Here is a 144179-nt window from a genome sequence, read left to right on the forward strand (position 1 = left end):
GAAGAGCTTCTGTAAAGAAGCTCTGTTTCCTTGGGTTTTTCCTACCCTCTTATTTCCCTAGTTACAAAAGTTGGTTCTGTGCATTTTTTTTAAAGCTGGCATCTTGCCCAACTCAGATTGATTATAAAGGTTGGGAGGGACAGTTGAGATCTGCAGCTTGATTCCCCAGTAAGTTGGCTGTTTAGAAAGATAGCACTGACAGCCGAGACAGCCTGCAGATGGGAAGGCACGTCTGGAGATTCCCTTGTTTATTACGGAGCCACTGAGTGACTCACTAGGTTGGGCTCTTCCTTGGAGGAACACAGAAAGATAAGTGCCTAAGTGCCTGGGAGAAATCAGCGGAAAGGTTCTTTCCTCAAAGGCTTTACAGTAGGGTTGCCAGATTAAATATAGGACACCAGTTAAATGTGCATTACACTTTTCTTGTGTGTAAATATGTCCCGAAATATTTCATGGGACATACTTATACTGAAAACACAGGTGCTCAGTTACATTTACATTTCAGATAAACAAGGAATAATGTTTACGTATAAGCATATTCCCATGCTTATAATTAAACATTATTTCTCCTTTATATGAAATACAAATGTTTTATAATTAATTATTCATTTTATTTTTTTAACTTAAAATTTAAAATTTTTAATTTAGTTTTTATTTTATATTGGAGTATAGTTGATTTACAACACTGTGTTAGTTTCAGGTGTACAGCAAAGTGATTCAGTTATACATATATCCATTCTTTTTCAGATTCTTTTCCATGAAATGCAAATTTTAACAGGGCATCCTATATTTGTATTTGCTAAATCTGGTAGCCCTACTTATAGAAATCTAGCAAGATTTTATGAAATGTTCTCTTTCAATTCAGGAATAGCCAACACTGTTTTTCTCTTAAAGGATTATGTAGGCTGTTGGTTTTATTTATTGGCAGGGTGGAGGCATACAGGGGAGAAGGTCAAGGGGAAAGAGACTGGACCGGAAGACAGGAGACTGGGGTTTGAGTCTTGTTCTGCCAGCAAATGGCTGTGTGAAGTTGAACAAGGCACTTCACCTGTCCGAGCCTTAGTGTCCTAAAAGGAGAGGACTGACTAGTCCTTCTAAGGCTAAAATGATTCCATTGTCCTTTGTCATTCCCTGTGTTACAAATATTATGATGGAATTCATTTTCCCAGGAGATGATACAGGTTGGCACTGTCCAGTAGAAATAAAATGCACATCACATGTGTAATTTTAGATTTGCTAGTGGTCACACTATAAAAGTAAAAAGAAACAGGTGAAGTTAATTTTATGATACATTTTATTTAACCAATTATATTAAAATATTATCATTTTAATATGTAATCAATATTCAAAGTATTAATGAGATAACTTACATTCTTTTTTTGTACTAAGTCCTCAAAATCTGGTGTGAATCCTTACAGCACACCTCAGTGTGGACTAGCCACGTTTAAAGTACTGATAGCCACATGTGGCTACTGTACAGCACAGGTATAGGCTAAATAAATAACTAGATAGATAAATAGATAAATAAATAAATTTTAGTAAGTTAGATTCAGAAACGAGCAATCTGTAGTGGGTTATGGAGAGAACTTAGGCTATTGGGGAACATGTTCATAGGCCTTTAAAAATTAATATACAGTTGATCCTTATTATTCATGGATTCCATATTTATGAATTTACCTACTCACTAAAACTTATTTGTGACCCCCAAATGAATACTCGTGACACTCTTGTGGTCATTTGTGAGCATGGCATGTGCACAGGGTAAAAAAATTGAGTTGTCCAGTGCACACATTCCCAGCTGAGGTGGAACAAGAGGAAGCTGTCTTCTTGTAGCAACTCTCATACTACAAGCAAGTGTCCTTTTTGTGGTCTGTTTCGTGCCAAGTTTTGGACATTTTTGTGCCTTTTGTGAGTGATATCGCTGTTGAAAATGCTCCCCAAACATAGTGCTGAAGTGCTGCCTAGTGATCCTAAGTGCAAGATGGCTGTGATGGGCCTTATGGAGAAAATACATGTGTTAGATAAGCTTTGTTCAGAAATGAGTTAAAGTGCTGTTCGCCACAAATATTTAATATTAATGAATCAACTGTATATTAAATGAAGTGTCTTTAAACAGAAACACACGTAAAACAAGCTTATGTATTGATCCAAAAATGTTGTGACCAGAGGCTCTCAGCTAGGGGTAATGGCTCAACATGCACCAATTCAGTGTTCGCGGAGATGTTATAAAACATAACTGTCAGAATACTGAGAATTGACTGTACTCTATTGTTTAGAATAGTTTTAGGTTTATGGAAAAGTTGAGCAGATAGTACAAAGATTTTCCATACACCTACCTCCTGCGCCCAGTTTCCCCTATTATTGACACTTTACATTAGTATGGTACATTTGTTACATTTAATGAACCAATCAATACATCATTATTAACTAAAGACCATACTTTATTCAGATTTCCTTTGCTTTTACTTAACGCCCTTTCTCTGGCTATCAGGATACATTGCATATAGTCATGACATCTCCTTGGGCTCCTCTTGGCTGTGATGGTTTCTCAGACTTCGTTTTTGATGACCCTGACAGTTTTGAGGGGCACTGGTGGTATTTTGTTGAATTCCACACACCCCCAACATTGGGATTTGGCTGATGTTTTTCTCATGATTAGAGTGGAGTTATGGATTTGGGGAGGAAGATCACAGTGATAAAGTGCCATTTTCATCACATCTTATCAACAGTATATACTATCAACATGATTTATCACTGTTGATATTGGCCTTGATCACCTGGCTAGAGTAGGACTAGTAAGTCTCTTTTCCAGGTCTCTCCACCATAAAGTTAGTGTTTTCCCCCCTTTCCATACTGTCCTCTTTAGAAGGAAGTCACTCTATGAAGCTCACACCTAAGGAGTGGGGAGTGAGACTCCACCTCCCTTAGGGAGAGAATCTACATAATTTATTTGGAATTCTTCTGCATAGGAAACTTGTCTCTTCTCCACTTATTAAGATATTCAATCATATATATCGGTATGGTTTCAGGGGTATTTATTTCACATTTTGGGTTATAATCCGATACTACTCTATATATTTTGCTACTCAAATTGTTCCAGCTTTGGCCATTGGGAGCTCTTTTACTTGACTCCTGTGACCCTTTGACATAATCCCTTCAGTGTGTGTGTGTGTGTGTGTGTGTGTGTGTGCATGCGCGCGCGCGCCTGTGTGTGTGTAGCTGAGCACTTCCTTACTTTTCGGCTCTACAAGATGCTTAGGCTCATACTGTGTATTTCCTGCCTCAGCCCTAGAATCTGCCGTTTCTCCAAGGAGCCCTGGTTCCTTGCATTGGAGAATGGTGTTAGAAACCAAGGTCTGGGCACTAGGCTTTGTTGTTACTGGAGTGTCATTCCTTTTAGGCCCTCTCAGCTGACAGAGTAAAGAAATATATGTGTGTATACTAACCCATGCATACATACATATCTATAAATATTTCTTTATATATCCATCTGTATCTATATTAAGCTAAACATGAGTTCATACCGATGTCTCCAACTAATCCATTACCACATGGATCATTCTAGCTCCCTGGCTGATCTGTAAATTTCCACTCCAACAGTGGGAAACCTGGCTCCCACCATCTGCCATCCATTTACTTAATTGTTCAATTCCAGTGAACACGTATAAAAGTATTAGCTAAACATGAATATCATAGGCTTTTATGAAATACATTTATTTCCACTATAAAAATAATACATGTTTAACAAAGAAAATTTGAAAACTAGATACAAATTGGGAAAAGCATCAAAAGCAGGCCCCCTCACTCAAGCACAACCTTTGCTGATGTTTAGGGTTGTTTCCTTTCTCAGTGACCCTTTAATCCAGCCAGACTCTCCCCACACCCCCTAAAGCTGTTCTCTGCTGATGTCATGACATGTCCACAGGCTGTCACTGGCTACTGAAATGAGAGGAGAGCCAGCTTTTCAGGCACCAGGCACAGAGATCCCAGAAGAATTCATGATCCTAGATGGTTTAACTATAAAGTGAGCACAAAATGAGAAAGGAAAAGTTAATGTGGCATGTTGAACAAATAAATAGGGGAAGTGGAGAGGTGGGTTGGTTTCTCCACAGGCACTGACTTAGTTTAGCAACATAAAAACTTCTTGATTTTTTAGAACAAAACAAAAAAAAAGATGCTCTCTAACTGCATGGCCTTTTGCATGACACTTGACTGCTGTGGGGTTTAGTTTATGCAAAATGGTGATGTTAGCCCAATTGTTTCAAAAGTGTCTTCTATGATCCTGTGACCTATGAACTATAGAATGGTAAGGAGCACTTCCAGAGCCCTGAGAAAAGCCTCCTGTTACATATCTTGATCTGGCTGGTGGTTACACACATGTGTTTGTTTACCTTGTAAAAATTCATTGAGCTATACACTTATGATTTGTGCACTGTCTTTATGTATGTTATTCTTCAATTTCATAAGTTTACAAAGGAAATTAAAAAGCCTGTCACCTTATCCATCCCTCTTCAAATATGGAGCCTCACATAGTTTATCAGAGTCCAAGAGTCATAGAAACGGCAGAGCCCAGAGGAGGCGGCCATGAAGCCATGAGCTACCAATGAAAAGGTCCTACAACTCCATTCCAGCTCCCACAAGGCCACCTGTGCTGCCATTCCTTCGAGGTGTAAGCACAAGATCAAGATCACTGTGACCTTTATTTAATCTCTCAGTTCCTCTGTGCATAAAACAAGGATGATAATAATAATAATGCCTATTTCTTAGTATTTTGTGGAGATTAAATAAGTCAATACATGTAAAGTGCTTGGAATAGTGCCTCCCACCTACTAAATGCTCAGTAAACATTTGTTAAATTGATGGTGAAGATGATGATAATTTTCACAAGTGTTCTTAGGCCCACAAGACTCAAGGCCACCGGAGTGACTCTGTAAGTTTCAAACAAGACTCTAGTTATTTTAACAGGTATTTTAATTCCAAAGTGTATGGATCAGTATTAATTCCATGCTGGCCTTACCTCCACTCAAACTTTGCTTCCAAACACAGTCTAGTGTCCTCTCTCGAGGCTGTCCTCTAAAATGGTTGAATGTTTAGTTTTGGGGTTTTTTAAAATTTATTTATTTATTTTTGGCTGCGTTGGGTCTTCATTGCTGTGCGCGGGCTTTCTCTAGTTGCGGCGAGCGGGGGCTAGCTACTCTTTGTTGCAGTGCGCGGGCTTCTCATTGCAGTGGCTTCTCTTGTTGCAGAGCACGGGCTCTAGGCACATGGGCTTCAGTAGTTGTAGCATGCGGGCTCAGTAGTTGTGGCTCGTGGGCTCTAGAGCGCAGGCTCAGTGGTTGTGGTGCACGGGCTTAGTTGCTCTGCAGCATGTGGGATCTTCCTGGACCAGGGCTCAAATCCGTGTCCCCTGCATTGGCAGGCAGATTCTTAACCACTGTGCCACCAGGGAAGCCCTGGTTGACTGTTCATTGTCGTGGCTGTTAGTGGCTTCAGCATCATATGAAGGGAGCCTGTGGATGTTTTAGGCACTAGAGAACTTCTGGCAAGCTAGAAGCGCAGGAACCTTACAGCAAGGCTGATCTGAGCAGTGAAGAAGGAAGACACGCTAGGTATACAGATGTGAACTTGGAATGCAAAAATACCTTTTAAGATGAATGGTAAACTGGAAATGTGTGCTCAATTGGTACAGCATTCTTGTTTTTAACTGAAGTATAATTGACTTACAATATTATATTATTCAGGTATACAACACAGTGATTCAATATTTTTATACATTTCAAAGTAGTCACCATGATAAGTCTAGTTACCATCTGTCACCATACAAAGTTATTATAATATTATTGACCATATTCTCTGTGCTGTACATTACATCCTGTGACTTATTTATTTTATAACTGGAAGTTTGTACCTCTTAATCTCCCTCACCTATTTCACTCCTCCCCCCAACCCCTTCCCTCTGGCAACCACCTGTTTGTTCTCTGTACCTATAACTCTATTTTGGTTTTGTTATATTTGTTCTTTTTTTTTCTTTAGATTCCACATATAAATGAAATCATTCAGTATTTGTCTTTTTCCATCTGACTTATTTCACCTAGCATAATACCTTCTCGGTCAGTCCATGTTGTCCTAAATGACAAGAAATCATTCTTTTTTATGGCTGAGTAATATTCCATTGTATATATATACAACATCTTCTTTATCCATTCATCAAATGATGGGCACTTAGGTTGCTTCCATATCTTGGCTATTGTAAGTAATGCTGCAATGAACATAGGGGTGCATATGATCCAGAATTCTAATATATGTCTTCCTCCCCTGAAACCCTGACATCTTGAAGCCTGCCAAAATGCCAGGTTGCCAGAACTTCTGGGAGAAGATAATTGTCTTAGCTTGGGTTCCTCCAGAGGCTGACTCCAAAACAGGGACTCAAGCACACAGAGCTGATTGGAGAGTTGGTCCGAGGAAACACAGTAGGGGAGCAGGAAAGTGAAACAAGGAAGAGAAGGCTGCCAATAAAGAGTGTGGTATCAAGCCAATTATCACTGTGGGCAATTGGCATTAATTACTCAGCACTTCCGGCCTACCACATGGGAGGGCAGTGCAGACTTAAGGGGCCAGAAAAGGCAAAGAAATGCAGGTTCTGGCACGTGGAAGTCAGGCTGGAATGCACTGAAGTGGTAAGGACAGGGGGACACAGGCCAAACCCTGACAGTGTCTGCTACAATAGCCCAGGCCTCATTTGAAGTTGTGGCTACGTGTGCACTTCTGGGGATCAGGTGGTTGTCTTACAGTCCATACTGACAAGCTGCAATTTGTCATTTTGCAAATCATTTGGCTTGAGACAAATGTGATGGTTCTCCTAAAATGGTAATTGCGTTTTCCTGGAAATCAACCCAGGTTTGTTTATATGCCACTTGGATGTTGCAGCACATAGCACATGCAGATCTTGAACATCTTGAAAAAGCAGTACAGGGACCCAGCACAAGTCTGTTCACAGACCTGCCCAGAGGACACCAAATGGTATGTTATTTCCTCCTCTCAACTGCATGTCACCAACAAAGGAACCCTACATTCTGGAAGCAGTGCTTTTTGGAGATCTTGCAGCAGGCTACAGACGTGAGATTTCTGTCAGTGACAGGTCTGGCATCCTTTCTGCAGTGTGTCAGTGGCACGGATGAATACTAAGGATGGGGACAGTTGCTATTTTAATTTACATGCTATTGCTACCCGTTTTGGCTGGCTTACCCAGAATGCCCCAGATACCTATTTGAATGGGAAGTGTTCCATATTTGCAAGACAGACCATCTTGTGGAAATTGGTGTTTTGTCACTCTCCTGAACCGTGTGAAGTTAGGAAAATGGCTTGTGTGTCTTGTTTGTGTTACAGAATTCTGGCATTTTTTTCTCCCTGTCTTTCTTATCAGCATCTTTCTCAAGGGAGCTGGGAAAAGCCAAAAGTATCCTTTTTACCATTTTTTCAGAATCATCCAACATGAAAAATACAACCTTCTGTTACACCTTAATTATTATTTCATTTTTGTTTTTGAGAATTTCTTCTTTTTATTTTTCTCTTGGAATATTGGTAAAATAAACAAAAGTGATCCTTTGTCCAAGGCCCAATATGATGGTCTGATTTGCTTGAGATATTTACTCTTAGAAGCCGTATAATTTCTTCTATATCCTATTATTTTTGCAACATATTTCTATGAATTATTGAGTTATCATATTTTTCTTCATTTTTATATATGAATTTTGTTTATAGAACACTCAAATTGCCATATATAATATTCATGCATATTTAAAATGATAAAGAGAAGCATTCAAAATCTAACAAGAGTCTCATATAATTGCAGTGATGTAATATAATATAATGCAATAAAAATGCAATTTATCCCAAGGACATCTTTGGCAGAATGCAAAGGTCATTGTTTTCTGACCCTAATTTTCAAGCTACTGTCTGACATTTACATTGTGTATCATTAAGAGCATACACAAGTATATCATGTCTTTTGGGGACTAATTTTACATAAATTATGTGTCTCTATGATTTCTTTGCATGATAGGGTATTCAGTCTATATTAGGAATGTCACACAGATCATCCTCCAGTCCCCTTCCCACCCCCGTCACAAGAACGCTGGAAGTAAATCAGAGTAAAGAGATTGGAGAGTTCTTCTGAGACATTCTAAAAAGAATCAACAGCAGATTCCTTCCAACAATAAGACAGACTAAGATCTTTCTCCTATTACTAACACATAGTAATGCTGTAAAAACGTATCCCCAATACATATATGCGCTCAGAAAAGGATAAAAGGGCAATCCCCACATGCCAGACAGGAAGAAAGGAATCATAGAGTAGTAAGGCCAAATAGGTACCACAGCAGACCATGAAGATTTCACACCCAGATACAGGACCCAGAGACTGGGGACTGGGGTTCTAATTCCTATATGGTACAGGAAACGAGGATCCAGACCTTGACGATGCAGGGGAGCCACCACCTCAGACAGCTGTTCCATCCAGGTTCTGAAAAGGGGACTGGGAAACTTGCTAGGGAAGCAACTGCGGCCCAGGGAATTTATGAAGAGGCTGGCATCTGGGACCTCGAGTAGAAAGAAGTCATCTGCAGGAAATGAAAAACCCAGGACTGCACCCTACTCGATATTGAATTCACATTCACAGTTCCTGTATGGCAGAGGAAACGCAAGCCAAACAACTATCATTAAAACGTATCTAAAACCTTTGAAACCTCCAGAATTCCCATCTGAAACAAAAGCAAAACCAGTCCACAGGTACATTCTCACACCTAGTGGCTCACAGGACGCCAGGAAAAAAAGTAATAACCTGCTAAAGAGAAATTCATAATAAAAGATTATGGATGTATATAGAATAATGCATCCCTTGTGAGGGACAGATAGAAAACTCAGCAAATAAGAGAATTAGCACCACATATTAGGTATAATAGATTAATTTTAAAGACACCATAAAATAAGTATATTTTAAATAGTTGAAGACATAAAAGAGAGAAACCAAAATGAAAGCCCAAAATACTATGAAAAAAGACCAGAGAGATTTGAATGAGAACCAAACAGTTTCTAGTAATGAAAAATATAGGCATAGAAATGAGTCAACAGGTTAAACCGTAGTCTAGACAATGGTAAGAAGAGAATTAGTGAACTAAATGATATGTGTAAAGAAATTACCCAAAATGTGGCACAGAGTCGGGGGAGGGAGAGAGAGAGAGGGGGAGAGAAAGAGAGAGAGAGAAATGAACTATGGTAGTAATTTAGAGGAAGTTCCAACATATGTCTAATCAAAGTTGCAGAATGAAAAATTAAAAGGAAATGGAGGAGAAACAATATCCTAAGAAATAATGGCAGAAAATTTTCTAGGACTAAAAAAAGACATGAATTTTTAGACTAAAAGAATATCACGTCCCAAGCAAGATAAATTAAAATAAATCCACACATAGAAAAATGTAAAACTACAGAGCATTCCAGCAGAGGAGAAAAATCTCAAAAGAAACCAGAGAGGGAAAAACAAGCAAATAACCTGCAAAGGAACCACACAGGTTGTAATTTAGTCACATGACCAAACCTAACTGCAAAAGGAACTGTGTGTTTGAGAAGACAAGAACATAACTTTTGGAGACCAGATACCATCTCTACCATGTATACATGTGGCCCTCTGTATCCATGGGTTTTGCATCTTTGGATTCAACCAACTGTGGATGAAAAAAATATTTGAAGAAAAATCTTCCACAAAGTTCCAAAAAGCAAAACTTGAATTTGCGGCTCACTGGCAACTATTTACATAGCACTTACATTTTATTTACAGCTATTTACATAATATTTGCATTGTATTAGGTATTATATGTAATCTAGAGATGATTTAAAGTATACGGGAGGATGTGCGTAGGTTATACGGAAATACTGCAGCATTTTATATAAGGTACTTGAGCAGCCGCGGATTTTGTATCCACAGAGTTCCACTATGGAACTAGTCCCCCACAGATACTGAGGGCTGACTTAATTATCACCTTCTGAGTGTTGAGCTCAGACTTATGGGAGAAGGAAAGAAGAAGGATGCTCTTGGGAAATGAAGCCTTTCCAACTATCCCCAAATCATGGGAATTACTACACAAAGCACAGGAACTTTCTTCTCTGATATTATTTTGGCTTTACTGTTGCAAGTGGTGGTGAAGGAATTCTCCCGCCCAGGTTGAACTTAACATGTTCTAGAAATGAATCTCGTCCAACTTAAGCTCACAGAGAAGGGTGAAGATTTGGATTTGTTTCTCAGACACTGAGCTGAGCCCCAGGCCAATGTACCAAGAGTAACCAGTGTCTGTCTCATTTGTGTGTGACACGTAACAGACTCCGCAAAAGCCTATTGAATACATTCACTGATTCTTATATTCAACAAATATTTGTTGGATGGCTACACTGAGCCATTGTTCTAGATCTGCCCTGTCCAATAGGATAGCCATTAGTCACACATGGCTATTTAAATAAACTAAAATTAGAAACTCAGGTCCTCAGTCACACCAGCAACATTTCAAGTGTTCAACAGATACACGTGGCTAGTGGCTACCACATTGGACAACACAGATGTATAATATTTCCATTGTCACAGAAAGTTCTATTGGATAGTGCTGTTCTAGATGCTGGAGATACGGTAGTGAACACAACAGACACTTGCTGTCTTCATGAAACCTAAATGCTATGTCAGATCGTAATAAGTTTATGGAGAAAAGTTAAGCAACAATGGAAAATAGAGAGCAGGAGTGGAGGAGTGGAGGGGAAATAGTTACAATTTTAAATACGGTAGTTTGGGAAGCTCTCACTGAGAAAGTGACTGTATTAGTTAACATAATGCTAGCTGATATAACAAATAATCCCTCAAATCTCAGTGGCTAAACACAATAGTTTATTTCTTGCTCCAGTCAAGGGTTGTAGGGAGAGACTGTGGAATCATTAGATGGAATCTGTTCCATGTGGTCATTCAGGGCCACAGGCTAACAGAGGATCTGCCATCCACAACCCAGAGCTTCCAGAGTTGCCCTGGGTGTCACCATCAACCCAGCAGATGGGAGAAGAGAAAGAGTGTTGAAGAGGTTTCTGTGGGTCAGGCCTGAAAATGGTGTAATCATTTTCACTGGCATTCACTTGGCCAAAACTTAACCACATGTAGGGTGCCTAGCTGTACCAGTTTGCCAGTTATTGAGGGTTTTCCTGAAATATGGGGCTTCCAGTGCTCAAACCAGGAAAGTTTCAGCCATACTGGGATGACTTGGTCGCCTTAGCACATATCCTTACCTAGATGCAGCAGAAACGATACCATTTTCTACACTATTGAAGGGGAGCATGAATTTTGGTGAGCAGCTAATGTCTGCCATAATAACATTTTCCTCAAAGAACTGAGGAAGCCAGCATGTGGATCTCGGGGCGGGGTGGGGGGGAGAAGAGCATTTTAGCCAGAAGGGACAGCAAATGCAAAGGCCTGAGGCAGGGGTGTATCTGGCACAGAAGAGGGGAAGAAAAGCAGGGGGGCCCAGTAGGGCTGGAATAGAGTAGATGAGGTAGAGTATCCCGGAGTATTCTTTCAGGTTCCCACTGATCCACCAGCAACCCTCTTGAGATGTGATTGTTCACTTCCATCCAGTTGGCCATAATTTGTTTATCAAGAAATGATGGGCTTCCCTGGTGGCGCAGTGATTAAGAATCAGCCTGCCAATGCAGGGGACACGGGTTCGAGCCCTGGTCCGGGAAGATCCCACATGCCACGGAGCAACTAAGCCCGTGCACCACAACTACTGAGCTGGTGTGCCACAACTACTGAAGCCCGTGCGCTTAGAGCCTGTGCTCCGCAACGAGAAGCCACCGCAGTGAGAAGACCGCACACCACAAGGAAGAGTAGCCCCTGCTTGCAGCAACTAGAGAAAGCCCATGTGCAGCAACGAAGCCCCAATGCAGCCAAAAAATAATTAATTAATTAATTAATTATTTTTAAAGAGGAAGTGATGAAGATCTTGGCTAACTCCTTCGCTGAAATCCAGATACACAGTCTATGGCCTTTCCCTGGTTTAATAGTTTGATAGCCCTAGCAAAAAAGTTAAGTGGCATGAGCTAACAAAGTTTAAGTTTCAAGGCCCCTCACCTGCACAGTCTTGGAAGGGGCCCTAGCAATGTGTTCAGATGTCATGTATTTTTGCAAAATTTGCAAAAATAAGATGTTCTGACCACGATTGGTGAAGTCCTCTGTCTCAAGTTCTTACCTCCCCTTCAAGTCTCGTGGCGTTGAGTGGCCATGGACATTTTTGAGACCAGGCTGGGTAATTTGAGTTGGGGGTACACTTAGTTTACCCTCAGTGGGAGATATTTACGTGGTTCACAGTGACTTGGGTATATAGTTAGTTTATTGCTAGCCATCGCATTGTAAGAGTGACTCTGGAATCCTTCTGCTACCTACCGTGCCAACACATGCAGCCTTGTGACATGAAGACTCAGGTTACGATATGACTCCTGGCCGTATTGAGATATCAGCTGGACCTACAGCACCGAGTACCAGAGATATGTGAGTAGTGGATGAGGAAGGTTTGGAAACTTTGGTAGCTTGATGTTGTAGAAGACTCTTCCCATCAACAGACACAAGTGGAAGATTCAGTTCTTATTGATGCTTAATCAAATTGGAAGTTCTCGTGGATGGACCTAGAGACTGTCATACAGAGGGAAGTAAGTCAGAAAGAGAGAAGCAAATATCGTACATTAACACATATATGTGGAATCTAGAAAAATGATATAGATGATCTTATTTGCACAGGAGAAATAGAGACACAGATGTAGAGAACAAATGTATGGATACCACGGGGGAAAGAGGGGTGTGGGATGAGTTGGGAGATGGGGATTGATATATATATACACCACTACGTATAAAATAGAGAACTAATGAGAACCTGCTGTATAGCACAGGGAACTCTACTCAGTGCTCTGTGGTGACCTAAATGGGAAGGAAATCCAAAAAAGAGGGGATATATGTGTACGTATGGCTGATTCACTTTGCTAAACAGCAGAAACTGACATAGCAGTGTAAAGCAACTATACTCCAATAAAAAAATAAAAAATGGAAGTTCTCCTGACAGGGATATACTGGATGTGCTGCGTTGAATAGTGTCCCCTCAAACTCCTGTCTACCTGGAACCTCAGAATGTGACCTTATTTGGAAATAGTGACCTTACAGTGTAATGAAGTTAAGATGAGGTCATACTGGATTCCAGTGGGCCCTAAGGCCAATGGCTGATGTCCTTATAAGAAGAGGAGAGAGGCGCACAGACACACGGAGAAGAAGACCATGTGAAGACGGAAGCAGAGGTTGGAGTGATGCTACCACAGGCCAGGAAATGCCAGGAGCCACAGGGAGCTGGAAGAGGCGTGGAAGGACTCTTCCCCACAAACTTCAGAGGAAGCAGAGTCCTGCTGACACCTCGATTTTGGACTTCTGGCCTCCAGAACTGTGAGAGAATAAACTTCTGTTGTTTGAAGCCACCCAGTGTATGGTAATTTGTTACAGTAGCTCTAGGAAATGAATACACTTAATAAATGCAATGTTTACAATTATAAGCACGTAATATGTCTTTTTTCTTTTATTAATTGGAAGAAATAGAATTCCTGTGCTTATTTCCATAAGCTTGTAGCAATACTATAAAGGATAAGAACGCATGTGTGAAGTTGCATGTTATGTGCATCCCAGCTATCAGTCTTTTTATGACGTATTTCATTTGGCCATGATGGAAGTAGGCTGAATTATTTATATTATTTCTATAGAAAATGATATCAAATTATTGTCACATGAAGATGTGATCAAAGAGGATCCAGCACAAAATGGAAGGAAAAAATATATTTCAGGAAGTTAATTAATACAAAATATTATCTTATTTTTATTGATTTTTGTTTGGGATATTTATCTCTTTTTTGAAATTTACAATTTGTTGCGAGTTTTGTTCTCATTCTTAGGAAATACTTATGTTTGTCCCTAATTTTGTATCTGCTATTTTGTATGCTTTTTAAACCATCTTCCCTCACCAAATTCTATAAAGCTTCACGGCCCCCCAAAAATCTTGTCTGTCGTTGGGCATGAAAAACTGACGCCAGTTTTTGCATCAGCATCTGTTCACAGCATGGTTTTCAGAAATCTACCAGCAATTTAAGCCTTCTGGAAGCTTATATCCTAAGCGAACCCAGTAATCTCTAGATTTACAACTATCCTGCACAAAAAGGATTTTCATGAGGTCGTGTAAACAGCTCAAAAATTGCTTGTGGGGCTTCCCTGGTGGCGCAGTGGTTGAGAATCTGCCTGCCAGTGCAGGGGACACGGGTTCGAGCCCTGGTCTGGGAAGATCCCACATGCCGCGGAGCAACTGGGCCTGTGAGCCACAATTACTGAGCCTGCGCGTCTGGAGCCTGTGCTCTGCAACAAAAGAGGCCGCTATAGTGAGAGGCCCGCGCACCGCAATGAAGAGTGGCCCCCGCTTGCCACAATGAGAGAAAGCCCTCGCACAGAAATGAAGACCCAACACAGCCGTAAATAAATAAATAAATAAAGCAAAACTGTCAACAAGTAAAAGTAAACACTATTAAAAAAAAAATTGCTTGTGCTTCTTGTGGTTTTTCAACAGCACTTTGAATGGCATCTTGGGTGGGACAAAAGTTTGGTGTTCCAGACTGTCCCATGTATGCAGAACGTTTGGCATCCTGGCCCCCTGCCCACTAGATACCAGCAACAGGCTCTGTCTTTGACAGTCAGAATCATCCTCAAACATCCCCAAATTTCCCCTAGGCTCACTGTGGGGGAGAAGTACTGTCCCCACTGAGAACCTCTGAACGGTAGATGGCCCCGAGATATTCTTTGTAAATCCCGTTTTATCCAATTAAAATCAAATTAGAATTTAATGTGAGGGCAAGGCCCCTTGCTCTGTATCTCACTTACCAGGCAGACCCTCCCCGGCATTTCCAAATCAGCCCCACTCCGCCACAAGTGAGGCCTGGGAAGCATCTTAAAAAGGCTCCCCATGTGATTCTGACATCCACTGAAATTTGAGAACACTGGTTCTCAAATGATGGTGATTTTGCGCCCCCAGAGAGTACTTGGCAACGTCTGGAGACATTTTTGACTTTGACAACAGGGGAGCGGGTACTAATGGCATCTAGTGGGTGGAGGCCAGGGATGCTGCTGAACATCCGACAGTGCGCAGGACGGCCCCCCTACAGCAGAGTGATCCAGCTCAAAATATCAGCAGTACCAAGGTTGACAAACCCTGATCTAGACATTAGGTGCGTCCCTGAAATAGTCTATTTCAGTCCCATTTTAATAAGTCCTATTTTAACAGCATTGAGAGACTTGAGTCCACCAGGCTCTCTGGCTTTCAACCAGCTGACTTGCCTGGGAACCATAAGTAATGTGCCTGTGGCATTGCTATTATCCCCTGAACCATTGGGAACCCTCCGGCTTCGCTCCCCATCCCTTTCCTGCATCTGTCAGGCTGCCCCAGCCCTTCTCAGGTCTGACAGGGTCGGTGTGAGCTCTCAGCGGGTCCTGGTCTTGCTTAGCCTCTCTAGGTAATTATGACACAGCCAGACTATACAGCAGACTGTCTTGTTGGGTATGCAGGAACCTTACATTTCCCAGCCTCCCTTGCAGTTAGCTTGGGGGCCATATGACTGAGTACTGACCCATGAAATGTGGATAGAAGTGAAATGTGCCCTTTTCCTGGTGATCTTGGCTCTGGGATAGCAGGGAAGGCTTCCAGAAGGGCCCTGTGCAGTGGTCCCCAACCTTTTTGGCACCAGGGACCGGTTTCGTGGAAGACAGTTTTTCCACAAATGGGGGCAGGGGTGGGGGGGATGGTTCAGGCGGTAATGCGAGCGATGGGGAGCGGTGGGGAGCGGCAGACGGAGCTTCACTCGCTTGCCCACTGCTCACCTCCTGCCGTGCGGCCCGGTTCCTAACAGGCCGCGGCGGACTGGTACCAGTCTGTGGCCCGGAGGTTGGGGAGCCCTGCTGTAGAGGGAAGCCAACAGAAGCCTTGATGCTGGCTGGTGAGCCCACCAGAGGAGGTGCTCTAGGTGGGGGAAAACTGACCCCAGGACTGAGGACTGCAAGGTGAACCCCAGACCGGGCACCTTATGTGGGCGCAGCTGGACTTCGGGGGATACACAGCCTGTGTAAGAGCCGGGAGAGAGGATGTGGGGCCCTGAGTGGCTGAGTCCCAGTTTTTCCAGCAGCAGAGACAACAGGGGCAAAAGAACAGGGATGTTATTGCTGTTGAGGCCTGCAAGGACTTGATGAGTGTCATGAGGACATGGCAGGTCTCCGACTCCCTACCCACACCCCCATCCCTTGAGGATGCTGAGTGGAGGGACTTTTCTCAGATCTTCCGCCAAATTTTTATTTCTAAAATTGTTAAACGTTAAGAAAAGCTGAAAGAATAATACAATTACCCCCTGTAAACTCTTCACCAAGAGTCCCCTAACATCTCTCCATTATTCTAACATTATTCCATTATTCTCCTCCCACCTCTCTCCCTCCCTCCCTCCCTCCCTCCCTTCCTCCCTCTCTCTCTCTCCCTCCCTCTCTCTCTCTCTCTCTCTCTCTCTCTCTCTCTCTCTCTCTCTCTCTCTCTCTCTCTCTCTCTTCTCTCTCCTTCTCTCTCTCTTTCTTGCTGAAACATTTGAAAATAAGCAGCATAGTGTGCGTTATAATCCATTCCTGTCATTAGTCTTTGTGGTGGTTAATTTTATGTGTCAACCTGACTGGGCTAAGGGATGCCCAGATAGCTGGTAAAACATTATTTCTCAATGCGTCTGTGAGGGTGTTTCTGGAAGAAATTAGCCTTTGAATCAGTAGACTGAGTAAAGAAGATCCATCTCACCAATGTGGGTGGGCATCATCCAATCCCTTGAGGGCCTGAATAGAACAAAAGGGTGGAAGAAGGGCAGGTTTGCTCTCTCTGCTTGAGGTGAGACCTCCATCTTCTCCTGTCCTCAGTGCTCCTGGTTCTCAGGCTTTCGGACTCAGACCAGGACTTACACCGTGGCACCTCCCTGGTTCTCAGGCCTTCAGACTTGGACTGAATTCCACCACTGTGTTTCCTGGGCCTCCAGCTCACACATGGCAGGTTGTGGAGCTTCTTGGCCTCCATAAGACCTGAACCAATTTCTACAATCAATCTCTTATTGATCTATTTATCGTTCCTATTGGTTCTGTTTCTCTGGATAACCCTGACTAATACAGATTTTGGTACCAAAAGTAGTACTAGAGGAACAGAATTTTAAGGATGAGTTTTCTGAATTGGTTCTGGGGTTTCTGGAATTGGCTCTCTAACCTGATTAGATTTAAAGATGCTAGTGACTCTATTTCCAGTAGTAAAGAGAGTGAACGTAGTTTTATCACATATTGCCAAGTCCCGTCCATAGCGGCTATACCGTTTTTCACTTTCACTCGCCATGTAGAAGAGTGCCTGTTTCTGCTCAGCATTGCCAGCAAAGTGTTTTGTCAAGCTTTTGGATTTTTGCCCAACGGATGGATGTGAAATGTGTAGTTTTAACTTATCATGTGTGAAGTTGAGCATATTTTCTTATATTTAAGAATCACTTGTTTATATTTTTTTCTGGACTGTCTTATTTATATTTGTCCATTTTTAAAAAAATTAATTTATTTATTTTTGCTGTGTTGGGTCTTCGTTTCTGTGCGTGGGCTTTCTCTAGTTGTGGCAAGCGGAGGCCACTCTTCATCGCGGTGCGTGGGCCTCTCACTATTGCGGCCTCTCCTGTTGTGGAGCACAGGCTCCAGACGCGCAGGCTCAGTAGTCGTGGCTCACGGGCCCAGTTGCTCCGCGGCATGTGGGATCTTTCCAGACCAGGGCTCGAACCCCTGTCCCCTGCATTAGCAGGCAGATTCTCAACCACTGCGCCACCAGGGAAGCCTTATGTTTGTCCGTTTTTTTAAATTTGCTTTTGGTCTTTTGCTTCTTTAAGAGCTCTTTATATATGTGAAGGAGGGTTTGGGGGTTTTTTTTAACTGAAAAGGAAGTTTTAAAACTGGGGGAGATGAAGACATGGTCAGTTAAAAAGTCGAACTTGCTCTGCTAATAAACAGGAGGGAACATGAGGATGATTAGGTCAAATACAGAAAAATAAGATAGTTTTAATTTTTTCCCCACATGAAAGTCTAGTGTGAACAGAGCTGTGATGCACTACATATGACTGATGCTCCAGAAGAATTTCCAATCAAATGGGCCTTCTCCCTGGACTTCCTAAAAGTGAGACCAGTTGCTGATATATGTAGCAAATGTGCCAACCAGTTCCTTTCTTAAGAACACAATGATGTTGTGATCTCAAAAAGAAAACTTATAAAGAAGACGACATGTTTCTAGTTTTTAGAGGCATTAACTGGTGCCGCAATTAGAGCATAGCTCTTTAAGTATCCCAAAAGCCAGGTGTTTCATAACGAGCAGCAACACTCTCTTGGTCCTAATTTGAATTTGGGGGGTATGTTTAAAGTAGAAAATAACCATAGAAAAATGTGGAACTCAAACTATTGTCTCTAGATAAACATCTTGCAAGCAGTGATAACTTGAGAACGTTCCGAATTCAGAGTTTCAACACTGTCAGGCCGCGTCTGCACAGGCATTCTGTTTGATGGGAAATAAAGGGAAGAGGAAAATAAATCAACCACTCTAAGGGAAGGCAGCTTGATTCTTCCTTCGAGTCTTTGCTGTGGCTGAGGTGTTCTCCAGGAAGAGAGGCCTGGGGTGGGACAGGTCCAAGAGAGATTGATCCAAGTTCCCTTCTCAACCTTAGAAAGAGACAGCCACAGCTCTAGTGGCAGCCCTGTGGAACCGCCCTTGCAGGGGTGCTCAGCGAGCTGCTCTGGCAGGGAGTGAGAGGGAAGGGGAGTGGCAGTGTCAATGGAGTGATGGACAAAACCCGATTGGAGTGGGATCGAAAAAGAGGCAAGTGAAGATGGCAGGTATAAACAACTCATTCTAGGGATCTGGGTGAAAAGCGGAGTAGAACATTGGGGCAGTAAGTGACATTGGACGTAGAGTTGAGGGAGGTGCGTGTGTTTTAAAAGTTTTGAAGTATTTGCAGTGTGCTTATAAGCTGGTACTGCATTTTCCTGTACAGAGGGGGAAATTGATGAGAGAAAGGCTGGGGTGAGTCCTTGAGAAGGCACGTGGGTAGGACTGGCATCCAGGCCTGCAACCCATGCAGGTGCCCAGGGTCCCATGATCAGAAAGGCCCTGTGCTCAGTTTAGTGCCCTCTTGTCACCGTCTTGAAATTCGTGGTGATTCCACCTTTGTAAATAGAGTCTAAAGGAGAGAGGGACGCGTGCCGGGTCTGGAGCCTCGGCTCCCACACGGTCCCGCCTTCTCCAGCTCCCTGGAGGAGGTTCTTAGACACCTGCTCCCCAGCCCTTTAGTGCCCCAGGTCCCATCTGGCTTCCACCCTCCCCAGTCCCTGCCCCGCGAGCTCACTGCCCTCTGCCTGGGATGGCGGCTGGGTTGCCTTGCGGGGAGATGGAGGGGGACCCGATTTCTGCTGTCTTCCTCCACTCCCAATGGGGCCTGGGGACAGGGTAGTGGAGCTCAGGCTTGCACACCCCGGGGAGCTTTAGGGCAGACTGTGGCGGTGGCCGTCTTGCCCCAGGGTTGGCATTGCCACGGCATGTCCAGGCAGCTTAACAGGCTGCATCTTGGTGGGGACAAGCCTGTCGCCCACTGCCAATCCAGGTACCTCGTGTGCCCTGGCGCACAGGTTTAGATATCCTTAAGGGTCATCCAACTGCCTCGGATCAGGGAGACAAACCCATGGGGAGCTGGGCTGGACTTGCTCAGAGCTCACCCCCATCTCTGTGCAGTGGGTCTGCATGGAGGCTAGTGAGGAGGGAAACCCGGCAGCCGACAGGCCCAAGTGTGTGCAGTAAAATTTATGCTAATAATTTAAACCTTTGACCTTTTTCTTTACCTAGAATGACACTGAACAGCAAATAAAAGTGCCATGACAAGTTGAGAGACTGAGGAAGAAAGGAAAAGGCTTTATACTTGAGTACCTTTGCCCCTGCTTTTCAAACAAGGTGGCCCATATTTTCATTTTGAACCAGTCGCCACAAATTTTGTATTGAATACCTACTCTATGCCAGCCACTGTGCTAGTTATTTTTTACATCAATGACCTCATCTGATTCTCCTGGTAATTCTGCCCTAATGACACTGTTCTTAGAGCTGAGGAAGAACATCCTTGAGTGAGCTCGATGCTTAAGGAGGGACAGGACCTCAGGTCTGTCCTTTTCCTGGGAAGCACCTTGAAATTCTCCAGCCAGCAGAAGTGAAGCAGTATCTTGCCTTGAGCCTTTATCTTAATATCAGCTCTTATCAATTTTAATAGCCACCTACTAATCCCTAAGGCCTTCTGTTTGTAAATCTTTCCTTTAAAAATGTATAAGGGCTCAGATTTTTGAAGAAGCATGGGGGCTTTTTGCAGGTGGGATGGTGCGCAAGATCCAGAATGTTAGATGTCTGTAGTCGGAAGAGGACGGGCAAGATGGCTTTATCTGCCCTCCCTTCTCTCCAGTGGAATGCTGGCAAATGTTGAACAACCAGCTCTTAGTAAAAATTAAAAACCTGATTTATAGCATTTGCCAATTTCCATGGTATAAATCCTCCCACCATAGCTGATTTCAAGCTACCAAGGTGAAGAGGAGGGGAGGGACGCACAGCAGGCAACACAGCATTATATACTATTTCCATCGTACAGACACGAGACATTAAAAAACCCTTAGGAGCATAGATAATATAAAGTATAATCAAATGAGTAGTCAATGATGAGCACTGCGTGTTTAGTACCTTTGTTTTTAACATAATTTATGAAATTGTATGTTTATTCAATTTAATTTTAAATAATGGCTGTTTCAATTCCTAAAAATTGAACAATCGGCTCTCGTGAGCCAGTGTGCACTGGTATAAGCAGTGTGGGCAGATGTGAGTTGGTATGAAGCAGTACAAGCCAGCTCCAGCACATCACTGCTTTAGGGGAGCCAAGCCAGGGAGTTGGGGTGAGATGTGTTTATGCAAGCTCCTGGGGGCTGGGTGCCCAAGGAGGTAGGATACGGGAATCCCTGTGTCAGAGCTTTAGACATGGACCTGTCCCACTTACTCCCATTGTATGCACTTTCCTTTGCAGTTGCTCTGAAGAGCTTGCTCGATCTTTCTTGCCCCTTTCTCCAGCTTTTTCCCAGCTGTCCCCACCCCAGCTCAGAGGGAACCACTTCTGCCCTGCCCACAGCTGGAGGGGCTTCACAAGCCCTACCTCCAAGGAGAGCCCTGGGCCTGATCCTGGGGCTGAAGAAAGCCTCCCTTCCCTTGGGCCAGTTTTCTTTCTTGCTGTGCACATCCCAGGGCAGAGACGGAACCCCGGAGTGGGAAGGGCCCTGGGAAGCTGCTGGATGCTTGCCCGTTTTACAGATCTGGAAATGGAGCCCTAGAGAATGCAAGGGGCTTGCTCCCAGTGCACTGCACACCTGTGGACCTTGAGGATCTTGGGCAAGCTGCACGTCTCTTCCCCCATGCAGTCAATACAGGTTTTGAGGGTCAGTTCTGCACCAGGCACCATGCCAGGTGCTGGAGAGTCACCAGTGACAAGCCTGTTATGGGGCCCGTGTAGGGGACAAGGAGCAGGTTCAAACCAACCCAGGTCTGACTCTTGACTGTGCCATTTAGAAGCCACTTGACACGTCACTTCAGCTCTCTGAGCCTCGGGTTCCTCTTTTCCTATATGGACAATGTAGCACTTTTCTTGGGGGATTGTTGTAAGACTTTAACAGAGTGATGTAAGTGTCTGGCCTGGAGTAAGAGTTTACCGTGTGAAGAGAGAAGAGGGGCACCCATGAGACCATGTGGTAGCTGCTGCAGTTTGCCCAGTATCCTGGGCTACCCTGAAGGATGTGGGGTGGAAGTGCTAGATCCCGCTCTCCCTGCTCTGCCTGCATGGACCAGACAGCATGTGCTCCCAGCGCCCCAGGGGCCCTAGGCGGGCAAACCTCCTTCTGCCTAACCCTCAGCCCAATCATCTTATCTCTGGAGCAGGGCCTGGCACTGGCCATGTTCCTGGAGGCCCTGCCCATTCCCCTCTACCACACAGTACCTCCTGGGGGTCTCCCGCCACATGCTTCCCTAGCGACGGACAGCCTGGGTGGGGTCTGCTTGACCTTTGTCCTTAACTCCCTTGATGTGGCCCAGCAGGGTGGACACTAGTTCTGTCCAGCTAGGGAAACCAGCGGCCCCAGTGCTGAGCATGAACCCCGTGGGCCCTCTGCCTGCCCTGTCACCAGGCCTGGGTCTCCCAGGGAGGATGAGCAAGCCCACAAGTACTGCACCTGCACTGTGGCCAGTACTGCCTGAAACTCAGCATTTAGGAGAAGCACATCCAGTCCTACACATGCAAGAGGTCATTCCTGTGTGCCGCCTGTGGCATTGATTTTGTAACCCCAAGCAACCTATATAAGCACAGGCAGATCCAGACACACCTCAGCAACTCCAGCTGTCCTGAGTCTGATGGGGACAGGGTAGCCTCCCGGAGGAGGGAGACAGGCTGAAGCTACAGTAATCAAAACAGTATATGGCACAAAAACAGACACATAGATCCATGGAACAGGATAGAAAGCCCAGAAATAAACCCACACACATACAATGGAGAAAAGACAATTACTTCAATAAGTGATGCTGGGAAAAACTGGATAGCTACCATGTAAAAAGAATGAAATTAGAACATTCTCTAATACCATATACAAAAATAAACTCAAAATGGATTAAAGACTTAAATGTAAGACCAGATACTATAAAACTCCTAGAGGAAAATATGGGCAGGACACTCTTTGACATAAATCGCAGCGATATTTTTTGGATCCGTCTCCTAGAGTAATGGAAGCATAAGCAAAAATAAACAAATGGGACTTAAGAAACAAGGTCATCAGGTGTAAGGAAGAGAGAGAACTGTTTGTGGTTTGAAGAAACAAGATATGGTGTGAAATAGTAGTCTGTGAGAGTGGGCTGACTTGGTCCTTCCCAACGTCTGGGATGATTCATGGGCCCCTCAGGAGCACTGTTTAGAGGGTCTGAGAGGGTCAACTGGCCAGGAGGGACTTCCATTCCACCCAATAGACAGGCTGCTGGAGCCAACCTTGACAGTGTTGTCCAGTCTGGGGAAAGAGCTTCAAAAACAGTCCCACCTGATTGAGGTGAGAGCTGATCAAGCTGTCTCAATGGCCCCTACCAGTCCCTGAATGGGAACACACGATGGTCTGAACTGCAGGTAGCCAAAGATAAACCACTGAAACTGCTCTTGTCAAGGATGCTAATGACCTCCATGTTGCCAAATCCCATGGCCAGTTCTTAGCCCTCATCCTGCTTAACCCATCAGTAGTCGTGACACAGTTGACCACCATCTCTTCCCTAAATTCTTATTTTGTCGCTGAGACACCACCCTCTTTTGGTTTGCCTTTTCCCTACTGGATTCTCCTTCTCACTCTCCTTTCCTCTAGTACTTCCTTACCTTCCTGACTTCTAAGTTTTGGAGCACCCCCAGGCTTGATCTTCATGTCTTTTCTCATTTCCTTCACTTCCTACTAGTTATTTTTATCCAAGCCCACAGCCTAAAACACCTGTATACTGATACCTCCCAAATTTGTAACTCTAGCTCAGACCTCTCTTCTAAACTCCACATTTGTATGTCCACCTGCCTACTGGACATCTTGACTAGGAGATCTAATACACATCTCAACTTAACTGAGCCTGAAATGGAGCTACTGTTATTTTTCTCAAACCTTCTGTCGTAAAGACTTCTCCCTCTCAATGAACACCCAAAGCTCTGCCAGTGCTGCCTCCCAGAAAGAAGGCTTCTTCCTCCACCACCCATCCCCCAGACCAATTTTGCATGGAGCCCACTTCCTTCTGTCTTAAATCCTGATTGGCAGAGCCTTGTGCCTGCTCCCCAGCTGCACTGGAGGCTAGGAGAATGAATTCTGACTTGTATCTTGAGAAAGGTAATTTTCCAAACCTAGGAAGGGTTTTCAAAAGATGCTGAGTAGTCACAACTTATAATTTCCTCATATTTTATGAGGAAGTCTGAGTACAAACTCTTTTGAGAGTTTTTAAATATTCACCTAATATTTTACATCTGAAATCTACTACATCCAAACCAATAGCCTTCTTCTTTAATCCCCAGCAACTTGCCTTAATCAAGTCTATCCAATAAGTCTCAGGCTTTTTATAGTCTTTCTTCCATCAATTTAGGTCATATCTAATTAGATTACAGAATTCTGATGACAGCTACAAGCATAAACAGGTTTGGGGACAAATTCAGCTCACTCTTTGCTAAATATACAACTCAACCAGTGGGAACAGAAGTATTCTGGCATCTTAGAGAGTAGCCTTCTAGCCCTGAGCAGTTTCAGGTCCTGGGCATCAGTATTATTTCCAGTGGAGAGCATTGGTTAATCAGGTGAATCAAGTAAGCAGAGATGGGTTGAGAGCTTCTGCATGCTTTACTTATTACTATTATGGGAGTGATTACTTTACATTTACTGTCTATCTGGATTCCCCCCCTCCCACTTCTTTTTCTTTTTGGCCACGCTGTGCGGTATGCGGGATCTTAGTTCCCTGACCAGGGATCAAACCTGTGCCCCCTGCATTGGCAGTGCGGAGTCTTTTTTTGGCTGTGTTAGGTCTTCATTGCTGCGTACGGGCTTTCTCTAGTAGCCCCCGCTCACGCGGGGGCTACTCTTTGTTGCGGTGCACAGGCTTCTCATTGTGGTGGCTTCTCTTGTTGCGGAGCATGGGCTCTAGGCGCCTGGGCTTCAGTAGTTGTATCACGCGGACTCAGTAGTTGTGGCACGTGGGCCCTAGGGTGCGTGGGTAGTTGTGGCTCGCAGGCTCTAGAGCGCAGGCTCAGTAGTTGTGGCGCACGGGCTTAGTTGCTCCATGGCATGTGGGATCTTCCCACATGATGTTGAATACTTTGAGCTCTCATGTGTTCCCTGCCCCATACTCAAGGAAAGGCTGGTTCTTTTCTCTTTCAGAGCCCTTTGCTGACACATCAGTCTATTGCCTCCTGGAGGAATAATGTGTACTTCCAGCCTGATTCTGAAACAATCTGATTGCAGGGAGAAATAAATCATATATACATACATACTTATTTGTTTGTTTGTTTATCAACTAACAAGGACAGTTTTGAGAGTGAATAAAGGGGGCACTATTAAACATTAGGATGGAACAACAGGTTTAAAAACTGAGATGTTTGTCTTGGTAAAGTGGAACATCTGATAACCCTGATACATAAATGCTCATGCAATGGCAGTCTTCTCCAAAGCTCACAGAGAGGCTTGCAGGGATTGTCAACATGGTAAAATTTGCTTATTATATGTCATATGGAGGATGCAGTGACTTTAGGGATTGAGATAAACCATTTTATCTGTGGTACAGTGGCATTGCAGAAGGACAGGCTGCTTGGAATAGACACACAGGGATAATATGATCCTATCTGGTAAGATTCTGACCCATACCTGGAAAACCAACATCTACTTCTGGTTCCAAACCAGTGAGTTCTGGTATGTACTTAGACTGTGCCAACTCATAGAGTTTGAGGGTGATGGATACCACTTTGTTTATACTTGAAAATACCATACCCTGCAATTGCATTGTGTATTGTATAACTCCAAGATTGATGAGGTGTACCTGGACCAATGGTTTTGAGTCTTCCCAGCCCAGGTGCCAGACTATATGAATGAGTGAGCTTTCAGATGATTTCAACCCCAGCCATATGCATCCATCTGAGAGATCCTGGGCCAAAACCTGCCCAGCCAACCAATCTCAAGTTCCTGACCCATAGAAACTATGAGAGATAATAAATTATTGTTATTGTTTGAAGCCACCAAGTTTATGGGGTGATTTGTTAGGCATTAATGAATAACTAGAACAAGTACCTATGTGCTGTCTCAACAGAGTATCCAACAATCAATAGATTTCATGAATTAGAACTTCAAGGGAGAGCTCAATGCTGAAAACGATAATTTGGGGGAGAATCTGCATATATATAATGGTTAAAAGGACTGAAGATGAAACCAGAGGCCAGTGCACACATGAAAAAGGTCAAGGAGGGATAGTCAGAGAGTTAAGCCTTGGTTTCCCAAACCCCACTTTCTCATGACTCTCCTCTATCTCAATGGCCATTGTTTCTCAGGGTCTTTGCTGCTTTCTCCTCATTTTTCTCATTTCTCCTCACTTCTCTGGCCTCTAAACTTTGGAGTCCCAAGCTGCTTCTCTCCTATTACCTAGACAATCAATCTCCTGCTTCTCTCATATTACCTAGACAATCTTATCTAAACTCATGACTAAATATGATCCTTGTGCTGATGACTCCTCACTTTGATTGTCCAGATATAACCTTTTTTTCCCCACTCCAGACACATGTATCCAACTGCCTGCTATACATCTCCATTTGGAATTCTACTAGGAATCTCAAACTCAACATATCCAATACCAAACTCTCAACTTCCTCCAAAACATGCTCCTTTTTCAGTCTTCCCCATCTCAGTAAATAATGAATCCATCATTTAGATGGCTCAGGAAAAATTTGGAGTCATGTTTGAATTCCTCCATTTGTTTCACATATTTGGTCCATCCACAAATCCTTTTGGTTCTACCTTCAACATACACCCAGAAACCACCCACTTCTCACTATTTTCACAACTTCCTCCCTAGTCCAAGTCACCATTGACTCACACCTGGTAGATGACAGTGATGAAGAGAGATAGTGAGTGGTACAGCCAGAAGACAATTATTCAAAACAGGAAGTTTATTTTGTATGTTTTTATTAAATTAAACCCTTTATTTAAGATAATTTTAGATTCCCATGCAGTTAAGAAATAACACAGAGAAAAAAAAAGAAATAGCACAGAGAGATCCAGTGTTTCCCCAAAGGGTAGCATCTTGCAAAACTATAGTACGATATCACAACAAGGATATAGACACTGATATAGTCAAGGTACTGAACATTTCCATCACCACAATGATACCTCTATTGCCCTTTAATAACCACACCCACCTATCTTTCACCCCTCCACCCCATCCCTAACCACTGGCAACCATTACTCGTTTCTCCATTTCTAAAACCTTGTCAGTTCAAAAATGTTATATAAATATTATCATACAGCTTGTAATCTTTAGGGGTTGGCTTTTTTCACTCAGCATAATTCCCTGGAGATTCATCCAGACTTTTTGTGTGTGTCTCAATAGTTTGTTCCTTTTTGTTGCTGAATAGTACCGTAGCTTGTTTAACCATTCATCTGTGGTAGGGCATCTCGTTGTTTTCAGTTTGAGGCTGTTATGAATAAAGCAGCTATGGACATTCATGTACAGGTTTTTTTGTGAACATAAGTTTTCATTTTTCTGGGATAAATGCCCAACAGCACAATTGCTGAATCATTTGATAGTTGTATGTTTCATTTTTAAAAAATAATTGTGAAACTATTTTCCAGTGTAGCTGTGCCATTTTACATTCCCATCAATAGTTTATGAGTCATCAAGTTTCTGTGCATCCTTGCCAGCATTTGGTGTTGTCACCGGTTTTTATATTAGTCGTTCTGATAAGTGTAGTGATAGCTCCTTGTGGTTTTTATTTGCATTTTCTTTAGTTGTTCACGATGTTGAACACCTTTTCTTGTGTTTATTTGCCATCTGTATACCCTCTTCCGTGAAATGTCTGTTCATGTCTTTTGCCCATTTTCTATTTGGATTGTTCGTATTTTATTGCTGAGTTTTGAGAGTTCTTTATATATTCTAGACAATAGTCCTTTGTTGGATATGTGGTCTGCAAATATTTTCTCCCAGTCTGTAGCTTGCTCCTGTATCCTCTTACAGGGTTTTCATAGAGAAAAAGTTCTTAATTTTGATAAAGTCCAATTTATCAGTTTTTCTTTTTATGGATCATGCTTTGGTGTTAAGTCTAAGGATTTCTTGCCTAGCTCTAGCAAAGATCTTCTACTGTGTTTTCTTCTAATATGTTTTATAGTTTTACGTTTTGCATTTAAGTTTGTGATCCAGCACCATTTGTTAAAAAGGCTATCCTTTTGAATTGTTTTTGCACCTTTGTCAAAAATCATTTGGACGTATTTATGCGGGTCTATTTCTGGGTTCTCTATTCTGTTCCATTGACCTATGTGTCTGTCTCTCTGCCAACCACACTGTTCTGATTATGGTAGCTCTTTACTAAGCATTAATGTTATGTAGAGCTATTTCTACCAATTTATTCTTCTTTTCCCAAATTGTTTTAGCTATTCTAGTTCCTTTACCTTTCCATATATATATTGTAGAATAATCTTATCTATAGCTACAAAAAAATCTTGCTGGGATTTTGATAGGAATTGCATTAAACCTGCGTATCAATTTAGTGAGCACTGACATTTTTTCTATTTTGAAACTTTCAATCCATGGGCAAGGTATATCTCTCCATTTATGTGTATCTTGTTTGATTTCTTTCATCAATGTTCTGTAGTTTTCAGCATATAAGTCCCACACAGGTTTTGTTAGATTTACATGTAAGTATTTATTTTAGGGATTGTAAATGGTATTGTATTTTTTTTTTTTTTTCGCGGTACGCGGGCCTCTCACTGTTGTGGCCTCTCCCGTTGCGGAGCACAGGCTCCGGACGCGCAGGCTCAGCGGCCATGGCTCACGGGCCTAGCCGCTCCGCGGCATGTGGGATCTTCCCAGACCGGGGCACGAACCCGTGTCCCCTGCATTGGCAGGCGGACTCTCAACCACTGCGCCACCAGGGAAGCCCTGGTATTGTATTTTTAATTTCAGTGTTCATATGTTCATTGCTCGTATACAGAAATGTGACTGACTTTTGTATGTTCACTTTATATACTGCCACCTTGCTGAACTCATTAATTCTAGGACCATTTTGTAGGTTTCTTGGGATTTTCTACATAGACAATCATGTCATCTGCAGATAGGGACAGTTCATTTCTTTCTTTCCAAACTCTATGTCTCCTTTCTTTTTCTTTACTTATTACACTGGTAGAACCTCCAGTACTATCTTGAATAGGAATGAGAAGAGCAGACATTCTTACCTTTTCCCTGATCTTAGAAGGAAAGCAGTCAGTCTTTCATCATTAAGGTAATATCTATAGTTTTTTAGTAGGTGTTCTTTATCAAGTTGAGGAAGTGCCCCTCTATTCCTAGTTCTGAGATTTTTCATTTATTATGAATGGGTGTTGAATTTTGTCAGTTGCTTTTTCTGCATCAATTGATATGATCATATGATTTTAATTCTTTAGCCTGTTATTATGATTGATTTTTGAATTTGAACCAGGCTTGCATCCTTAGAATAAGACCCACATGGGCACAGTGTTCATTCTTTTTGTATATTGGTGAATTTATTTGCAAAATATTGTTAAAGATTTTTGTATCTATATTTATGAGAGATATACTGTTTTTGGTACTGTCTTTGGTTTGGTATCATAGTAATACTAGTTTAATAAAATGAATTAAGAAGTGTTCCTGGGCTTCCCTGGTGGCGCAGTGGTTGAGAGTCCGCCTGCCGATGCAGGGGACACAGGTTTGTGCCCCGGTCCGGGAAGATCCCACATGCCACGGAGCGGCTAGGCATGAGCCATGGCCACTGAGCCTGTGCGTCTGGAGCCTGTGCTCCACAATGGGAGAGGCCACAACACTGAGAGGCTCGCGTACCACACACACACACAAAAAATAGAAGTGTTCCTTCCTCATCTATTTTCTGGAAGAGGTTATGTAGATTTGGTGTTAATTATTCTTTAAACATTTGGTAGAGTTCTCCAATAAATCCATCTGGGCCTGGAGATTTCTTTGGGGGGAGTTTTGAAATTATAGATTCAATGTCTTTAATAGTTATAGGGCTATTCAAATTATTTATTTATTGTTGGGTGAGTTGTACTGGTTTGCACTTTTTGAGGACTTGGTCCATTTCTTCTAAGTTGTCAAATTATATGCGTACAGTTTTCCTGGTATTTCCTTATCCTTTTATGTCTGCAGAGTCTGTTGTGATAACCCCTGTTTAATTCCTGATATTGGTAATTTGTGTTTCCCTCTTTTTTATTTTTCAGTCTTGCTAGAGCTTTGTCAATTTTACTGATTTAAAAAAAAACCCAGCTTTTGTTTTATTAATTTTCTCTATTGTTTTTCTGTTGTCAATTTCATTGATTCTTGTTCTTATTATTTCCTTCCTTCCGCTTGCTTTGGGCTTATTTTGCTTTTCTTTTTCTAGGTTCTTGAGGTGGATATGCATAGTATTTTTTGAAGTTTTTCCTCCTTTTTAATGTAAACATTTTGTGCAATAAATTTCCCTCTCAGCTTTAGCTGGGTCTCACATATTTTGATGTGTGTATTTTCATTTTTGTTCAGTTCAATATATTTTTAAAATTTCCCTTGAGACTTCCCTTTTAACACATGGATTATTTAGAAGTATGTTTAATTTCCAGCTGTTTGGAGATTTTTCCATTATCTTTCAGTTATTGATTTCTAGTTTGAATCCATGATGGTTGGAGAACATACTCTGTATTATTTCAATTATTTTAAATAAGTTGAGGTTTGTTTTATGGCCAGGATATGGTATCTTGGCATATGGTCTGTGGGAACTTGGAAAGAATATGTATTCTTCTGTTGTTGGGCAGGGTGTTGTATAAATATTAGATCCTGTTGGTTGGTAGTAGTGTTGAGTTCTTCTATATTCTTCTTGATTTCTTGTCTAGATGTTCTATCAATTGTATTGTAGTTTCCAAATATGATTGTGGATTTGTCTATTTCTTCTTTCAGCTTTATCATTTTATTGCTTCACAGATTTTGCAGCTCTGTCATTTAATGCATACACATTTAAGATTGCTATGTGTACTTGATGGGTTGACTCTTCTATTGTTATGTAATGTGCCCCTCTGTCTCTGGTAATTTCCTTTGCTCTATTTTATCTGATATTAATATAACCACTTCTGCTTTCTTTTGACTGTTTGCATGATATATCTTTTTCCATCCTTTTACTTTCAACCTACCTATATCATTATATTTAAAGTTAGTTCCTTGTAGATACTATATAGTTGTGTCGTGTTTTTTATCGACTATGCCGATTTCTGTCTTTTAATTGGTGTTTAAATTAGTTACATTTAGTGTAATTATTAGTATGTTAAGGCTTAAGTCTTCCATTGTATAATTTTGTTTTCTCTTTGTTCTCTATGTTTATCATCTCTGTTCTGTTCTTCCTGCCTTCCTGTGGGTTACTTGAACATTTTTTAGAATTAAATTTTGAGTTATCTATAGTGTTTTGAGTATCCCTGTATAGCTTTTTTAGTAGTTGCTCTACATATTACATTATATATACACAACTTACTGCAGTCCACTAGACATTTTACCATTCAGGTGAAGTACAGAAACCTTAACTCCTTTACCCTTCTTCATTTATAATTGTCTTAAATAATTCCTCTGCATACATTCAGAAACACATCAGACAGTGTTATAATTTTTGCTTTAATCATGAAACGTAATTTAGAAGACTCGAGAAGGAAAATGTATTTAGCCATATTTTTACTCTTTCTGTTCTTCTTCCTTCCTTCCTTCCTTCCTGGTGTTCTAAGACTCCTTCTTTTATCATTTCCTTTCTGTTTAAAGAACTTCCCTTAGCCATTCTCTTAAGTTAGGTCTTTTACTGATAAATTCTCTTAGTTTTTCTTCATCTGAGAATGCCTTTATTTCCTCTTCATTCCTGAAGGATATTTTCACTGGATATGGAACTCTGAATTAACAGTTCTTTTTTCTTTCAAAACTTGAAAAGTGTTGTGCCACTTTATTCTGGCTCCCATGGTTTGTGATGAGAAATCTGCTGTTATTTACATTGTTTTTCCCCTATAGGCAATTTGTTGTTTCTCTCTCACTGCTTTCAAGATTAATGTTTGGCTTTTGTTTTCAGAAGTTTGACTATTACTTGGTGTAGATTTCGTTGGCTTTATCCTGTTTAGGGTTTGCTCAATTTCTGGAATATGTAGGTTTATGTATTTTACTAAATTCAAAGAGTTTTAAGCCATTCTTTCTTTGAGCACTTTTTCAGTCCCATCCTCTTTCTCCTTTCCTTCTGGGATTCTGATGACCCAGATGTTAGATCTTTTGTTATAGTCCCACAGTTCCTTGAGGAACAAAACAGTTCATGTTTTTCAGTCTTTTTTTTCTCTGTTGTTCAGATTGGGTAATTTTTATTCTTCTTTCTTCAAGTTCACTAGTTCTGTCCTCTGTCTTCTCCATTCTGCTCTTGAGTCCATGTACTGAGTTTTTTATTTTGGTTGTTGTATTTTCAGTTCTACAATTTCCATTTGGTTCTTCCTTACATCTTCTCTTTCTTTGCTGAAACTTTCTACTTTTTCATTTGTTTCAGTCATGTTTGTAGTTGCTCATTGAAGCATTTTTCTGATGGCTGCTTTTAAGTCTTTGTCATATAATTCTAACATCTCTGTCATCTCAGTGTTGTCATCTGTTGATTGTCTTTTTCATTCAAATTGAGATTTTCCTGATTCTTTGTATGATGAGTAATTTTTTTTATTGAGACCTGGACGTATATGCTGTGGTACTCTGGCTGTGATTTAAACCTTCTGCTTTAAACCTTCCTCTGACACTGCTCTGACAGGGGAAGTAGGAATCCCATTTTGTTCCTGACAAGCGAGTGCAAAAGCCCAGGTTCCCCACCTAGCCTCTGTTGTCATCCTAGAGAAGTGCCAACTCCCCATATAGCCTTCACTGATGCCTGGGTGGTTGCCTCACTATCACTGGGTAGTGGTGAAAGTCCTGACTCTCCACTAGGCCTCCCCTGGCATCAGCCAGTGGGGAGGGGAGGGCAAGGGGTGTCTCATTACTGCTAAGTGGGGATGGGGGTCCACGCTTCCCACATTGTATCCACTGACACTGCAAGGGAAGTGTGTTTGTTACCACCCAGCAGGGATGAAAGACATGGCTCCCTACTCAGCCTCCTCTGACACCCACCCTGGTGAGAGGGTAGTCTAGACTAATTCTTTTGGTGGTGTTTTTCTCAAGTAAGCTGGTTATTTTCTAAAGGTTCTGTGTTGCTAAGCTGGCCTTTTCCTGGTACTTTGGCTGGAGACAGCAGGCTTTTGTTTGGACTTTTTTTTTGTCTGCACGTGTCTGTGTTCCAGATTGTCAGCTTCTTCAGCTCATATTCTGTGATATATGAGACAAAAAGAAAACCCAGAGGGCTTTCCTGGTGGCGCAGTGGTTGGGAGTCCGCCTGCCGATGCAGGGGACACGGGTTTGTGCCCCGGTCCGGGAGGATCCCACATGCCGCGGAGTGGCTAGGCCCGTGAGCCATGGCCGCTGAGCCTGCGCGTCCGGAGCCTGTGCTCCGCAACAGGAGAAGCCACAACGGTGAGAGGCCCGTGTACCACAAAAAAAAAAAAAAAGAAAGAAAAAGAAAACCCAGAGAATTCACCACCCTGTTGTTCCTCAGGTCCTGAGGTCCCTAGCCACTCTCCTTTCCTCTCTCCACCTTTCAGACTCTTCTTATGTTTGTTTCATATATAATGGCTAGGGGGGTTAGTTGTACTTAGTGAAAGGAATAGGGAAAAGTACATCTATTCCATCTTCTTGGAAGTTCAAGTTCCCCAGAAGGTTTTTATATAAAGGTAGAGGAACAACAGTTTGGAGGAAGGACAGTTGGATGATGATGATAATTTCCATGAAACCCAGTAGAATAAACACTATCTGCCTAAAGGAGCTTTAGGAAGTAGAGCTTCGTGGGAGAGTCAGAATTCATTTAACAGTAGGTGATGGAGGAGTGGCAGAGCACAGGGCTACTTGCTGTGGAAGGGGGCACTGGAGTTCCAGTGGACACAGTGTACAGGATTGGGAGGGACAAGAGGAGCAAGAGGGGTGATAAGCAGAGCAAAGAAATCCCTGGCTGAAAGTATGAGAGGGGAGAGATGACCTGTGGGGCTTATATTTGAGAGGTGACACAGGTGTGACAAGCTGGATTGACTGCCTCAGCAGTCACAGATAAATTTGGTGTCACATAAGAACCCAATCACAGTACACTCTTGATCTCTTAGTGGCTGGGAAATGGCTCTTGCTACAATGGGGTGCATGTAGGTGAGAACAGGAGTGGCACCTGCAACCTTTGGGTTCCATTTTCTCATAGGCACAGCCAGCCCTCATACAAATAACCTAATGAAGGGTTTAATTTCCAAAATGTTCTGGAAGAGTGGAAGACCACTCATTAATTAATTCCCACCCCTCATTTTTTCATTCTAGTAAGGTTCTCAAACAAACCAGGATTATTCCTTTGCAGCAGGGCATTATCTGGTATAAATTTTTGGAAGATTTGAATATTGAGGTTGTCACTTTAAAATAAGTTATTGTTGCTATTGCAATAATAATAAAAATAGTAAATGTATTAAGTGCTTATTAGATACCAGGTACTGTTCCAAGTGCTCGAAGTGTTTTAAGTCATTTGATCCTTAAACCACCCTATAAGGTAGATACTAATTATTGCATTCACTCCATTTTATGCATGAGAAAACCAGGGATGTGGCAAAGGAATTAGAAATATGTTCACAACCTCCATTGAATTAAATACTGGCATAGCCATCTTCTTTGTTACCACATGCATTCCATGAGAATCACAAAGAATGATGTTTTCCAGTGCTTTCGCAAATAATTGCTACAATCCAGTTCTTGTATTTATTTCAGTTGCTGGGATGAAAAGTAACGGTGCTAGTCTCATTCATTTCATCCCTGGCAAATCACTCGATCCATTATCCCTATTTTTCCTGTCTTGAAAATTGGGGCAGTCGTACCAGGCCACCACCCCTCTAGCCACAAAGAACAAAAGCAATAAGTTTTTATTGCAAAATGTTTTGAAAAATATTGAACTTGTGCTAAGTTATTATTCAACCCGTAGGGAGCTGGGTGGTGGCTAAAGAAGGAGAAAAGCAGGAAATGGGAGAAAAACCACAGAGGAGAAGAAGGGTTGCCTAGTGAGGTGGAACCCCAGAAAACAAAGGATCCGGGACATTTCCAGCTACCAGAGTTTGTTTTCAACTGTACCCATCCCCATGTTGACTCTCGACTCCTTCAGGCGGGGCCTGTGGGCTTACCTTGGGGCCTCACAAATGGCTACATCAATGTTAAATAATGACTTGAGAATAGATAAAGCTTCCTAGTATTTTTTCCCAAGTCTTCCCCCTTGTCTCCCATTTCCTCTTCCATCTACCTTTCCAAAGGTTCCCAACAGATGTTTCTCAGGTTCACCCATATTGATTTTGCTTCATGCAGAAATATGCCCGAGCATCTCTCTCAGAGCAGAGACCTGTCCGATGGTCAATGGTGTGTGTGTGTGTGTGTGTGTGTGTGTGTGTGTGTGTGTGTATCTCCTCAGAGCACAATTCTCTTGCTTAATGTAGTATCAGTGTCACACACATTGCATTTATCTTCACAGAGGAAAAAAAGAAAATTTCAACGTGATCATATTATAAACCATTTTTTTCAGTTTTATTGACATAAATGACATATAGCATTTATAAGTTTAAGGTGTATAGCACAATGATGATTTGACTTACGTACATCACGAAATGATTATCACAATAAGTACAAACCCTATTTAAACACTGAAAATTCCCCCTTCATGATGCACTCCCAGGGTGGGGCAAATTTGGATCTTTTTTGAGTCAAGACTATAAACAGAAAATTCCTCACTCCTGGGTTGAAGGCTACCACAGATCAACTTACTGCTTGAAAATCTGCAGATTCTCCCATCAAATTGGCTCAGGTGCAGAGCAGACTTGAAGATTTCCATGCTGTCACTTTTTAGGAAAGCTTGAATAATGGAAGACCAAAGCTCAAATTCCATTTGTTTGCCTCTGTCTTCTTTTCTGAGAGGAATGCTGGCCCAAGCTTCTCACCAAACTTTAATTCCCTGAGAAGCACTTCTTTCCTCACCTCTGTTTGGAAAGAACACTATATAAAATAGACTTTTAAACAACTTAAATAAATTCACAAGCTCTTTCATGTACTTTCTGTGTTTATCTCTTCCTCTCCCCTGCTCCACACCATGGAATATCCTGCAACCAGATTAAATAGTCCTAAAATAAGGTTTCCATCATGTCCTGTCACCACTCAAACACATTCATTTACTCCCAGTTGCCTGCAGGATGAATTCCAACATCTTCAGACAGACCTTTACATTCTTTTCTCCCAGTCTTCTTTTATATAATCTCTTCACTTCAGAATCCTCCTAAACACGTCTTCCACTTTCCCAACCTTATTCCTCCTAACACTTCCTCATCTCAACCCTTGACATGGACTGTTGGTGTGTCAACTACCAATGACAAAAGCAGGTCCCAGAAAACTCTTGATTTAGGAAAGTTTGTTGGCCCAGTTCTGGCTACTTAAGACAAAAGGTCTGTAAATGGTATATCAGAAAGGTCAATCTGATCAACCACTAGGACCCGGTGGCTCTTGCCCACCCCCACCCTACTCCCTGGGGAAGTGACCCTTCTCAACATGGAGGGCCTCATGGCCAAACATCATGAGAGGTAGCTCATCCTGTCTCAGGAGGTAAAGTGAGGGCCCCACCCTTTCAATACCATCTTCTTCTATAATTTTCTTCCCTTCTTGCCCACCATGAATCCTGCATTCTGATATTTTCATCTGCAAGACAACCTGCTCTTAAATTCCATGATGCCCAAAGAGAAGTTAACCAACCAAGTTGCAGGAGCTTTGTGAGAACAGAGGGAGAGAGTCCTTTGTAAGACACTTCGGGGCAAAAAAAGGGGGTTTATGATTTTTGTTCTGAGACTCTACTATGGCCTGAGGTATTTCAACAGGATGTGTGGTTAGTGCTCATAAACCATTCTGAGATTCCAACCCTGCTTAGAGGAGTGAGCTCTAAAACTGTTTTGATCCAGGACACCTGTATCAATAAAAATATTTTGTGCATGAACCGCCAATACAGACATATTTGTTTCTAAATTATATTTGTGTACTCCTGATCTAATGTACTATGTACATAATAAGTCACATACACAAAAATATACTTTGAAAGAATGGGGAAAAGGTAATTGTGTTAGCTTCCTACTGTAATTTTCTAAAACGTCAAGAAATTATACACAGTCACAGAAAGGTTCGTTGTGGTTACAGGCACTGTCAGTGTCCAACCAAGATCCCCTTGGCCCTATCGGTCACCTGCAGAAGTTTCCTGTATAAGCAACAGCTTCCTGTGTCTCTCTTCATGAAAGCATTCTCTGACTATTAAAGCATGGTTAGTATGCACAGGAGAGGCTGGAAGTGCCAAGGGCCTAACACACCCTAGGAATGACGCTTAACCAATGAGGAATGAGAGTCAATGGATAAGTAGCCCAACTTCCTTAAACATCAGAGGGACAATTTTGTTCCACAAAGTCCCTCACAGGGTCCCCAGTAGGACAGAGTCCTGGTCGCCCAAGGTAGTAATCCAGTCATCAACATACCCTTTAGTGGCTTTGCTGCCTTTGTATGTCACTTCCCCACTCCCTCACTGTACATCCTGGAATCACCTCCCAAGTAAGATACTTGCATCTAAATCCTGGTCTTAGAGTCTGTTTTGGGGGGGACTCCAAATGAAGCTAGTTGTTAATAACATACTTTTAAATGATCTCCTTGACAGTTTCTACTTTAAAGTAATCTGAAGGAATTTCCTGGCAGTCCTGTGGTTAGGACTCTGTGCTACCTCTGCAGGAGGCCCGGGTTTGATTCCTGGTCGGGGAACTAAGATCTCTCAAGCCGTGAGTTGAGGCCTAAAAGCTAAATAAATAAAACATAAAGTAATTTGATTAGAATTCCTTATTTTATGTAATATGCTGAGCTATTACTAGGATGGGAGAATTGGCAGCGCTGCCAATTTTCCTATACCTTTGTGAGCTTGAGTTAATGGTAGTATCTTGATCTATGGTTTCTTTGCAGGGATTTTTTAAAAGTTACTTGCCAGTTTTGAAAGAGTTATTAATTAAAACTGGATAACATAATTTGTAATGCCACCTGACCAGGAACATGTAAACTGTAATACTTTGCAATATGCTGAAAGACACAATCACATGAGGGCTCCATTGTCAACCATTCCCAGTGTGGAACATTCACTCCTTCCTCAGGACACCTTGTAAATCATGAAACATATGACCCTCTCATACAGACCAAGAGAGGGCACTGGTGACATTCTATATATTAAATAGTGGTAAAACTGAGTCTATCTATCTATTCATGCTGACATTTGTTCCCTATACCCCAGTGTATTATCTCCCTCACTCCTGGAGTGTGATCACCCCATTTTGGAGACCACTGCTCTAGAGACTCTAAGGCCATGTCTAAACAGCCAAAGCCAAGTGGAGGACTGAGGCCAATGAAGAAGCCACTATCTCCCAGAGAACCACCCCTCAGGGCACAGGGGGTATGGTAGAGTGGGCAGTATTTCTCTGAATTGATGTCCATGAGTCCTTGAGTTCTGTATCTGAAGGAAGAAAGAAGAAATAGATGTATGAAGTGTGCAGGTAGACAAGGGTGGAGAAATTAGAAATGAGTACAACAGATTAGAAAGCAAGATTTTTGTTCTTGCCTGGTTTGGTAGAACGGTTTTGAGCCTTCATGGAGAAAGGTACTATTGAGATCCAACACGGAAGGAGCCATTTTATGAGGCAGTCTGATGAGACTGAACACAGGAGTCTTTGTTTCGGGACTCAGGTGACAAAGAATACCATACATGGACCATTTAGAGAGCGTGGCAAGAGAGCACACTCGGTGAGGAAGTTGGAATTCTCACCAGCAGCAGCAGTAACACTAGGAAGAGATTCTCACTCCACTTTTGAGCAAGTGAAACTGACACAGGGAAGCTGTGGCAGGAGACGAGCAAAATTTGATCATAGTGGATATGTGGGGCTTGTAGCTGCCATAATGGTTCATGAGCTCCCTGTGAAATCTCCCCAGGGACATCCAAGAATACTTGACTGCGAGGGGGCTTTTCCAGAAAGCAGTCTGTTTGGGCTGCTATAAAAAAAAATATCATGCACTGGGTGGCTTATGAACAATAGAAATTTATTTCCCACAGTTCTGGAGGCTGAGAAGTCCAATACTGGGGTGCCAACATGGTCAGGTTCTAGTGGAGGTCCACTTCTAGGTTGCAGACTGCTGACTTCTTGCTGTGTCCTCACATGGTGGAAGAGGTCAGGGAGCTCTCTGGGGTCTCTTTTATAAAGCACTAGTCCCAGTGATGAAAGCCCCGCCCTCATGGCCTATCACCTTCCAAAGGCTGCAGCTCCTAATGCCATCAGCTTGGGGGTTAGGATTCAACATATGCCTTTTGAGGGGGACAAAAATATTCAGACCTCAGCATTGGTGACTCTGAATTAGCAGGTGGAGTTAAGAGCCAGGAAGTTTGGATTAATTTGACCTCATTCATATCCCCCAGGAGACATTTGGTTCACAATAATAATTTGGCTTCTTTTTACTATCAAATAAGTAAATGATTATTTAACATCAAATAATCATTTCTGGGCTTCCCTGGTGGCGCAGTGGTTGAGTCCACCTGCCGATGTAGGGGACGCGGGTTCGTGACCCGGTCTGGGAAATCCCACATGCCGCGGAGCGGCTGGGCCCGTGAGCCATGGCCTCTGAGCCTGCGCGACCAGAGCCTGTGCTCCGCAACGGGAGAGGCCACAACAGTGAGAGGCCCGTGTAACGCAAAAAAAAAAATCATTTCTTCGCTTGGCTTTGGTACTGCAGAGCCAGCCACACTGCAGAGAAAATAACAGTGACTTTCTACCTGTTCATTTCACATGAGGGCAGTATTTGGTGCAGGAGAATATTGTGAAGCATCAGTTGATGATATGATATTGAAGAACAAATGAAGAAGAGAATTAATAATATTACTGCTTCATCCAAGCAGGTTTCCAAGGGCAGACTTGCTTCCTGCTGCCCTGAGTTGCAAAATTATAGGTGTTAGAACTTGCCCTATGAATGAGTGTATCCCTCCTCTTGGTGCATCACTTGTACATCATACGAGTGATATTTTGTGGCTCTGACCCTTAGAGTCCTCCAGGTTGAGTAATAATTTATACTAGTGGATGAATTTTTTCACCTGTAATTTATAAACTTGATCATTCTTACCCAGATCCTCACCATCTCACCTCCTCATAGAGTCATGATTTAATAGCTCAGCTGTGAGGTAAGGTCTCAAATTACCAAAGCATTGTAACTTTTACCACAAATACTACAAGACATGCAGAAGGAAGTTAAGACCCCCCCAAATCAGTTACACCTCATATATAGGTGTCAGCTAACTGCATGTGGACACTTTTGGAACCTCGGTTCACTTTTTGGGGATGCTGGGAAGCCATTTAATGCGCCAGAAGAAATTTGGGGGTGGGTGAGATGGCATCCTAACGTCTTAAAAGTTAAGAGATTTTCCAAACATACCTTAATCCATTTCCAGTGAATAGTTTCCTGTGGCTCAGTATAATGGATACTCACTGCCCAATCACACTGATCAAAATACATAAACCTGTTATATTGGGTAGTGAAGATCTAAATTTCATCCAGGATGTTATCTGCAGTTTGATTTCGTTTGGAGGTAGTTTTCCTAGAGGATTTTTTGGGGGAAGAAGGTCTCTTGTCTTGAGTTTCTTTTTTTTTTTTAACATCTTTATTGGAGTATAATTGCTTTACAATGGTGTGTTAGTTTCTGCTTTATAACAAAGTGAATCAGCTATACATATACGTATATCCCCATATCTCCTCCCTCTTGCGTCTCCCTCCTTCCCACCCTCCCTACCCCACCCCTCTAGGTGGTCGCAAAGCACCGAGCTGATCTCCCTGTGACATGCGGCTGCTTCCCACTAGCTATCTATTTTACATTTGGTAGTGTATATATGTCCATGCCACTCTCTCACTTTGTCACAGCTTACCCTTCCCCCTCCCCATATCCTCAAGTCCATTCTCTAGTAGGTCTGTGTCTTTATTCCCATCTTACCCCTAGGTTCTTCATGACCTTTTTTTTTTTCTTAGATTCCATATATATGTGTTAGTGTACGGTATTTGTTTTTCTCTTTCTGACTTACTTCACTCTGTATGACAGACTCTAGGTCTATCCACCTCACTACAAATAACTCAATTTCATTTCTTTTTATGGCTGAGTAATATTCCATTGTATACATGTGCCACATCTTCTTTATCCATTCATCTGTTGATGGACACTTAGGTTGCTTCCTTGTCCTGGCTATTGTAAATAGAGCTGCAGTGAACATTGTGGTACATGACTCTTTTTGAATTATGGTTTTCTCAGGGTATATGCCCAGTAGTGGGATTGCTGGGTCTTGAGTTTCTTTTAAAAACAATTTCTCTCTGGGAAAAAATCTAAATTTTATGTATATAAAAATGTGTGTGAGTCTTTCATTAGATTTCTAAAAATTGACCCTGAAAAAGGCAGAAATATAGATACCATTTTATATAGAGAAAGACTCTAATGAAAGATCTAATGAAGCACATTTAATTAGGACATGGTCAGCTTTTATCTGAAATCCTGTATATACCATTGGGAACAAACGTTTAGTTTATATGGAAGTGACCATGGGCAAATGAAACTCAGAAATGTGACATTTTAGAAGTTGTCAAGGATAAATTCTAGAAGTCAGAAGCTTAAAGAAGGATAAGATACAGTTCCACAAACTTATCCAAATGCCAATTATAATTTAATACTCTCCTTCTAGGAGTAAGCACTCCATTGGTAATTATTATCTTGAAATGAATTCATGAACATTAATTAAGCCCCCTCCAAGCAGGATGACTAAAACACAGTTAATAAAAGACATTTAATACTTGTCAAATTTACTAAACATTTGTTGCTATTGAAATTTTTTGTTCATTTGCCAGATAGGTAAAAGGTACTTGACTGTTGCAGTATATCTTCTAGCAAATGTTGTGTTTGGAGTTTGAAAGTGGCACCCTGGGAAACAGTGTGCTGTTACCATGGTCTTGGAATGTCATAATCCTGAATTCTGCAACCATCCTGCAGCCAAATGCCAGAGCAATTTTGGGCAAGCAACCTAATGCTTCAACTCCTCTGGTTTCTAATCCCATAATAAAACAAATATAATAATAACCTCTCTCAGCTTCTTAACACTCTTTCTACCCTTGGCTTCAAGGCCCTTCTTCAAAATCTTTCTAATCTCTCCTTTTACTTTGCTCACTCTCAGTGGCAAAGCTAGTATATTTGATACCTGGACCAGATCATTTTTTTAAATGCGCTTTATTTCTATGCCAAAATTATTTCTGGTATCAATCATATAATAATCACAATGATCATCTTCTTCCATTATTCTTTGGTCTTAAAATAAACAATTAAAAGAAATTTTGGTCTGGGCAAGATGGCTCGGACCCACTTCTCCCTGATTCCCCCTGCTAAGTACAACTATAAACCCTGGAAAGAACTTAAAAGGCAACCAAAGGAGCGCTCTGAAATGTGGAAAGAGGAACTGCTTAGGGATCCCAGGAGAACAACACAGCAGCAGGATATCTTACATCTGTACTTCCCCTCAACAGAAGAAGGCAACCCAGACCTAGCATTTCCAGACTCCCAACCTAGTAACACAGGGTAGCCCAGGTAGGCTCATTCCTCCATCAGATGAAATAGTAGGCCCTCTGACAACACCAGGTGAACCTGACAGCACGGGCAAGGGGGATGGATCAGGAGCCCCACTAAAAACAAGCAGCTAAAGGAAGTGCTCCTCTCTTTTGCCAGACCTGAGACTCCTCTCTCTTGCTGAGAGACACCTAGTGACACAGGTTGGCACTGGCAACAGAGATTCTGCCATACACAACAAGCTGCCTGGCCCAGGAAACACTATGGGCCCCCTGACTCCCTTCCTCCACGTAGAGACATCAGATGACCCTGCCTGGAGCAACCCCTTTGGCCCTCTCAGGCAACACCATCAGGGACCAGTGGGAGCCCCAGCAGCACCAGATAAACCAAGCACACCAAAAAAATACTGCAGAGGCTGTGAAAAGTAAGCTGTCGTTCAAACCACAATCCACAAAAGTAGGTCAGGACCTGCATGCTAAACCTAAACAGGTGACTACCTGCTAAAATAAAAGATTTAAATAGGAGCGAGAATTTAAATAGGAGCTAGACTCATACAGCATAATAGTAAAGAATCCTTGGAGGGCTTCCCTGGTGGCACAGTGGTTAAGAATCTGCCTGCCAACTCAGGGGACATGGGTTCGAGCCCTGGTCCGGGAAGATCCCACATGCCACGGAGCAACTATGCGCATGTACCACAACTACTGAGCCTGTGCTCTAGAGCCCGCGAGCCACAACTACTGAGCCCGCGAGCCACAGCTACTGAAGCCTACGTGCCTAGAGCCCGTGCTCCGCAACAAGAGAAGCCACTGCAATGAGAAGCCCACGCACTGCAACGAAGAGTAGCCCCCACTCACCGCAACTAGAGAAAGCCCGCGCACAGCAATGAAAACCCAATGCAGCCAAAAATAAATTAAAATAAATAAATTTTTTTAAAAAACTGCTTGATGGACTCAATAGTAGAGTAAATATGCCAGCAGATAGAATCAATGAACTTGAGGAAAAATTAATAAAATTTACCGAATCTGAAAAAGACAGAAAATAGATTAGAAAAAAATGAAGAGACTCTTCGGGACCTGTGGAACAATAAGAAAAGATCCAACATTCATGTTATTGGAGTCCCAGAAGAAGAGGAGAAAGAGAGTGGGGCTGAAAGAATATTAGAAGAAGTAATGATGTAAAACACCCCAAATTTGGCAAAAGAAAACATAAAGGTACAAGAATCTGAGCAAACCCCAAACAAGAGAAATTCAAAGAAATTCATATTCACACACCATAGTTAAACCTCTGAAAATTAAAGGCAAAGATAAAATCTTGAAAGCAGCTGGAGAGAAATGATGATTACCTATCATCAGGGAACACCAATTCGAATGACAGTGGATTTCTCATCTGAAACCATGGAGGACAGAAGGAAGAGGTACAATATATCTCAAATTGTGAAAGGAAGGAACTGCGAACCCAGAACATCCTTTAGGTGAGAAGGGGAATCAAGACATTAGAAGATGAAAAACATTAAGAGAATTTGTTGCTACCAGACCTACTCTTAAATATTGGCAAAAGGATGTCCTTCAAGAAGAAATGAGCTTATAAAAGAAGGAATCTTGAAGCATCAAGAAGGAAGAAAGTTAATTTTGTATGCTGAAACTTTACTGAATGTTTATTATTACTTCTAACAGTTTTTTGGTGGAGTCTTGGATTTTCTATATATAGGATCATGACATCTGCAAACAGAGACAATTATACTTCTTTTTTTCCAATGTAGATGCCTTTTATTTCTTTTTCTTGCCTAATTTCTCTGGCTAAGATTTCCAGTGCTTTCTTGAATAGAAGTGGTGAGAGTGGGCATCCTTTTCTTATTCCTGATCTTACAGGAATTGCATTTACCTTTTCACCCTTGAGTATGATGTTAGCTATGGGCTTGTCATATATGGCCTTTGTCATGTTGAGATACATTCCTTCTATACGTAATGTGTTGAGAGTTTTTATCATGAAAGGATGTTGAATTTTTTCAGATGCTTTTTCTATATATGTTTGAGATGATGTGGTTTTTATCCTTCATTCTGTTATGTGATGTTTATCACACTTGTTGATTTGTGTGTGTCCAACTATCTTGCATCCAAGGGATAAACTCCACTTGATCATGGTGAATGATCCTTTCAACATGCTGTTGAATTTGGTTGCTAATATTTTGTTGAAAACTTTTGCACTGTGTTCATCAAGAATATTGGCCTGTGATTTTCTTTTCTTGTAGTGTACTTGTCTGGCTTTGGTATCAGAGTAACGCTGGCATAATAAAATGAGTTTGGGAGTGTTCCATCCTCCTCAGCTTTTTGAAAGAGTTTGAGAAGGACTGACATTAATTCTTCTTTAAATGGTTGATAGAATTCACCAGTGAAGCCATCTGGTCCTGGGATTTTCTTTGTTGAGAAGTTTTTTTATTACTGATTCAAACACCTTAATCATTATTGGTCTGTTCAGATTTTCTATTCATGATTCAGTCTTGGTAGGTTGTATGTTTCCAGAAATGTATCCATTTTTTCTAGGTTGTCCAATCCACTGGCACATAATTTTCATAGTAATCTCTTATGATCCTTTGTATTTCTGTGGTATCAGTTGTAATGTCTCCTCTTTCATTTATAATTTTGTTTGAGTCTTCTCTTTTTTTTCTTAGTCTAGCTAAAGGTTTTTCAATCTTATCTTCACAAAAACCCCTCAGTTTTATTGATCTTTTTATTGTTTTTCTAGTCTTTATTTCATTTATTTCTGCTTTTTATTACTTACTTCCTTGAACAACAGAAAGAGCAGAATATGGATGAATACAATAGGCTGTCCTTCTCATGAATTTTATAAGTTATATTTTACAATTGAAACAAAAGTCATAATACCATCTGATACTCAAGACAAAGATATTTGAAAGCAATGAGGGTAAAAGGGACCTAATGGAAGTAAGATTTCCATACTTTACTTGAAGTGGCAAAATGCTGATCTTTGACAAAGAAGCAAAAGCAATACAATGGAGTAAAGACAGTCTCTTCAACAAATGGTGCTGCTGCTATGCTTCCAGAGCCTAAACAGTGCCTGGCACATAGTAGGTGCTCAACAAATATTTGTTAAATGAATAAATGAATGATTAAAAAAGGTCAAAGAATGAACCTTACTCCAATGTCAATGGGCAGTCCAGAACTCTAATGCCAATCAGCAATCCACTAGGCTTGAAAGATTATACTCCCTAATGGTGATTATTCTGTAATAAAATCATTTTTAAATTCTAAAAAAAACCCCAAAAAACAAATGGTGCTGGAACAACTGAAAATCACATGCAAAAAAAAAAATCACACAGACCTTACACCTTTCACAAAAATTAACTTAAAATGGATCCTAGACCTAAATGTAAAATGCAAAACTATGAAACTCCCAGAAGATGACACAGGAGAAAACGTAGATGCCCTTGGAAATGGCAATGGCTTTTTAGATACAACACCAAAGGCACGATTCATGAAAGAAATAATTGGTAAGCTTCATTAAAAGTTAAAAGCTCTGCTTTGCAAAAGACTATGTCAAGAGAATTAGAAGATAAGCCACAGCCTGGGAGAAAAGATCTACAAAAGGCACATCTGATAAAGGACAGTTATCCAAAATATACAAAGAACCCTTAAAATTCTACCATAAGAAAACAACCCAATTAAAAAACTGACCAAAGACCTTAACAGACACTTCACCAAAGAAGATATATAGATGGCAAATAAGCATATGAAAAGATGCTCCACATCGTATGTCATAAGGGAAATGCAAATTAGAACAACAATGAGATACCACTACACACCTATTAGAATGGCCAAAATCTGAAACACTAACAACACCAAATGCTGGTGAGGGTGTGGAGCAACAGGAATTCTCATACACTGATGGTGGGAATGCAACATGGTACAGCTACTTTGGAAGATAATTTGGTGGTTTCTTACAAAATTAAACATACTCTTACCATAGGATCCAGCAACCCCACTCCTTGGTATTTACCCAAAAGAGCTAAAAACTTATGTCTACACAAAAACCTGCACATGGATGTTTATAGCAGCTTTATTCATAATTGCCAAAACTCTGAAGCAACCAAGGTGCCCTTCAGTAGTTAAACAGATAAATAAACTGTGGTACATCCAAACAATGGAATATTATTCAGCACTAAAATGAAGTGACCTATAGGCCATGAAAAGACATGGAGGAAACTTAAATGCCTATTATTAAGTGAAAGAAGCCAATCTGAAAAGGCTAAATATTGTATGATTCCAACTATATGACATTTTGGAAAAGGCAAAAACTATGGAGACATTAAAAAAAATCAGTGGTTACCAAGAGGTGGGGATCAGAGGAGAGATGAATATGTGGGGCACAGAGGATTTTTAGGGCAGTGAGAATACTCTGTATATTTATAACGATGGATACATGTCATTATACATTTGTCAAAAATTCATAGAATGCACAACATCAAGAGTGAAATCTAAGGTAAATCATAGGCTTTGGGTGATTGTGATATGTCAATGTAGGTTCTCCAGTTATAACAAATGTACCCCTCTTGTGGGTGATGTTGATAATGGCAGAGGCTATGCATGTGTGAGGGAAGGAGGTATATGGGAAATCTCTGCACCTTCCTCTCAATTTTGTTTTGAACCTAAAACTGCTCTTTAAAAAAGTAAGTCTTGGGATTCACTGGTGGGAGTCCGCCTGCCGATGCAGGGGACGCGGGTTCATGCCCCGGTCCGGGAGGATCCCGTGTGCCGCAGAGCGGCTGAGCCCGTGAGCCATGGCTGCTGAGCCTGCGCGTCCAGAGCCTGTGCTCCGCGACGGGAGAGGCCACAGCAGTGAGATGCCCGCGTACTGCAAAAAAAAAAAAAAAAAAAAGAAAAGAAAAAAGAAAGAAAAAAAAGTAAGTCTTTTCACAGACCTACTAGAGAATGGACTTGAGGATACAGGGAGGGGGAAGGGTAAGCTGTGACGAAGCGAGAGACAGGCATGGACATATATACACTACCAAACGTAAAATAGATAGCTAATGGGAAGCAGCCGCATAGCACAGGGAGATCAGCTCGGTGGTTTGTGACCACCTAGAGGGGTGGGATAGGGAGGGTGGGAGGGAGGGAGATGTAAGAGGGAAGAGATATGGGAACATATGTATATGTATAACTGATTCACTTTGTTATAAAGCAGAAACTAACACACCATTGTAAAGCAATTACACTCCAATAAAGATGTTTTTTTAAAAAGTCTTTTAAAAAATAAATCAATGAAATCTATCATATCAATAAAATAAAGAAGAAAAACCAAATAATATTAATTGATGCAGAAAATACATTTGACAAAATTTAATACTCATTCATGATACAAACTCTCAGCTTTGTTCTTTCTCAAGATCGCTTTGGCTATTTGGGGTCTTTTGTGGTTCCATACAAATTTCAGAATTGTTTATTCCATTTCTGTGGAAAATGCCATTGGAATTTTGATAGGGATTGCATTGACTCTGTAGATCACTTTAGTTAGTATGGACATTTTAACAATATTAATTCTTCCAATCCAAGAACATGGGATATCTTTCCATTTATTTGTGTCTTCTTTAGTTTCTTTTCATCATTGTCTTATAGTTTCCCATATATAGATTGTTCACCTCCTTGGTTAAATTTATTCCTGGGAGTTCCCAGGCGATCCAATGGTTAAGACTCCACATTTTCACTGATGAGGGCCCAGGTTTGGTCCTTGGTCGGGGAACTAAGATCCCACAAGCCTCGTGGCACGGCAAAAAAAAAAAAAAAAAATTATTCCTAAGTATTTTCTTCTTTTTGACTCTATTGTAACTGGGATTGTCTTCTTAATTTCTTTTTCAGATAGTTTGTTGTTAGTGTATGGAAACACAACTGATTTTTATACATTGATTTTTTTTATCTTGCAACTTTATGAATTTATTAATTCTAACAGTTTTTTGGTGTAGTCTGTAGGCTTTCCTGCATATAGGATCATGTTATCTGCAAACAGAGACAATTTAATTTCTTCCTTTTGGATTTGGATGCCTTTTATTTCTTTTTCTTGTCTAATTGTTCTATCTAGGACTTGCAATACTATGTTGAATAGAAATAGTGAGAATAGACACCGTTCTCTTATTCCTAATCTTAGAGGAAAAGCTTTTAGCTTTTCATTGTTGTGTATGATATTAACTGAAACACAGGGGAAAAGCTCCTTGACAGTGGTCTTGGCAGTGATTTTTTTTATATGACATCAAAAGCAAAAGCAATAAAAGCAAAAATAAACAAGCAGGAGTACAGCAAACTAAAAAGCTTCTAGACAGCAAAGGAAACAATCAACATAATGAAAAGGCAACCTGTGGAATGGGAGAAAATATTTGCAAACCTTATATCTGAGGTATATAATATGAGAGGTTAATATCCAAAATATATAAGGATCTCACACAACTCAATAGCAAAAAAAAAAAAAAAAAATCACAACCTGATTTAAAAATGGGCAAAGAATGTGAATAGACATTTTCCCAAGGAAGACATACAGATAGCCAACACATATATGAAAAGATGCTCAACATCACTAATCATCAGAGAAATGCAAATCAAAACCACGAGATATTGCCTCACATCTGTTAAGACAGCTATTATAAAAAATACAGCAGATAACAAATATAGGCAAGGGTGTGGAGAAAAGGGAACCCTTGTGTACTGTTGGTGGGAATGTAAATTGGTGCAGCCATTATGGAGAACAGTATGGAGTTTCCTCAAAAAATTAAAAATAGAACTACCATATGAACTATCACTTCTGGGATTTGCTTGTCACTATTATGACATACATTTATTTTGTATTAAATAAAAGATACACACATAAATAAAATGCAAACATTATGATTTAATTAATAAGTGAGTGAAAGCAATAAACTCACAATTCCCTTAGGTATACAAGTAGAAGGCACACAAATAAAAATGGCCCATCTCCCTAGAATCAGTGAAATATAATTTAAAACAAAATGAGACAAATATTTTGGTGTAGCCTAGTAAGTACTCATAAGGCAAGTGCTCTCAGAGCTCATATTTGGAGTTGTAAGTGGAACATCCTTTTTAAAATCAGTTTGGCAACATGTAAGTGTTTCTGTGTCTGCCTCAGAAATATTACAGCTGTGTATTTATTCTGAGAAATAATTATTAATAGGAAACATTGATATACACAAAGATACTAATTGTAGGGTTCTTTACAACAGCAGAATTTGGAAATAACCTACACTTCCAAAGTAGGGCAAAAGCTAAGTATATGGTGATGAATCCACTTAATAAAATTATTCATTGAACCATTGAAAATGTTTATTTTGATTATGTAATATTATTAGAATGCTATGGGAAATACTTATTAGTTGAAGATATTAAGAGACAAAAGCAGGACTAAAATTATATATAATATTATTTCACTTGAGTAAGTGCTATAAGGAGAAAAAATTGAAGGGAATATACAGATATTGAGAGTGGGTGTGATTGAATGTTTATACTGAAGATAGAATAGCCTTTTACACTTATATTTAATTTTTAATGAATGTTAATGAAAAATCATTTTTAAAAGAATAAATTATATGTATTGTACAGTATTTCTACATTAAACATGAATATTTTCTAAAGCAATAATGTATTTTTTAAAAGGTCGCCTCTATTTGCAAATAAAATGTTCGTTCTTCAAAAAAACAAAAACAACCACTATAAATCTCTAACGAGGACCCATCTAATAGGAGTGAAAGAGATAATCCAGGATGGTGGTAGTCTGCAATTTATGCAAATGCTCTTGTCAAGTTTGGGGGCGGTCTCTGTAAGGCAGGATGTCAGTGAATGAGAAACCAGCTCTATCCAATACAGACAGCAATGTGGACCTGAGACTGATGGGGATGCTGGTGAGTGAGGTTTGGTGGTGGAGCTACATGTCCAATGAAAGTCATGAGAGCTATGCAGAGAAACAGACCCAGAAGCCTAATCCTAGGGCTGGGGCCAATGTGGGGGAGGGTCATGGAGAGGACGACCTGGTGAATGCTGTGACCTGGTGAATGTGGCTGAGCGATGCCTCAGGGGCACTGGGAGGAGTCAGCTTCATCTCAGATCCTCACACTGGTGGTCTGGCTCAGAAATTAGGCAGGAATAATCCTAGGAGTGAAGAGTATTGAGATTCACCTGGAGGGGCCAAGGTAGGCAGGGGCTGATGGAGAGTAATCTCGTGAGAACACTTGGATGTTGACCCGGCAGAGAGGCCACAAATGCAAAGGACAGCGATGAAAACTGCTAGCCATCCTAGCCAGAGAGGTTTTTACTCTTGCTCTTTGCCTCCTTCTATAAAATTGTTCTGTTCGTAAAATTCTGTGATATAAGAAATTTCCCAACTGAAGAAAAAAGAAATGATTGAAGTCCCTTCTGTATTATACATTGATGTCCTGTTCAAAATGAATGACCTTGCAACTCCTTTTACCCTTGAAATTATAGCAACAGAAACCTTGTCAATTCTGTTGGAGAGACTTGCCACTCTTGAATCGGACAAACCTGACAGTCCATCCACACACTGGAGCTGCAGCAGTGTGCAGTGCATTTTGTGGCATAAACCATTTGTGAAATTGATGGCTGTGTTCTCGTTTGTTTATAAGTTGAATGCTAGCTAGGTCAGATAGGGTGTATGTATGGGAGAGCTAGCTAATCACTCCCAACAGCCGATGGTTTGATGGCTGAGAAGGCCCTCAGTTGCTCTTCTTCCAAGAGACAACTGCAGAGATAGAATCTTGTCCTGACCACAGCACCAGGCACAGGGGACTGTGGTTTTCAGTGACTGGGGATATTAAGGGGCCAGTGTTCGTTGTCCCCTTTAACATGAACACTCCTGCCTTGGAGTGTCTCAGCAGTTATTTTTTAGGATTGTTTTGGCTAATATTCTAATTGTCAATGCTCAATTACTCCAGGGTAACTTTGTCGATTTTTCCTTTCTTATTGGGAGATCAGTCTGGCTCATTTGCGAAAGGCTTTTTAAGAAAGGAAAAGGTGAGCGTGACACCTGGAAAGAGAAGAGGAGTTGGCAGGCGTAAAGGTGTGTGTGTGTATGTGTGTAGTTCTCTGAGCATCATTTTCCCCGTCGAAAGGCTGGGCGGTGTGGGACCATCTCTGAGCTAGCCTGTCCTTGGTCCTTTGTGTGCCAGTATTTCAACCACACTCATGTCACAGTTGGCATTGTTATCCCATCCAGCAAACTAAGTTACCTCTCCAAAACCAAATCTGGGTCTGTTTTCCACTTAACCAAAATCCACTCACTGCCTTATTGTTTCATGCCCCTGACTCCAACTCTCTCTCCCAGCTATAATTTTTGTTTCTGGTCCTTTCTTGGTGACGAATACGCATGCTACTCTGTCTCATGCAAACTGGCTTCTCACTTGGCTTGTACAGGGCTCTCCACTGATTTGGACAAACCCTGAAAGCCTCAGGTGATGATCACCTGGCTTCAACCCCCAAACTCACTCAGTCCACATCCTCCCTCCACATGGAAAAAGAAAGTGCATTTGACAGTTGTAAGACTTGTACAAGATGGGGAATATTGACGCTCCTTAGTAATAGGACCAAAGCACTTACTGAGTGAGGGGAGATAACCATGGATTTAACCGTTACTTTTTTTTAGATTTATTTTTAATGTATTTATTTTTACTGAAGTATACTTGATTTACAATGTTTCAGGTGTACAGCAAAGTGATTCAGTTATACATATAACTATATTATATACACATAATATAACTATATATATATATATTCTTTTCCAGATTCTTTTCTGTTGTAGGTTGTTACAAGATATTGAATATAGTTCCCTGTGCTATACAGTAGGTCCTTGTTGTTTATTTTATACTTAGTAGGGTGTGTCTGTTAATCCCAAACTCCTAATTTATCCCTCCCCACCTTTCCCCTTTGGTAACTTTAAGTTTGCTTTCTGTGTCCATGAGTCTATTTCTGTTTTGTAAATAAGCTCCTTTGTATCATTTTTTAGATTCCACATATAAGTGATATCATATGGTATTTGTCTTTCTCTTTCTGACTTACTTCACTTAGTATGATAATCTCTAGGTCCATCCATGCTGCTGCACATGGCGTTATTTCATTCTTTTTTATGACTGAGTAATATTCCATTGTATATATATGTACCACATCTTCTTTATCCATTCCTCTGTCAATGGACATTTAGGTTGCTTCCATGTCTTTAACAGTTACTTATCGAAGTCCTCCTACATAAAGAGAACTAAAGTAGGTTCTGTGGGAGATGTAAGCCATGGGTCCTCCCTTGATATTGACAGTCAAGTCAGAAAGACAAGACATAAGGGTGATGGCAGCTACTGCTTGTACAAGGGATCCAAGTCCAAAGAGAGAACCTTGCTGGCTCAAAGCCACTCAGAGCAGTGAGAGGACAGGAGATAGAAACAAATCCTCCTGACCCTGGGCGCAGGACTCTTAGCGCTCTGTCAGAGTCAGGAGAGTGCCTCCAAGGTGCTGCTAGTGTGAAAGCCACCACATGCACAGTGGGCTTCCAAATTCAGCAGAGCCACGTACTTCAACCACGTTCTAGTTCAGATCATTTTCTGCACTTGTCTTCAGTCAAATTAAAATATCAGTTACTGACCTGCTTCCTCCCTCCACTTATTTTTGTTAGATCTCTTGATTTCAGAACAGCCCTTACCCCTTATCTGGGACTCAAGCAAAACAAAACAAAACAAAAACAATCCTGTAATCCTGCATGTACGTCCTAGGACGCTTTCAGTTGCAAGCAGTAGAGACCTGACTCGAAGAAGAAGCTTTGAAGCAGTGTAATGATTTACGTAATAGGAAGTGCGAGTTCAGGTGGCTCCAGAGGTGGCTGGTTGTTCTAGCAATTCAATATCATCCTCACGGTTCCAGGTTCTTTCTCTGTTTCTGTTGTGCTGCCTTGAGCATCAGCTTCCTCCTAGCATCGTAGTGACCATCCATCCTGGTTTGCTGGGAAAACCCAGTTTATGCCTTTTGCCCTGACATAATTAGTAACAGCAACCCCTTTCATCCTCAGTAGTGTCCCTGTTTAGATGATCAATTATATGGTCACCTGCATCGTGTTCTTGTTGCCAGTTGCAACTATGGTTACATTGTCTTCACGTCCATTGGGAGAGGGTGGTATTCTCTCCTGGAACGGTAAGAACTTACCCATAAAGCCCCCAGCAAATCTCTCCTCTCATCTGTTTGGTCCAAGTTATAGCAGGAGGGATGCAATTAGCCTCAGATCAAACAGACCCCACCCTAAAGTTAGGGTCAAATTTAAGGTACATGATTTCATAGGAGAGGGATGGATACCTGAACAGCATTACGTGTCTATTAGGAAGGAGGAATGGAGAATGCAGAATGGAGCAGCCACAAGCAATGCCCTTTATAATAAGCCTCCTTCTTAACAATTTACCCAAATCCTCTGAAATCAAATGTCCTCCCGATTGAGACTAGACAGAGCTACAACTGGACTATGAGAGACTTCATTGCCTGGCAGGGACGGTACCTCATTACTCTGTGTGTTGTAGCATGTAGCTTATTACTGTAAAGTAATAGCTGTTTGAGATATGTTTGTCGATTGCCTAACTGAAGGACCACTCACAAACCCTTTGATTCACCCTTTGCTAAAATTATCAAAGATCTCACATGGACTCTACTATGGTCTTTGGATAAAATCAGGGCATAAGAAATTTCATATGAAATCTCTGAATGAAGAATACTGAAGCCCCCACGCCAACCACATTAGAAGTCTCTGTTCTATCAAAATAGTCAAAACCTTTCCCTTACCCTGTGGCTCTGTATGTATATTCCTTAGGTTAACATGTCTTTGCAGCTGGACTGTCTCTCTCAATGCTCTGCATCCTCTTTCCCGGAGCCTGGGTTGGATTTCAATCCTCTTTGATTTAATTACCCCTTGCATTTTTTACCAGTATTTGTCCCTTTTGCATTGTGACTATGTTTTCAAATGCCTGCCTCATTCAATCACTTAATCATCCAGTAAATATTCTTGACCACAAAAAAATGTTTAAAGAGTTTCAATTTTAAATACATTATTCAACTTCAGTAAAATATAGGCCCCTTAAGAATTTCTTTTAAGCAGTGGACCCTTTCCCCCAGTCACATTCATACCCATGAGCATTAACTGACCTCAACAACTTCATGGCTTCCAGGAAATCCTACAGAAATCCTCAACAGTGTTCATGCAGATCAGATCAAATCACGTTGGCACGGCCCAGGGTGATGGGCTCAGCCATCAACTCAAGTCACATGTGTCTTCTGCGGAGCTCATCAACACCCACTGCTTCGACCAACACCCAGAGCCCAGTAACTCCCAAATCTAGGTCTGCAGCTTAGATTTTGAACTCCAGAATCTAGGCAAATGCCTATTGGACTTCTCTATGTGGCTACCCAACAAGTACTTCCAACTCAAGATGTCCTAACCAGAGCTCCCTGGAGCGCACACGGACGGTGCTCCACCCCCCTCCCTGGGATGCTACCATTTTAACGTGCTCCACAGACGTCCAGCTGCCAGTATCTTCTCCCTGTACCTGAGAAGGACCAGCCTATGCTGGGTGGCAGGTCAAAAGTGCCAGAAACTCAGCACCCCCTGGGCCCTTAACCAGCTTCCTCACCTCTTGATGGAACAATTCTGAAGTGAGTGTTTTTCGTCGTGTCCAAGAGTTTGCCTGTGGGATTAGGCTCCAGCTGCCCATGGTAGAAATTGGCCTTGATAATATCCCCGCTATTGGCTGCCGCCCCTCTCCCTCCCTTCTCTACTCCCCTACCAGTGTTTCCTTCACTTTCACATTCAGGATCCGCTTCTGGGGGACCCTACAGCATTTGTCATCTCCAGCCCCAAATCTGCTTCTCTTCCTAAGGACCTCTGTCTCAGTGATCACACCCTCACCCACTCTGTCACCCAGTTCAGAAAGTCAGGCGTGAGTTACTCCAACTCCTGTTTCCTCCAGCGCTAAGTCCTGTTGATTCTGTATCCTGAGTATCACTTGACTCAGGTTCTGATCCTTCGTCTCTGCCGGCACTGCTTTGACTCAAACTCCCATCATTGCCCCAGTCTCTCTCATCTGGTCTCCCTGCTGCCAATCTCACCCCCCTCCATTCAGCCCTTCACACCCAACACCAGAGTGATCATTCCTCAACCCAGATCTTTCCTGGTCACTCCCTTGCTTAAAGTCCTTCAGTGGCTCCCCATTGACTACAAGAAAAAGCTCCTTTACAGGACAGACCAGGGACCTCCACTGACCCCTAGCTTCCTCCACCCCTCTTTGCTGCTGTTCTTCACAGCCCCTAATCCAGCCTCACAGAGTATCTGCAGCCTCCAGAACGTGCTTTGCATCCAGCTTTGGTGCCTGCTGTTCACTTGTAATGACTCTTTCTTACTTTGAAAAACCCCCATTCATCTCTCACTGCCCTGCTCTTATCACCGTCTCTGTGCCATCTTTTCTGACGGCCCTGCTCCATGCCACTCCCTGTGCCTTCCCACACAGTGATGGGCCCACTCCTTCGGGGTTCGCCTAGCCCGTTTCATAGCTCCTCATGTACATATAGTGTCACCCTGTATTATTAATAGTTTATTTACTGGCCTATGAGCTCCTTGAGGTCAGCAACATATGTTGACCATCTCTCTCACCGCAGTCCTTAGCTCAGTGACTGGCATACAGCAGATGCTTCATAGATGTTTATTGGACACAGGAATGAATCACTCGTCTGGCAAGTATGTGAAAACTAGATTATTAATAGATGCTGTATTAGAGAAGCAGGAGACAGATCAAGAATCAGATCTGAAATGGGAACTTTCCTGAGTCCTTATTTAAAATCACCAAATATTTGAATTATCTCAAAAATCACCCTGATCAACCCGGAAAGATTGTTTGGGTTCTTTCCTGCTGTTTGGGCATGTCCTTTCCTCCCTCCATTTTCTGTATGAATGCAGTTCTTCCATATTAATGTCCTATTTCTGTCCCCAAACATCTCCTCCCCCCAATCCAGACCCTCCCTATGGACTCCTCCTTTTCCCTTCTCTCTGCAAGGGCAGCCACAGTGAAAATACAGAGGGGTGCCACTGCACATTTCTCTGGAAATGGGGGCCATGATGCCTGTTTATTATGCATTAATCTGAATCAATATAGTCCTTCCTGAAAACACAAGCACCTCAAAGGGCAGCAAATATGAATCACAACTGCCAGTGAGGATCAAACATTAACCCAGGGCTGTGATGAGGCCAACAAAAGAAATAGGCTAGTAATTGCCTTCCAGGATATCAGTCCCTACCTTATACACACATACCCCCTCAACACACACAAAACCTTTATGGATCTTTCATCCATGAACTAGCCCGATTATAACTGCCCAGCTGTGTCTTTAGTTGTATTCAGGCTAGGTCCTGGCAACCGAGACCTCACATACCTGACCCAAAGACTCAGTTCTGAGATCTGTAGAGGAAGTCTTTGGTTTCTGAAATGGTTGAAGATGAATTCACAGACAGATATTTCCACAGATATCATTAATGACTTGGAGCTGACTTAAAACTCCCAGAGCCTGACTGAAACAAATAGGAACTGGTACTTTTTGTTGATATTCATTTCTATCAATTCTTAAACTTGCATTGTGTGTCCTTCTGCCCTTAAGTCGACTGGGTACTCCTTAGTTCAACTCTTTTTGTTCAAAAGAGGAAATTCAGTATCAAGGAATGGTACCACCAGGGCTGACTTCTCCCTTAGGATCAGTAGGCTCGGTGCCTGAGGCCCAGAATACTTTTCAGCGCCTCAGGGAAATGTTTTCATTTCTTTTAAAATCAGAAGAAAATATGATCTTTTAGGTCGAAGGAGTTGTTTTAATATATAATATTAATTCATTCGTCTTCACACCAATGCAGTCGTAAAATGTAATTTTTACTATTTTTTCTATGGAGGAAAGAGTCCACAAAGGCAAAGGGCCCACGAAAGGTCTAACGTGGTCCTGGTTTCTACTACATTATGCTTGCAACACGACAGGGTTAGAGTAGAACCTTTCAAACACAAGTTCAGGTTCCCATACTAATCATGAACTTGCCAGACTGCTCTCTATGTACTGGACCCTCTGGCCACCCCAAATTCTACAAGAGGGAAGTCATAGCCACTACTCATGTGAGCGTTGAAACTCAAGGAGGTTTGAACACGCAAAGGACAGCTAGATTCAGACTGCTCTCAGCTCTGATTCAAATAGTTTCTTCTCTGCCCTTCTCTCTCAAATATCGGCATCCTGTTTTGATTACCAGAAAAAAAAATCTTTTCACCTTTCGGGATTAATTAAACCAATGGAGTTGCTTCCTTGGCCCTCTTAAAACATTTATAGGATTTAGGTGTTTTCACTTTGTTTTTAAATGATCAATACTACTACTGACACCTGTGATTTATTTACTGGTTAGCGATCACATAGTCATCATCTCTGTAACGCCAGTTCTTAGCCCAGTGTCTGGCAAACACTAGGTGCTTAATAAATGTTACATTAACAGATGAATCACCTTTCAGGCAAGTATGCGGAAATGAGATTATGTCTGTAGGCTAATTTTGTCTTTAATAATCTCACACCTTGTGAGAAGGATCTCCGACCTGTATCACAATTGGCATTTTAGGAGGTGGTCGCTGGGCCCTCACCACCTCTCCCGCCTCCATCCACCAGCCACTTCCTCCCTCCTGGGCTACGTTCTCTCTCCTCTGCATCCTGGGGTCTGAAATGGTCCCCAGCCCTCCGGGAGGCAACAGGGTCCCCGCTCCGCCGGCTCTCCCCGGCGTCGGCCCCGCCCCCCGCGCCCCGGCACCCCTTCCTCCCGCCACCCCGCGCCTCCGACAGCCACGCCCTCCCCGTGGGCGAGATCACCTGTCCCTCCTCCGCCGCCGCCTCCTCGGGTACCCTTTCGCCCCCCTCCTGCTCCCCCTCCTCCGCCACCTCCCCCAAGCCCTCCCCTTCCCCGCCTCCTCCCACCCCTCGGTGTATATAGTAAAGGCCGGGCGCCGCACGCAGACACACTCGTCTGGACACAGGCGCACACACGCTCACGCACGACCGGCAGCAGCGGCGGCGACAGCAGCTCGGTGACAGCAGCTCGGTGACAGCGGCGACGGCAGCTCCCACCGCTGCGCACCCTCTTCAGGCGGCCGGCGGCGAGGCCAGACCGGAGAGTTCCCGCACCCGCGACCACCCCTTGGCTTCCTGGAGGCGGCGGCCGCGATTGCAAGGTAGCGGCCGCGACCCCCCCGTGCGGGCCGGGGTACCCCCCCCGTGCCCTCCCCGCGCGGACCTGCCACTGGGACGCAGGGGGCGCGCCGGGCTGGGCGCGCCTGGCGGGGCCCGGCGCCCGGGGAGGGGCCTGCTCCCGGAGGCAGGACGGCGCCCGGAGGCCGGGGCCAGCGGGGAGGGCCGGGCGGGGGCGGGGACGCGAGCCGAGGCCGCCACCCGCGCGGCGTCCCCGGGCCCCGCTCCTGCTCCCGGCGCCGCGCACTGGCCGGCGGGGCCGGGGCCGGCCGGGGAGGCGGCGCCGGGCGGCGGGGCGGGGGCCCCGAAGTGGGTTTCGGGCCGCCACCGGCGCTGGCACCGGGCGCAGAGGGCGGCGCGCGGCGGACTCCGCGCCCGGGCATCGCACCGGGCCGCCTTCGGCTCTGCCGCTCTGCCCCGGCCCGGAAAACCCGGCGCCTTCCAGGCCCTTCGAAAGATGGATTCTGTTGACGTATCTGGCGGCCCTGGCGAGCCGGGTGGAAAGTTGGGTTTTGCCAGATCTCACTGGGCTCGTCTTTGTGACGCTCGGCCAGCCCCGCATCCTCCCGGAGCTGGGTGAGTGTGCGTCGGCGCCCCGCGAGCCTTCGTGCCCCCCAATGCCCGGACCCGGGGTGGCCGCACCAGCTCGGGCTTTCTGCCATGTTAGGCACCGAGCAGCCTTCTCGCTGCATTTTTGCGTGCGTTTCAGCGGTGCCTTTTGCTGCGGAGGGAGTTCTTGCCTTCCTCCGCGTTGGCTTTTTCGGGGTTGGGGTTATGCTCTGTGTGTTTGCTTGTTTGCCGTTTAAAGCCCGACTATTGTTCAGGATAAGCTCCGCCTGGGTGGGGAAATGGCATCCCACCACAGTTGCCGGCGAGGGGGTAGAAATGTTGCCAAACAGCTGCTGCTTTGTTTTCCCCTGTCAGAAGTCCCTGGAGTAGGTTTGGGGCACGACGGATGGATGCAGAGAGGGATGGGGCACGGAAGAGGAAGGTGGCTGTGGAGGAGCGAATTGTCACCCACCCCAAGGCACGCAGTCAGCTTCCCTCTCTGCCTGCCAAACTTTTATGAATATTCCTTTTGTGATGGGGGGAAGCTTAATGAATTCAGCCCAGTTTTCCGGGGAAAAGCAACCCGGCTTTAACAATGGTGTGAGAACTTAATCAATGAGAAAAGCAGGGGGAGGCGGAGGAGACGCTGACACCGTATCGGGGATGTGGCTGCTTCTTACAGAGTCAGGTAGGGGAGAGGTGGGCAGGGCAGGGCGCAGCGCCTGCGTGGCCGCGTTGCCGGAACTGTCAGCAGCTTTTACCTGTGCCCGCTGGAGCCACCCACCGTCGTTACCCACCTCACGGTCTACCCAGAACTCGGCGACGGGGCTTGAGGGGCCGCTCGCGGCAGTGCGGGGGCGGCCCCCCTCATCTGGCGTTTTTAAGGATGTGTAAATATTTTGCTGAGGATAAGTGACATCAACAGAATGATATTCCGCAGAGCCCGGGTGTGCAGCGATGATAAATAGATACGGCCAAACAAAGTTTTGATAACCGCGGATTCTCAGGCTGGCTCTGTTTCATTTGGGTCTTTGTTTTTGTTGGTTTAGCATTATCTCTCATCCTCTAGTGTGATCCCTTTATTTAGCTGATTCTTGGAAGCTGCTCTTTAGAACAGAGAGAAAAGCAGCCAGCAGAGAGAAAACAATTCTTAGCCTTGCATGCATCGGGCAAGGTTTTGTGTGCTTTTCCCAAGGAATCTCCCACCGTTTTCTAGACGTCTCTCTTCCTCCTTTTGCGTCATCAGAATCGTTTGTTGATTGACCAAGAGACTTTTGATAACTTTGAAAATGCGTTGTGATATGCCTTTGTTCCAGTAGAGGGGTGGCAGCGTGGGAGGAGGGCAGTGGGGCGGCTAGTGAATGGGAGCCGCTCACCCGAGCAGCATTATGCCCCTACCCACTGTTGTCCTCAGTGTTTTCTTCTCAAAGGGGAACACAGGGAGCTGTGCTACTTTCTGAAGGCGGGGTGGCTGGAAGGCTATAAGCCCGGTGACATCTCGATTTCTCTGCCCCTTGGAAGCCCAGAGAAGCCAGCTACCCCCCACCCCCCACACAATATCCTGTGAATGGGCGCTTCTGCCTCATCCTGACAGATGCCCACTAGAGACGTTGACAAGGTGGTCGGGCACCACGAGCCAAGTCAGACTGGATCTTGGGGTACTGGCTGCTTTGGCACCAGCCCATGGTGCCATTCAGCCAGCCAGGGAGGTCCTTTATCATGCAAAGAAGCCCAGACCTCCAGAGGTGAGTTTTGGCCCAGGAAAATCTGCCCATCTCAGGAACAAATGAGAAAACAGCTTTCCAGGTGATGCCAGTTGCCAATATGAGAACTTAGTTGATGGGCATTTGGTCAAGAACTGTAAAATAAATGAAAAGTCTTGTAGCCAGAAAGCAGAGCCACCAAGACAGGACCCCTGAAATGGAGGGGGAAAAAAAAGAAAGAAAGAAAGAAAGAAAGAAAAAGGCTGGAAGGTGTGTGACGAGGTGTTGCTGGAAGTGCTGTAGCACCAGAAGACCAATATAGCCCTAGCTATAATGACCTGAAAACTAGATAGGACTGGTCTCCCCAGAACCATTTGACCCAGAATGGAGGTATTCTGTATGTGGAGACATCCACACACAGTGTGCTCTGAATCTCCAGTAAGAAAATAGCAAGTGTCTATTCGCTGGCTCCTTCTGTAACCTTAGATTCAGGGAAGGAGGGTAGTGGAGGGAAATAAGTCGAGAAGGAAATTAACATTTGTTGTTGCCCTCTGTCTGCCAGACACTTTACATGTGGGAAACCATGATGTAACAGAGGCATTATTTTACAGATAAGGAATCTGAGGCTCAGAGAAATTTCCAGTTGAGTGTCTAATTCCAGACTTCGGTGGTTATGACTTAAAGGGGCAACATGTTCCTCTACCCTTCCCCCAAGTCTCTTATTTATGTGCCAAGTAGATAGACCCCAAATAGTCCTTAACTATTTCAGATGGAAAGACTGTGCCTTTTCATCTTGGAATTCCCAACACCCAACCGTTGCTTAATGAATGAGAGTTGAGTGACTAAATGATGGAACTGATGGAGTGAATGGTGGTGGGAGGGAGCTGTAAGTTATTATCAAGGGAGACCAGCAGGGAGAAATGTAGAGATTTGTGTTTGGTTGGGGTCTCGGAGCGCCTGGTGTCCTGCTGCAGTTCTAGCCCTGGGTAGTTCCAAGCCGACGAGCCCACGTGAGATGAGCAGTAGCATTCCCATCTTATACACGAGGAAACTGAGGATGAGACAGATTAAGTAATGAGCCTGAGGTCCGTGGTGGGCCCAGAGGGTAGGTAAGGTATTTCTGACTCTTAACCGTCTCAAATAAGTAAACTCTAAATAAAAATAAGGTGTGTTCCTGCTCTGCAACTGCACCATCGAAGCAAGTCTTTTAGCCCCCTTCCAACCAGATGGTGGCCTTTAACCCCCTAGAAGTTCTGGGGCCACTGGGAGAGCCAGGATTTGAATCCACATATGAGGTGTTGCTGACTCTGCTGCCTCCATGATCAGGACGTGAGGGGGACCTCAGAGGATGAGGCTCTTGAGGAAGGGGAAAGATGGCTAATTGCACTCCCCCGTGCACAGAAGCTTGTGTGGGACCCTGAATTAAGCTTGATTTGGGGATCAGGGTGACATCCTTGCTGTAGAGTTGGCAGCGCTTGTCTTTGGAGAATGTCTCCGATTGCCACTTCTCCCTCCCACCTGACCGTCTGCCCAGATGCCCATCATCTCATTCTTACCAGACCCAAGGCGTCTCCTTTGTGGCTCACAATTTCTGATGAGCCTTTCAAGGCTACCGCTCTCCTGTGTTCTGATGGCAGCTGCTGAGGAGGTGATTTGGGTGGCCACGTTAGTACTTCTGGATTTCGCACATGACCCTCCTTCTCTCTCCAGCCAAGAACACTCATAGGGGCACACATGCACGCGCAGACACAGGCGCACGTAATTTGATCATGTTTCTGTATCTGCTTCACCAAATTAGATTGCAAACCCAGAATTGTTATTGAAAGAACATACGTGACTTTGGTGATCTTCTCTCCCAGCCCCTGCCTTAAACAGATCCGAAGAGCTAAGATACAGGCTGCTCAAGCAGCAGATGCCTTAAGTAATGATTATACTCGCTGGCCTTGCCACCTCTGTGAGGGCAGCCCGCAGCCCCCCACCATGTCGACATGGGCCCTGGGCCTTTCGTAAGAGCCCGTTTTAATCTCCACTTAGAGGTAGGGCTGGGCTCCTAGAACATCCCAATCCTTGCAGTTCCCATTTCTGCTGTAATTCTTATCACCCATGCTGTTCTCACACGTCACTGTTCTTCCCACAGCTTTTTTGGTCTTTCAGCCCAGCACTGTCTAATAGAACTTTCTATGATGATGGAAATATTCTATACCTGCACCATCCCATATAGTAGCCACTAGTCACATGTGGCTTTTCAGCAGGTGAAAGGTGCCTAGTCCAAAGCAGGGTATGCTATGACGATAATGTATGCACAGGATTTCTAAGACTTAGTACAAAGAAAGAATGCAAAATAGCTCACTAATAATTTTTATATTGATTACATGTTAAAATGATAATATTTTGAATATATTTGTTAAATAAGCTAGTGTTGAAATTAATGTCACGTGTTCCTTTTAATCTTTTTAGTGTGCCCACTAGAAACTTGAAAATTACACACGTATTTCTATTAGGCAGCTCTGCTCTGCCAGCCTGTGTCTTCAGCCTCATAGCACCTCCAGAAGTTTTGGGGGGCATAAACGCCCTCCATCCCCATGGCAGGTGGGAGGCATGGGCCTGACTCAAGAGCCACAACAGTCTGGCATCAGGCAACGTTGATTATTAGTAGCTAAGGTGCCATTTTTGGGGGGTCCCCATCAAGCCTGCCCATGAGCATGTTTGCTCAGTCACCTTCCATGAGGAATGTGGGCTCCTGAAACTGAATGGAGATGACAGCAAGACAGGGGTGGGGTGGGCAGGGCTGGCCGTCCTTTCCTCCACCCCAGCCCACCCCACCCCAGGCCAGTGTCCTTGCCCACTGGAGAGCTGTCTCCCTCCTGAGCCACTGATTTCCTTGACACCTGCTCTAATAATATCCTTCCCGGGGATGTGTGTTTGGAGAATAGTGTCCCAAGTAGACATCCTTGTGCTGAGAGTGGGTTATTTGGGTCTGGGGCCAGTCTTAAAGAAGAGAAAGGAAAAGAGGGGGATGCACATAGTCATTTCCTGACAGCTTGATGAAAACAAGAGCAAGGGAATAAATGCAGTTTCTGCAAGAGAGAGACAGGATGAACACCAGGAAGGCCAGTTTTATACACATGTGGTGCCATCGATGAGGAGCCCTGTGCAAGGGGCAGCTCAGGAGGGTGGGGGAAGGCTCACAGCAGGCACTGTGGTCTTCCTGGGCCCTACCCTGGGCCCTACCCTGGGCCCTGGGCATGGCCCAAGGAAACAGAAAGAGCTGGAATAATGAACTTGGAGCTTCGGTGATTTATAGGTCAGGCGCCTGTGGCTCTGGCTCCTGAGGGGGCTGCCCCCACAGGGGACCCTTGGCTGACCTCCTTGATCTCCTCGGAAGGAGCTGGTTTTGTTTCCCATGGCAGAAGCAGACTGTTTACTGGAGCACAGGAAGAATCCGACATTCTGGCGAAAAATAATTCATTAACAGCCAGGGTATTACCAGTTCCCTGGAAAAGCTCCTCCAGCTGCACTGTAGCAACTGTTCTTTCTCAGCAGCGGAATTGGGCCTCACTGGCAGCCAAGGCTGGGTATGCTTTGGCGTTTTTGTCATTGCTGTTATTTTTGCCTTTGTGTGTATGCCCACTTTGGCCTTACAATTCAGGGGAAGGAACGGTGGCCCGGAAGGGTCGAAATGCTATAGCTGTCAGCCATTCTTTCCTCCACGGTTTTAGCCTGGAAGCTCTAGGCCAACTCTAGGAACACGCTTTTTTTCCTGCCCGAAGCCCATCCTCATCCTGGGGACACCGCACAGCCACACAGAATGTTCTAGCACTAAAGGAATTTTAGAGAATCTCAGCACCTGCTCTTAAGACTTTATGGAAACAATTGGCTGAAGGACTCCCACACCCACCTCACACACACACACATGCACACACACGCGCGCACACACACACACACAGTGGGGCCACAAAGTATGTGATTCATCATCCCAGTTTTGAGGGTATTTGGAAAGCCAGGCAGGCATAACCAACAGAATGGGCTGCATGTTTTGTTCACTAAAGAATGATTGAATCTATAGTAAATAAAATAGAATGATTCAGAAAGCTTTTTATGCTCTGGAAAAATCTGCGTAAAAAAAGGGGGGCTTTGTCTGCTTGTTTGCTTTTTAATGGCTCATGCTCAGAAATGTGTACCCAGCTAGCAAGAAATGGGAAAGAATGGCATTTCCTTGGTTTAGTTTTTTAAAACACTAATTGCAGGTTAAGTAAGATGCAGTGTATTGATTTTGGTTTTGTATGGAATGTAACTAGGTAATCATTTTATTTTATGAGATATTAATTTCTATCCATTTAGACTGATGAAATATGCATTTAAAATGCACCCTGCCTAACTCCACCATCATCACAGTATTTCTTTAATGTTCCCAGATTCAGATTGAGAACCTGTTTCATTTATTTGGAAAGGAGTAAATATGTCCTTAGTAAACATATATGTAAGCCAACCTTAGATTTCAAGGAAAATGGGATTTTTCTCCTTTGATGAGTGCCGAAGATACAAATATTGAAGGCCAAGCGTATTTGCCTTTATCTAGAGCACAGTTTCTCCACCTTGGCCCTGTTGACATTTTAGGCCAGGTCACTCTGCCGTGGGGCTGCCGTGTGCACTGTAGGCTGTTTAGCAGCATCCCTGGCCTCCACCCACCGGATGCCAGAAGTGTTGCCCCCCTCCCCACCCCAGTTGTGGCAGCCAAAAATGTCTCCAGATCTTGCCAAATGTCCCCTCTGGGGCAAAATGGATCCTGGTTGAGAACCACTGGTCTAGACCAAGGTTTAATAGGTAATTTGTGGCTTTTGGAAATTTTCAGTTTGAAATAATAAAAGACACAATTTCCCCCTCTGACTTATATGTACAATTCATGGGGGTGATTAATTAACAGTTGGAAGTGGGTCATGTGCCTGATTTAATTTTAAAGTGGGTGGAAGGGTCTATAAGATTGTATAAGAGATTATACAGAGATTTTTTTTTTTTTTTTTTTTTTTTTTTTGCGGTACACGGGCCTCTCACTGTTGCAGCCTCTCCCACTGCGGAGCACAGGCTCCGGATGCGCAGGCTCAGTGGCCATGGCTCACGGGCCCAGCCGCTCCGCGGCACGTGGGATCTTCCCGGACCGGGGCACGAACCCATGTCCCCTGCATCGGCTGGCCGACTCTCAACCACTGCGCCACCAGGGAAGCCCCAGAGATTCTTTTTTTAAGTCAGGTGATCAAATAAGTCATAGGTAATTGGGGGGCACACTGTGACAACTAACAGCTTCTCTGTTTCTTCCCGATTTCTTTTTCATATACACCTGATTCCAGGCATGCTTTCAAAGCCACCAGGCATCTTCCTCTACCCCACCCCCTTCCCACTGTCATTTCTCCTGTAGCATCTTAAGCCTGAGCCAATTAATTTAGCCCTTTAGTGTACTTGGGAGAGCTCTGCTCATAACACTGTAATAGACTCATTTCAGATCGTAGCAGCGCTTTACCCACCACTCATTTCTGTGTTTTCCAGTACTGTTGAGAGAGAAAGTCAATGGTGAGGAGATGGAGCATTTTTCAAAATTATTGGACATTCAAATTCAGGTGGGCCTCACCACCCCTCCCGGTTTTTCCCCCTCTTACACACATTTATTTCCCTGCAGCAGTTCTGCTTGGGAAAGAGAACGGCAGCAGGGCTCCTCCAGCCAGCTCGGTCCTGGTAATGCCTGCAGTCAACAGTAACAGATGGAATGCTGCCGCTGGATGAGCCCTCGGCCATCTTCTTACTGCTGGTCCCTGGAAAGGCTAGAAGGGGGGTGGTCATGCCTTCATGGGGAAGGTGTCATGGGGTTGAACCATTCCCTGCCCATCCATGGAAATGGGATGGGCGCTTGGGGGACAGAGAGAGAACAGAGAGGTGGATTGCTCGTTCCACAGGACAGTGTCCCAGGACCAACCCTGCCCTGACAGTCTTTGGAGAGGGATGGGTGTCTGCGGGTGCTCAAGGGTATGGCCAGGTGCTCATTGCAGGCATCACTGGGGGCCACTTCATTTTGCAGCCATCCAAGGCAGGCCGACCTTTTCCAAAGAGTGTCCGAAGGAGTTCCAAGTGTCGATTGTAGAGGGATTCCTTTCCAGGCTTAGCCAGTGAGGAACGATGGAAAGGTGAGCATGGAGGGGTTGGCCAAGCCAGCCAGCAATTGGACCCTCATTGGTGAGTTCTAGCCTCCCTTGAAGAGTAGTTTGACTCTTCCTTGTCAGCCTGAAGGAAGAGGCAATGAGCTGGCAGACATCCACCGAGTGCTGGGTCCAGGCAGATAAATAATTGATTTGCAGCACGTGACTCTTGGTCATTCTGAATTGCCCAGCCCTTGCAGGGTAGGATTTGGGTGATGGCTGCAACAGTGGGAGAGGAAGCAGGATCATAAATCTGGGCTTTGGAGGCCAGTTTCATGGTGCAGAGCCCACTGGGGCCACCACTGAGTGCTGCAGAAGCCAACAGACAGGTCCGCGTGGTATGTTGTTCCTCAAAATAATGGCAATGGAAATGGCTGTGAAAAACATTTAGACCCTTGTCATAAAAATGCAAACAGTCTTCCTGCTATAGGGAAAAGCTAAATAAACTCTATTGCAGCTGTATTAAGTAGAAACAGATTTGAAAATCGGGTGTTTTTTTTTTCCTGAGACACTTATTTATAGCAGGTTGGGCAAAGGCTGCCACTATCTTTCGCGACTCCGGAAGAGTGTTTTCCAGATGGTCCTTGCTGTTTTTCTCTTTATTAAGCTTAGCTGAACACAGCCTCGCTTGGAAAGGTTCAGAGAAACTGGTGTTATTTTTTTCAGATTGCAGTGGCCATTGATTGGCCAACAAATCAATGGATGGGAATGGATTGAGCCTGTGCCGATGAATTTCCTTTTGCATTTAAAAATAAGAAAAATGTCAAGGAAAGCTCAAAATAGAGGCGCTATTTCGACTGTGTACATTGAAGCTTTGAAAACCATTCAGGACTGCATTTTCTATTAATTTACATTTGCATTTTTTTCTAAAATAATGCCCTCCTCTTTGCTAAAACTCTGCAATGTTACCGTTTCCTTTCCAACATCTAAACAATGTCCAGATACATTTCAGATTGAGCAATTAGCTCTGGCTGCAATTTCCTTTTGTGAAAAAAAGAAATCAGTAACCCGCTAGACTAAATATGAAATTATTGAATGTGAAAATATCAATATTTGTTCTAGGATCCTTTGTGGCTTATCACTTGCATTTTAAGAAGGCTAGAAGAGACTGATTCTGCCTGGCCTTTCCATGTTAGACACACCCACGCCAGAAACCTTAGGCCTTGTTTTTGCTCTTAGGAGCTGGGCAGTTGGATTTGGGGTCAACAAGCCTGATTCTTACAGCCCAAACTGCACAGGGAACCGTTTTGGAAAGTCACATAAACCCGTGATCCCTACAGACCAGGCTTGAAGACTGCCACCCCATGTGGGACAACATTTCTACGCATGCACAGTTAAATGGAAGAAGAGTAAAAATGTACTCAGTCTCTTTTTTAAAGCTAAACCTTTTCCATTTTACAGAACTTCCCTTTATTCTAAAATGGCCTTTCCCACTTCTCTTAGTGTTAAAGTCTCTTTTATGAATGATGACATTTGTAGTTTAACATCTTTTTTTGACAAAGTCAGAAGTTGTCCAACTCATGTTGGATCCTCCTTTTTTTTTTTTTAATGTTACTCATCCAGAACATTAGAAAGTCTGAGATTCACCCCGGAGGCCTGAGTAGATCAGGAAAGGGAGCCTTTGTTATGATTTCTAAGCCAGAAAAACCAACCTGAGCAAGGGTCCTGCTGCCAGTCCCTTACCTGACTCTTCTGACCCGTTACCCACAGAGCTGGCTTTGTCCAGAGTCCATGTGAAGAATGGCAATGCTTCTCCAGAGGAGTTGTTTTTCTTTTTCTTTCTTTTTTTTTTTTTTTTTGGCTACACTGCGCGGCTTGCAGGATTTTAGTTCCATGACCAGGCATCGAACCCGGGCTCCCTGCAGTGGAAGCGCAAAGTCCTAACCACTGGACTGCCAGGGAAATCCCTCCAAAAGAGTTTGAAGGGGAAAACTGGCCTCTTGGACATGATGTCTGAGCATGCAGCCTCAGTGCCGGGAGCCTGGACCCTTTCTCCCCATGTCACCTCTGCTGCCAGTTCACATAGGCTCGACCCGCCGTCCTCCTCTCCTCAGCCCTGCCCACCGCTGTCGGGAGCACAGGCCTCAGCGTGGTTCACCTGGCAGTATCCTCAGTCTTCTCACTACTCTGCCCCACTCCTGTCTTGCTCCCCCAGCTGCTCTTCCTCTCGCTACAGCAACCCTCTGACTTCATCGCTCTAGCTCAAGAACATTCAGTGACTCCCTATTTCCTAATTAGTATAAAAACCCATATGAAGTACTATTCCCATTTTCCCAGCCCATTCTCTCCCTCATGACTGCTCTTCAGCACAGAGGATGTCTCCATGTTGTACAGTTGCTCTTGGCTGTGTGTGTGTGTGTGTGTGTGTGTGTGTGTATGTGTATGTTTTATTGAAGGATAGTTGATTTACAATGTTGTGTTAGTTTCAGGTGTACAGCAAAGTGATTCAGTTGTATATATATATATATTCTTTTTCAGATTCTTTTCCATTGTAGATAATTACAAGATATTGAATATAGTTCCCTGTGCTATACAGTACGGCCTTGTTGTTTATCTGTCTCATATACAGTAGTATGTATGTGTTAATCCCAAACTCCTAATTTATCCCTCCTCCCCCTTTCCCCTTTGGTAATCATGTTTGTTTCCTATGTCTGTGAGTCTATTTCTGTTTTGTAAATAAGCTCCTTTGTATCATTTTTTTAGATTCCACATATAAGTGATATCTTATGATACCTGTTTTTCTCTGACTTGCTTCACTTAGTATGATAATCTCTGGGTCCATCCGTGTTGCTGCAAATGGCATTATTTCATCCTTTTTTTATGGCTGAGTAGTTTTGCATTATATATATATGTGCGTGTGTGTGTGTGTGTGTATATGCATGACACATCTTTATCCATTCATCTGTCGATGGACATTTAGGCTGTTTTCATGTCCTGGCTATTGGGAGTAGTGCTGCTGTGAACACAGGGGTGCATGTATGTTTTCAACTTATAGTTTTGTCTGCCCAGTAATGGGATTACTGAATCATATGGTAATTCTGTTTTTAGTTTTTTGAGGAACCGCCATACTGTTCTCCATAGTGGCTGTATCAATTTACATTCCCACCAGCAGTGTAGGAGGGTTCCCTTTTCTCCACACCCTCTCCAGCTTTTATTATTTGTAGACTTTTTGATGATATCTCGGCTGTGTTTTTTTGCTTTCTTTATGGGGGAAGGTCTGCAAGAAGGTTACAAGATCTCTCGGGCATCTTTCTAGATGAAGAACACTGAAGCCTTGAGTCTAATGTAATGGACCCTTCCCATGGATTGTGACATTAGTGGTTTAAAAGGAAAAAGGAAAAATCTCCACACAAAATGAGGCTCTCCGACTTCAAGAATTGTAGCTTTACTACAAGTCTTCTACAGTACTGCTTCTGGATTAGAATGCCCCATTTTTTGACCTGCCGGCAAATGGGTGTTGCTTCAGGATGGTACTGCTGGCTTGTCCTGCTGAAAACAGAGCCACTCACACAAGCTTCGAAATTTGCAGTCAAAACATAGTGAAAGGAGTCCATCTTAGCCAATGCAGATTGTCAGTTCTGTTAGAAAATGTCTCTGATGGTTGCTTATAAAATCATAGTAGCAAGAGTATTACCTATTATTTATCAAGCTCCTGCTATAGCCTGGACAGTTGTACCAGGTGATTTACATTTATTATTTTAGTTCCAGCTCCATAACAGCCATATGAGGTAGGTGGATGTTATGAGCTTTATTTCATAAAGGAGGAATCGGGGGCTCAGAGACGGTTAGTAACTTACACAAGGTCACACAGCTCAAAGGAGGGGGAACTGGGATTCTCTACAGTGTGGTTCAGTACAACTTTCTGCGATGATGGACATGTCCTACGCTGTCCAATATGGTAGCCACTAGCCGTAAGTCACTCTTCAGCACTAGAAACGTGACTGGTGTGGCTGAGGCCTGACTTTTTAATCTTTTTCTTAACCATTTTTAACTGTACAGTTCAGTGGTGTTAAGTACATCCATATTGTTGTGCAACAGTAACTACCATCCACCTCCAGAACCCTTTCCGTCTTGCAAACTGAATCTCTCTCCTCACTAAACACTAACTCGCTATTCACCCTCCTCCCAACAACCCCTGGCAACCATCCTTCTATTTTCTTTTTTCTTTCTTTCTTTTTCAGTCTCCCCTTTTCCCCCACATCCCAGTCTCTGGTAACCACCATTCTACTCTATGTTACTATAAATGTGGTTTTGTGGGTTTTTTCAAAATATTCTACATTTAAGTGAGATCATGCAATATTTGTCTTTCTATTTTAAATGTAAATTGCCACTTGTGGCTAGTGGCTACCATATTGGACAGCGCGGCTCTAGAGCATACTTGCTTCACTCTGCCCCTGTGCTCTCACCTGTCCTGTAACACCCAGCTGCTTTGCGCCTCTCTTCCTCCCTCCCAGCCCGGCACAGCTCCTCCCTTTCTTGGAGGCCTGTAGACCAGTGGTTCTCAAGCTTTAGCGTGCATTAGAATCATCTGGAGGGCTTGTTAAAACACAGATTCCTAGGACCCGCTCCCCATGCAGACCTGGAGTGGGGCCCAAGAATTTGTATTTCTGACAAGTTCCCAGGTGCTCCGGGGCGGCTGGTGCTAGGATCTTTGGATGAACATTATCTATCGGGGCTTAAGGACTAATTCCTGCATCTTTTTAAATTTTTTTTTTTACATCTTTATTGGAGTATAATTGCTTTACAGTGGTGTGTTAGTTTCTGCTTTATAACAAAGTGAATCAGTTATACATATACATATGTTCCCATATCTCTTCCCTCTTGCGTCTCCCTCCCTCCCGCCCTCCCTATCCCACCCCTCTCGGTGGTCACAAAGCACCGAGCTGATCTCCCTGTGCCATGCGGCCGCTTCCCACTAGCTATCTACTTTGCGTTTGGTAGTGTGTATATGTCCATGCCACTCTCTCGCTTTGTCACAGCTTACCCTTCCCCCTCCCCGTGTCCTCAAGTCCATTCTCTAGTAGGTCTGTGTCTTTATTCCCGTCTTACCCCTAGGTTCTTCATGACATTTTTTTTTCTTAAATTCCATATATATGTGTTAGCGTATGGTATTTGTCTTTCTCTTTCTGACTTACTTCACTCTGTATGACAGACTCTAGGTGTGGCCTGGGGCTTAGCTGTTACCTCCCGGTCCGCAAGGAGCAGTGGTTGCTGGCTCACATCAGCTGGGAGAATCCGCCTTCCTGCTCCTGTCCTGAGGACCTGGCCCTCTGTCAGTCCCAACTTTACTTGTACCACTGTTAGCTTGGGTCACTCCCTTGTCAGTTGTTCTGGAGTGCATTCATTTTAACTAGGGGCTCCTTGGGAGGCGCTGGAAAGCCTGGCAGGGGGAAGGAAGAAGCATAATCTCTAGGAATTGCCTAACCATGTAGGGCAGGCCTGGTCGGAGAGGCCCATTTACTGTCCGAGCTGCTGTTCTCTGCAATTAAACGGTGGCAGAAAACTTAACCAGGAAAGAAAAAAAAGGTGAAGCAGGTAAGGCAGACAGGTGACAAAGCTGAGTCCCCCTATCCTTGTATCTTCACCCTAATTAAGGTCTTTGTCCATTTTGGAGGGCAAAGGCCAAATGCCCCGGGGCAGGATTGGAGATGAAGTGGTGGGAATGGCCAGGGGGCCAAGAGAGGTCCCTGGAAAGGGTGCCGTTGTGTCGGCCACCTTGATTCTTTTTTTTTTTTTAATAAAATTATTTATTTATTTATTTTTGGCTGCGTTGGGTCTTCACTGATGCACGCGGGCTTTCTCTAGTTGCCGAGAGCTGGGGCTACTCTTCGTTGTGGTGCGCAGGCTCCTTCTCATTGCGGTGGCTTCTCTTGTTGTGGCACGCGGGCTCAGTAGTTGTGTCTCGCAGGCTCTAGAGCGCAGGCTCAGTAGTTGTGGCGCACGGGCTTAGTTGCTCCGCAGCATGTGGGATCTTCCTGGACCAGGGCTCGAATCCGTGTCCCATGCATTGGCAGGCGGATTCTTAACCACTGTGCCACCAGGGAAGCCCTGGCCACCTTACTTCTTGATCTAGCTTTCATCGGTGCTGAGAATGTTGTTCTTGTTAAAAATAAATACACATGTAAAGAAGTAGCTGCTAGGCTGTTCTTCTTATGAATATCTGTATTAAAAAAAACATTTTTTTTCCTAAGTGTACACATATCCATGTTTTTTCCCACAGAACCTGAGCTTTTTTTCTTTTCTTTCTCTGTCTGTTTCCCCCTCTTTGTTTTGTTTTGTTTTTGAGAGCAGGAATCATGTGTCTTTTTTTTTTTTTTTTTTTTTTTTTGTGGCTTGGTCTCAAACCAGCATTCATTCTCTTGAGCCAGGCAGCACTTCCTAAAGTTCATTTTAATCACTGTCTAGGACAACCCAACCCTCCGTGGCTCCTGGCAGTATGCTCCGTAGTACTTAGATGCTGATAATATGTTTAATTAAAAAAAATTACAGCTAGGCAAATTTCCCCGTTTGTCTGTTTCCAAAAGCAAGTCTTCAAAGGCATGAACTCAAAGCCTCATTTCTCTTATTTACAGGGGTCTGTCCCCATTAATCGGTGGTGAAATGTCAAATTCTTGTGCTTTGAGTACTTCCATCTTCCCACTTAGCTCTGTGCCATCTACCCATGTGTGAGCTCAGCAAATGTGAGCACACCAGTGGGGCCTCACCCTCATCCCTCTTGTTTTTAATCACCACCACTCATCCCGCCTTCCTCTATTCAACTGGACCCACTCTCAGCTCCATCTCGGATGTTTGGAACACAAAGCTCTTAATCCCCCGACTGTATGGAATGCTTCTTCCCTTCCTTCAAATCTGTTGCTTTCCCCCCTCTGTGGGATGGCCAGTGCCAAATGCCCCATTCCTTTTTCCACTTCTGTGGGTGGAGTGGAGATTCCAAGTTCTCCAAATCCATGATGGAGCTGAAGCATCTGGGCAGGAATTTAATTTACATGCTCTCCCTTAAACTGCACAGCAATATTTGGAAACAGCTGTTTTCATTTGCAGATGAGGAAGCTGAGGTGGCAGAAGGGCAGGTTATGGACGATGAGCAGAAGAGGTGGGCGGGGTCCAGATCATAATGGGTCTTGTAAGCCTTGGTAAAGAACTTGGACTCTATCCTAAGCAGTTTCACAGAAGCCAATGACATTATTTACTTTACATGTTTTGTTTTTCTCCCTAGTGGAGAATGAACTGGGGCAGGAGGGAAGGTAGACCAAAAAGGCTCCTTTGCAGAAATCCAGGGAGACCAATGACCTTGACCTTGAGCTGAAGCGGCATGGTGGCTGTGAATGGGGAAGCAAGTGGCCGGATTCCAGAAGCATTTAGGAGGCTGACTCTGTAGGACTTGGTAATGGCTGGTAGACAGAGTAAATCGTGACAACGGCCTGGTTTCTCTCGTTTAGGCCCCTTGATGGGCCAGGAGCAGGGGGAGTTTGGGTACCTGGGTCCCACTCTCCCTTTGTAGCCAGGGATGGGGCGGCCCAGATATAGGCGAGTGGTCAGAAAACCTTGGCACTGGCCCACGTAAATCATATGAGCTCCCAGTTCTGAAGGGAATATGATGAAAACAGTGAATGAAACAGCAAATGGGGGAAGAAAGGAGACCTGACAGACATAGTCAACAGCAAGGAGCACCTTCAGTCAGCAGCTTTAAATACACTTTCCAAGTTCATATGCTTTAAATAGGTCAGAATTTGTAAGCACTGGGGGACATGGGTAATCCTGCTGGTTCAGGCTTTGACTGGGCCCAGCTGGTAGAGAGGAGTTTGGCTGGTGGCCTGCCACCAAGGTGACCAACTGTTCTGGTTGGCCTGGGATTGAGGGGGTTCCTGGGACATGGGACTTTCAGCTTTAAAACCCGGCAGTCCTGGGCAAACTGGGACAAGTTGGTCACCCCACCTGCCGGGGGAGGAGTTGCAGTCTGGAGAGCCGGGCTGATCAGGGCCAAAGCAGTGGAGACTCAGTTCAGCCTGGGGACTCGGCATGGGGACGAAACCACAGAGCAGAAAGGGAGCTTGGGAATGGAAAAGGCAGGAACATATCCCGAGCGCTTTCAGATAGCTTCTCTGGGTCTGCATGAAACGCTTCTCTTAAAATAGGAGCCTGAGCGCTCCATTCTGCTTTCCTGGAAGCTAGCCTGTGCCTCGTGCTCCTTAAAATCCTGCCCATGTGGGGATTCAGCCGGGCATCTCCAGTGAACATTAGGTGAGTGAACAAATTCTTTGGTCCTGCTGGCATCCTGGACTTGCAAGTCCTTAACCAGACGTGGGAAGAGTTAAACTGGGTCCTGGGTGAGCAGACCACTTTCTTTACATAATGTGTTCCTATGTCCAGTATAGTTAGAAAAGCCTTTTTATGTTTTTAAAAGCAGCAAAATGCAGAATCATTTGTAGCAGTAGAACATTCAGATCTTTATTTGCAAAGCGACCATAGCCCTCCATTATTCATAACTCTTTTGAAACCAAATGACAATTTTTTTGTCCTCAAAACTTCCCTTCCCCACCGCCATCCCAACTATTTCTCTTCCAAAATAAACCTCAGTAAATAAGCCGACTGAGTGTCGCAAATGGTAGGACAGAGGCGCACTTGGAATAGGAAACTAACGAACAGCTCTTTCCTTTGAAGGCCTGGCCTGACACAAGCCTTGCACTCCAGTCAGAAATGCAGAGAAAAATGGAGGGTGTGGTGACACTCATCTGAGGACACCAGTGATACCAGTGACAGGGAAAGGTATCAGAGTCCAATCTTGTGGTGGACAGCAGCAGCAGGAATAAGGAGAAATTCCGTGCAGAGAAAGAGAAAAATAGAGGAAGATGTGAAAAAAGTAAGGATGAGATTCCTCAAGGCTCAGATAGCGTAGGAGCGAGAAAGGCCACAAATGGGACTGGGGTCTTTGGAAGGAGCCTCCAACAATAGCCTGTCTTAAAATGAATTGGAGAGTGAAAATGAGCTTTGTCGTTTCCCTGTGCCCTTGTGGATCACTTTCTGAGGAGTGGATATTAGTTGTAGCAAAATTGCCTACGGTATATTCTTTCCCAAGCATAAAGGACTTGGTGGGTAAAAGCTTAAATGATAGTATCAGCATTTTAAAAAGGTTTTCTATTTCACATACACTTTAAATAGGTCAGAATTTTTAAGCAGTGAGGGGATAGGGTTTATTCTTTTATTAGCAATGTGTGACTTCTAAAGCCACTTATGTGGATGGGAGAAGTCCTAAAAGTTATCCATCACAGATTTTTATTTTCAGATTTTCATCTAAACTCCTAACATACATACAGGCAAGTGCATGTATTATTAAGTGCACTGCTTGAAGAATTTTCACAAACAGCACACTCGCATCAGCAGCATCCTGGTGGAGACAGGGGACCACACCAGCTCCCCAAAGCCCCCTGTGCCCTCTTCATTACCACTCACCAGCAGTAACCACCATCTTCCCACAGCACAGATGAGTTTTGTCTCACACAAGACTTTTTCAATCAGAGCTTTGTGTATGAGTACCAAAAACAAACAAACAAACAAACAAAAACAAAAAACGAAACTCCCCGTAATTTTTTTAGGGAGGAGGGCAGAAATTCTGTAACACTTTCCTTTCTCTAGCTGCTCTGAGTTAGGCCTGTTAAACAGGAAGTTTCCGAGCTGGGGCCCTGCTAGCACAGGGCTTGGGGCAGACTGGTCTCTGCTGCCCAGAAAGATGACCAGGCTGCCAGCCAGTTGCCTGCCCTTGGCACCACCTCTGCCAAAGGCAGCCACCGAGCTTGCCTTATCTGCCTCCTTAAAGCCTCTGTCAGATCTGGCCGTGACACGTGTCTGGAGGCACTGGGGACAGCACAACAAAATGGCCGAAAGTTCCCCGAACGTATTGGCCTTCTGGAAAGGAAGGCCAGGCACCACTAAAACAGCTTACCCAACACGCTCATTTTTCTCCAACTTCCAAATGAGAGCGTGATTGATTAATTTCGCTTCCTGGTAGGTTTTGATGTGCTTTCTGCCTCCTTTTCTTGTTGCTGCAGGAAGCAAACAGGATGAATGCAGGAATAAAGCTATGGAACATACATCGTAATGTTTCTGGAGCCGCATCAGAAAAGGACTTATTTGTTCTCCTGGGTTGTGTAGTGCCGAGCGATTGAATGCTCGCCAAGCTGTCAGTTTTATGAAACAAATTCCCTAACCCCCTTGGCCCAGAGCTTTGCTCAGCCTGAGATGGAAAAGAAATAACTTTTAATAGAAAACTCATTGCTAAAATCTAAGATAAGATTTCAGAGTTACTTCTCTCCTAAGAATAAAATGAAATATTGAAGAAAGCATTTGATGGGGGACTCTTAGGGAACGTTATTTCTCAGTTCTTGGTTAACAAACTATGTTAATAAAAATATTTAGACCTTCGTGATGCATAATGCATTTTTATTCCTAGTGAGCCGGCCTGTTTGTGTACACAGATGTTTCCTGTGGTCCTTCTATCATTGCTTCTACTTTTTCTGAAACAATATTTCTAGCAGGAAACAGAATCTTATGTTAAGATCCTAAGTCCCTCACAGACCCTGTTAGTTCGAGTGAGGATATTTCCATTTCTATATTTGATATTGGTGGGGGAGGGGCGGTAGGAATCTTCTTTTATTCAGAAAACATGGAAGATAATGCATCGAATCCACCATATTGAGACATTATTAGACAATTATTCCTTGGCTTCTAAATTAGACCTGGCCGATTTACCCGGGCACATTCATTGCTGAAGGGCTGGATGGCTTTTCAGTCTCCGTTCTCACTGTCAAAGGCACCGTGAGTAATGCCTGCCCTTTCATACAAACCTTAGGTGTGTTTGACTGGGTTTTACAGATTTTCCAAGGCATTGTTCTCACAGAGCTGCAGTTTCCTTTCCAGCACCAGGAATACTGTGGCAACACAGCTCACCAGCCCGGTTTCTCTGCCAGTCTTAGCAGCACTTGGAAATCAACTAAAAATAAAATCCATAGGCCAGCGTGCTAAGGAAGAAAATGAGGTTTTACACATCAGCACTTCTCCAAAAAAAAAAAAAAAAAGATGAACCTGTCTTAATAGAAAAATGGCACGATGCCCTAATGAAAAATTAAGCTTCAGGACTCAGTCCCTAATACCTCAGTGCTGAGCGTGTATTTCCTCCTGTGGCTACCCCTGCGAGTGAATTCTGAAATAATCAGGCAGTGTGTTGAAATAAGATATCATTCCGCGTGACTATAGCAGTGAAGCATCACCCTGTCTGGCTGACTTGTCAGTTACTGCCTAAATGCTAGCAGAGGAAGGTTCTGGTTCTTTTGAAGTTTATTTTTCTTTAACATTTTAGTAAATTTGTTTCTCTATGATTATAAAAGTAATAATACTTGTTTTAGAAAATTTACAAATATAGAAAGGTGACAAGAAAAGAATAAATGTGGTTGGTTTTGGTTCTTGTCCTTAAGAGTCTTTTTTTTCCTATGTGTATGTCCTTTATCTTCTCCAGGAGTTTGGAAGATATATTCCGCAATTCAAAGTGTTCTTGTGCTTAAATTGATTCCCCCCCCCCAAAACTCTGTTAACATACATTTCTCTAATTATCAACATCAAGAATGAAAAGCCATCTATTTATTACCCCCTCATGTGTGACAAAAAATTTTGGCTTGTTTAGTCCCCCCTCTTCCACTGTCTCTTCCCACCTCACTTGTTCACTGCTGTATCCCCAGCACCTAGAACAGCGCCTGGCACCTAGCCAGCTGTTGCTTGATAAATTTGTTGAATCAAATCAGTGAATGGATGGTGAGAGTTTATCCTCACATTACTTCCAGGAGGTGAGCACTGACTCCTGAGGCCGACCTCTTTCCCCACCTTCCTTTTCTGCCTCTCCCGACCAGTACATTTAAGACATGGGTTCCATGGCTGTCTGTTGGGTCTGCTTTCCCTGATCATCCACGTGGGGAGGCAGTGAGGGGTGGCAGTGAAAACTGCCCAGTCTGTGGAGTCAAACAGACCAAATCCCCAGGTCTGCAGATTACTACATAATGGGGCAAGAGTCTTCATCTCTGTGGGCCTCAGAGATGCTATCTGTAAAATGGGCAGTGATAATACTTTCCTGACAAAATCAGTGACAGGTATGCATGATATTGGGTACACAGGATCCAAAATCCGTAGCTCCGAGTGTTGTTCCCACTTCTTTTTCCAATGACAGCATAAATAAAGAGCCCATGGCGTCCCAGAACACTGCCTTTCTCCTTGCATTTCCAGTCGTTTCATCTAATGAGCATAGGAGACTTTCTGATGAGTTACTTTATGCTTCTGTGCCAAGTAAATCATCAATGGCAAAGAATCAAGTGGCCTTTCTAATAACCTGTGCTTCCCCTGCAGCACGTGTCTTGGTGCATTGTTATTGTGTGTCTACCTAGCTGACTCCCTCACTAGACGGTGAACGGGTGGGCCTTCCATCTTGGTATCCTCAACCTAGGACCCACAGTGCTGTAACTGAGGAGTCACTCAATATGTATTTATTTATTAAGTGAATGAATGAATGAATGACTAGTATCATGTTGTACACATCTTGCCATATCTCAACCGCACCTGTGGGCTTTCTATAATCTCCTGGATGACAAAAGTAAACCGAACTATACAATTAAGTTTCTAGCCCTCTGAATCTATAATGTAAGCTTCTGACAGACAGATGCGATACTTACTGGTTCTGCAGCTTAAGGAAGAAAATTCTAGATCCTCTTAGTTCCCATGGTTAAGTCCATGGATTCGCTGGCTGGCGTATAATTCCTTTAGAAGAGGGGAGATGATACTGTGTGCACATTAAAGCTCATGTCTGCAGCTTTTAGTTTGAGTTATGTGTGTTGGCATCTCTTTCACACAGAGTCTGATGAGTTGGCATTTATTTTTGACAGCATCTCAAATCTTGTGAAAGTCAGAGCTGGGGCTGATGATGTTTTTTAGTAATATCTCAGATGGTGGCAGAACAATCTTGATAATAAAAAAGAGAGGTTTAAAAAGATGTCCCCTTAGAGTTCTTCCAGAAAACTAAAAGTTCAGCAAAGAGCTTTGGAACTTTCCAGAACAAAGGCTCCCTGAGCATTGGAATTCTGCAGACTGGACACACACACACACACACACACGCACGCACGCACACGCACGCACGCACGCGCACGCACGCGCACACACACGCTCTCTCTCTCTCTCTCTCTCTCTCTCTCTCTCTCTCTCTGAGGTGTGTTTCCTCTAATTCACTGTGGCAGCACTTGCTGGTTAGTCCCCCAAACCTGTTTTGTTCATCTTCCCAGGCACCCAACTAGACTACATTTCCCAGCCTCCCTTGCAGTTTTATGTGTGGCCATGTGACTAAGTTCTGACCAATAGGATGTGAGTGAATATGATGTGTGCACCTCTAATCCAATCATCAGCGCTTTCCAGGTTTTCCTCCATACTCTTTTCTCATCCACTGGCTGTCTGGGATGGAGCAAAGTCCCAGGGTAACCTTGGAAGGAAGGTGGCCGAGCCTCCTCTGCCTGGAGAGGATCACTGTGTGAAATGGAAGTGCTTGATCCAGAGCCCTCACCCTAGACTGTTACATAAACAAGAAATAAGCTTCCGTTAGTGAGCCAGTGCAAGTGTGGAGCGATTTGTCAGGCAGCTTATCCTACCTTAACTAAGTCATACTCTATGGATATTAAAAAAAAAAAAAGAATAGCCAACAGTTTTCAAAGGCCTTTTATTTGCCAGGAATTGTTTATGTTAATAATAATCCTTTCATCAGGCCTGCAAAGTCACCCTCATTTTACAGCCATAGGTACAACTCCAAGTGGAAAGGGGGTGAGGATTTTGTCCACAACGATGGTCCTCAGAGCTGACACAGAAGGTGGCATTGACTAGGCTCTCAATGAGGCTTGTTGATGATGGAGGAAAAGAAGGCTCAGCGAGGTGAAGTCACACGCCCACGGTGCACATCTGGAAAATGCTGGACTCACTATTTAATCCTGGTGTGCCTGGCTTCAAGGTCCAGCTACCTCTGAGTATCTGTAACCCAAGGCTTTAAAAAGAATGGGTGGGGAGCCAGAGATGGGCCCTTAGAAAAAAGGTTTTAGTCTCTCATCTTGTATTTCGGATGGGAAAAAGTAACATATTTTAAAAATGAAAACATTATAGACATCTAAAACAAAGAAAGGAACACCTTCTGTAATCTTACCAGAGAAAACTGGTACAAGCTTGGTTTTCTTCTTTACGTTCTGAACGTATACATACATTTAACAAAAGGAAATCTAGGTTCTCTCCCACCACGTGACCTTTTCACTTACTTTCCCCCTAGATAATTTCTTGGACATTATTTCCATGTCAGGACATACCAATCTGTATCATAGTTTGCAGTGACTGGTAGTACCCTGTATTACCAGCAACAATCTGCGATAGTTAACCAGTTCCCTCTTGGTTATCATTTAGGTTGTTTCAGTCTTTATAACACAAAGGAGCTGTGATCAACCTGCTTGTGCGTATCTCTCGGGTAGAATCCTAAGAGGGGAGTTGTGGGTACACCGACAGGCACGTCTCATTGCCTTCCGTGTGTGGAGACCTATTTCTGCAGAAGGCCCAGATGGTCGGCAGATACTGAAATGGACTTGATGGGTTTAGTTCTTCAAGTGAAGGTAACAAAGAACAGTGGGAGAAAAGGTTTCTAGCATCTCAGAATGTGGCAGGTATGCTCCAAGCCCGTGACACAGATTAACAGTGACGAGGCGCTGGCATCCCATCTACCCATCTAGAGGCGGTGGCACCTGCTGGCCATTGGCTGCTTTCCCTGCCACCTTCTGGCAATGAGGTCAGCATTGTCTGCAAGGCCAGGGCTGATCTGGGCCCCAGGGAAGATACTGCCCTGCACAAAAGTGAAGCAAGGCTTCCTTTTGGGGGAGGGGGCAGTGGCCAGTAGGCCAGGGAGAAAGGGAGGAGGAGGGTGTATAGACATCGCCGCAAGGTTCCTGCCGGGGCTGAAGCTGGAGGTGACAGGACACTCATTCCTCAGGACCAGACGTGAACCTGATGTGCCTGGACAGCTTTCGGGGCGAGCAGGCAGCTCCAGGCAGATGTCTTTGTGGGCACAGCTGTGTGTGCGCTGAGATGTCCTGTCCGTGAGGGATGTCCCCGGAACGATGGTGATGATGATAATGATGATGACAGTGGCCTTGGTTGGCAGCAGGAGGAGGAAGATGATTACCCGGACGGTGCTGAGGCGTTCAGAGCTGGACCTCTGAGAAGGGCTCCTCCCCTCTGTGTGTGTGTGTGTGATCCCGTGTGGTGTGAGCATCTGCTGTGTGTGTGTGTATGTGTGTGTAATCCCATGTGCTATGAGCATCTGCTTTGTGTGTGTGTGTGTGTGTGTAATCCCATGTGCTATGAGCATCTGCTTCGTGTGTGTGTGTGTGTGTGTGTGTAAGCCCGTGTGCTATGAGCATCTGCTGTGTGTTGGGGGGGTCTGTGTGGTGTGTTGTGTATGTGAGTGTGACGTGTATGTGTGATGTGTGCAGTGCCTGGGTGTGTGTGACCATGTGGGGTGTCCCAGTGGTCGTGTGTGAGTGTGCTGTGTGTGGGTGTGTTTGAGGGGGTGCCGATTAAGTCCCCCGAGGCATTAGTGTGGCCTACTGGAGACTCCACGCTTCTCACTTTGAGTTTTTCCTCCTGTCTCCCCTGTTTCCTGCGGCAAAAATGCCAGCTTCCCCCAAGAGAACCCTCTTGACCTTTCTCTCCCTTAGGAGGCCAAGCTCTAGGGAAGCACTAGTTCCTGCTGTTCCTGCTGGTCATTGCATCACCTGACAGAGTTAGAGAAAGGGACGCAGTGTTCTCTAGAGCCGTCTTATTTTATTCTTTTTTGTACTTACTGTTCTCTTTTACCTTTTCATTGAGGTACATATAACACATAAAGTACACAGAGCGCACACATCTGATGGGTGTTTACATGTGTAGCCACCCCTCAGATCAAAACAGAATCCACCTCCAGCACCTCATAAAGCCCCCTTGTGCCCTTTCCCAGTCAGTATCACCCAAAGGCAACCATGATTCTAACTTCTGTCTCCATATATGGGTTTCGTCTGTTCTAGAACCCCGTGGTGTTTTGTGCTTGGCCGCCTTCACTTCACACAGTGCTTCTGAGACCCGTCCGGTGCCGCGTGCATCAGCATTCACATCTTTTTATTGCCTTGTAGTATCTCATTGTATGGATGTATCACAGTTTGTTTATCTGTTCTCCTGCTGACGGACATCTGGGTGGTTTCCAGTTTGGGGCTATTGCAAATAAAGCTGCTACGAACATTCTTGAACGTGTCTTTTGGTGGCCATATGTAGAGCTGTCTTAATGTTGCCTGTGAGAGCATTTGACAAAGATAGAGCGTGCAGAAATCAAACAACAACAACGAAAGCCCCAACTTACTCCGGCAGGTTTCCCGGGAAAAAGGAAGCAGTCGACTTGCTGGCCTTGACTCTGACCACTCCTCCGCCTTTGGGAGAGTGGCAGGCTCAGACTCTGCTGCAAACCGGACATCACCTCTGAGGACAGCACTATTTCCGCAGCCGGGTTTCCCAGTGTAAAAGTTACTCCTTAGCAGTAACTTGGGTAAACTTGGGTCTTTGAACGGGCCAATGGCTGCTGCAGGTTCTGTGGGCTGTGATTTGGGCTCCAACGCCAAGATTTTCCCACTGGGAGCCCTGTAAGGCTGGGTCCAGACAACTTCGAATGATGCCCCAACTTACTGCGACGGAGCTGGGACCTGGGCAGAAGCCGGCCTGCTGCCTGACCCCGGGACACAGGGAGGGACTTCAGGGAGCGAAGAAAGGAACCAACAGGCCTGCACCTGCCCAGTGGCCCTTTCCGACGCTCTGGTTTCTGCAGCACTTACACTCTAGCCACGCTCTCCAACGGAAGCTCTGGGGTGACCCCTGCGTCCCTGGCACTCCTTCCACCTGCCTGTCTGCACACCGCCACGCCCTCCCCCCAGGGCTCTCCGCAGCACACTTCAGGGGCCCCGGGAGCATGAGCAAGCAAGAGGTGCTGGAGTTTATGTCCCCAGGGGCAGCCCCCAACCAGTGGCCAGTGGAATTGGGAGGCAGACCCCATGGCTTCCCCATCTCAGCAGGGATGGCCCTGAGGGGAAATTAACTCCCAGAGGGACTGAGCCCGCAGCCCACGCCCCGACTCCCCACCCTGGGGCTACCTGGGACCCTTCCCACATCAGCTCTCTGCCCTTGAGTCTCTGTCTCAGGGTCTGCTCCGGGGGATCCCAAGCGAAGCTGTGCCTTTCCCCAAACCAAACACGCTCTTTGGCACATTCATTCATTTTGTCTGGGAATTTTGAAAATTCCATGGTGCCTTTTGACCACCCACTCTGGGATTCAGCCAAGCCAATGCCAGTTACCTTTGCTGTGGGGAAGTTTGACATCGGTGGCTGACCCAGGGGAGAACAGTGATAAATAGTATTTCATTTTCAAGCTACAGTGAAGACGGACAACCTGCTTCCCATTGCTCCCCGTCAGTGTAGCTCCCAGTACTGTTCACGATGGGTGTGACACTGTGGAAAGTTGCGGTGAAATGACATCATTTAAAACACCCACCGGGGGTGTGGGGAATACGGAGGTGTGAGGAGTAGGATGGGGGATGGGCATTGCTATTTTTTTATTTTTTATTATTTTTTTTTGTGTGCAGTACGCGGGCCTCTCACTGTTGTGGCCTCTCCCGTTGCGGAGCACAGGCTCCGGACGCGCAGGCTCAGCGGCCATGGCTCACGGGCCCAGCCGCTCCGCGGCACGTGGGATCTTCCCAGACCGGGGCACGAACGCGTGTCCCCTGCATCGGCAGGCGGACTCTCAACCACTGCGCCACCAGGGAAGCCCCGGCATTGCTATTTAAGGAGATTCCAAGCCACTCTGTAGCCCCGAGGAAAATGGCTTATCATGAAACACGGAGCGAGAAAGAAACGCCGAAAATTGTCTCTGCCACGATAGGTTGTTTCCTTAAAAATGAAAACAAAATCAATTAGTTTCGATCTGTTGGGGGCATAAGACTCCTGAATGAATTTTTCCTTTTGTTTTTGTTCTTCCAAAATGCGGTTGTAATGTAGGTGTGAACATCTTCAAAGAATTCTAAGATGAATTGTTTGTGGGAGAAAAATCATAATGCACAAAGCAGCAGTTTCTTTCTAATGTTTTCTTGGAGAGGTATTTTCCCACATAACTGAAGAAGGGAAACAGAGGAGGAAGGTGGCGTTGGGGGCAGAGAGGTATAATTAGGTAGAGCATTCGATGATTTGAGTTTGAGTTTGCCGTTCTGAAAGGCTAAACACGCAGACCTCTCCTTGGGGCTGGGGCGATCGGTGGGCTACAGCACTGAGGGAGGGGAGGGTGTGAGGCCGCAGATACAGACGATGGTCCGTCTGTGTGGAGGGCACAGGTAAACTCACCCTACAGGGACCGGGAGGGGGGGTGGGTGGGTGTGTTCTGGGTTCTGAAGGACTCCCTTTGGCTTGGTTCTTTCTCCTCACCACCCAGGTACATTTAGAAGCACGCAAGCCGTTGAAGCTACATTCTATTAACCTTTCCCCAGGGCTGTGTTTGCCTGCGTTGATCCAGCACACCACCACACACATTTTCTGAACGTTCTGCTGTTTCACTGATTGTGGAATTAGAAGCCTCCCCTGCCTGGTAAAAGTAGGTCAGGGAAGTTTCTGACTTTGGGATGCTGCTAATAGATTTCTGAATGGCAGCGTAAGGGCGCCTGGATGTGACATTTGAGCAGCGCAATGGTGATCACCCACTGACGATTTTGAGCTTGAGTCATTTGCTTCTCCAGAACAAATGGAGAAACCCACACAGGAGCGTGTGTGGGTGAGGTCCCACAGATTGCAGGTGCTGCTGAGAAGTAAACTGGCCCTGGGCTGTTCATTTAGAAGCAAAGAAGTGCTTTCATCTGCGCCTTATGTCTCCATGTCGCCTCTTCTGGGGGCTCTCTGCCATTTCCCTTTCCCATCAGCACTCCCCTCCCTGAACCACGGCCACAGGAACCTTTTCTGTAACTCCTCATCTGGGGTAGCGGTAGCCACGTGCAGGATCCCGTGCTATCGGCCCTCCATCCCATCCTGTAAGCTCCCATGGCTTGGCCGTCTCCCCTCTCTTACCTGGCCTTCTCCAGAGCTTCCTTCTTCTCTTGGTGTTTTATTCTCTTCTCTTCTAGCTTTAGGATACTGTTGGCCATGCAGAACCCATAGAAAATGGCACTGCATAGCCTTATGATAAAATAGCTAAGCCTTTAGGTTGCCCTCAGGAAAGAAAGTAAATTGAATCAAATTATTAAGACCTAGCCATTGTCAAGTTCACCATCTGGGCATTTCTACTGTGAAGTAATTATTTAGACAGAGCTTGCTGTGGGTGTCTCTCTTGCTTGCTCTCTCTCCTTCTTTTTAATTTTTAATACAAACATTTTTTGTTTAAACCACTTCTTTCTTCTAGTAGACCACGGCGATCATAATCGTGTCCAGCTAAAACATATTGCTCGTGTGTGTTCATGTTTAATTTGAAAAATGACAACAGTGATTTCTTTGAAGTCTCATACTTACCCAGAGCTAGCCTGCCATTGGTTGCGTTAGAATCCAGAATTTCCTAGAGGAGGAGAAAGAATAAATCAACATAAAATGATGTAATAAAATCCTCTTAAATAACAAGCAGGTAGTAAATTAACATATACACGACCTTTGCGATGATCATGTACAGGGAAGTCGAATGCAGCAAACAGCTGGCTGGGTGCCTGTCCTTGACTAATAGACTGCGAGATACAGCTGCTGGAAGGATTTTTGAGAGTGAGTTCTAAATGCAGAAAGCTGTCTTTTATAAACAATAGAAACAATCAGATCTTTCATTTGACAGACCCCGATTTCATTGAGATTGACAGCACTGCCTTCGTCGAGCGTACATTTAACAAGTGAGATTGAACAACCACACCACTCAGTTTCATCTAACTTAATTTGACAACCAAAGCAGGTAGGCAGAATAATGTACTTACAGCCGGAGTGAGAAAGCTTCCTGGGGTTCAGTGACAGGGCTTGCTGGATCAGGCTGAAAGTGGAGAGCTCCTCCGTTGCTTTTGTATTTTTGTTGTTTTTGTTTCCTTTTACTTCTTTAATTGAGGTGTAAAACGTACATCAAGTGAGTTTATCTTAAAGGTACAACTTAATAAACGTTTGTCAATGTGTATGTTTACATAGCCACCATCCAAATCAAGATATAGATCATTTCCATGCCTGCAAAAACCTCACTTCCCAATCAATATAACCCCTCCTCCTGCCCGCAGGGTAACCACTACCCTGACTTCTAACAGTTTTTGAAAACAGTCGCCTGGTTTTGAACTTCATATAAAGTGTATCAGGCAGTATGTCCTTTTGTGTCTGTTTTCTTTCACTCAGTGTGAAATTCATTCATGTTGTTGTGCGTATCAGTAATTCACTCTCTGCTATTGCTCTGCAATATTCTGTTATGTGAAGATAGCAGCAGAGTTTATGTATTATTGATGGACATTTGGGTTATTTCCAGTTTCCCCCTTGCCTTCAGATTTAGCTTATTTTTCTAGATAGTCTGTAGAAGGGCATCCTAGAAGTAAGCAAGAATGATATGCCCATGAGTGAACTGGTTGCAAACTGGTAGCAAAATCTACTCACCATCCCATAAGCAAGTGTCCTTTCTCCTGAATGAAAGGACAGTCTTGGGTTATCTTCCTCCTAAGAATCAAGCCAGCTTCATGTTCTCTCATCCCATCCCCTACAGAATTGTGGGGCGAGGAGGCTGCTACATCGCCTTGCCTCCTTCAACCCTGAGATGGAAGAAGGGGAGGTGAGCGGGGCCTGCGGCCAGTTATGACGAGACAGCTTAGCAAACAGATGGGAGGGTGGGCCTTGGGGTGGGTTTGAAAGCAGTGAGGAAGGGAGAGGAGCAGCTTCTCATCTGCAGTGCCTGTGTATCTGGCACCATGCCCACCTTTGGGCAGACTCAGGGACACAGCTTAAATTTGGGCATCCTTCCTGATCATTCTGACACCTTCCCATTCTCTGAATCTGGGAAATAAAGAAACCGTTCTCATCTCTCATAAAGAAAGTGATCAGGGACTTCCCTGGTGGCGCAGTGGATAAGAATCCACCTGCCAACACAGGGGACACGGGTTCGAGCCCTGGTCCGGGAAGATCCCACATGCCGCGGAGGAACTGAGCCTGTGAGCCACAACTACTGAAGCCCGGTCACCTAGAGCCCGTGCTCCGCAACAAGAAAAGCCACCTCAGTGAGAAGCCCGTGCACCGCAAAGAAGAGTAGCCCCCGCTCGCCACAGCTAGAGACAAGCCCACGCGCAGCAATGAAGACCCAACGCAGCCTTAAATAAATAAATAGATAGATAAATAAATGAATAAATGAAGGAAGGAAGGAAAGAAAAAGAAGAAGAAGAAAGTGACCAGGCAGTAGGGCTAGGGTAGGCATTTGTTGTTGGGCGGAAATGGAGCACAAAGGGTTGTCATCTTAGAAGGCCGCCCCCGCCCTCCGGCTGATGGGTAAGGCCAGCAACTGTATATACAGGTGTGGCAGGGCTGGGACCTTCTGGGCAGGGCAGGTTTGCCAGCTGGATCTGGTGATGTGGAAACGAAGGGAGAGGGTAAGCCGTTTAACAGTCTCTTGCCTGGGCCTGTCTCAGGGTGAGCGCTGAAAATCCCAGGTCCTGAGAAGCCCCTCAGTCCAGGATGGTTGGTCCCGCTAAAAGGGGAAGACCTTTCCACTCACTTATCTGTGCATTCAGTTAACGAATAATGTTGAACTTTTAGTACAGAGCATGCACCTTGCAAGGTTTGCTGGTAGAGTGCTAATCAACAAGGCAGTAGTGATGCCAACCCCCTTTCCAGAGTACTTCCTCTAGAGGGAAAGGTGGGATTTAAAGAAGTGATTACAATCCAGTGCAGTGCTTGCTTTGATAGGGATAATAAGGCAGTGCTTTAATTGGGAAAACACTGGCGGCTATGGAAGCAGGTGGGGGAGACAGTGCACCACCCATCCTTTATCTCCTTTGCATATCCACAAAGTTCTTGAGCTGCTCAGAAAAGCAATTTACAGCAAACTGATTCGTTCAAAATGGCCGTGGAACAAAAAAAGGTGGGGCTGGGGGGTGATAAGGAAGTAGACAGATTTAGGTCTGCTTTGTGATCCTCGAACCGCTCCGACCCCCAGGCGTGCCTCCCTGCATTTCTTCTCTCGCTCAGAGGGCACCTGTTGGGTAGTGCAGAGCAGGCAGTCGTGTGGTGAGATCTTGGAGTTGTCCATGCGCGTGAATCCACACTGGTGAGCATGGCCTGGTAAACCTTCTGCCATCTTTCTGGGTCGTGTTGATAAAATATTGTGGGGAGGGGAGGGGGCAGGGATGATGTACTGGGGTTAATAATTCAGTATGTTTGGAAACAGGGCTCTAGGAGTGAAAAGTTAGTGCCAGAACAGAACAGCCTGTACTTCTAAGTATGTAAAACTAATAGACATGTGTTCTTGCCTAAGAGGCCCAGTTATTGTTGGTTTAAAAAGAAAAGCAGTTTAATGCACTAGAAATATATGGCAGCTGTTGTAAGATCTGAAAGGCTAGCCCAATGCAGGTTTGTTCATTTTCCATTCATTTCACAGATATCTATTGACATATATGCCCCTGAATATTTTACTTTCCACCCAGCCATCACGTAGCACCAACAAAAAAAATCCCCCAGACGAAAGCCCTTATCTCCATGAGAAGGTCCAAACATTTAGTCCATTGTCAAAGACATAGCCAAGCAGGATGGGTCTTGAATCTTAGAGTCTCTTTCTTACATTTCTCAGCCTAGACGGTGTCAGTGGTGTTTCTGTAAGGCGTGTCCTTTTATTGGTGTCTCTAGAAAAGATAGGGGTGGAGGATTTTTTCTAGAGGGGAATTTTCATCGTGTGTTAGCACAGATCTGTTGGGTGAGGGTTTGTTTTTTTCTTTTGTTTCATTTGTTTCGCTTCTTGCCCTGCCTTTGCCACTGTGCAATTAAAACAAGTCCTTCCAAACGATTTTTTTTTTCTATCACATGGGAAGCAGTGTACCACCCACCTGCTCTGAGTAGTGACCCTTGAGGGTTCCCAATTATCATGCAGCCCTTTCCAGTCGAGCTGTGGCGGGTTAGGGAGGGACCATGACGCCCTCCCCTAGATGACCTCCGAGCTTTCCTTCGAAAGGAAGCAGTAATGGAGACTTAGCCATGAGGAACGAAGTGCCTCTTCCCTTTTACAGTTTGACGATGCCTTCCTTTGTAGCTAGTTCAGCACACTTGTCCTGATTTATGATTTTTTGCCATCTGGTTTATTTCTCTTGTTGTTTTGTATTGTTTTAAATACGCCCAAGGCCATCTTTGAGTCTTTTCTTTAAAAAATACAAATTGAAAAAGCAAATCATAGGAGTGTCATTTGAAGGTTAGGGATGAAAGAGAAGTTTAAATAGGACTCAGATCTTCCCTGTGAAGCTCAGTAGCTAAAAATAAAGTTCTTTTTACTTTGTTGATTATGTAATAGAACACATTCTCAGATGTGAACGGTATGGAATGTCTCAGTTGTTCAGAGAATTCTTGTCTCGGTTTTCTTAAACAGAGGTGCAAGAGTTCTATCAAACAATTGAATTCATTCACTTAGTGATTGAGCACCTATTGGGTGGAAGCCACTGTCGAGGATCACGTTGTGATGCTGATGAGTTTTAACCAGGGGCACGACTTGGTTTTGCTTGGTCTAACCTCAGTTTTCATTCTCTTGAACTAGGTTACTCTCTCTTAAGAAAAACTTGTCCCAGGAGGGAGTAAGGAGGTAGACCTTTTGTAAGAGGAAAGGGTGCAGTTGGGTGGGGGCAGTCTTCATTTTTAACAGAGAAGGTTCTCTGGGTGCTGTGTGCTGTATTTTGGGGTGACCTGGATAACTATGTTTAAACCATGTTATTATTAAAAACAGCAGTTCTGGCTTTCCCAGACAAAGAAATTCTGAGACAATTTTGGAAATACATTCACAAGAGCAGAATTCATAAGTGGAACTGTACGGCCGTCAGCTGCACTGTTTAGACATAAAGTTGGATGAGCAAAGGGGGAATTTTACAAGTATGGATTCAAAGCTTTTAAATGAACTTGCCTAATTGGCACTAGTGATGTAGAGCATCTTGCTGGAAGGAAAACAAATCCCGTATCTAAAAATGTTCTCTTTGATGTAAAAGCAAACGCAGCTTCAAACAATGCTTGGGAAGTATCTTGGTTAAGGATTTTGAAAGTGATTTAAGGATCATGGTTTAGTGCCTGGCACTTGGTCAGTTGCCTCACACAATTTAGAAACCTCATCAAGAGGTTCCTAAATCCAATCGACTGACCTTAGAATCACCTGGCAGGAGTTTGGGACCTGCACGTTTCTGGACCCCATCAGATGTATTGGGCCAGGCTCTTGAGGGTCACATAGAGAATCTGTATGCTCAGAGGGCTCTCCTGGGGATTATGATGATTAGCCCAATTTGAGAACTGCTGGCCTAGTCCATTCCTCTGGACAGGATCCTATCCGTACCATCCCAGACAATTTTTTACCGCACAACTGGCCATGAAATAGCATCTCTGCAAATGCCATTGACTCTGGATTATACGTTTATTCGTTAGCTGAAGCCCAATTTTAAAATCCAATGAACTATATGATTCCTTTAAATGACTTTGAATCAAGCCACATACAGTGCTTCTCAAGGTTTATTTTTTAATTTTTTTGCGGTACGCGGGCCTCTCACCATTGTGGCCTCTCCCATCGCGGAGCACAAGCGCCGGATGCACAGGCTCAGCAGCCATGGCTCACAGGCCCAGCTGCTCCGCGGCATGTGGGATCTTCCCGGACCGGGGCACGAACCCGCGTCCCCTGCATCGGCAGGCGGACTCTCATCCACTGTGCCACCAGGGAAGCCCTCAAGGTTTATTTTTGTTCGTTATTATTCTGCTGAGTACTCAGGACATCTGACTGCTCCTGGGTTGGTGGGCTAGAGATATAAATCGCTTTTGGATCCCTCGGGTGTCGGGATGGTTAAAAGGATAAATGGTGATAGTTGACGAGCGAGCGAAGAGACGTCTGACGAGGCTCTGCTCTCATCTGCACAGTGTGAGGCCCTGTTACAGCAGCCCCTGCTGACCCTCACAGCGTCTTTCCGGGGATGTCGGGAACCCCACTTCACAAGTGGGTGAGGTAGAGTGATGATCCAGGTTCCAGAGCGCAGGGGCGCAGACAGCGTTGAAGCCAGGCCTTCAGGATTTACCCCGACCTAGTTGCCCCACTCTCTCCAACCCCAAGTCTGCTGCTGCGTTTTCTTCTTGTTGTCATCTATAAAGAACATTTTGAATAATCTGTGCTTCTGCCCTGGGGTCCAGCTTGGAAATCTTGTTCAGCCCAAGCTGGGCTCCTGAAGGTCCACTGGCTTCTCAAGAGACCTTCATCATTTCTTTGGGGGAACAGCACGTTCTGTCCGGATTTGGCACGTTTGAGAGCCACCAGAGGTAGGACTGTTCGTTCCTGAATCATACATAGGCTGCCCTTCAGCTCTAGAATGTAATTAAGAAAAAGGACTCGAGGAATACCAGCTTCCAAGCCAAGAGCCTTACGAAGCTGCCAAAGGAAGTAGATATTAGCAGCTTCTGCTGTGTGCCGGGTGGGCCGGGCTGCTCGTAGCTTCTCAGCAGGAGGGAGCGGCTGCGGTGCCAGGAGACAGCGGCGAGGAGGGCGGGGGGGGGGGAGGCGCTGGAGGTGAAGCAGGACCCAGGAGGCATTTCTCAGGGATTCCCAGATGGGCCTTCCCTTGCTGGCCTTGCCACCGTGTTCGTGAGCTTTCTGAAAGGTGGTCTCTGGATCAGCAGGGTTACTCCCCCTTGGCACTGTGGACGTGGACCAGGTCTCTTTGTTGTAGGGGCCCGCCCTGTGCACTCTAGGATGTTCTGGCGGCATCCGTGGCCTCCACTCCCTAGATGCCTTAGCACCCTCCTCTCACAAGTTGTGACGACAAAAAATGTCTCCAGACATTGCCAGATGTCCCCTTGGCAGCAGGGAGAGAATCACGCCAGGTTGAGAATCACTGGCCGAGACCTAGCGTAGAAATAGGAAAGGAGGAAGAGATCTGCTGTGGGGGGCAGGGGGCCCCCAAATTCCACCTCCCCGCCTTCCCTCAGGCATATAAACCCTGCACCACCCAGGTTCCCTTAAGGGGTAGGTAAGCCTCCAGCTTCCCCACGTCCCCTTTCTCCTCGCTGCCTTCCCTCCCACCTGTCCTTGGTACACAGTGCTGTGGCCCTAGTTCAAAGCCCAGCTCTGCCACTGAGTAGCAAGTCCCCTGTTCTCTTCATGCCACTGTTTCCTCATCCGTAAAGTAGTGATAATAACAGCGTCTCCCTTGTGGGGTTGTTGGTGAGGATTGGATACTTAGAAGCATTTAGAAGAATACCAGCACATAATAAGCACTTTGTGTAAGTGTTCTGTAAATAAAACATAAATAATCTGGATGCAGAACCTCTGTTAAATACAGCCATTCAACAAATGTTTATTCGGTGTTGAACAAGGCCCCGCCCCTACCTTCCAGGAGCTCAGAGTTTGGCCATGAGCCAACAGTAACTTAGGTGTGTTAAGTCAGTAAGTAAATTAGTAAGAACCACTGCCCTGGCCATGCTCTCCTATATAGTCCCCAAGGAAAGCCCTCAATATCCCAGTGGACACACCATCCGGCCTTAGCACCCCATGCGGTGCTTCTTGTTTATCATAAGTGGAACCCTACTTCACCTTGCCGTCAGCTCAACGCTCCATTTGACAGCGACTCAACTCTGTATAGCTTCAGCTGTAGCCAAAATACATGGAACCCATTATTCAAAATTTAGCGGCACCTCTGTGAAGAATTTGAGGTGTTCCAGTCGTTAGGTACACTAGTTGGGAACACTGTCCTCCCTCCCTCCCTCTCTCCTTCCCTCTTTCTTCCCTTCCCTTCCTTCCTCCAAGTAGTCACTGAGCACTGTCTATAGACCGAGTGTTATTCCAGGTGCTGGGGATACTGCGATGAACATGGCAGATGAGGCGCTTACCTTCCAGATGGAATGGAGGCGACAGACTATAAATAGTAAATCAAGGGAAAAAAGAAGATTTGCAAATGCTGAAGGGGAGACACATAGAAGTTGATGTGAGAGAGAACAGCTGGGATGAAGTTGGGGGCTTACAGATGGTCATAGGATCTTCTGTAATGAGACTGGTTTTCAGACTTAAAACCTGACCAGGAACCAGCTGTGAGAAGGACATTCCAAGCCGAGGAAACGGCCAGTGCAAAGGCCCTGAGGCAGGAAAGAGTGTGGTAGTTGTAAGAAAAGAAGTATTCTGATGGAGGAGGAAAGTGATAGGAGCAGAGGTTGGAAAGGGGTAAAGTGGGGCCAGTCTGATAGGGCTTTGTAGGACTTGGCTTTTAGTTTAAAGTCCAGTGAGAAGCCAGTGAGCTGAGTAAAACCCTCTGATTTATGTTTGAAAAGAAGGAAGGAATGGCCGACTGTGTGGAGCGCTATAGAGATGAGTAACATGAGGGCTGACTCAATGGATCTGGTCACGTGGTCAACATGACGTAATAAGAGCAATTGCAGCGGAGAAGTAGACAGCAGCTGCGCCCTCTGTCTTTTGGTTTTAGAACATACAGTCTCACCAAGGAATAGGCATTTGCATCGCAAGGGATCAATAATTTGATAACAGTCCTTAACACTGCTTTGGTCAGCTTTCACGGAGTTAATTTGGCTTCAATTCTCTCAACTAACAGCAATGGTCACAATGATGTTGGTGGTGGTGATGTCATCCTTGGTGTCCATGACATCACCAAGTGCCTGCTGTCAACCTCTTTGGTGTTTCCAGTTGCGGGACAGTGCCAGCCCGGCCACAAACAGCCTCTGGGCCTCTGGGCGATCCATGACCCAAGTTCATTGCAGAATGGCTGCCTGAGGCTGGGGGCTGCCTGTGACATGGGAGAACTACGCAGGCCCCTCCTAGGTGGGCCACGCAGGGCTCAGAGTGGTGGCCTGAGCCTCCAGTGCCATGTTCTGACGGCTCTCCTCTGTATGGCCTTTCACTTGTAAAGTCCACCCACCTCTGTAACCTTGCCTGAACTTTTAAGCCCAAGAATTGTAGGAAATCCCTCAGGATAAATCCTTAAAGAGGCATTTGACAAAGCATATATAAACTTACACTTGCTGAAAAGTGACTGTAGAAAAAAGTATGTTTAGCCCAAGCTCAAATATGACCGTGCTTTTTCTGCGGTCTCCCGCAGCATTTTGGAACCCTGACATTTTTCCTGACTGATCATTCCCTTTGATTTTTTTTTTCCTCCACTGCTTTGATTTTGTAACACAAGAATAATATTTTTTCTGGACTAAACTTCTTATAAGTGGTCTTACCCGGGGAATGTTTTTAAATTTAAAGATGATTCTATTTTTTCTTAAGTACCAAGAAGTACATACACATACAAACACATTTAATGGCTTCAGATGGGATAGTTTGACTTTTTAAAGGCATATTTGCAAGAGTTCTTCTTGATTCCAGCTCCTAATTCAAAGTTTCATTATTTTAATGCTGTTGCACACACAGTGTAGAAGATCCCTCATCACCTGCCCGGTAGAGGTTCCGTCCTGAGGGGCAGACCTTGGTTCTGGACAAACGGATTCACCCTCATTTATAGTTCCTTCAAGATGAACTCAAAGGCAAATCCATCCTGTCTTCAGAGAGGGAAGGGTTTTTTTTTTTTTTTTTTTTTTTTTTTTTTTTTGCGGTAGGCGGGCCTCTCACTGTTGTGGCCTCTCCCCTTGCAGAGCACAGGCTCCGGATGCGCAGGCTCAGCACCCATGGCTCACGGGCCCAGCCGCTCTGCGGCATGTGGGATCTTCCCAGACCGGGGCACGAACCCGTGTCCCCTGCATCGGCAGGCGGACTCTCAACCACTGCGCCACCAGGGAAGCCCAGGGGTTTTTTTTTTTTTTTTGACTTCCTCAAGGCAAATACCCATCTTCAGTGTGTTAGACAAGGCTTCAGAATGCCAACACCTTTGTCTTTACCGCCTGGCAGGACTGGGTCCCATCAGTAACCACTTGGGGGCACATTTTGTAGTTAACCCGTCCTGGGGTTGGGGAGGGGCTGAGAGGGGGCTGCTCTGCTCGCAGTCTAACATCCGGCCCTGCCTTCCTGTGATTTTTTTTTTTAATAGCCTAGATGACTGGCTGCTGGGTTTCTGTAATCTCTCTCCTATCTAGGAGAACCTCTCCTGTGCTTACTCCACTGAACTCTGGGGGTCTAGCCTGAGTTCTTATCTGAAGGTCTGTGTAATTCTCAATCCCTCGTGAAAGAAAAAAAAACACTGGCCTTGCCTGAGGGTGCCCTTTTCCCACCTTCCCACGGAAGTGGAATTTCAAGAGCGTGGGCGCCCTGGACTATGCAGTCTTCCTCTTCTGTTGCCCAGGGATCTCTCTTTAATCAGAACTGCAGGCACTTGGGAGAAAATCCAGCCAGGGCCTTCATTGCCTTGGGTTGATGCCAAGAAGTAGATTTTCTGGGTCAGTGGGTATGAATGCTTTTAAATTGCCCTCCAGAAAGGTTTTAACCAAGTTTACTTCCATATCAGCAGACATTTGCTATGGTGCAGTATTCACTCCTTCATTCATTCATCCATCCATGTGTCTGTTCACTCAGGGATTCCGCACCAAGACGGTGTCCCAGGCACTGTGGACTCATACACAAATACTAATCGGCTCCTGCCCTGGATGGGCTGGTGGGTTTTCTCTGTCTCTGTGATGAGAATTGAGACTGTGTGTCTGGGCCTCCTGAGGACTGACCAGGAAAAGCGCTCATTCATGTTGGGAGGTGGGTGGGCAGACCTGAAGGTGGGGTCCTCGCCCCTGGCTGCACATTCTAATCACCTAAGGAACTCTAACAGATCCTGGCACCCGGGCAGACCATGGAAGATTCTGATTTCATTGGTCTGGGATGTGGCCTGGGTATCCAGATCTTTCAAAGCTCCCCAGCCGAGTCTCGTGTACAGCCCGAGGTGATTATCCCTCCACACTCTTCATCCGGGGGGGTCTGGCCTAATGAAAGCCCTCCACCAGGTCTCTACTGCCTCTGCTCTTGACCTTGCACTTGTCGCTTCAGATTTATGGCAGTTACTGTTCCTTTGCACACCTTGCCCACCGTGGCCAGCACCATGCCAAGCTTAAAACTGCTGAGAAGAAAAATGACCTTCTTTTCATCTCATTTATTGCTTACTTATAGTTTAAAATGAAATTCTCACCTCATTTATTTTGTGTTCCACAGTGAGGGTCCTTTGGCTCCCTGTCTTTATTATAATAATAGCTCGCCCCTATTGAGCGCTTACTGTGTGCCAGAAACTGTTCTAAGTGTTTTGCATGGTAACCCGCTCACTCCCTTTCACAACCCTGCAACACAGATACTACTCTGATCCCCCATTGTACAGATGAGGACACTGATGCATAGAGAGGTTCAGGAACTTGCTCCTGTACCCACAGCCGGTCTGTGGCTGAGCTGGGCATCTCCAACCTATTTCATTAAGTGAGGCTCTTCTCTGCCAGTCGGAAGGGATGGTCTTGGATTAGTTATGCTTCAGCACTGTATTTTCTTTCTCAAATTGGAGCTTCGGGGTGTGAGTGAGGGTACACCTGTGAGGTCTACCAGCGTCCCGATTCTTCCACAGTGGCAAAGAGTGGCTTAGCACAGAGAGCTTAGCAAGGGAATCATTCAACAGCTTCTCAGCCAAAAGTTTGAGTCACTTTAGTTGCATCCACCCTGGAGACACAGCTTAAGTAACTAAAAGCAGACGGTTCTTACCTGCGCCAAAAGATGTCAGGCCCTTCTGCCATTAGCGCCCTCACATCTGTGTACTTTCAGGATTGTCCTCACAAGAAAAATGAGAGGCAGAGAAAAGCCTGGGCATCATTCCGAAACAGCCTGAATTTGTCTCTTTGAAAATACGTAGAGCTTCTCATCTGCTTATTCTCCCGGGAGAAGTCAGAGGCCCTCGGAAGTCAGTAATTGTGATCTCTTGAGTCATAATTTCTGCAGTTGTATCGGAGCTCAGTGTGGGGACACAGGATGGAAACAGCACGTGGGTCTGTTGCCACAGATGAGTCGCAGAGTGGAGGGGCTGAAATCTCCTCCTAGAAGGAAGGGATTAGCCGGTCAACGAGGAAAACAGATTTGAGAAATCCATTTACCCTGAAGGTTTAATAGGGAATGCAGGTCAGACTGACTCCAGTGTCTTTAGTCACGGCGCTCCGTCCTGGTTTTATCTTGTACCCGGCTCAGAGTTTCAAAAGAAAAGGGTAGGTGAGCCTTTAAACTCTGACCTTAATATTTCCATCCATATTTTAGGAGTAAGAATTTTTATGTGTTGGACTGAAGGGATGGCATTAAAATACATGCAAAAGTATTAATCTACTACTTGTATATTTCTCACTTATTTGTAGATTATTAAGAAAAATTCTTTGTCCTGCTTATGTGGTCATAGCACCCACTTCAAATTTCAAAGAACATCACCAGCATATCCTTGATTTTTCTCTTGAGAATATCACCCATGATAAGAAAATACCTTGGAAATATTCACATGGATTTTGACATGGCCCTAAGGCCATTAAAAAATGTCAGAATCCTAATAGTCTTTTTTACAATAAAGAACTTCTGGTTGGAAGAACACCATTTCAATATGCTACTTGTCAGCTCATTACCTGAAAGCCACTTGGAGGCATTTGAGGGCCCAGAGGAACAGCGCGTTGCCAGGAACATCTTGTCAGGAACCATCGCCTTGAACAGAGGGGACTTTGAATTCGAGCCATAATCTTGTCCCAGGAGGTGTGGCCTGGGGCAAGTCACCTTTTCTCTACCTTTGTTTCCTTATCTGAAAAATGGGTTATACTAGGCAGTGTTGGTGAAATGAAAAGTAGGTGGCCAGGCATGATCTAGTCCCTTGCCTTTCTTTTCTGTCACTCTCGGGAACTTGCTCACTCCCCTCCTCTGTCTCCCTATCTCTATCTCTCTCTGTCTCTGTCTGTCTGTCTGTCTGTCTGTCTGTCTCTCTCTCTCTCTCTCTCTCTCACACACACATACACACACACACACACTTCTTGCAGCACTGGAAAGTTGCTGTGCCATGGTGTTTCCTCATCTTTCAGGGCTTTACTCCCTGAAATAGTCTCTCCCCCACCCCGTTCTCCTGTGTCACTAACCCTGATATACTTTCTTCTTAGCACTTAGCCCCATCAGAAAGGATAATAAGACACTCTGATGCTGGTGCAGGGGTAAACAAAGGAACTGAGAGAATACAAAGTCCAGAAACAGACCCACATGTTGTTGAGTGGGCCATGCCTTCATGAGTGTTTATTTTGTTATTTTAAATGTTATAATATTAAAAATAAAAGAAACCAAAAAAAGGGAAGCCATGCATGGAACAGTGTTATGAACCAAAGATGATGACTACACAAATTCTGTGCACCTGTGGTCCAAAGATTTAAAAATGAATGCTAATTCGTCTGGAGGAGGTGTCTACTCCAGTCGAGAGTTTGGCATAGATGACCAGGAAAGGCCTTTGGAGCCCAGACACAATTCTACATTGAGCAATTACTGGGCACCAGGCAATTTCGACTTCACCAGCAGTAGGCGTTATTTTCCCCATTTCACAGGCAGGGAAACTGCAGCTCAGAGAGGCTGAGTCACTTTCCCAAGGCCACGGAGTTCTGCAGGGGCAGAGCCAGGGGTCGGCAGCAGGCCTGGGTCACAAGCTCATGCCTGTGCCAGTACGTCAAAGAGCCGCCCTGGGCTGCTTGAGGGCTGAACACCACGGTGAATGGGCGAGACTGCTGTGGTCTCTCACTAGGGAAATAGAAGATGCCTCTCCCCCATGCAAAATAGATCTTTGCCCTTAATGAACTTCCAACTTGACCGCTCCTGCCCAGGCTTTTCTGGATGCCCCACCCCAGAGACCCTTGGAGGGGATCTCGGTAGCAGCACTTTGAAGCCTCTCCCACAGGGCCCCTCGGCCGGGCAGCAGTTGTTGTGCAAAGACCAACACGTTTTGGCTCTTGCTTGCCTTAATACTCCCTCCCTTTCCCAAACACATAAATATTGGCATTTCCTGGAAAGTGGTTTTGGCTCAAAGCCTGATAGCTATCCCACACTCTTGGGCCAGCTTCCTTTGGGGCCTCTGTTCTTTTATTTCATTGAGCATTTGTTTGGAGGCTGAGGCTGCCTCCTTCGATTGTACCTGGGATAAAGGGCCCCTGGCAGGTGCCCGGGGGGTGACCTACTCCCCCTTACTAGCAGAATCCTCTGCTCCGTCTTACCTCCCTTCACTTTGCTCAGAATTGGTCAAAACTCACCATGTGCACACACAGAACCATTTTGGGTGTTTTTTTTCTTTTTTGCAGTTTGATAGTATTTTCAATGTCTAGTTTCTTAAATCAAGGGACAATTAACATAAAATCAAATGATTCTTAAGTGGTCAGATATATCAGTGTTGACTGTTGTGTGCATCTGTGTAACCACCGCCTGAAAAAGGCTATAAAAATTTCCATCACCCCAGGAAAGTCCTTCCCCCTCCCCACTCCCCAGAGCAACCACTTTCTGATTCCTATCATTATACAATTTTTGGCTTGCTTTTGAATTGTGTCAATGAAATCTTATAGCATGTACACTTTTGTATCTGGCTTCTTTTGCTCAACACAGTGTTTTCGAAACATGGATGTCATTGCTTGTGGCAGGAGTCCTCTGCTTTTTATTGCCAAGTAGAGGTCCACCGTGTGGGTGTTGCCCATTGTGTTTATCCATTCGCCTGTTGACAGACATTTGGGTTGTTTCCAGTTTGTGGCTCTTATGACCAGACTGCTATGAACATCTGTATACAAGTCTTTTGTGAATATATGTTTTCATTTCTCTCGGGAGGATACCTCAGAGTGGAATTGCTCAGCCTGAGGATGGGCAGTTGTTTAACCTCCTTAGAAACTGCCAGACAGTTCTCCAAAGTGGCTGTGCCATCTTACCAACAGTGTAGGAGCGTTCCAGTTGCTCCATATCCTCACCAACTTTTGGTGTTACGGTCTTTCTTATTTTAGTCATTTAATGGATGTGATATGATCCTTTAGGTTTTTCTTTTAAAGGACATTTTAAAGAATTTTCAAGCATGTCAGTCAGTGCCAGCTCAGACACTGAAAAGGTCCTGTGGAGGGGAAGCAAAGTGTTACATTTTTATGGTGAGGAGGTTTCTGCTTATCATCCCTGTCCCTGAAGCGGAGTCTTTCCAGCCCTGAGGGCTGTCTACAGACTGCCGCAGGGCAAGCTCAAGACCAGAGCCCCAGCGGGGGAAGGCAGGACAAAGCAAGAGGCAGGCCAGGAGTCAGAGTGGAGGAGGGAGGGGCTCCCGCGAGGGGAGCTCAGAATGCCACCGTGACAACCGCAGGGGGACAGATCATGCCCCACGCGCGCACTCACCCACAGACGCTGAGAATCTAAGCTTCAAGTAGCCAGCAGGCACAGGCCAGTTCACAATCCTGCTGTCTTTTCAGCTTCTGTGATCACACATGGTATGAAAGCTCCACGCAGCGGGGATATGACATTTCCAATTTCTTACCTTGTAGTTGGCCTAAGCAACTGGAAATCCTCCAAAACCCGTTGCCAGGCATGGGACCACTTAGGTGGCGAGCATCAGAACCATCCCTGGGGGTGCTGGTTACAGCCTTCCTGACTTCTCCAACCCTACCCATACAAGGGTGGGGAGTGCCTCTCAAATACTTTAGCTAATCTGTGTATCTTGACTATCACTAATTTTACCCATTTCTAACAGTCATCACGCTAATTAGCAAGCCACCCATTTTACCACCAAAAGAACATTTCTAGTATCCCCTATGCTCTGCTAGCCAAGCTTCGAGTATTGCTAGAGATGAAGGGATGACTAGAACTCCTCCGGTAGCAGCCCAGGGTTGGGCCTCCCTGGTCTGAACTTGAGCTGACACCTCCCCACAACCCGGGGGGAGTGTGTTGATGACAACGCTGGCTGACTGACTGCGTTAGGGCTCCACTGAAGTTAAGTCACGGGCAGGAAATGTCCCACTGTAGGTGAGGGTGCCCGTACTGTGTAGAAGGTAATCTGATCAGTTTGCTCCAGTGTGGCAATGCCCCAGAGGCTTTAGACGGATGGGTACTTTGGAGAGAAACCCAGAAAGAGGGCAGTCATGTCAAACATCGCACAAGAGCTTGCTAGTAGTGAAACATCTGTGTTTGGTGGAGGGGAGGCTACTTTTGAAAGGGCAGTCTTTGCCTGGACAATCAATGATGTAGGGCACCAAGGGAAAGCTGGCCGAGCCCCTTGAAGCATGGATGGTGGACCCCCCGAAAGGAAGATCCACAGGGACCTTTCCTATAAAGAATCCCATGTGGCCGGGGAAAGGGCAGGAGTCCCAGGCCTCCCTGCTCTTCAAACCAGCAAAGCATCAAAGGGTACAAAGAGAGAAGGGGATGTTATGGTCCTAGCAGCTTCCTCTGGCCAGATGCCAGGCCCACCAGCTTCCTGGGTCTGTTTGTCTGCGTTGAGCCGGGGCCCCGCTGCTTCTCCCTCCCACACCCCTAGCCACTCGCACGGGTGGGCCCCTGGGGGTCTCCAGGGCGGAAGGCTGCTAAAAGGCTGGCCTTCTCTGCTCTCTGATGGCAGCTCCACTCCCCCTGGCCTCTCCCGACCCCGCCGGCTCTGTGAATGCCAAGGAGGTGGACTCTTTCAGTGGAGACTTATGCAGGAACCAAGCAAAGAATGGTCCCGAACCCATGTTCATAAATCGATTTAAGTCAGGAAGAACAGCCAAGGGAGTCAGTGCTTTTAGTGCAGAAAAGTATGCACGTGGAGGCTCAGAACTGGGCCCTGAGCACTTGGGCAGCTCCTGCCGTTCTGCTTTTCAGCCAGTGGGGCTCGAGTTGCTCGGAGGCTGCACGTCTGCCTGCCCCCAGCACCCGCTGTGCACAGAGCCGTCCCGGGGAGCACGGTGTCGGGTAAGGTGATGCCAGCTGCTGTTCTGAACAAGTCGAATGTGTATTGTGGCTCAAGTACAACAGAAGTTTATTCCTTCCTCACATAAAGCCCAAAGTAGATGTTCCCGATGGCTGGTCGCCCTCCACCAGGCCATGAGTCAGGTGTGCAGATTCCATCTTGTGGCTCCACTGTCTCCATCAGGTGGCTTCCAGGAGGTCCCTGTGCATCAAGCTGAGGGGAGGAGAAAGAGGTTGGAGCATCGTGTATGGAAGGTTTGTAGGAGCCAGCCTGGAAGTGCTGTACACCAAACTGCTAGGGAAGCTGGGAAACGTAGTCCAGGCAGATGAAGAGATGGGTATGGCCAACAGCTGGCCAGTTGGCCACAGATGACATACTTTTCTGGGAAGGGTGGGAATGAACCCTTACCTGGGACTCGTTGAGGTTTAGGAAGAGAGAGTTGTCCTTCAGGGGCCGGGGGTGGCTGGTGCAGGGGCAGTGGTGGAGCGGGGAGCTCAGGTTGAGGCCTGCTGCAAGAGCAGAAGCAGGCCAGGGAGCTCTAGGCTCTGGTCAGAGGTAAGAAGACACTCCCCCTTCACCACCCTCAGCGGCCCCCCACGCGGGGCCCTCTCTTCCCCTCCCCCGTCCCCCAGACCCACCTTCCCTGCATTGTGTCCTTCACATTCTTGGAAAGCTCTGACCCTTCCTCCCATCAGAACAACCATTCCCTGGGGATTCACAGCTCAGTTTGTGGGGGAAAAAGAAAAGCGGACAAACCAATTCAAGCCAAGGTGGTACTGATCTGCTGGGGCTGCTGAGAAAGTGGACGAGAAAATGAATGAATGTGAAATGCCTAGCAGGGCGCCTGGCACATAATAAGCAAATGCTTAGTAAATAGCTTATTATTCTCATCTTGTGAGAGTGTGTGTGTGTGTGTGTGTGTGTGAAGGGGGGACGGGGAGAGCTAGCCAAGTCCTGCAAATTAATCTCCTCATTCTTTTCCTCCCTATCTAATGGTCTCATGACTGAATCATGACCTTCTGTTCAGCAGGGCCTGTGGAAACATCAAAATTGCGTTGGTTGAGTCAGCAATCCTTTGGCGCATGGGTTCATTGCCAAAGGGCAACTTTTAACCCCCTTTGGAGGAGCCAGACATGCCTCTCTTGTTCACAGCACCTGGTCTCTCCCTCAGGCCCTCCCCAGCCCCGGGCCCCAGGCTCCACACCTTTTCTCTTGTGCCTTTCCTCCTGCTTCTGGACCGCCGGCCCCGCGCATTCCACCATCTCCTCTACTGAAATCCTGGCCCCGTGGCAAGACCCAGTCCACATTGTCACTTCTGGGAATAAGGGTTGAATGACTGGAACTCAGGGGTGGAGCAGGTGAGGACGAAGGAGAATCAGCATGGATCCTGGTTTGGGGACCACCTTGAGTGTTAGAGGGACGGCAGGCGGACTCACTCCTGCTTGCCCACCGTGGGGTGTATGCATGTGTGTGTGTGAACACACGTTCCAGAACTCTTCCCCGAAAGAAAATAGGAAATAACACCTGTAATCTTCGTCGTCAACCAGCCAGATGTTACACTGCAGCCTTTCCTCCCCGTACGGCACCCTTGCATTGTTTATGCTATATTAGCTGCAACCACGATACATGCTTTAAGATAAATATAGTGCATTTCTAGAATTTCCGAAGACTCACCAACCCAAAGATTCTGCAGAGTGCCTTGTTCTGTTCTTGAGAGAGCTTGTCTCCAGGCAGAGGGGTGCTTCTGACAAAACAGAATTCCAGAAAGAAGGCTCCCTGTTGAAACGACGAGTACTCTCCGCCCTCTTCCTGCATTGTCTGCGTACTTCTCAGGTCGAGGGTACTATTATTATTGTTTTTAGGCGGTATGCAGCTGATGAAGTGAAGTGGCATTTGTTTATTTATTGGTTTTTGGGCCCTGAGTTGGAACACAAGATCACTAGAAGAGAAACTCCCTCTATGACTCATCCCAGGAACATCTTGCATTCCAGCCAGCACAAATATGATTAAAAGAACTTTCTTGAGGGCCCAAATTATATTCTAGCAAAGGAGCACTTTAGCCAAGCTGAGCTTCTCTGGAACATTTTGCTTTTGGAAAGGGAGCTGTCTCTGGCCTCGTCATGTGCCTGGCTCTTTATGAGATCTCAAGGCACACTTCTAGCAGATTCCTCTGTGGCTTGGAGATTGTTACCATAACAGAGTGTCTTCTTCACAGGGGTCATAGAAAGTGCCAGCAGTTGGGGAAACACCTGGTCATGGTGGTCTGAATTGGTGACATTTGGGTCGTCACATAATAAGCACTAGAACTTTCCAGGGCATGGCTGGTGTAGCAGACATGGTTGACATCCCGTCCCCATGCCCTCTCAGGGTGACCCCTATACTGCAAAGGCTGCTCACTGAAAATACCTGTGGTTTTCCCTCAGGCTTGTTTTCCTTAGTCTCAAGAGTGCACTAGGCCCGCGTGCTGGGCTGGCTGGAAGTGCCAAGGAATTAACACATTGTCCAGGAGTAGCCCTTGACGTCTGATGGATGGGGGTTGGTGAATAAATGCCCCACCTCCCAGGCAGCTGTTCTCCACTGTCTCCCAGCGTTACCTGTGCAGCTGAGTCCCAGTTGCCCGTGGTGGTAACTAACTTGATAAGTTGGCTTCCTTCCTTTCCGAGTCTCACTGCTTCACTTCTCTGCTGGTGTTTTCTAGATCTTCTGCCAAAGAAACTTCTTGCAGTCAAGCCAGTCTGTGGAGGAGCCCAAACTAAGATAAGGAGCCAATTGGGATCATCAAAACCCAACAGCTTCCCCCCCCTTACTGTGTCTGCCACAGTTGGTGGTCCTTAGGCTTCCACCGTGGCTGTGACATTGCAGTAGCATGTGTGCATGGGGGTGCAGTCCTTTGAGACCCCTAACCTCTGCAGAGAAACCTGGTACGACAGAGACCAGAGCTGGAGGAGGTAGCCAGTTTAGTAACAGGGCCCTGTGAAGACAGTTCCAGATACTGCTAAAACCTCTAGACCCGGGAGCCACATACTCATGTGGTTCCTGGTATGTGAACAGCAAGTGTTTGTTGATTGAGTCTAGGAAGGCATTCACTTCCTCTGTAAGCTCTGAAGGCTTAAAGGGTGAGGCCATGTCCCATCCCCTTTTTGCACGTCAAGTGCCTTTTAATGGAGCCAGCAAACTTGGTCATAGCTGTAGGCTCTCGTGTCTATGGAGGGACTTCAAGATAAGTAGGATTTCTCCCTTTGGTTGGTATCTGAAATCGCTCAATTAGGATTTCATTTCTTTGTCCATAACATTATCACTGACTGAATTAAGTTTATTACACCAATAAAGGAAACATAATTCTTGAACCTATTAGTCATAGACCTCATTGAGAATGAGTTTATCAGCTCCATTCTGGAAAACCCAATTCTGATAGAGGAAACCCAATTCTGACTGCCCAAGGAGGGGGTGAGAGGTAGGCAAAGACAAAGATCAGGCACCAAAAGAAGACTAATCTATGTTGTTTTCTACGACTGACAACTCAAGTCATAAGTGAATGTGCTTGGTGGTTTTAAAAGCATGGGAGAAGCTTTCCTCGAATTTGGATCACCTTCCTCATGTACCTCTAGTGCTGGTGAACAATTTCCTATTTTCCCTCATTCTACTGGGAAGCTCCACTCCCGCCTCTCCCTCCACCACGCTGCACAGCAGCCAAGCGGTTGTAGCTCAACAGCGGTCCATTTTGGGCAGCTGAATAAAGCTCATTCAGCGTTTTTCTCACAGCTTTCCTCAGTTTCTCGGTTTTCTCTCTTCCAGCTGAGCAACCTTCTTTCCTTCAACTCTTGCCCAGTTATCTCAGAAAATTCCTCTGCTTTCTCTCTCCCTCTTGTCCTTACCCAATTCCTCTCCTCTTCCAGCCCTCCCTTGTTTTTGAGAAAATGCCCCTAATCTTGCAGCTAGGCAGGAGAGGAGAGAGCTATTTAGGCCCTTCTGTCACGGAGAAAGAAAACTGTAGGATCTGAAGCGAAATTATGCATCACAGCCAATCAGCTATAACTTTGGAACTTTACAAATGCTCATGAGTCCATATTCCAGATACAAAAGGCTCTGGCCACCTCTTCTTTCTCCCCCAGCCTCTCAGCCTGAATGAGATGTAGATTTTTGTATTTATTGAATTGTTTTCCCATTGTCTTTCATTTCCTGTAGGGCAACAGTGTTGTTTTCTATTTTCACTGCAAATGTTCAGTATTTCAGCTGTGCTGGGGGTTAAGTGAGGAAACCTCGCCATCAGATGTAATATTAATTCTATGGTAAATGCCTTCCCAGTTCCTAGCAGCTGATTTTAAAACGAACCTCTGAACAAACAGGGTTTTAACTCAGAAACTGAATGTACAAACCCATTGGGAGCGTTTGTAATGCTACTTAAGACGCTGAGAGGAAATATAGGCAATGGATCTGATAATGATGACAGTGATGCTAGTGACAAGGTGACAGTAATGATGGTGATGATATGATGGCTATGACAGTGACCATGATGATGATGAAGCTGCAGACAATGACAGTGGTGATGACGATGGTGACAGTAGTGGTGAGGATGATGTTAGCCATGTTATTTTTAACATTATCACCAACTTTTTTTTTTTTGGCTGCGTTGGGTCTTCGTTGCTGCGCGTGGGCTTTCTCTAGTTGCGGTGAGCAGGGGCTACTCTTCGTTGCGGCGCACGGGCTTCTCATTGCGGTGGCTTCTCTTGTTGCGGAGCACGGGCTCTAGGTGTGCGGGCTTCAGTAGCTGTGGCACATGGGCTCAGTAGTTGTGGCTCGCGGGCTCTAGAGCACAGGCTCAGTAGTTGTGGCGCACGGGCTCAGTTGCTCCGCGGCATGTGGGATCTTCCCGGCCCAGGGCTTGAACCCGTGTCCCCTGCATTGGCAGGTGGATTCTTAACCACTGCGCCGCCAGGGAAGCCCTAGCCATGTTTTATTGGGAACTTTCTAAGTGCCAGGCCCTGTGCCAGGTACTTTACACTGATTATTTCCTTTCATCCTTACAACCAGTCCAGCTCTTCCCCCCACCCCAGGTCTTTTTTAACCTCATTTTGCACAGAGGGAAACCGAGGCTTAGAACTAACTTGCCCAGGGTCACACAGCTAGCAAAGTTAGGCAGAGCTGAAATTTGAACCTAGGCCTGTCTGAGTTCGAAGCTTGTACTTCTGACCCCTCTCGGGAGTGGGGGGCAGGGGGCAGTGCCCAGGTGAGGCTGGCACAGTTTTCATGCCGAGAGTTGGTGAGGGGCTCATGTGCATTAGGATAAAGGGAAAATCTGAACTCCAGTCCTTTGCACCTCGCAAATCTGCACCCCTTCCTTCCAGTGACCCCTCGGAGGGTCTATTTCTGGCACACTAGTCTCTGGAAAATGTCCTGCTAATGACACGGGATTATAAACAGTCCTTTTCCCAGAACAAAAATTTAACCTTTGTATCTCAATCTAATTAGAAGTATTTTCTCTTCCAGGAGCAGGTTTTTTTCCCTCTTTGTTCCTTATTTAAGAGGTTTCTTTATTGCCAGAAAAATCTCCAAACACCATAGCTTTTTAAGATGATACACCCTGGCCAGAGGTCTTGAACTCGACCTGTGCTCCTGCACGAGATGGCCACTCCGGCACCAGCACCTGAGGGTGTTCGGGTCCCGTGTGTCCAGCTTAAGGCTCTGGGACCTTGGCCGAGTGCAGGGGTGGACACTCCTGGGCTCTCACAGCCCACATCCAGGTGAGTGTCCCCTGCCACCACCAGCAGTTCTTTATGATTTTCTCTGGTGATTCTGATCTGCGTGTCTCCCGTTCCCCTGGGCTCACCCAGACTTGAGGAGGGTGCTTCTCTCCTCTTAGTTTCAGGGGCAACCCTCTCTGGACAGTAAGCATTTCTCCTCTACCTTAGAGGGGTCCTCGCGCTGACATCTCTTCCCATTGCTGTGTAGGGACTGGCATTCTTTTAGAGACTTACCCCTTCACCTCTGCAAAAACTGTGCACCTTGAGGGAGCCCTGTCAGAAGCAGATCGCCCTGGGAGAGTATCAGTTGGTGAATCCTTGGGGAATTGAGCTGAGAGAGTAGGTAGCTTTTGAAAGAATACATACACGAGTGGACGTGAGCCTAGTTCTCTACTCCGGCCCCGCACCCAGGCCTGCAGCCCGAGGACCGCCATAGGTCCTCTGTGGGCAGGCTGGAGGTACTGGGGAGTCTAAAATTAGATCGGAAATGCAAAGACATCTGACAGTCTCCTCCTGGGCCAGAAAGGAACCAGGCCAGCTGCGTGGCACCCTCCACAGCCAGACCCCCAGATCCCTCCCGTGCTCTGGTGGAATCTACCATGTCGTAGGGACGTTTGACACATCGTGGGTTCCCGACAGCGCTGTGATGTCTTCACCCCGCAGACGTTGCTGCCCTGCTCTGCAAGTCGAGTCCCAAGAGAGAGAAACCATGCTCTGACTGAAGCCGAAGGGTCTTCTTACCTTCGCCCCTCCTTTTGGCCTTCTCTTCTCCCCTGGCCTGGTTTAAAGAGGAACCAGAACCCCCAAAAGAACCTCCCTCCTTTCTCTAACCTTTCCCTCTTCACCATTCCTGGTCCCTCCCTCCAAGCTGCTCCCCTCACCCACGCTGTGGGCTTTTGAGTTGGGAGGATAGGGAATGGAGTCTTCTCGGGGGTCATGGGAGTGGCCCAGAAAGACCCGCCCCTATTCTGCCCTTCCCCCACCCCCTCGCGCCCTTTCCCTCTTCCGTCCAAGTCTCTTGAATTCCCACACCTCCCCATCCCTCAGGACCCGCAGCAATTCCTAGAAGTCCGGGTTTGACTCCTTCCCGCAGGCACCACTCACTCGTGGGAGGCCTGAGTTAACTTTCCACCCCACCATGAGAGGGGGGCAGTACCCCACGTTACAGAAGAGGAAACTGAGTCCCAGGGACACAAAATGACTTTACCCCAGTCACAAAGAGCTCGTGTGTGTGTGTGTGTGTGTGTGTGTGTGTGTGTCTTGAATCTCATCTTTTACTTCTATTTCTTGTCTATTAGATATCATGGACTCGAGGGTTTATTTCATCTTTTTTATCAAGGTCCTCACCCATCAAACTCTATTTGAAAGTTTGATGGTTGAATCAGACCATCCCACATACTTTGGTGTTGGGCTCTGGTTAAGGGATACAGATGTAGCAGGGGACCCCTTTGACTCAAGTGAAATTTGAACCCAAGGCAGTGGCTGAGGGACTGTGCTTTTGAAGGGAGCACAGGTCTGAGAGTCTTGCACGCTACAACCTCTGAGCCTCACTCAACCTCTGAACCGCAGCTTCCTGTTCTGCAAAATGTGAGGGGTGGCCTGGGCCAGTGACCCCAAGACTCGTTCAGGCAGGGGGGACCCTTGGAAGTCTCGCTGGGCCTTGGAAGCTCTGGCTCTCCTGCTGAGTTCCAACTTTTTCATGCTTGCACTCCTATCAGGAAAAAAAGAAAGAATTGACCACCCCCTCGACACATACACATTGTTAAATTATATATGTCTTCCTGTATTTATTTATTACATATGCCATAAAATAGAAAAATGGGAATGAAAAGGATGAGGTGGTAAAACGGACATAAATAAGTTTTATGACGACTGTACCCTGCTCCCCGGGAAGGCCTGGGAGTGCCCTGGTGTCAATGGCCAGTTTACCATGCTCAGGCTCGCTGCTTCCTCTGCCTGTCTCACAGCTCCCATTTTTCACCAATATCACATCACATCAGAGCTAAGATTTGCACTCAGTCCTCTCTGGCAAAACTCCCCACGGCCGCTGCCCACCTTCATGAATGTGAGACTCAGTCACGAACTGCACGGCCACCACTGTTTTAATAAATGAAGTAACATGTTGGAGAACTCGTTCCCAAAGCTAACTTGGGTAGTCATAGTCCTTTTGGAGGGCCGTGTAGATCTCTGCGTGTAAAAGGCAATCAGCTGTAAGCCAGGTGACTATTTTGTGTTCTCCGTATTGTAGCCGATTTGGGAATACATTCATGTGATAATTATGTTCACAGCTTCAGTAGAAACGCCCTGTGCTGATGTTTGAAGCTCAGAAAATTTAATCACTGGGGCAAGTAATTGACAATTATTATACCCTATGGGGAGAGCAAAACCATTTTTTACCCAGTTGGAATTACTTCTTAGATATTTAGTACATATCAGGTCCTGAATGGTGAAACCATATCTACGTTGTATTAAAGGATGAAAGTTATGCTTTGCTCATTTCACTCGTAGTAAGTGGCTGGTGATTTTTATACAGAATTAGGTTGATCATTGAGGGTATAGTTTTAAGTGCTGGGTCGAAAGCAAGAAATAGAATAGGGTGCAGTTGGCAGGGGGAGGATGCTTACAGAGGTCTCTGGGAAGTCAGCCTTGCAAGAAGGAGTGACACCTCACTTTCTCCCGGGGGCGGGGGCACATGGGAAGACTCTGTGACGGCCAGGGTGGAAGTTGAGGGAATTCCAGACTTGATGGCTTTAATCTTTTCTGTGAAGTAAGAAGCAAGATCAGCCACTAAGAAGAAGGTTGGCTGACCAGGTGCCTTGTTCTCTGGACTTTGGATTAAGGCCATTCTGCCTGCACAGTAGAGTCACCTGGGGAATTTTTCAAAACCCCAATGCCCCGGCTCTACCCCAGACCAATTAAGTCAGAGTCTTGGTGGTGGGACCCAGGCATCAGTATTTTTTAAAGCTCCCGGGCGATTCTAATGTGTAGCCAAGTTGAGAACCAGAGCTAAGCCAGCACCTGTCAGATGTGAACGTGCACACAGATCATCCCGGGAGCTTGTCGAGATGCAGGTGCTGATTCAGGTGGTCTGGGGTGGGGCTCGAGACTCTGCATTTTTAGCAGGCTCTCAGGTAATGCTGCTGCTGCTCCAAGGACATTGATGATCCAATTCTGACCTGAAAAAATGATGGCTGCCTACAGGCTCCATAAAAACCAAAGCTGTTGATATTTTGCAGTTGGAAAACACATAGTATCGGGATATATTTTTAGAAAATGAATGTCTTTCTTAAAAATAAATTTATTTATTTTTATTTATTTATTTTTGGCTGCATTGGGTCTTCGTTGCTGCACCCAGGCTTTCTCCAGTTGCGGCGAGCGGGGACTGCTCTTTGTTGCAGTGCGCGGGCTTCTTATTGTGGTGGCTTCTCTCATTGCAGAGCTCGGGCTCTAGGCACACGGGCTTCAGTAGTTATGGCTCGCGGGCTCAGGAGTTGTGGCTCGCGGGCTCTAGAGCGCAGGCTCAGTAGTTGTGGAGCACGGGCTCTAGGCACGAGGGCTCAGTAGTTGTGGCTCACGGGCTCAGTAGTTGTGGCTCACGGGCTCAGTAGTTATGGCTCACAGGCTCAGTAGTTGTGGCGCATGGGCTTAGTTACCCCACGGCATGTGGGGTCTTCCCGGACCAGGGCTCAAACGCGTGTCTCCTACGTTGGCAGGCAGATTCTTAACCACTGCGCCACCAGGGAAGTCCCGAAAATGAATGTCTTAGAGGAGGAAATTTATCTTGATAAAATATCTAGGTGAGGCTGACTTCAGGGGAAGAGGAGGGCAGGTCACACCTGCAGGCTGTTCGGGCTGAAGGGGGCGTCCCCAGGATCGGGACCAGGGGACTCCAGAATGGCCCGCCCTAGATCATCCAGGTCCTGGAGGTGGAATCTGCCCAGATCACTAAGACTGCTTCCCCTGCGGCTGAGCTCACTTCCCCGTGACCTCACTCCAGTGGTTCCAGGGTCCTCACAGGGCTCCCAGGCAGCCAGTGGCCCCTGGCTTGCATTACCACGAGGTGACCCTGCCCACCAGACCTAGGAACCCAGTCCTCAAGCATTTCCTCAGGGGCGCTTGGCGCTGCAGACCAGGGGCCTTGTGGTCGTCTTGATAGTTGTTTCTGTGGTGAAAATGCTCTCAATTCACGGTACAAAATCAAGCCCCTCTCTAGAAGGTGATATAGGGCTCCTGGCATGCCCCCAGGGCTTTTGTCCAAATTCCCAGCTCAGAAATCAAGCTCTGCGTGAGGTGGTCTCGGGGATCCTGTCCTGGGTTAGAGTGGGGTTCACAGTCACATTCTGAACTTCCTTCAGTTGGGGTTGGTGCAGGCTCCTCAGGGGGTCCCCATGGGATCATTTAGGATGTAGCTGAGGGTATTAGGTTGAGTGTGTGAGTGTGTGAGTGTGTGTGTGTGTGTGTGTGTGTGTGTGTGTGTGTGTGTGTGTGTGTGGAGAGAGGGAGAGAGAGATTAAGTGTTCAATGCCCACAACAGGGAAATAGATGGACTCTACGACCTAGAGACGAGTCTAAATTATCTGAGTGGTCAACTGTTTTCACTGTTGCAATTAAGCTATAAATGAATCATTGTCCAAAAAAATGTCAATCTGTATGGAAGCCTGTAAGGTAAATTGAGTCCTTTGTGCGACGCTCTGGAGGCAGGAGGCCTGAGAGGCAGGCCCGGCTTGCAGGGCACCCAGTGGGGTGCACGCATGGGGCGGGTCACTGACCGACTGCCTGGGAGTTGGGCCCCAGGTTGGTTTCTTCACGAATGTAACTCCTTATCAGGAAAACGGCACACGTGTTGCTTTGCTTTGGTTTTCATTGTCTGTGTGTGTCGGAGAAACACGGGACCCTAGGATGAATCCATTCACAGGTCACCGTGTCAGACTCTTCACTGTCCACAAAGTGCTTCCGCATCTACTGTCTCGTCATTGGAGTCTGCCCCTGGCTCGTGACGGTGGGTGACTGCCATGTTCCCCTCCCTGGCGCCTGTGGGCCTGACCCTCTGCTCTCTCCACAACAAGAGCATGGTGACCTCTGTGATAACTGGCCTCTGGCGAGTTTTATTCAGCCTTTCTGGGTCACAGTTTCCTCATCTGTAAAAAAGATTGGGAAGAGGATAGAGACGTAAGCTTTAATGTCCCTGCCAGTCTTGATATGCCATGAGTCTATAAATGTGACAAGACGCTGGTTATGAGAACGCCAGGCTGCGAAAGGCCTAGATACTCATTCATGCCCTCCTTTCTGAAAGGATTCACCAGCTACGGTTATAAAGATGAGCAAGTGAGAAAGTTGTTTCTCATACTGGCAATGCCAGCATGAGGGGGAGGGTCAGGACTAGACAAGGTAAGTTGCGGTCCTGTGGGAGCTCAGTGGGGTTGGGGGAGATCTCAGAGGATGAGAGTCCAGAGTCTGACAGGTGAGCAGGAGTTGGCTGGGTGAAGGTCAAGGCCCGAGAGGGCTCCAAGCTGAGGGGCAGATCCTAGGGACAACGTGCCTCTGGTATCCTTAGATCTTCGTGATAGTTAGACAAGGGGTTCAGGTGGCAATTTTGTGACCCCACAGGTCTCTGAGCCCAATTACTGCCCCAGACAGTCCTTCCTCACCTCCCCAGCTGCTCTGTGCCTTGAGGCATCTCCCCAGGGTCTCCATCTGGGGGGCACGTAGGCAACTGGCCACAGGCCTCCAGCAACCGCAGATCCAGATCGCCCACTTCCCCTCCCTTTACGCCCCGCCCCATACCCCCAGGGGTAATGGGTGCAGGCCGAATGGATGGCCGATGTCATTTAAATCCTTTTGCCAACAATATATATATATATATATATATATTTTTGCGGTATGCGGGCCTCTCACCGCTGTGGCCCCTCCCGTTGCAGAGCACAGGCTCCGGACGCGCAGGCCCAGTGGCCATGGCTCACGGGCCCAGCCGCTCCGCGGCATGTGGGATCCTCCCGGACCGGGGCACGAACCCGTGTCCCCTGCACCGGCAGGCGGACTCCCAACCACTGTGCCACCAGGGAAGCCCTTGCCAACAATATTTTGAACAACCCAAACAAAAGGCTCCCTACCACCTCTGAAGAAATGGCACCCCCTCTGCTTGAGCACTATGTGGTGGCTTCTGTGACACGACCTCTGCAGTCAGCATCTGGCTTCTGGCTTGTCCTCAGGGACACAGACTTGCCCTGTGAGCCCTCATCTCAGGAGCTGGTTGTTATCCTCAGGGCATCCCTGGGGCTTCCAGCGCCAGCTCCTACAACAGTGACACCCACTCCGGCCCCCCAGCTGCTGACCCGGAGTCGGGGTGCGTGCTGTCAGGGTGAATGAGGGGAGGAGGAGAGGGCGGAAGAGGGGAAGAGCGAGCCCCCTGGGAGGCGGGAGGGTGCTTGACGCAGGCAGCGTAGTCCTGGGCCCCGCATGGTACGCGACGCGGAGCGGGTGCTCAGTCCCCGGTGGGGAGCGGCGGGCGTCGTCTCAGCAGGCCTCTAGGTGGGGGACCGGGGCTGCTTCCCGGGCCTGCCCGGCTCAGTCATCAGGCAGGTCCAAAGCTGTCACGTGGGAGGAGGCAGGGGTGGTAGTCCGGCCCTTGGCCCCCGAGATGCCGCACACCGCCACCTGCCTCCTGGCCTGTCCCGCATCGCATCTGGCCCCGGCCCTGTCCCCAGAGGCCAGAGGCCCTGGCAAGGGGCCTGATGGCAAGAGTTTGCAGGCACTGGGCGCCCCCTGGGGGCGGCACCCTCACCTGGCAGGACGGCCTCCTCGTATTCTGAGCGGGAAGGTTCTGGAGGATTAGCAGTCCTAGGACCAGGGCCAGGCCGGGAGAGGAGCGAGGCTGCGCGGGGAGAGATGAGGGCCGCCGCCGGAGCCGAAGGTATGTGCCAGGAGCCGGTGGCGGCGAGGTGAGGGCGGGCTGAGGGAGGCAGACAGGGACGGAGGCCGCCACATTTGGAAGGCGGGCACGTGTAGCCTGTTATGAGAAAGCAGCCTCATAGCTGGATAGTCCCAAACCCGCGGGAAACACGGGACATGACTTCCTCCGGCGGCCTGTGTCACAGGCCGTCAGAAGCTGCCTCAGACGGGTGGCCGTGGTGCCTTCTCTGACCGCTGCTGTCCTTGTCCTCACCAGCCCCGCCCAAGCTTCCCTTCAGCCTTCTGCCAACCCACCCTGAGTTGTGGCCACTGTGAGGGACAGGGCGACCTTTCGAAGCGCTGTCCGTGAGTGGCCGACAGAGCTCTTGTCCTGCCGAGGCTGATGCTCCTCCTGGCTTCACTCTGACGCCTTCTCATGCTAGCCAGTCTCTGTCCGATCAACGGCATATGCACCCCCAGTAGACTCTAATCCCCATGAAAGCAGGAGCATCTCCAGGACCATGACAGCATCTCCAGCCCCCAGCAAAGCGTTGGGCAGGCAGTAGGCATTCAGCAAATTGATTGGTTGGATGGATGGATGAATGCATGGAAGAATGAATGAATGGTGTATTGGAGGCATGGCATTTTCTGGGCTGAATCAGGGAGCACTCCTCTCGGGAAGAACCAGGCCCTTCAGCTGGGGCGAGCCCCCTCCGGCTCCCTGGGAACAGGCTTCCTCCGTACTCTGCCCCAAGGGCATCATTGGCCACCACGCTGGGCCACTTCGTGATCATTTGTGGAGCGCACCCTGCCCCTAGGGAGTGGGCTCTGGTGCCCTCCTTCAGAGGCCCTGCAGTGCGCCCTGCCGAGGGCATCACTCACCATTCCTTCTCCATAACGTTGTTTGCACAGCATCCTTCCCCTTGTCCTCCCCTCCTCCTGCTTCAGAGAAACTCCTTGTTCTGTGCATTTGACACGTTGTGATTGTCTGGAAATATTGCAGAGTTGTTCATTTCTTAAAGCTGCCTTCCTCTAGTGAGGCCTCGTTTGTTCACTTCTAATCCCATGGTGTGCTGGGCCGCCTCTCTTGTTTTGGAGGTTGTGTTGGTAATTTCGTGGCAAGGAGAGGACAAGTTGACCCCAGGACGGAAGTCTAGATGGCTCAGACAGGTGAGGTCAAGAATCGGAGTTGCCCAAGGCCTGCCCAGCAAGACTGAGGATTATTGAATTATTATTGAGCCCAACCAGACTCCAGGGCTGCACAGATCCCGGAGTTAGACATGGTGCCTGCCTTCTCCATGGTAACAAGGCTAAATATGGACGCGTTTCCATGGAGAGCCATATCGCAGCTGCAGCCCTGCTTCCTCCAGGAAGCACCGGCGCTGGGCTTCTTTGGCTTCTCAGGAGGTGGCCAGTGGTGCCACGGACATCAAGAAAGTATATCTCACCTTTGAGGATGTTTGTTTCCAACAAGGGTTCCATTTCCCCAGCCCTAGACTCATCAACATCTGTTCTTCTTGACAGCTAGAAGTTAGGAGAGAGAGGTCATGGGTCAGACAGACAGAATGGGGACAGTGACGCTGGACCCAACGAGCATTCGTGCAAGTTATCCTGTCTTCACTCCTCGGAGTGGCTTTTCCTATTACTGGAGGAAAGGGGGTGTCACTGGTTGGAGGGAGACCACTGTAATGAGCCTTGTATAAATACACTGCTGTTCCTCTCATCAAGCCTCTTTTGGAAGAATTATTGCTGCTACAAAGAGTTTTTTAAATGCTTTCCGTAACTGGGATGGCCCCCTTCCAATTTCATACAATATTCTAACGTGACAGGGTTCTACTTTTTTTCTTAAAGGAAAGTAAGTCTCTGCTGCATATTTGAATTTGAACAAGTCCCATCCCCGCATATCTTAACTGTCCAATAGAACAATGTGGAATGAAACTTTGTGTTTGTTGCAGGCTAAACATATAAGCTGAGTGAGTATTCGGCTTCACAATACTCTGTTTAACCTCACTTGGCTATTTAGTCGTTACATCATCTGTGTTTATAGTTTAATCGTCTGTTAAATTGGGGCTGTCCACGCACAGCTGATCGTATGGGTGTGTTCGTATATATTAGGAAATATCTGTAACATGTATGTATACACAGAGAGATGGGTGTGCTCCCCGGTTAACTAAGACGTGGAAACTTTTAAAAGATGTAGAGAGAGCTCTCAAGGCAATTATAAATAGTCTCGGAAGGAAGATTCATATGGTGTGTTCTGTGTTGCAGGCCGAGTGGCATCAGAGCTGAGTGATGGACGATCTGCAGTCCCAGAACCTCTCCATGGACATGACCGACTCCTCCCCTGCCTTGGCCAATAACAGACTGGAGAACGGCATGGCCCAGCTGATCACCACTGAGGCCTGGAACATCAACTCCACCGACCTGGTAAAGAAGGCCCTGGTGACCGTGCCGGCCCCGTCCATTCTGAACCCCCCGGCTGAGTCCCAAAGCGGCATGGCTCTGAAGGTAGCGGCCACCGTGCTGCAGCCCCTGTGCCTCGGGGAGAGCCCGGTGGTGATGCCCATTCACATGCAGGTGGAGGGCAGCTCCGCGCCTGAGCTCAACCCTAACAGCAACGCCACGTACGTCATGACCACACAGGGCCCCGTGCAGCTGCCGGTGGTGCTGGAGCAGCACGTCTTCCAGCACCTCAACTCCCCTCTGGTCCTGCCGCAGGAGGCCCCGTGCTCCTCCAGCGCCATCCACAGCAACCTCTTCCAGGGAGCCGAGGACCCCGAGGCCCAGCCCCAGCTCCTGGACCTCAGGATCCCCAGCCAGCCGCAGGAGCCCACGTTGCCCTTCGAAGCCGTGCTCCAGAATTTGTTTCCTTCGCAGGGCGCTCTCGGCCCTCCACCCTGTCAGCCTCCTCCGGGATATGCCCCTGTGCCCCCCCAGCCCTTTAACTCCCCCTTGTCCCCCCTGGTCCCGCCGGCCACCCTCTTGGTTCCCTACCCTGTGATCGTCCCCTTGCCCGTGCCGGTCCCCATCCCCATCCCCATCCCAGTGCCTCAGAGTTCTGAATCCAAGTTCAGCCCCAGCTTCCGAAAGCCGCCATCTTCCTTCGGCCTACACCCCTTTAAAGGCACCCAGACCCCTCTCCAGAAGGAGGAACTGAAGCCCTTCGACCTCCTCCCGCCGAGGGAGTACTTCCAGCTCGGCCGCCACACCGTCATCAAGATGGGGAGTGAGAACGAGGCCCTGGATCTCTCCATGAAGTCAGTGCCCTGGCTCAAGGCTGGCGAAGTCAGTCCCCCGATGTGCCAGGAAGATGCAGCCCTGGACCTGTCGCTGGCAGCCCACCGGAAATCTGAGCCTCCCCCTGAGACATTGTATGACAGCAGCGGCTCAGCGGACAGCCCAGGTCACACTGTGATGGAGAAACTTCCCAGTGGCACGGAAGTGCCCTTTGCCCCCACCACGCCCCATGAGGCCTCAGCCGTGATGGATAGTCACATGGGCAGCAGCGCCGCCGCCGAGCTGCCCAGCCAGCCCAGCGGTGAGGTCAAGGCTGAAAATAACATTGAGATTGTGAGCGAGTCCCAGGCGGCCAAGGTGATCGTCTCCGTGGAAGACACTGTGCCTACCATCTTCTGTGGCAAACTCAAAGGCCTCTCGGGGGTGTCCACCAAAAACTTCTCCTTCAAAAGAGAAGACTCCATGCTTCAGGGCTATGACATCAACAGCCCAGGAGAAGAGTCCATGGGAAACACGGAGCCCCTTAGGAAACCCGTCAAAAACCGGAGCATAAAGTTAAAGAAAGTGAACTCCCAGGAAATACACATGCTCCCAATCAAAAAACAACGGCTGGCCACCTTTTTTCCAAGAAAGTAAATAATGGCTTTTTAAAATTTTTATGATTATAATATGGGGAAAGGTGCATTGGTTTTATAAAAAGGCATTTAAAACAAATTATCTTTGTTAATTATTTTGGGGAGTAGCTGGGAAGTGGGAAGGCAAATTGGCTCTAGAGGCCGTGTAAGCAAGTTTCATTTTCTTTTTAAATTTTTGACTTTTCACAAATGAGTAAATAAGAGCAACCTATTTTTCAAGCAGATTGCACATTTTTTGCAGCTTTAATGGAATATTGGGTGAATCAGAGGGGTAAAAAAGCTATTTTCATTGCCACAAAGTGCTTTGATGATGTAATACCTAATAAAGGGTAGGATGAATATTTCACAATAAATGTTTGTTTGCACTAACTGGTTGCAGTATTCTATCATTTATAAAATCTGCATTCCTGAACTGGCATGGTTTGGCCAAAACTGTCGCTTGTGAAGCACTGCAAGTTATCCGTGTTTAGAGACCGAAGCTCTTCAGACATATTGGGCAAAGAAGAATCATATTGGCCTATGTCCTCAGAAAAGGAGGATTAGGGGCAGGACAGGAATAAAGGCACAGACGTAGAGAATGGACTTGAGGACACGGGGAGGGGGAAGGGTAAGATGGGACGAAGTGAGAGAGTGGCATGGACGTATATACACGACCAAATGTAAAATAGCTAGCTAGTGGGAAGCAGCCGCATAGCACAGGGAGAGAGATCAGCTCGGCGCTTTGTGTCCACCTAGAGGGGTGGGACAGGGAGGGTGGGAGGGAGGTGCAAAAGGGAGGGGATATGGGGCTGTATGTATATGTATAGCTGATTCACTTTGTTATACAGCAGCAACTAACACACCATTGTAAAGCAATTATACTCCAATAAAGATGTTTAAAAAAAAGAAAGAAAAGGAGGATTAGGCATATGTATGACCTCGAGCAAGTCATTTCCCCTTCTGGCCCCTTTCTTCATTTGTAGAAATGTGGCAAAGGGAGGGGGTGGGGAGGTGAGTTTCAAGTACCCAATACCCCCCTCTAGTTCACAGAGACCCTGGATGTGCAGAATTCTGTCTGAAACCTTCCATAGACTAAAGCAGACAAATATCTCTAAAGGGAAATTTACCTGCTTCTCCTCCCTCCTCCCAAAATTTAGCTGAAAGGACTTTCTCTTCAAGGGTAGTAGGAGCACTGTCCTGAATGACTAATAGTCTTGCAAGTCAAAAGTATTACCGAAGGCCACTCAGAACAAGAGGGCAGTCCGGTGGATTAGGAGGTGTCTCACGCAGGTTCCCGGCCCTGGGTAGGGATGTTTGGGTGTGGGGTCGAGGAGGGAAGAGAAAGCCATTCCTTATTCGTTTATCCCAGTGATTCTCAACTGGGGGTGATCATGCCCTCCAGGGAACATCTGACAATGCCTGGAGACGCTTTGGTTGCCATGGCTTGGGGAGGGGGGTGCTCCTGGCACCTGGTGGGCAGAGACTGGGATGCTGCTAAGCATCCCACAGTGCACAGGGCAGCCCCCAGGGCAGAGAGTGATCCAATCCCCATGTCCGCAGCACTGAGGCTGAGAACCCGCCGTTAAACCATCTCTCGATGGACAGAAGCGATGCACCTGGAAGAAGAGAACAGCGCGAAGCCATCCACACCAACGAGGAACTGTGAGTGTACGTTTAAAATAGACCTGCTAGGCGGCACAGCACACTTGGGTCTGAAATTGTGCTGGTGAGAGACTGATTACAGCATGCCTGCTTTTAAACTTCAGCCTCTTTCTTTCACTTCTTGCAATTAGTATGTATCCAGCTGTTACCGTGAACACGAACAGGAGAGAAAGCAGTTGCGAGACTGTTCTTTTATTACCAGGCCCTCCGTGTATAGGGTTACAGTTTTAGCTGGTCCTGTACCATACCCCTATAATGGATTTTCTTTTTCCTGCTCTTTGCCTGTGTTGTTAAAATTTCTCTTTCAACGTGTGACACGATGAGAAATAACCAAATAGTTCTTTCTCATGAGGCTAACTAGTCCCATTCTCTCACACCAGCCAGACTCCATCCTTGAAGCTTCTGCATGGGGCCATCTTTTCCAGTTTTACTCCTATTGTGGGTTTCTGGCCACGTTTCCTGACCATGGCATGTGTATTCCAGTTTCACATACAACCAACACAGATGTGCCTAGGCACTAGCATTTCTCATTCACCTGCTGTCCTTTTCTCACCATGTTTGTGGTTGTTTCTGTTGCCCCTGCAGTGCTAGGCAGCCTTTCTGCACCAGCCAGCAGGGCCCCTGTCTTCACAATGTACTGGGAAAAGCTGCGCTTCTCTGTCTTTGAGGGAACAGAATTCTCAATTTGCCCTTTAGAAGCAAGGGTTTAAAGCTGACTGAGTGACATCTAGGTGGAAAGGAGGGCATTTGTAACCTGTAATCGCGTTATAAACATGAGGCTGCGAATTTCTCTTTGTTGTATCTGGAGAGATGCCCTTTTCTCTTCAGATGTCAGCTCTGGTTGGGTGAGAAATGCTGGCTCCACCGCCAACCGTGGGTGTTGAGCCAGCGTGGGCCATCCCGCAGCCCTGGAACAGGCCTCTGCTCCCACCCCAGCCGTGCCCATCCATGGGCCTTGCCAGTCATCACTGGGGTCTTTGGAGAGAGGCCTTTGTGGTGGGGACTGGCTGTCGAGTGGGAGACTTGCTCAATGAGGTCTGTGAACCCTAGACACAAGAGTGTTGTGTTGGGACCAGGGTTGTGCTACAGGGGCAGTGACACCCTCTGCCTGCCCCCCTCTCAGCCTTTGGTGCAAACCAGAATCTACTTTGCTAGGGAATCAAGAGAAGGGCGAAGGGCTTGCTGTTGCACCAGCGTGAGCCTAGGGTTCATCCCTGGTGGCTCAATTCCACTCTCCCTTCCTAGTCAGAAGTTTGCAGACTTCCACACAAACCTTAAGTAAGAACCATCATCCTGGACCCATGCTTCCTGGTCTGAGACATGTGATTCCCACAGGGCGCATAGAGGAGGCCACTGGCAAACTCAAGCCCCATCACGGTTCTGCTTGATTCGGCCAGCTATGGCCACCCTTAGTGCCCCACACCTCACAACCGTCTCCAGCTAACCTACTTTCAGGTTTCAGCCATGCAGGATTTCCATCATGCTTTTTCTCATGACTTAATTTCCCATCTCTTCTCAAAAAAATGTTTTGGCCAACTAGCCTAAAGAACAGCTTTTCAGAGTCTTTCAGGAAATATGTTTAGTCCCCAGGAATGTTGACATTTGCTCAGACTTGTCAAGATGGCTTCAATTGGCTTCAGTTCAGAAATGAAAAAAAATTGGAACAAGTTACTGACACTCATATTTGGGGGTAGTGATCCTCCTGGTAAAGTAAAAAGTAGTTGATCTAGAGGGAAAAAAGAGAAAGATTTAAAGAGGATACAGTTACTATCCTAACCAAGGAAGTCGTGACAGTGAGTAGCAAATCCTCAAGTGAGGTCAAACATTTGTTTAGATTCAAAGGCAAAACTCTCACACTTGAAGCATGAAAATAATATGTCTGCAATGGTAAAAACTCCCAACTCCAAGAAGGAGGACGGGAGGAAGAAGGTTGCCGATTACTGAGAGAGGATGTCAATTTAGTCATTAGCTTTTTAAATAGCCTAGTTAATAAGGCAGGAAAGGATTTAGATTTCAGTTTACAAGTGAGAAAATTGAGGCTCAGAAGAGTTTTCTGCTTTCAGTTTTTAAGCATCACCGACTGAAAAATATGTACTTTGCAATGATTCTTAAATATTGGGTTTGAAGCCCGATGAACCCACAGGAATTTGGATCCTTTGGGGGCAAAAACCAGTATGAATTAATGAAGAGTCTGAATTACAGATTTTTTTTTCAATTATTTGCAAGACCATTCCAGTTAACTGGAACACCCAGGGCACTTGGCACAATGGTAAGGGGGAGATTTCAAGCTGAAGGGTGCGGGTGCCAAGCCTCTAAAGGCCACACTCAAAAGCTGCTAAGCTGAAAACTTTAACAGCAGGGGGGAAAAGCGTTAGAGGTCATTCTGGCCGACTTTACTCCTCATTAAATAGAAAAGGCAATTTTCCAGAACAGCCCACTACCTACCACCAGGTCAAATAACTGACCTCCCACATCAGTGAAACAAAATAGGGTGTATTTGAGGTCTTCAGGGTGCCGTTTTAATAAATTGAGATTTTCTTTTAATTACCATATTGGTTATTTCATAGTAAGTAGTATGTATGAGTACTTGAAAGAACTAGTTCCAAAATATTGCAAATAATCCATCTGCAACTGTTACTAGGCCAGGGGATTTTTCAGCAAAGTGAGATTTTAGCTATGCTTTGCCAAAATTATGAACAAGTTCAAGTTAAAGGGGATGAACTGTTGAGGTTTACTATATTAACCCAACTTGTAGGTTACTTTCCGTCCAGCTGTATTCTGTAGACACTCAAAAGCATAGGGTCGTGCTGCTGATAACGATGGTAGAGGCCACCTGGATCCTGTCCTCCCTCTGCGAAATCATTTTTTTAAATCTAAGGTTTGATCACCCAGTCAATTAGTAAGAATGCGATGAGCCCCTTTACATTGGTAGTACCATGCTGTCAGTCCCAAATGGTGTCAGGAATTCAGTTTTATTTATAACTCTTCAAATAAGGAACTTGAAGAGTTTCTTCCATGCAGAAATTTTCATTAGGACACATTTCAAGCCATATTAAGAAGCACCACAATGAACAGACCAAATTCTTTGCAAGCAGGGACTGAAGCTTATGTATCTCAAGGTTTCTCCACCTCGGCACTATTGGCATCTGAGACTGGATGGTTCTCTGTCGTGAGGCTGTCCTGCGGGATGTTTACAGCACCTCTGGTCTCTATCCACAAGCTATACCCATTATCACCCCTCCCACTGTCCCAACTGTGACAACACCAACGTCTGCAGACATTGGCACGAGTACCCTGGGGGCAAAGTCACCCCTGGTTGAGAACCACTACTTGATTTCTGGGATCTGTCTAACACCTGGCCCACAGCAGGAGCTCAAAAATTCTTTGAAGACTGAATTTAATCAGGAAACAGGCAGAAAGAGAGATCTATAGCTCCGATCTCTGGGGCCCCGCTCATAATTTCCGGTGTACTACCTCAAGGCTGATCTGACCAGGAAACTCTCATTGGGAGCTTCCATTCATCCATCCAAAGGGCCATCAGTCATCCAGCGTGTAACACGGTCCTCTAGAAGCTTCTCCCTAGTCAACGGGGTTCAGCAAGACTACTCCCTGTCACAAAAAGGGCAGGCACTCACTCAGCTAGTTCTGAAGGGATGCCTCATTACTTTACCAACACCATGAAACTGGAAGGACCCCGTGATGGCTGTTCATCAGTCTTGTTTCCAAGGGCAGCATAACCCAGGAATTTACAAACATTGCCAGGAAGCTGGGTGTGTTTTTTTCCCCTTATGTTTTACCTAAATCCTTCTTGCTGTGATCCAGCCAGTTTTTTGTTTGTCCTTAATGGAAACAAAAGGCCAAATCTCCTCCTTTGAGTAGTTTCCTATTTAAACACCAGATCTTTTCTCAGTGTCCTTCCCTTGAACTCAAAAGTCCCATTTCCTCTCACACTCTCTGAGCTCCAACTTTATACTCCTTTTGTCACCTTGGTGGCTCTTTCCCTAATTTCTCCATCTACTTTGTAGAGTCAGAACTCCAAGTAGGTGGTGAAAATGTTCTAAAATTGATTGTGGTGATGATTGTACAACTCTGTGAATATGCTAAAAAACAGAACAAAACATTGAATTGTACCCTTTTAATGCTTGAATTGTATGGCATGTGAATTGTATCTCAATAAAGCTGTTACCTTTTTAAAAATAATAAAAGAACCCCAGATAGAAATTGGGACGTGCCTGTGGGCCGCAGCAAAACCTCCTAGAACTGAATGGTTACTGCCCGTCTCTGATCAGTTATATGCCTGTAATACATCCTCACGTACCTTTGGGTCCCACCCAGCTGACTTTCCCAGGTTTTGCTTTACAGTCAGAACTTTGCTTGGAACATCATCCACCATGTCTCATTTCTTGGAATCTGGAATGCCTTCCTCCAACTGGCCCGCCTGGAGCAGGCCTTCCCAGTCCTTTAGTTTGGTCCTCACCATTTCTCTACCAGGGTTCGAACTATATTTGGCCACAGACCTCTTATTTCAGAGGAAATCACATGTAGAAGACCTGTATATTAAACAATCACAGAGCAGCAGCTGTGCTGGCCTGGGGTCCCACCTGACTGGCCCTGGCCCTGCAGGGCCTGCCCACATGGCTGAGGAAAGCTGCCACGCGATGGCGGGGCCGGCGTGCCCTGGTGTGGCAGCTTTCCCCATCCCCCTCAGCACCTGCTCCATCAGGACTCGAGATACATCCTGTAATCACGGGGTGAGTTTTTGTTTTGCAAGGACGGCACTTTTATCCTTGGCGACTTGACTGTTTCTCTGGTCTGGAATCCAGCTCCCCTTCCAGGGCAGGGACCAGGTTCCCAACCATCATTCCCTGCCCTGGAAGGGGAGCTGGGTTCCAGACCAGAGAAACAGTCAAGTCGCCAAGGATCCAAGTGGCGTCCTTGCAAAACAAAAACTCACCCCGTGATTACAGGATGTCGGCAGGTGTCAGCCCCCCAGGTGGCCACACACTGGAGACAACCAAAATGCCCTCAGGAATTCAGTCTTTCTTGAGGCAAGGCCAGCACTTGGAGTTAACGTTTTTTTTTTGATAACAAGTGATTTTTTTTTTAAACGCAGCTTTATGATTGGAAGTACTGCACGAATGGAAACCAGCTAACAAGGTCTTGCCTGGCAGAAGTCCTTGCGGGGATCGTCTTCACACAGGGCTAACGTTATTTGTAAAGAGGGTATCAACTCCTTGTAAGTGAATGGTGCTCCTCAGGTACTTGAGCGTGGGTGAGAACTGTCTGTTTTCTTTGTGTGGCTGGGGAATGCCACTAGCAGGCAGTGGGCGAGCCAGATATTGAAGGGCTAATTCTTTAAGCTCTGAGACTTTTTATCGCAACTGTTTTCAATGGGAATCTTTTCAAAATGCATCAAGCATCTGTCAGAGGAAGGCCTTCCTTGACTCAGTCATTGTTCTGCCCTTGGTGCCTGGCCTGGGCTGGAAGGCCACGATGCCCTCCAGGAAAAGGGAGGCTGTTTGTCTCCAACAGCGTTGGCCCCCCTGTCCCCAGTGCCCCCTCCACACTGGTGCCTCTCTTCTTTTTCATTAAAAAAAAATCTCTTCCAATTGTGTCCCTTCTCAGCGTCCAGGACAGCAGGGCATGCCTGGACAACTGCTGCTGGCCGACTGGCTCTCATCCACAAGCTGACCCACAGCATGAAACGGTCCCCACTCTCCAGGCAAGTGTCTCCTCACCGCCCTGCGAGGCCTGGCCCCAGTGCCACCTCTGGGAACATCTTCCCCAGCTCCTTTCTTCGCATGCTTCTCTGAGACCCACTGCAGGGGACTGACACTGCTAGGGAAGGCCTCTCCCACCTTACCTAGCGAGTCTCCGGCCCTCAGGCCGCAAGCTCCCTGAGACAGGCTCTTGGCATGGAGATGATCGCTGGGTCCTCAGCTTCTGGCCCACAGTGCAGAGTAGCTGGGAAAGCCTCCACAATTGCTTTTTGAAGTGAAACACAGAGTGCCTTTACTTTCTTATTTATCACTTGATGGCTATACTGGCCCCTGCCCTGGGCTTGGCCACTGTCAGGCCCTTCTGCTTTGGGCCTGTTCTGGATCTTGGTCAAGGACGTCAGTGCAAGCACCAGACAGACAGGACACTGTGTTTTAGACACTCCACTTACAGCCCACCTGTCCTATTTGTTTACTCTTTAGACCCTTCCCTTGTTGCCACCATGAAGGTTAAAATCCAGTAGAGCCCACTTGAGACATTGCAAATTTCTAAATTAATAAAGTTTTAATTAGTGTTTTACTGAAGCTCCTTCTTTCTCCCCTTCCTTCCCTCCTTCCCTCTCTCTCTCTTTTTCTTTCTTTCTCCTTCCCTCTCTTCCTTTATTTTCCTTTTTAAAATAACTCCCAGAAGTGCTGCTTCTGTTGAATTTTACAAGTGACAATAATTACCCAGGGACCCCTGGTTGCCTCTCAGGTCTCATCTTCCTGACCCTTCAGAGGTATGGGATGCTCTTACCCCTCTCTCCCTCCTTAGCTTTCCAGGCACGTCTCTCTCTGCACCCTCTTGCCTCTCTGATTGTCTCTTCCTTTGGCCTCTCCTCAGATGCTGCTGCTGACGCTCCACGTCTTTCCCTTTCTCCCTCCATCACAGGCTCTGTCTGGGGCCCACAGCTCTCATTCCCGTGCTCTCCTACGGGGACCTCATCCGCTCCCCTAGTCATTTCCAACATCTTTATTGTGTTTATTCCTCCCTATCTCTAGTCTAGCCCTGACTTCTCCCTCCCTCTATCCCTTTCTCATCCTCTCTCTCTCTCTATTTCTTTCTCCAGATTCAAATACCCAAGGTCCACCCCACCATCACAGGGTGGTCCTAGAGGTACCTCAGACTCATCATCCCTAAAACTTAACTCAGCCTCTGTCTTCCTCGCCCCGGCCCAGATCCCAGCACGTCGCCTGTGCTCTGCTGCCGCGCCCTTCCTGGTGCCCAAGTGGGAAACTCGGCAGCATCCTCCACGGCTCCTCTTTCGCTTTACCTCCCACATGCCCTGTCGTGCTGACCTTGCCTCCTTGATTTTCCTCAGGTCCATCATTCCTTTCCTCTACACTTCCTGTCCTTGACTCAACCCACATGATCCTCTGCCCAGATGAAATTTAGGCAAAGGCCATTTTGAAATGGCCTCCGAACTGGGTGGGCCTCTGCCTCCATTTTTAGCACCCCCCCACATCTCTCTTCTATACCTTCACCAGAATAGTTTTGGTAAAAAAACAAGTCTCACCATATCATTCTGCTGCCTAAAAGCGTTTGCTGTTAGATGCACCCTCATACCCCGCAGAGGCCTCCCACGCCAGGCCTCCTGAGAGCAGGCCCCAGACCACCTACCTCCGTGGCTGGAGCTCCCCGCGCACCCCCTCCCCCATGTATGAGCTCCAAGAACACAGGGGGTTGACAGTTCCCAGCACAAGCCTCTGTAGTTCTACTCTTGAGTGGCCTGACACTCCCTCCCCAGCTTCATACTCTGTCTAATCCTTCAAGATTTAGCTCCAAACAACACCTCCTCCCGAAAACTTTCCAGGGCTTAAGCTCCAGCTCCCCGCAGCACCGTGTGCGTACTTGCATCGTCTTGTCCACCTCGTTCCACTGAAAGCATGTCTCTGTCCACCCCGCTACAGCATAAACTCCTCTAGGGCCAAGGTCAAGTACCCTGTATCTCACACGCCTAGCACAGTGCTTGGCATTTAGGGGGCCCTCAATAAATGTGTGTGGACTGAATTGAACCCACAGGGATAGTACAAGTATGCCCTTCTGAACTAGCATGTGGAAATCCAGGCATACAACATAGAAATATCTGGAATCTGTAATTCACTTTGCAAAAAAAAAGATGTACTGATTGATTCTTTTAAATCATCTGGTTCACTATGCTTCAAAACAAGGTGGCTTCTTCAAATGTGCTTTCTACACTCTTCTAGAAATATATTTAGAACACAAAGTGAGCCATCGTCAAAATCTCATCAGTGGTGTACAAAGAAAATGTTTTAGCATTCACCTCCTCAGAGTTTGTGTATTTACTTACAAGTTACAGGCAGGGACTATAAATGCATAGATTATAAAACAGGTGCAAAAATCAAAATTTTGAGAGAATGAAACAAGTATAAGGAGGTTCAATATTTTCTTTCTGTGCCCCCGTTCATCATCTTATGTACCCCCCTGGGTTATAATATAATGAGAATATTCTAAATCTTTCAACGGAATGAGTGAAACTTTAAATCCAGGCATCACTCTGTCTTGAAATGTGGAAAATACCCAAGCACAAGATGTTTCTGTATCAGCACCAGGAACGGTTTGTGTCACTACATCTAAGTGACAGGGTGGCTGAGGACCCTGGGCAGAAGTTAGGAGTACTAGCTTTAGAGCTACAGAGTCTGGATTCAGTTCCCACATCCATTGTCTCCTAGCTGTGTGACTCTGGGCAAGTCACTTAACCTCTCTGCCCCCATTTCCCAATCTGTAAAATGGGAGTAATACAATATCTGCAAGCACCCAAGTTAGCACATTCGGGGCCCGATAAGTGAGTTCCTATTATACTTGTTTACGGATAGCAACAGAGAGCAAGGCCATCAAAGGTCATGGAAATGCCTAACTTTACAAAGCCTTTCATTGCAGCGGTCATATTTTTAAGTTCCCCTTTGCTCCACAGAGTGGGGTCTCTAGCCAGGCACTTTCATGCCTTCCTCCAGAATACTGACTAATAGTTGAAACAACATAAATGTCATCTCATTGTCCTTCCTTTGGGTCTGAGAGAGGGGTTGACCACTTGGCCATCAGCAGGAAAACGGACTAGTTAGAGAAGGACAAAAAGAGACACGGGCTGGGAGAGAAAAGCTCAAGGGCAAGACCGGCCACAGAGTCAGTGGTTTGTGTTCTCAGGCCTCACTCTGCTTTGGATTCCTCGTCTGTAAAACCATGACTCGGCTGCCTTTCGCGTGGTGATTGACGACGTAAGGTACATGCCTGTAAGTAGGAGGCGCACACGGGCCACCTTTCCCTTCCTCTTCCTCAGTGGATAGGCCCCCAGGGTGGGCATGGGGCTCGGGGCAGGGTGTGGGGAGGGTGCAAGGACAGGCCCGGGGACTGTCCAGGGGAGGGTGCCGCCTGAGGAGCGTCGCTCTGCACTCTGCGTGGTGCCGGCACAGGAGCCTTGCCCAGCTTCTGTTCTCTTTGTAAAGACAGGAAGGGGAGGGTGCCGCCCAGCCCCAGGGCCCGTTGAAGGCCATGCCCCAGGGGCAGCTCCGTAGTGACCCCGTGGGACTGTGCAGCCCCCAAAGCCTGCAGGCCTGGTGAGCAGGGTGATGGGGCCTTCCCCCAGGTAAACATACAGAGCTGTACTCCCTTTTATCAACCCCTCCCTATAAATTTCTGATGTCTCAGAGAAGAGAAATCTTGTATTTGAATTAGAAATACAAATTTACTTTACAAGAGATAACAGAAGTTTCTTTTTTCAGTGAGAGAGCTCTCTTGAGTGCCCTTTAAGCACAGTCTAGCGGGGCAACCTCTCACCAGACACATTTGGGGCAACTGTATTTGAAATGACTACAGAAAAGGGTTTGTGAGGTGAGTATAGAAAAGGAATCCCTTGCTCATCCTGTGTAAGAGCTGCTGATCTCTCTGCCACAGGAAGAGGAGCCTTTGCGGCAAAGGAACTGTCAAAAAGTCAGAACAGCGGCTGCTTCTCTGCGGGCCTGCTGGGGAGAAACCCCCGGTCCCCACTCCGCCGGCGCTGGGAGGACAGCGCCCTCTGCCGGCAGCCGCGGCGACAACCACGGGGCCCCGCCGCGCAGAAGTGGTCCTGACACACACAGGCACCAGGCTAGCGACCTCGGTCCTCTGGAGGAAGCTGGTCTGGGGGCATCCGAGGACATCCGTGGGAAGGATCCAGACTGAAAATCCTCGACGGCCCAGGTTTTCAGGAAGGAGACTCCTCTCCCTTTAGTAACGGAAAGCTGTGTTCCAGCCAAGCCAGCGAGAGAGGCCCGCGGGCCCAGGCCTTTCTAGCTTCCCCTACATGCGAAAATACAAGCTGAGGGGCGCCGCCCTCTGCACAGTGTATGGAGCTGAAGCCACGACCTCAACGTTTGCGGGGGTGCGAAAAATAGAGCAGGGAAAGGTCGGCGGGGCTCTTGGGATGCAACAGAGAGGAGGACGGAAAGCACGGTCCCCAGGGGAGCTGGAGAAGCAACGGTGGGCGACCTGGGGAGCACGGGGCCCGGACTCCAGCCCTTGCTCCCAAGGGAGGGCAGCCAGCGCACTGGTCACCGTCCTCACTCACTGTTCCTGACCCGGGCTGCGCCTGGCATCGTCAGGGGATCTGTAACAACTCCTGAGGGGCGTTGCTCTGCAATCCGTGTGGTGCCGGCACAGGACCCTTGCCCGGCTTCTGTTCTCTTTGTAGAGACAGGGAAAGGCCCAGGAGAGGCACAGAGCACAGCCTGCGTCCCAGCGGTTGTGAAACTGGATCCCATTGGGTCGTTAACGCCGAGATGTGTGTGTGCGCGTGCGCATGCGTATACGTGCACGTAGTGGGGATGGGGCTACGATGGGGGTGAGAATAGGAAAGACACTCGAGGGAGGACACAGGGGTAGATAAGAGCCAACCCCTCTCCACTGCTGTGTGACCTACAAAGAGGTGGTGGCGTTGGGCGAGGAAAGTGTGACAACAGCTTGTGTGCCTCCCAGGCCGAGCCTGGGCCTGGGACCCCGGGTCCGGGCAGCAGTGCGGCGCCCCCCCGCCCCAGGTGGTGGCACAGGACTCGGGGCCTCTCCTCACGTGCCTTCTTTCTGGCGGTGACTCGAGCCCCACGTGGCTTCCTGGCCACGGTGCGTGACTCCTGGGCCTGGGTGGGGTGGGGAGACCCGTCCACACCCAATCACACTTTCATGCCAAGAAGCGGCCGCAGCGCCCGCCGCCCTCCCCGTCGGGCCCGGAACTTTCTGCTCCTGAGCGCGGTGCGTCCGGGTCGGCAGCGTGGAACCCAGATGGCCGGCGGTCGAGGCTTCTGGGTGCCTTCCTGGGTTCTTCCCCGGCCTGAAAGCTCACCTAAGACCCCCTGCCAAAAGCTGGCCTTCCCAGACCTCGGGCGATCTGCAAAGTAACCGCTAGTATCATTTGAAAGGAAAAGGTGGTTGTGCTGGACCGTCTGTGGGCTGTGCTGAACCCAACAAACAACTCGGGCCGCCCTCAGAGGGACGCCTACGCCTCTGAGAAGAGCTCAGAAAAGGTGGAATGAAATCGCTGGAGTCGCCCCCAAGCACAATACGTGGATGGGATGACATGGAGGGCACAGCGCACCGTGGACGATCGGTTCCCTTTGCTGAGAGCTCTCCTCCCGGCCCCCGAGAGCTGCAGGTCTGTGTGACCCCTCCCCCATTTATAATCTTTCAATTGCCTCCCACAGCCCTTGAGATTCGTCTGAAACTGACATAGGGGCCCTCATGTTCCAAGTTCATAATGGCTCCCCAACACCCATCCCTATTTCATTCTTTCTCAACACTTTGTGGTTTCCCAAATGCCTGAAGATTACATAGCCTGGCAATGACCTGGAATGCAAGGAATCTGTTGTCCTTTAAGTGTGGCTCCAAGTGCTCCAGCGGTCAGCTGAGCTTGTGCAAGGACGAAGGATTTGAACCTTGAACCAGGGTGGGCTGAGGGAATGCTCACAGGCAGAGCCAGGTTCTTAGACATGTAGCCCTACCTCACAGATAAATAAAGGGCCATTCAAGATCCCAAGTTCCTAGGCCAAAGAGCTAATTAAGATCTTAATGTTGGTGGCACATCGGTCCAATGAGACCTGCAAGCACATTTTGTTTGGCCTGTGTTTTCATATACTTCAGCCTACATTTTTAAATCGGGAGGTTTCACATTAAAATCTGCTTTTCCACTTGCTTTTGAAAAATTGGAAGAACTGTAACATAAGACTCAAAATCTTGCATGGCAACGGTTGGGCTCCCGCCAGACGCAGCCCCTTCCATTCACCTGCGCACACCTATGCACTACACCCAACCAACTTCTCCCAGTTAGGCCACCAACCAGCCCCAGCCCCAAAGCATGTCTGCAATCATTTTAGCCTGAAAAAAATGTTTAAACCCTTGTGGTAGAAACAATGTTATGTGTTTACGAAATCTTCCATTTTCTTCTTCCTCTTCTTGAGAAAGCCACTCTACCCAACTCTCTTGCACTTAAGCAAGGCCACGTAACTAGTTCTAACAGTGGGCTCCAAGTAGAAGTGCCACGTGTCAGCTCTGGGCAACAGAAAGATTCTTGGAGGCCATGTGTTACATGGGCAGAGTCACAAAAGAAGCGGTAGCTCTCAGGACTTCCCTGGCTTAGACTCCACACTTCCACTGCAGGGGGCACAGGTTCGATCCCTGGTCGGGGAACTAAGATCCCACATGCCACATGGCAAGGCCAAAAAGAAAAAGAAAAACAACAAAAAAGCAGTAGCTCTGGAGAGTCAGACTTTGCCTGGGAGAAAAGCAAAACCACTGAGATTTCAGGGTTTGTTTGTTACTGCAGCAAAGCACAGTTTATCCTGGCTGATATAAGCATAGTCACCAAAACCACACTTAATCAGGCATTTTACTTATTACATAATAATAAAGCTTAAAATCCTTTGCACAGTTGTCATGAGTGTATCCATTTAGCAGCTACTGTAAACATTGGCAATGTCTGGAGTGGAACTGGGTGCTAATTGCCGCCATTGCCCACCCTGACCAGGGCCTGCTCATAGTGCCCAGACGGGGGGAGGTTCATATGTCACTGACTAACTCAAGCATTTCAGGAAAGGATTATATCAGGACACTCTTTTCCGACCAGAGTCATTCCTTACATTCTTGCACTTTTTCTAACAACAACGTTGCTATTGATTTTGCCAGCATCCATGCTAACTTCTGAAATATACTGATACAAAAATTAATAAAGGGCTTCCCTGGTGGCGCAGTGGTTGACAATCCACCTGCCAATGCAGGGGACATGGGTTCGTGCCCCGGTCCGGGAAGATCCCACATGCCGCGGAGGGGCTGGGCCCGTGAGCCATGGCCGCTGAGCCTGCGCGTCCGGAGCCTGTGCTCCGCAACGGGAGAGGCCACAACAGTGAGAGGCCCGCGTGCCGAAAAAAAAAAATTAATAAAGCCAGATGCAACATTGGAAACCAGTAAGCCTCACTTAATGAACACTTCTAAATGGTGACACTCATATGCTGATTGTACATTATAGATTAGCTTTCCACATAGAAACGAGATATATACTCCTGTGTAAGCAACAACAAAATATTTTTAAAGGAAGAAAAGGCAAAGAAGAAAAAGTAGCAATCAATCTACATGGACATACATAACTTCCCCTTAAAGCATATGCCGTAACTCCTTCTTTCCGGGAGTTGACATTCAGTCACACACAAACATTGAAAGACGAGTAAAAACAAGACCCAGGCACTCATCAGAGATAAGATCTAAAAATAACTACTGGAGCAGGTTGCACATATCAAATATTTCATGCACCAAGAAGAAACTTTGCATATTTTCCTTTTCAAGGAAGAGCAGTCACTCCCTCAAAATCTCACTGGGACTTTTGGCGAAGATGTTCACACTTCAGATTTGAGAGATCGGGACTTTAAACAGAACACTGCATGAATGTAGGATGATAGAAGGGAACTGCTAATTTTTTTAATAAACTTTTAATTGTACAACAGTTTTAATTTACAGAAAAGTTATTAAGATAGTGGAGACAGTACCCACACCCATTTTCATCCGTTGTGAGTATTTTATATTGTGGTACCTTCACCACAACTAATGAATCGATATTTGTACATTGTTATTAACTAAAGCCTACACTGTATTCACATTTCCTTTTCTCCTTTCTCTGTTCCAGGATCCCATATTATGTTTACTCATCCTGTCTCCTTGGGCTCCTCTAGACTGTGACAGATTCTGACTTTCCTTGTTTTTGATGACCTTGACGGTTTGGAGGAGGACTGGTTAGGTATGTGGCAGAATGTTCCCCAACTGGGATTTGTCTGATGATTTTCTTCGTGATGAAACTGGTGTCGTGGGTTTCGGGGAGGAAAACCTCAGCGATGAGGGGCCATTCTCATGGTATCATATCAACGGTACATACTATGAACAGGACTTCTCGCTGTTGATGTTGACCTTGATCACCTGGCTGAGGGTGTTCGTCAGGTCTCTCCCCTGGAGAGTTCCTCTTTTCCCCCCTTTCCATACTGCCCTCTTTGGGAGGAAGCACATACTTCTCTGCACAGCACACACTTCAGGAGTGGGGAGTAATGCTCCACCTCCTTGAGGGTGAGTGTCTACATAATTTGGGATTCTTCTGCACAGATTTCTCTCTTCTCCCCTATTTACTTATTCAGTCGTTGATTTACAGCAGTATGGACTCAGGGATATTTGTTATGCTTTGGGTTATAATCCAATACTGCTTTATTTTGTTGCTCAAACCGTTCCAGACTTCTTGGCCACTGGAAGCTCTTTCAGTTCGCCCCTGTGTCCCTTTGACATTCTCGTTGTTGTGCTTTCTTGGAGCACATCCTTCGACACTTACAAGATGCTCCAGGCTCAACTTGTGTATTCCCCGTCCCAATCCTAGAATCGGTCATTTCTCCAAGGAGCCCTGGTTCCTCTCATTACAGCATGGTGTTAGAAATGAATTATTAAGTTTTAAAGTGTGATAATGGTACGGTCACATTTTTATAAGTTTATCTTTTAGATATACATACTGACCTATTTATACATTAAGTGATCTATCAGATTTGCTTCAAAACAACGTGGAAATGGGAGATGTGAGTGGCAGCGTGGATGAAACAAGATGAGTTATGAGCTGATAATTATTGGAGCTGGGTGGTGTCCCTTCACTATCCTTATTTTCACATGTACTTGAAATGTACTACAGTAAAGCTTTTTTTTTAAAGTAGTTGATAGAGCTAATATTTGCTCATTGAGTCAGGTGTTTTACAGGAGCTATCAACAGCGAGCACAACTTTGACCTTCTATATTTATATTTTTAAATTCCAACTCCAAAGCATGAAAAAGGTGGCTCCTAAATAGGAGAGAAAAATATCAGCCTGGCTCAATAAAAATGGAACCACCCAGCAACAGGTTTGCAGACACAAGATATAAATTGTCAGTAGGACATGGGACAGCTTCGTTAAACTTAAGGGTTTACAGCTCACAGTTACATCTTCAAATCCTAGTTAAACACACACACACACACACACACACGCACGCATGCAAAACACCAACAGGTTTAGTGAAAGCACTTCGTTTGTGTCTCTGACAAATCTTTCAGTATATTCATAAAGATGAGGGATGTTTTCAATTCTCCTACAAGCCCCAAATCTCTGGGCCTAACTGCCTTTGCCCTGAGAGTCCTCTGGATCGGCCATCTCCCGTTACTGTTCAGACACATCTGAGCTGCTCCATGGTGGTGGCGGGGAGCCACACTGCATTAATGAAGTACAACATCAATAAAAATGATTTTCTTGTAAACTGGGAGAGGTACTGGAAACGGCCGTGTTTTTAAGAAGAAAATTTGCTTTTGTGTTTTTTTCCGTCAACCAACATCTAAGTATCTATTATGTAGGAGATAGTATGCTAAATCCTGGGAATACAATAATAAATAAAAGTATCAGCCCTGGAAGTGCTCATAGGAAAGAAACTTAGCATTTCTGAAGTGGCATCTGGCAGCAAACTCGGGAAACAACAGACTGGGGGGCCCAGACAAGAGAGAGCCGTGAGAGGTAGGATGCCTGGGACCAGGTGACGTCAGGGGTGCGGTGGGCTGTGGACGATGAGGAGCTGAGGCCAACGCTGGCAGGCACTCTGTCAGGTGCCCGGACGCATCAGTGGGTGAGGCGCTGTTAAGGCAGGGACTGGACAGGGGCACATCAGCAAAGGAAGGTGGGAAAAGATTCAGGTGTGATGAGGAGGAGATGCTGTGGGCTTGCACGTGGAGACATCAGTAGACAGTGACATACCCAGGCCTAGAACTCAAGGAGAAAGTTCAGGAAAGAAGCTGTAGCTACAAAGTTAGGGGTGCTTATTGTTTTTCTTGTTAGCATTTCAGAAGTATCTCACTAACTTGTGAATTTTATGTCGCAGACTGTAGCCTGTACTAACTTTGTTTCCTGTGTTTCCTGTGATTCAGTGTTCTATGTAGTTTAGTATGTATTCAATTTTGTGAAAGCTCCAAGGATTCTTTTTTTTTTAATGGTAACATTTTTATTTATTTATTTATTTTTATTTTTATTTTTGGCTGTGTTGGGTCTTCGTTTCTGTGTGAGGGCTTTCTCTAGTTGTGGCAAGCGGGGGCCACTCTTGATCGCGGTGCGCGGGCCTCTCACTATCGCGGCCTCTTTTGTTGCGGAGCACAGGCTCCAGACGCGCAGGCTCAGTAGTTGTGGCTCATGGGCCTAGTTGCTCCGCGGCATGTGGGATCTTCCCAGACCAGGGCTCGAACCCATGTCCCCTGCATTGGCAGGCAGATTCTTAACCACTGTGCCACCAGGGAAGCCCTCCAAGGATTCTTAACGGTGAATTCTCTTTTGGAATCTAATGTCTATCAGTAATGCCTTTTTAATTATACCAGTATCTGCCCTTTAATTTTGCTTCCTTATGTCAAAGACTAAAAGATACAATAAAGTCTTTTTTTTTTCTACTGCAATTTTATTAAATTATGCATATGGACTATCTGGTTTTGCTTTCTGCTTTTGAGTCTGTGTAATTGGTTAAACACAAGTTCATGATCTGTCGTCCCTGTACTTGAACCTCTTACCAACATAAGGACTCCTGATGCATTGACTGCTTTTTGCCTGTAATTCTACCTTGCTGGGATCAGTAGTATCATTGTGGCCTATTTTTTGTTTATTTGCTGGTGAATTTCTGTCCAGTGCTTTATTTTTTAATGTTTAAAGCAAATGACAAGGTAGGTAAAAGCATATCATTGTTAAGATCCACCCTTGAATCTTGTTTAATATGGGCGTTTAATCTATTTATACATGATAGTAAATTAAGTTGGTCTTCTGACACATCATGCTTTTTTCTTAGGTTTCGCTCTTTCTGCCTTCCGCTAAATGGCAATGTGATATTTCCTTTTATCTTCCACAGTGATGTAAACATGATATGGCCTGTGTTTTTGTAATTAAACAATTATTATAAAAGCAATACACTGCAGACAAATCAGAAAGATAAGGAAAATGAAATGAAACATATTCAGAATCCTACCTATCCATAGACGCCCTCTGTAAACATGTTTGTATCTATCTTCCCAAATGTCTTCCCAATATGTAAGCACATCTATATACAAACACACAATAGAATCCTCTAGAGATGTCATGCTTCTCATGGCTACTTAACCTTTGCCGCATTTTATACGCTCATCAATTACCCAAATATTTGTGTTTTCTAACGCTGTCTTCCCAGATAGATAGGAAGCAGTCTAAGGTAAGGGGTTTCACCTATTTTGTTTACTCTTATATGCCGAGCTGCCCGTTGTTTAGTGCCTTTCTGGGTGTACTTTCTCCTAACTCAACTTTTAAAAATACATTAAAAAAAACTACACAGCCATTCCCAGCATGTGCTCCTAGCAGGGCTCTCCTCGACTCAGCTTCCACTTACAGTGCTGTGCCTGCGACCCACAGGCTCGCCTCCATGGATGGCATCAGTCTTCTCTGCCTCCTTCCCTATGGTTTGCTGGGGATTTTGGAGCTGATGTCACCGAAGGGACGAGCAAGAGGTAGAGCTTGGCCAAGCCACGAATGACCATACCTCATGGGGATCAGGGTATACTGGCAAAAACGAACCACGGGAGGCTTTTTCTGGTATATGTGAGAGAGACTTGCTTATATTTATAAGTGCTCCGAGGCTGATCCAGGGAATGGGGAGGGCTCTAGGGTAGGGAGGACATGCAGACCAGGGCCCACCTTTAGAATGCAGGGCGGACGGTTTGCTTGCGCTCCCTCGCAATGTGATGTTTCCCCTGTTTTGTCCAGCAGCTTGGATGGAATTGAACCTTTTCAGACAAAGGGATTTATTTCCTTTCCCCCTTATATCTTAAGGCTCTCCCCTCAGTGCTGATAGCACCCCTAAAGCCAGAGAACATGGCCCTGTAACACCAGAGTTGCCTCTAGTATAGCAGTGAGAGTGGGCAAGCTCGTCTGAGGATGTGCTCACTGTGGAGAGCTGCTTTCAGGGTTCAACTTCACCAACTTCACAGGGGAAACATCGGGAGTCCTCAACTTCGGAGAACTTATAAATATAAGGAAGTCCCAGCACCACACTGTAGAAACAGCCCCAGAAACTTAAACACACCTCATTTATTCAGCCAATTGTGACTACAGTTCCTTATGCAGCTTGAAAAAGCAGCACTTTTCCTCCCATCATCACTGTTCCTAGTCATGATGTTTAATTTTTAATTTCTAATATTATTACAGAAGGGCATGGCTTTTTCATGCTTACAGAGGGAGTCTGTATGGTCAGGCCACCCAAGATGGCTGTTGCCTTGCTCTCTGTACATCCCCCTGCTGGGCCAGTGCCGGCTTCATCTAATCTTTAGCAAACATCTCCACCTGATAGCTCATCAAAGGGGAGGTGAGGGGCGTGCCCCTCGGCTGGTTTCCCTGGTAACTGATGAGCCAACCTGATGTCAATTTCCACTATAACTAGGAACCTCCCCCCTCTCCTGGGGAGCGAAGCCTGCCGCCATGTCCTGCCCGCCGGCCGCCGCACACAGTGGGGTGTTGCTCCAGGACCTTGCTTCAGACAGGTAAGCTTCCCCCGTCCACTAAACCGTGATGTCTCCGTCGCCGACTCTGGGCCCCTTCTTTGGTCTTGTAGCTGGGCAAGTACAGGCCTTGTAGGCCTGCGGGGTGCGGCCCAATTGGTAGAGCCAGCGGGGAGACCGAGGAAGCTCCTGTGAGCGCCGGGACGTCTGGAAATAAGGACGCGCAACGGAAAGTTGCAGGGGCGTCACCTAGCGTGAGGGGCCTGAAAGTTCCAGGGGTGATCCTGAAAGTTGCAGGGGAAACCCCGGGGTGGCCGTCCGCTAGTATGTGGGGCCCTAGGGTGGCTGGTCTTGATGAATGCGGCTGCCAAGACACTACCGAGGACTCATAGGCACCCCAAGGCCATGGCGGAGATATTGGCGTCATTACGGTGGGAAAACGAAGTGGCCGCAGCTGTGGGCTGGCAGGTGCGTTTTATACCGAGAAAGGCCACGGAGGCTGAGCTAACAGCTGAGGTGAAGGTTAACTTGACCGCTGATTCTTTCTCCTCTGAAAGTGAGGCAAGTGCATGTGAGTGACTGATACGTGTTATTGCCTATTACTGTCGTTTAAACTGAATTGGCTTTTTAGAAACTGAAAAAAAATCCCTGAAAATGTCCACGATGGGACTCTTTTGACATTCTAAAACTGGTTTTTGCATGTGCCCTTAGAAGAAGTTAGTTTTCTAGAAGGAATTGGTATTTCTCTTCCTGTGCCTTTGCGATGTAAATGATCTACCTGGGCTCTCTGGAACTTTAATCACCTTTTACCTTTTTTTTAAAAAATTGAAGTACAGTTGATTTACAATGCTGTGTTAGTTTCAGGTTTACAGCAAAGTGATTCAGGTATACATTTATCTATTCCTTTTCAGATTCTTTTCCATTAGTTTATTACAGGGTATTGAATCTAGTTCCCTGTGCTATACAGTAGAACCTTGTTGTTTATCTGTTTTATATAGAGTAGCTTGTGTCTGCTAATTCCAAACTCCTAATTTATCCCTCCTCCCCACCTTTCCCCTTTGGGACCCATAAGTTTGTTTTCTATGTCTGTGAGTCTGTTTGTTCATTTGAACCTTTTTTTTGGATTCCACATTGAGTGATATCATACGATATGTCTTTCGCTGTCTTACTTCACCTAGTGTGATGATCTCTAGGTGCACCCATGTTGCTGCAGATGACATTATTTCATTCAAAAAGCCGCCTTTTAAAATTTTAGCAGGAAAACTGTGAGATCTCTTTGTCTATATATGTAAATGTATGTCTCTGCGTACCTTATAAATATGAAGTGTCTGCCTCCAAGTGGCATCGCCAAGATTGGTTTGTGGATGAGCTCTGTTTAATTGGCTTAAAAGAAATTAAACGCTTATGTAAATTCTCAGAAATATAAAAAAGACTGGCTTGAATGAATTTCAGGTTCATGTGGCCTGGGAAGTATTCAGTACTGAATTGGTATCTGGTATTGAAGCTAGCTTAAGCTTGTTGGTTTGATTAACATAGACATGTCTTTAGAATCATCAATGTTAAGTATAACACTTCTGTTGTACCTAGGTTTACTAGAGATCAAATTAACACCTTACTGTATCTGTTGCAAATACGTCAGCAAGGAAAATAACTTGATATGATGAAACTTTAAGTAAACATAAACAAGAGCTTTTAGGTAAACTCTATAGGAATAATTACATTTTGGGGAGGTCTATCTAAAATAGTCTTTCCAGATTTTGGTAACTTGAAACTAAACCAAGTTAAGAGAATTCATTGACTACCTGCGTCATTTCAAACAGGAAAAAATATTGGAACATTAAGTGCTGGGCAGATCTAAATTTACCTACCTTTGCTTTCTTAGGAGAGGAAGACTAGAGCATACGTTTTCCAATCAGGAAATGCTGGTATGACAAACAGTTCACAATTACTTGCTTCTTGGTTTTTGCTGGTGATTAAGGTTTTCAAGGGTTGAGATTATCACTGGTCATAATTCTAGTTATTGTAACCAAGTTTCTTTATGGATTACATTGCAGTCAGATGTTTAACCGTGCCTTTTTAAGGCTTCTGTCATTTAGAGGAAGTTATTGTTGTACTCTGATGCTTTTGCAAAAGAGTTTCATCTTCAAGATGATCCATAGGAAGGCACTTTTGACAAGTACAGGTCTCTGATAAATTTTAGATCATACTGCTGAACTGGGTAAGATATTAAAAAATCCTAATGGAAAACTTGAGGCTTCATAAAAAGTTAATGGATCAGTTACTGAGTGAACTGGTGAATATGGTTATAATTTTTATGGGTTTTGTCTGGAATATTACTGGTTTTGATCTGTGTTTTCCAGATACAGGGAAGTCCTTCCCCTCGTTAGTTTTGGGTAGAATGGAAACATTTTTCTCTTCTCTCTGCCTGGTCTCTCCAGACATTGGAGACTCTTGGGTTCTGAGCAGCCTTATCAGGTGAATGGGAAAGACTGTCTTCCTGGCAGGTGCAGGAATCACGATGTTTTAGGGGTCTCTAGAAGAGAGAAATCCACTGAGGTGCAGGCTAATAGCAGGCCTTTGGCATGGCTTTCCTGGCTTTGAGAGGCCTTTTGGGAATTCAGTCTGAGACTACTTCTGAAGAATTCCACCACAGCCAGTTTGGAGGACTCTATGTGGTCAATTGACCAGACTTATTCTGTAAACAAATTTAGTCTTGATTTGGCTGTGTTTCATGGAGATGAGGGTAATTTTAGAGAGGAAAATTTGTTTCAGTGGATGTTAAATTCTAGTTCTGCTAATTGTCTGCATTAATGAAAGTTATTGTGTTAGCCATACTTTTGCCTTGGTATTCAGGATGGAGAGAGAATTCTCTAGTGAAATTGTCCCAGAGTATAACTACTCATGACATGTATCACTGCTTGCTCTAAGTCTTCAAGCAAGTAAAATCAAATGTGAGGCTTTGACATTAATGGTTGCGGTTATTAAACTTTATTATATTTTAAAATCTAAAAACTGTAAAACACAGTATTTATACAAACACCTGAGGACTGTTCAAGTGGCACAGCATCTTCACACAAACAATGTGAAAGAAGGAAAAGTTTAAATTAGAATCTTGTCTTATAACACAAAAGAAATAACACAGACGAAAAAGCCCTTTAAGTCATATACGCCCAGTAAATAGTTGCATTTGCTTATAAAGTACACTTGGTTTTCTAAAAAGAAAACGTACAGTCTTACCCCTGGTGAACATCTTATTGGCATCTGTAACAAATGGATACTAAAATTTAGCACCATTTCTCATAGCTTATAACATTACACTAAATATTATATAACGATGTAATAAATAAAACAACAATGAACATGTTCCATGTGAAAGTTCTGATTTTTAAAATAAAGTTTAAAATGACAAATCAGAACTGATGTACCTTCCAAAGTTTAGTAGGATAAATGGCTCAGAAAGGAAATTAACTAGAAACATTGCACAAGACAGAACTTCCCTGTATGGAAACCCTGAAGTGTGAGCTGAGAGGTACCAGTGATGTCAAACGATGTGCATATGTTTTACAGAATAAAAAAACTCACTATATGTAGAGTTGATCTTTACCTCTGTGGAAGTGTAAAGTGCCATTTTAAATTAAAAAAGAAAAGATTTACTTGTGTGT

At 45.7% G+C, this 144179-nt stretch overlaps 2 protein-coding genes across 8 annotated transcripts in view; one reads left to right on the plus strand and one right to left on the minus strand.

Annotated features, from left to right (window-relative positions):
- The first annotated feature begins 58895 nt into the window (after positions 1-58895).
- Positions 58896-120692, plus strand: RAI2 (retinoic acid induced 2). 3 transcript variants are annotated; one of them, XM_081222008.1, is made up of 3 exons: positions 59257-59606; positions 118495-118653; positions 118945-120692. In XM_081222008.1, the coding sequence occupies exons 2-3, from the start codon at positions 118519-118521 to the stop codon at positions 120097-120099; spliced, it is 1290 nt and encodes a 429-aa protein (XP_081078134.1). In that variant the 5' UTR covers positions 59257-59606; positions 118495-118518; the 3' UTR covers positions 120100-120692. The 3 variants fall into 3 exon arrangements, with proteins under 3 accessions (XP_081078133.1, XP_081078134.1, XP_081078132.1); XM_081222007.1 differs by lacking the exon at positions 59257-59606 and adding an exon at positions 58896-59014 and having other exon boundaries at positions 118495-120692; XM_081222006.1 differs by having other exon boundaries at positions 118495-120692.
- Positions 120693-143486: 22794 nt separating this feature from the next.
- SCML1 (Scm polycomb group protein like 1) overlaps positions 143487-144179 on the minus strand; it is a 15515-nt gene continuing 14822 nt past the window's right edge. For 4 of the 5 annotated variants that reach the window (XM_081223262.1, XM_081223261.1, XM_081223258.1 and 1 more), the window contains one exon: positions 143487-144179. This exon is cut by the window's right edge and continues 1016 nt beyond it. The gene's annotated coding sequence lies outside the window, so the exon portion shown is untranslated. The other variant, XM_081223260.1, reaches the window with a different exon arrangement.

The sequence above is a fragment of the Mesoplodon bidens genome (genome assembly GCF_964165515.1).
Source record: "Mesoplodon bidens genome assembly, chromosome: X".
NCBI classification, from domain to species: domain Eukaryota; kingdom Metazoa; phylum Chordata; class Mammalia; order Artiodactyla; family Ziphiidae; genus Mesoplodon; species Mesoplodon bidens.

What these genes read in the sequence shown, in the direction of transcription:
- RAI2 (XM_081222007.1), top strand. Translation starts at nt 118,519, where the DNA reads ATGGACGATCTGCAGTCCCAGAACCTCTCCATGGACATGACCGACTCC.